General features: G+C 45.6%; 1 protein-coding gene and 6 long non-coding RNA genes across 7 annotated transcripts; 2 read left to right on the forward strand and 5 right to left on the reverse strand.

Moving 5' to 3' along the window:
• The first annotated feature begins 10,611 nt into the window (after window positions 1-10,611).
• LOC142922972 (uncharacterized) lies at window positions 10,612-21,283 on the forward strand. The gene is made up of 2 exons (XR_012940448.1): window positions 10,612-11,020; window positions 20,579-21,283. It is a non-coding gene; the product is annotated as an uncharacterized LOC142922972 (long non-coding RNA).
• Window positions 21,284-37,524: 16,241 nt separating this feature from the next.
• Window positions 37,525-43,314, reverse strand: LOC142923002 (uncharacterized). The gene is made up of 2 exons (XR_012940469.1): window positions 42,322-43,314; window positions 37,525-40,105 (listed from the first exon to the last, which is right to left on the reverse strand). It is a non-coding gene; the product is annotated as an uncharacterized LOC142923002 (long non-coding RNA).
• Window positions 43,315-53,421: 10,107 nt separating this feature from the next.
• On the reverse strand, window positions 53,422-55,251 carry LOC142922987 (uncharacterized). The gene is made up of 2 exons (XR_012940456.1): window positions 55,119-55,251; window positions 53,422-54,252 (listed from the first exon to the last, which is right to left on the reverse strand). It is a non-coding gene; the product is annotated as an uncharacterized LOC142922987 (long non-coding RNA).
• A 12,364-nt stretch (window positions 55,252-67,615) lies between these two features.
• LOC142922974 (uncharacterized) lies at window positions 67,616-73,515 on the reverse strand. Its single transcript, XM_076063908.1, has 2 exons — window positions 73,269-73,515; window positions 67,616-70,083 (listed from the first exon to the last, which is right to left on the reverse strand). The coding sequence occupies exons 1-2, from the start codon at window positions 73,450-73,452 to the stop codon at window positions 69,431-69,433; spliced, it is 837 nt and encodes a 278-aa protein (XP_075920023.1). The 5' UTR covers window positions 73,453-73,515; the 3' UTR covers window positions 67,616-69,430.
• A 21,678-nt stretch (window positions 73,516-95,193) lies between these two features.
• Window positions 95,194-106,647, forward strand: LOC142922984 (uncharacterized). The gene is made up of 2 exons (XR_012940454.1): window positions 95,194-96,452; window positions 105,942-106,647. It is a non-coding gene; the product is annotated as an uncharacterized LOC142922984 (long non-coding RNA).
• A 6,986-nt stretch (window positions 106,648-113,633) lies between these two features.
• LOC142922970 (uncharacterized) lies at window positions 113,634-119,203 on the reverse strand. Its single transcript, XR_012940446.1, has 2 exons — window positions 118,431-119,203; window positions 113,634-116,214 (listed from the first exon to the last, which is right to left on the reverse strand). It is a non-coding gene; the product is annotated as an uncharacterized LOC142922970 (long non-coding RNA).
• A 10,325-nt stretch (window positions 119,204-129,528) lies between these two features.
• Window positions 129,529-131,368, reverse strand: LOC142922991 (uncharacterized). The gene is made up of 2 exons (XR_012940457.1): window positions 131,236-131,368; window positions 129,529-130,359 (listed from the first exon to the last, which is right to left on the reverse strand). It is a non-coding gene; the product is annotated as an uncharacterized LOC142922991 (long non-coding RNA).
• Window positions 131,369-144,179: the final 12,811 nt, after the last annotated feature.

The raw sequence follows: 144,179 nt of genomic DNA on the forward strand, positions 1-144,179 counted from the left end.
AGATATTAAGTTATTATCTTTAATGCTAGCTCTCTGTCTTATTGGACCCCTCACCCTCCAAAAACTATTGACAATGGCCATCAAAATCATTTGGAACAATATGACATGGTTCAAACGAATAACTGCCCACTGGAAGCATTTCTGAAGACAACAGATGAATAATTTAGAGAATGCAGAAATCTCTTGTCAACCTTAATTCACTGTGTTCCACTAAATCTTCTCATCTCAACTAATTTTTTTCATCTGCTTCCTTTTCCCTTCCATAATTTGGCCACCATTGCATTGTTAATGTTGACCTTACATCTGATGTGCTAGATTATCACCTGCCAACTCTAGTTGGCAGGTGATTATCTAGCTAGTTTTATATATAGGATTTTTTACGGAAAAAACTTTTTTTGCCGTTGGTCAGTTCCATTCTTTGTCCAATTTTAGCTCAAAAGAGAATGCGTCCTGCCTTGAATCTCGTTGAAAATTTCACGCACAACGAGGCTGCTACAGAGAGCAATGCACATTATACAATCGGCAAGCCAATGTTTTATTCGTATATGTGACATTTAGTAAGATCAAGTGCAGATGCAAATGTAATTTCATTATTTGTGCAGTCATTGATGACCTGGCTGAGGCCATGAAATATCTGCACTAGAAAAGTCGCTCAATAACAGGAAGCTGATGAAGGATATTGGCAGTACCAGCTTCGCGCTCTGCCCTTGGAGCTGCCTGGCTACTGTTTTCATGCCTTCTTGACTGATAGCATGACTGAACTATTAATGGGGATGATATAACGCTCTAACGTTGTTCACGTCTCACAGCCGGAATACTGCCGACTGCTTCGCTCCTGACAAAGCGCTGATACACCGCTGGATCGAGTAGGATGGTCCTTGTGGCGAGGCTCTCAAAGTGGAAGATACCAAATCAGCTTCAACCCAATGGTGGTGTTTAGGAGAGCATTTATCTATGAGTATATATAGGCTGGCTGACAGATATGAAGTTATTCCTTCGGTGGTAATAAACAACAACAATAATAATAATTGTTACCCTTTGTCATACCACTTATGGGTGAAGTCTTTCCATACTGGATAAGTCGTGCAGATTGCTTGACCATACTCCATCATGCTTGTCAACGTGGGTTGATGACGAGAAGGCTCAAGGCCAGTTTGCTTGATGGTAACTATGACTGAGAATCAAACTAAAGTGGTCTGATTCATATTGCAATGGCCAACCATTGTGCCACCGTTACACTCGTATGCATAAGTTAACAGGGAAAAAAACTATACCGTTTTTGTTACTGTGAATAAAATGACAAAATAACATTGCCACTTTGGTCAACTCGTCGTCTTGAAATTACGGAATGTACAAATCTAAAGTCTTAGGTATAATGGAAAGAAGGGTTTTGCTAATTGGGCGATCTCAGAATGGGTAGCAGGTGGCAATCCTAATCAAATGCCATTTTTCATATTTCATGTGTTTAGGTCTGTTGTAGACAAAAAACGGCCTGCGATGAAACATGTCCTCTATTCCGACATGTGTAAAGAAGCTTATTCGCAGGGTGCATTTTCATGATGATTTATTTCACGATAACATATTTACAGGCGAGAGTACGACTCACACGTTTCACAAGGCTATAACTACCGCAGTCCTGGTGGTTTCTAATAGAGTAATATCGAACAGTCTTTGTTGATGGTTTCTCCCATGTAGATCTCCAACAGTCGGCCCCGATGTCGTCCACCTGCAGTTGTTCTTCAGTCCCCAAGGAATCAACCCATTCGCGGGCCTCGCTCCCCCTTATATACCCCTACGGCCACGTCCTGGTAACTTCCAGCACTTGCCCCCGGTAGATTCTATCAGCAAACTCTATCGTCATCTACTTCCCTTCTCTTCGATGGCAAAGGTTATAGTGGTGTCAGTGTTGATGGGTGGAGACAGGTACAGGGTACTTTACGGGGGAAGGTTCGTAAAAGTCGTACTCCTGCGTTGTAAATACTTTATGGTGAAATAAATCATCAAGAAATTGGAACCTGCAAAGGAACTTCTTTACACATGTGAGTGTAAGCCTGAGTACAATCTCACGTGTTGTTGCTGTAGAGTATTTTCATTTTACCAGTGGGTCAATGAGATAAGGGGATGGTGATTAAGGTAGTGAGTGATAGGATGGGTGGGTCATTCTTGAGAGCATGAAAAAGTGCGTGAGTGAGGTTGACACAGTGAATGATCAGGTGATTGTGTGAATGATCAGGTAAATATATGACTCATGAGGAGGGAGAGGGAGCATTTATGTAAGTCATAGAGTAAGGGAAGTGGGTGAGTTCATAATGGAGTGAGTGAGTACCAGTTTATTTAGTTGAACAAGGCGAGAACTAAAGCGACCAGGATGAGTCTCATTTGCAAGAGAGACCTGGATCACCCAAATGACCATAGCTAAATAAACACACAGAGTTACAGTAATGAAAGCAAATATAAATAATACAAAACAACTGATGCGTCACATGGGAAATTGACGTAATGGAGTTAAGGGATGATAGAATATTTGAGTAAGGTGCGACACGGGTGTCCTCTGGCCCTTTCACGACTTAACATTTTTTTTGACTACGTAGTTTGAGACGATTTCCATGGATGTACCAGTAGAATCTATATCTGGTATAGATATAATGGGAGGCTGATCGATGCCCCAGTCCGGTCATGGTATGGCTCTCTATTGTTAAACCATATTATGAATGCGGATGATCTGGTGATTACTTCCCACTCTAAGGAGAAGTTGGAGACACTACAGCTAAACATGGAGCATTCTCCTAAATTATGGGCCATTACCATCAGCCTCACAAAAACAAATCACCTCCATGGGTATTTTACATCATCAAAATGCTCCCCTCCCTCAATTCCCCATGTGTTTTGGGGCAGTTGTGGAGAGAGTGGAGATATTTCCGTACTTGGGCAGTGTGCTGATGACCAACTCTGTTTCAGTAGCCGAGGTCTCACTTCGAATCATTCGAGCGGCATTCTATTTTCATCAGCTGCTGAATACTGTGTGGAAGCTACCTGGCATGTCACTCCATACAAACCTTCATGTCTTCTGGACCGCAGTTATGCCCTCCCGTATGTCTCTCGAAAGGAACATCTGCACTGGGTGAAACATTTTGGTTAGCCCACGATCTATCCAGGGCTTAACGAGACTGGACTTTGTGAGGAGCTCAGATTCCTGGAATATCTGGACAAATGCCCATCTGTGGGCTCCTCCAGCAATCGAGGCTGCGTTGGTTGTGTCATGCAGTCCGGATGCACAGCCACGGCATCCCCAGGCAGCTTCAATTTGGCTGGATAGATGGTGCTAAATGGGCGTGGTACGGGCTAGAGAAGAGATGGACTGATGTGGTACAGAAGGATGTGGAGCTGATTGGACTTATTGATGACTGGTATCAGCAGTGTCACGATCGGCTTCTGTGGAGGAGGTTCATGAAAAGCGCTGCTGGGGAGGTGGAGGCAGTCGCCCTCCAGCAACAGCATAGGGCAGAGGAGCAAGGCTCAAAACAACGAGCAGAGCGCCAAACAACTGACACAAATAAAGTTGGCACAGTGGGGAGCACGGCTGTTGCATCTGCCGATCATTTTCCTCAGTCAATCCATGGCACCTGCGTCTATTTACATGACCTCCTGCCAGCCAGTCTTCGACACTTCACGTGGCCTCAAAATGCACTGAGAATGGCACAAGTGCTGTGGTGATACTCTTTGGTTATATTGGATAAAGTCACGTAGGCAAAAAATAAAATAACAAAAATCACGACGTTTCGGCCACAACACAAGCGGCCTTCATCAGGTGAAGGGACAAGACTGTCTGGAGGACAGCAAAAGCTTTAAATCTGCTGTGGTGATGTCACCGCCACTTAGGGGTGAACGACGGTTGTTCCGTTGTTGTTGTGCGTGTGTGCACGGACGTATGTACGCCTGTGAGTCTCGTGTATGGAGAGAGAAAGAGAGGCAGCCGTGCGTTGTGCTGGCCTGTGTGCCATTCTGAGCTTCATAGGCGCTGCTCACTAACAGCGCTTGCCCCAACATTCTGGTAAGGCTATACGGCGAATGATTGTCGCTGTTGTGTGTGTGTATGGACGTTCACCCCCCTCCCACCGCCCCCGTGTGTGCAGTTTTAGGGACTCATTACGCCCCCTCCCGACAAGCAGGCCAGCATCCGAACTAAAGGTAAGTGACAATAAAACAGATTTTTTTTATTCCATTTAAGTAACTTTATGTTTTGCTCACAATACAGTATTTATTACATTGTTGCATGCAAATGTACGATATTTTGTCTTACATATGACTTTGACAATGTTTCCATGTTTTGCTGAACCGTGATAACATCTTGAAAAACTTACAGTATGTGGATTTAAATACAGTACACTATTGTATTCAGACTTATGAACCGTTCGACTTACGGACAGTTCTCAGGAATGGAACCGATAAGTTGTATTATTCGCTAACAGCACCTTCCATTGGTATGGTTGACTACATACAATGCAAAGAAAGTTAAATATAGATACATATATATTGTACAGCACTTTCCCCAATAGTATGTTGATGTTCTATGGGGTATGTTTGTCTTTCTGAGTAATGTTTTAATTGGGGCGGTGTCATTTTCACAATTTCCCCAATGTTTTTACATTGGCCGACTTGCGCTTCAGCAATTTTCGCACCCAATGGATAAATCTCTTCTTCTTCTTCTTGGGCTTGGTGGTGGCAGAAGTGGTGGTGGAAGCTGTGGCAGGGGCGGTGGAAGGGGCATCGGTGGCATCATGGTACATTTGAGACACGGCGCATTTCAATTCTTTCAGCTGGCTACTGAGATGAAGGTTCTCTTCATGCAGCCTCTTTTCCCCATGCCACATGTCCTCGTGACGCACCAGCTTCCCGCGTAGCCTAAACTGTTCCTGGCCTCTCTGCGGATCCAGGAAGTTCAACTCCGTCAGGTGGGCGTGCAGCGACCTCCGGAGATCTTTGTTTTCACAGCGCAGCGACATTTGCCGCTGTGCTGCATTGCAGTCTCGGAGAAAATCCGCATGGAGAGACTTGCTCTCCCTGCAAGGCACTCTCGTGGACTCCAGCTCCAACTGGCACTCTTTAAGCTGTTGAACCAGGCTCCTGTTCTCTCTCTGGAGAGTCTCTCGGTTCTCCATCAACTCCTCCTGCTGCTGCTGTAGCTCCAGACGGAGCATCTTGTTCTTCTGACAGAGCTCCACATTCTGCAGGCTCATCCTCTCCGTAGACAACGTCGTGACCTCATGGTCAAAGTCTGAAATGGAAAGCGTAAAAAGAAGATAAATGAAGATCCCCATCCCAAGCATGGCCAAGACCAGAACGTCAACGATCAGCAGCACCATGCTCAGCTCGTGTTGACGGCACGCGGGACGGAAGGAAGTGTGAGACGCGTCACGAAGGGGCGTGTTATTTATACAAACGTCATTACCGGATGTGACGTACGCTATGACGTAAGCCATCCCTGCCCACTTATTGGCAATCATTGCCCATCACGTGACTCGACAGCCCCGCCCCTAACCGCGCAGCTCCTCCCCCATACTCTTCTTCCGCCTTTCCCACGTGACGCGAAGCGAGCCAATCACGCGAGAGGCGGCGCTCGGTAGGCCCCGCGTCCGCTTCCCGCCATTCTTTCAATGGGCGGCGGCGCGCAGGGGGGGGGGCGGTGGGGGCGGGGCCGAGTTCACTCCACGTCGCGAGTCGGGAGGAGGAGGGAGGGGCCAGGAGAGACGAGGGGGAGGGGCCAGGAGGGACGAGGGGGAGGGGCCAGGAGCGGGAGGGGGGGTGCCGTGGCGCCGCTCTTGGGCTGCGAGGCCTCCCCCTGGGCCCGCGGCGCCACGCGGAGACCGCGACAGCAGCAGCAGGAGGTGGTGGTGGTGTTTGTGGTTGTAGGCACGGGAGAGGTGGTGGTGGTGTTTGTGGTTGTAGGCACGGGAGAGGTGGTGGTGGTGTTTGTGGTTGTAGGCACGGGAGAGGTGGTGGTGGTGTTTGTGGTTGTAGGCACGGGAGAGGTGGTGGTGGTGTTTGTGGTTGTAGGCACGGGAGAGGTGGTGGTGGTGTTTGTGGTTGTAGGCACGGGAGAGGTGGTGGTGGTGTTTGTGGTTGTAGGCACGGGAGAGGTGGTGTTTGTGGTTGTAGGCACGGGAGAGGTGGTGGTGGTGTTTGTGGTTGTAGGCACGGGAGAGGTGGTGGTGGTGTTTGTGGTTGTAGGCACGGGAGAGGTGGTGGTGGTGTTTGTGGTTGTAGGCACGGGAGAGGTGGTGGTGGTGTTTGTGGTTGTAGGCACGGGAGAGGTGGTCACGGACAGGCGGTGAGTGCCGGGTGATGGAGGGGGGGGGGTGAGGGAGTGGATTGCAGGGTGAGTGAGTTAATGAGGAGAATTAATAGGTGAGGAGGGTGAGTGAGTTGAAGGGTGAGGTGAGTGAGTGGTGAGTTCACGACAGGGAGATTGGGGCTGAGTGAGTGAATGCAGCGCACGGTAAAGATCCCCTGAGAGCATTCGCAAGAGTTGGACATTGAGTGCCGCTGTCAGGGTCCACACGCAAATTACTCACTTGGCATGATATACAAATTAACCATTGTAAACGATAATTTTTAAAAAAAGTACGCTATTAGTCAGAGCTAATGCGATGTGCGTTCAGCATATTTGTAGCACGTTAACCAACGTCAACATCGTCATTTAGAGTAACCATTAGTCCATACGTGTCACTTGATAATAGTCCCCGGGTCAATCACAACTTTGCCGTGCGTGCAGGCTTTGTCTCTGGCTGCTCGCTAGGGCTGCGATGCCTTTCCATGCCACAAGATGACGTTCATTGCTCCTTCCACACCGCGACAATATTTACTGCAGTGTTCTATAACGCGGCAGTTGCGTTGCTGAATAACACCGCGTTGTGTAAACTCCCTCGTTACAATGACTAATACAGGGTAAAGCACAGTCCGTGATAACAGCGTGAGATGCGTGTGTCGGCTGAACAAAGACCGAGGCGCGTGGGGAGCATCAGGAAGCATCCAGCAGCATCCCAATGCCTCGTGTGACGCTGTGCCCAGGCAGCCGTACAACCGCACATTCCTACTCGCGCGACGTGGTTCTGTTGACTCAATCGCGTTATATCCACTTAGCATCCGTGTCATAAAACGTGTTCCCTAATACATCCATCGTGCTATATCCAAATGGCCTTATGAAAACAGCGTTGAGGCAGAACGAACTCTATAAACTTTTTATTTTACCAGGTGAGACCCCTCTGAGCTATGTGGCTGTTTTTCTGAAGCGACCTTTCCACAAATGTGTGCAGTGGTTAATTTGCTTAACAGCTTTACACCGAACTCCTTGCTTGTGGTTAAACATGTTTGCGACTTTGGTGATTGAGAACTATGCAGATTTAGATTTATAGTAACATGTACTTGGTGTGAGATGAACTTCCAAACAATTTCCTTTGCTCAACATCTTGGAATTAGTTTAACACGTAGGCTTTCGCGACCAATATTATTCATAATAAAGGTTTTTGGGTTAGATCGCGTTTATTTATAAATGTGTCGTAACCCTCCACCACCCGACACGGCCAATCAGCAAAAAAAAAAGTGTCACGTTGACAAAAGACAAATAATTCACTACTTCAGCCCACCGGTGTGTTGAAGAGTTAATCCACATTTACAGTTTGAGTACGACGTTTCGCTGGTAAATACTTCCAGCATCATCGGGCAATTCGCCAGAATGGTAAAGCCCTCGCTTGCTCCCGGTTTTATATAGAGCAGCAGGGTGACGTCATCACTTAACTCATCAGGTGCAGTGATTAGAGGCGGAGGGGGGGGGTAATGTAATTATATAATCGATTAGTAATCAGTCATTGGTTATGATTAGTAATGAGTTGTAGATTAGTAATTCTTTAAATCAAAATGTAATGTGTATTATTTAATAATACGCTTCCAGGCCGCACTAAGCCGGTAGCTGTCAGAGCGATTAAAGTTATTCTTGTTCCTCTCAATTTCAATGGATTCTCTAATTAGTCTTTGCCAGTAATAATTAGTTTTACACACCACTGCAACATTGTCAAAATCAATTGAGTGTCCTTGTTGACAAGCATGTTCTGCCACTGCCGACAGTTGTGTTTGAGATAATTTAATATTTCTCTGATGTTCTTTTAGTCTTACGCTGATGTTACGTCCCGTCTGCCCAATGTAGCAGCTGCCACATGAACAATTAATCCGATATACACCTTCTGTTGATAGTTTAGGTAATGCGTCTTTAGTGCAAGATACTAGTTTTTGAATTTTGTGTACTGTACCAAATCTTACTGTAATGTTTTGCTTTTGCAAAACGCGGGCTAATTTGTCAGTTACTCCTGAGATATATGGAATTTTTATTGTTTTAACAATCTGGTCGCTTTCAGTAGTATTGCTTTGCGATCGTGATTTGGCATTCAGTGCTCTGTTAATTTGAGCATTATTGTAGCCATTCTGTCGTAGTGCGTCTTTAACGTGTTTAATCTCTCTCACTAGACTCTCACCATCTGACACTGTTTTCGCCCGATGTACGAGCGTCTTAATAAGAGAGGATTTTTGAGCTGGATGATGATGTGATTCTGCATTCAGATAGGCATCAGTGTGCGTTTGCTTTCTGTAAACGCTGTGTGTTATTTTACCGTTTAGGCCATGTCCAAGCAAAATATCTAGGAATGGGAGTGTGTTATTCACCTCCATTTCCATGGTGAACTGGATGGCTGGGTTTTGTGCCCGGCCATCCAGTTCACCATGGAAATGGAGGTGAATAACACACTCCCATTCCTAGATATTTTGCTTGGACATGGCCTGAACGGTAAAATAACACACAGCGTTTACAGAAAGCAAACGCACACTGATGCCTATCTGAATGCAGAATCACATCATCATCCAGCTCAAAAATCCTCTCTTATCAAGACGCTCGTACATCGGGCGAAAACAGTGTCAGATGGTGAGAGTCTAGTGAGATAGATTAAACACGTTAAAGACGCACTACGACAGAATGGCTACAATAATGCACTGAATGCCAAATCACGATCGCAAAGCAATACTACTGAAAGCGACCAGATTGTTAAAACAATAAAAATTCCATATATCTCAGGAGTAACTGACAAATTAGCCCGCGTTTTGCAAAAGCAAAACATTACAGTAAGATTTGGTACAGTACACAAAATTCAAAAACTAGTATCTTGCACTAAAGACGCATTACCTAAACTATCAACAGAAGGTGTATATCGGATTAATTGTTCATGTGGCAGCTGCTACATTGGGCAGACGGGACGTAACATCAGCGTAAGACCAAAAAGAACATCAGAGAAATATTAAATTATCTCAAACACAACTGTCGGCAGTGGCAGAACATGCTTGTCAACAAGGACACTCAATTGATTTTGACAATGTTGCAGTGGTGTGTAAAACTAATTATTACTGGCAAAGACTAATTAGAGAATCCATTGAAATTGAGAGGAACAAGAATAACTTTAATCGCTCTGACAGCTACCGGCTTAGTGCGGCCTGGAAGCGTATTATTAAATAATACACATTACATTTTGATTTAAAGAATTACTAATCTACAACTCATTACTAATCATAACCAATGACTGATTACTAATCGATTATATAATTACATTACCCCCCCCTCCGCCTCTAATCACTGCACCTGATGAGTTAAGTGATGACGTCACCCTGCTGCTCTATATAAAACCGGGAGCAAGCGAGGGCTTTACCATTCTGGCGAATTGCCCGATGATGCTGGAAGTATTTACCAGCGAAACGTCGTACTCAAACTGTAAATGTGGATTAACTCTTCAACACACCGGTGGGCTGAAGTAGTGAATTATTTGTCTTTTGTCAACGTGACACTTTTTTTTTGCTGATTGGCCGTGTCGGGTGGTGGAGGGTTACGACACATTTATAAATAAACGCGATCTAACCCAAAAACCTTTATTATGAATCTTGGAATTAATGTCTTTTTAAATGGTCAGCTTAAGTGATTCCGTGATGTTTATGTAACTTGACCATTAAGATTATCTATGGAGCACAATTATTTCAGTATTATTTTTCATAAGTAAACTTTAAACTGAACCCATATGTGATATTATATTGCCTGATTATTTTAATTTTTAATGTAGTCTACATGCTCTTCTGGGGATATTACCCCACATTTACCACTCATTGATGTTCCCTTTGACATTGGTAATTGGCATTGTCACACCATAGTAATTCATGGGCAATTATGTAATTCGAGCAGGTATTTTTAGGACACTCACCCATGGGGGACCATTTTCAAATGTATTGCCTTAATTTAATAATACAAATAATTTATATATAATTTGACAGTTCTTATCATTGTATTGCAGAAACATCTGTGTGTCTCTCTGTGTCGTTCTCTCTGTGTCTATCTCTCTCTGTGTCTCTCTCTTTGGGTGTCTCTCTTTCGGTGTGTGTTTTTCTCTATATGTGTCTCTCTCTGGTGTGTGGCTCTGTGTGTGCCTCTCTCTGTGTGTGGATGTCTCTCGGTGTCTGTGTCTCTCCTTTTCTACGATCCGGTGTTGTATATATATGCAAATTCCACCTCTTGCTCCGCCCACTTACTCTTGGGTTGAGCTTATCTCAAGCCTATATGACTTCGTGTTTCAGCAGCTTACTCGCTATATTTTTTCACCTGATTATGGTTGCTTGTGTTGCGATCGAAACGTCGTGATCTATTATTTTTTCTACCTACGTGACTTTACAGAAAGAACCAAAGAGTATTGTGATTGTAATTTTTATTGTGATCGTTGTGGTGGAGGTGGTGATATTGATGGTGGTGTTAACGATAGCGGTGATTTCGGTGGTTGTAATGGTGGTATTGATGGTGGTAATGGTGGTTGACTATTACCCCTCTCGTGTCCTTACTTCCACCACCAGGTTTAAGAATCTGCTGGTGTCTGTGCTGGAGGTGGACGTCTGGATATCTGTGCGGTCTGGAGCGGTGGACAATAGACTTCTGCAGCTCAACCAGGTGGACGCACTGGGCAGGGGGCAAGATGGTGGTGGCCTTAGAGACCCACTTACTCCCACAGAGAGCCATAGACTCACTCACAGAGTACACTCACACAGAGAGCCAAAGTCTCACTGACACAGAGCCATAGGCTCACTCACATGGAGACACATAGACTCACTCACACAGAGAACCATTGATTAACTCATTGTTTTTTTCGGTAAAGTCACATATGTAGAAATACCATAAAATTATATTAAAATAAATCAATCACGACGTTTCGACCGCAACACAAGCGATCTTGTGTTGCAAGATCTTGTGTTGCAAGATCGCTTGTGTTGCGGTCGAAACGTCGTGATTGATTTATTTTAATATAATTTTATGGTATTTCTACATTAGTGACTTTACCGAAAAAAACCAAGAGTAATTTATGCAGTCACGAAAGCTATAATTCTTTATTAACACACTTCTACGGGGAAGTTACCTTTACAATTCTGTACTAAACTAATTGCGCCCCCTTACATTTTCCTGCCCCTCCCTCTTCTGCTGCTGCCGTGCCCCTTGCTTTCTTCGGCCCCTCCCCCCACCTCTACTACTTATTTTAAGCCTCTGTCTGTTCATCCCTCCGGCCCCTTTTTTCTTGCTTCTCTGTCCGTCTTTCCTCTTCTTACCTCTTGTGTCCCTGTATATTTATTTCTGCTATCTTATACCTCGTATTTGTTCACTCCGTCTATGCTGGTATGTTCAACCCAGAGGATGAACACGAAATTTAGCACTCTTCTGAAATTCGTGGTCTGCCAGGCAAGTGTCTAACTGTGTCGTTGGCCGACTGGTATTGCATCACGTAAATTTTTCTTAGGTTTGTTGAATTCTCGTCTCTCATCTTCTTGTTGTATTTACCTCCGTGCAGTTTAACGCTCTCTATGTGTTGCGTTGATGTCACCATATGTGCTATTTGTTTTTTACACCTGATGAAGATCGCTTGTGTTGCGGTCGAAACGTCGTGAATGATTTATTTTAATATAATTTTATGGTATTTATACATACGTGACTTTACCGAAAAAACCAATGAGTAATTTATGCAGTCACGAAAGCTTTAATTCTTTATTAACTATTGATTAACCCACACAGAGAACCATAGAGTCACTCGCACAGACTCGCACAGAGAGACATAGACTCACTCACGCAGAGAACCATATGCAGTATATCCACGTTTTTTATGTAATGTGTTTTGCTTAGCGCACCCCACACCCACTATAACGCGAGTAGCAGAGTAGCACATGACGGACTGCTCTCATGAGTGGTGTGGGTCTTGGCAGCATTGTTCTGTATTGCTGGGAGCTGATGCTGTACCGGTGCGCGCTGTGTTACGTGGCGTGTCATCCTCTTCCTCAGCCTTTGTTCCAGCATCTGTGTGTAGTGTCATCTCACTCACTCCCTTATAGTTTTCACTCACCATATCTCCCTTTCACGTCCTTTGTATGTATATTGATGAATGTAACGCATTTTTTTATTATTATTTGGCTGCTATAAATTTCCACGTCATAAGCCACTTCATTCAGCTATCATTTGTGGCCAGTTCGCTTCTGATAAAGAAGCTAATAGCTTAGAGGGCTTTACTAGGTAAGATAAAAAATTGTTTATTTTTTGGTCATTTGCTTACCTTTCCTATACTTTTCACTTCGATTGTGTTTTTGCATCGTTTGTTCTTGTAACTTTCTGTACCACCCCAACTGGAAATCTGTGAAAAAGGGCTTTTTAGATTCCTCCAGTATAAATAAAGATTATAATATAGATCTTCTACATATACACAACACATTTAAAATAAACATAGAAAACAGTGTACTGTACTCTCAATTAAAAATAATAATAAAAGTTTGTGCTGAAACGGAGCCTCCCCCTTTACTGTTATTCCTTGTAGAAAAGTTTTCTGCTTCACGTAAAATAGCTTTAAGCAGCAATTTTCGACAACGCAACCCCCACGTTAAGCAAGGATATGTGCACAAGCTTGTGTGCATGTGTGGGTATGCGTATCATTCGGTAATTGTATAGTGTTTCGCGTATTACGCGATGAACTTGACAACACCGGGACCGATGAACTAAACTGGTTTTGGGCTAACCCTAGGTCGACTCAGCCTCCAACGAATACCTGGTGCGGTGTGTAAACATCACTACTCGGGAGATAAAGGCGGCCAGGCATGGTGCTAGCCACCCACCTCATTGTGTACCGTGCTGGCTTTCATAGGTGCTCGCTAAAGCACTTGCCTCAAGAGTCTGTTGAGGTTATACAGACAACCTTTGTCTTTGTGTTTAATGTTTTAATTGGTGGTGGTGTAATTTTAAATGTAATTTTTTTTATGGCCGACTTGCACTACGGCCACTTCTGGACCCAACAAATAAATATGTTCCTCTTCTTGGTGGCAGTGGTGGTGTATATTTATAGAGTGCCTTCTCTCTTGACATAACAAGCACAAGGTGGTGACAGAATGGAATGATTTAGATGGCAGCGGTGTACAAAGATTGAGGAATGAGTGACAGCGATAGACGGTGAAGGGATCAGAGAAGAGTAGGGACGAGAAGGAGTGGAGGCTTAAGGGGAGAGAAGAGGTAGAGAATGGGAAATGGAGAAGAGGTGGGGCTTTATGAGAGGAATGGAAGAAGGTTAAATAGAGGGACCATAAATGAGATGTGGCACAGAGAGAAGGAGGGACAGAGAGAGACAGATAAGATTGGGAACAAAGAGGATGAGAGAGGACATGGAAGGAGATGAGAGGCAAAATTAGGTAGGGCAAGTCCATGGAGAGGTTTAAAGACCAGCGACAGGTATTTGAAAAGACAGCGGTAGTGAACGAGAAGCCATTGGAGTTGAAGGAGGAGAGGCAAAGTGTGAGAATTAAAGGGGAGATTGAAAATAACTCGTGCAGAAGAATTGTTTAATTTGTTGGGAGGGGAGTGAGGAAACCAAGAAGAAAATTACATTTGTAATTAGAGGTAGCTCTTTACATTATGAGACCTCCTTTGCCAGTAACAAGATATAGGAATAGGTTTTACCCTTTTAACTGGCACAAAAACTGACACCTTTATTCAAGGCATCTTTGCAATAACCACAACACAAGCAGTCAAAATGCAAACAGAAAAGACAACTCTGATAATAATATGCACTGTCCTTGAATTTGATTGGTCCACACCCGAGACGGCTTTCTTTAGAGCCTAGTCTCCATTGGTGTTGGACCAGAAGACGCCAAAAGGCGTACTTCCGAGACGGCTTTCTTTAGAGCCTAGTCTCCATTGGTGTTGGACCAGAAGACGCCAAAAGGCGTACAACTCAAAAACAGCGCACTATCAGAGTATTGAGGGCTCGGAGTGAGCATTTACATTATGAGACCTCCTTTGCCAGTAACAAGATATAGGAATAGGTTTTACCCTTTTAACTGGCACAAAAACTGACACCTTTATTCAAGGCATCTTTGCAATAACCACAACACAAGCAGTCAAAATGCAAACAGAAAAGACACCTCTGATAATAATATGCACTGTCCTTGAATTTGATTGGTCCACACCCGAGACGGCTTTCTTTAGAGCCTAGTCTCCATTGGTGTTGGACCAGAAGACGCCAAAAGGGTAAAACCTATTCCTATAGAGGTAGCTCTGTTAGATCCACTTCTATGGGTGACTGTCTAATACATTTGCGGTTCATAAAACAGTGCCCCAACCACTGCGCCACCATTCCCCACGTGAATTTACACACACAGATACAAAGATCCCCCGTGTAGCCCGTATAGCCATAACAGACTGTGTGACCAAGTACTGTGAGCGAGCACATACGGATTGGTGGCCAGCACCACGCCTGGCCACCTTATCTTCAGAATGGCGATGTTTACACACCGCACCAGGTACTCATTTGAGGCTGAGTCGACACACAATAACACAAAGACAAAGATCCCCCATATAGCCTAAACAGACTGTTGCGAATTGCTATTTGCAAGCACCTTTGAAGGCTGGCAAGGCACACGAGGGGGTGGATGGCCAACACCACGCTCGGCCGTGTGTGGCTGAGTCGATACACAGATGTACACACACACGCGTTTACACACAGTATCACGTGTAAATGTCACAGGGACTTTATCACCACAAATAACTCTGTCAGCGCGTGATTTTATATAACAATTTAAAGGATTTCAACTGCACGGCCGTGCATACACCTGTGGACCCCTAAGTCGTATGTGCTGTGCAACTTTAGGACTTGTAAATATTCCCATGCACAGATCTTCTCGATGCGATTATGTTTTTAATTTAAGAGGATTATCGTTAAAATTTTTCCGAAGGTGCGTGTGTATGTATAAAAAGGATTTGATCAAGACTTGTCACACTAGACTTTCGCGACTACAATGTAGAATAGCAATGCATGGTGCTGTTTTTGTTTTATTTTAATTACTTAGATTTGCTTGGGGAGGGTACATGCGGAGTGTTTTTGTATCTGAATGTGTAAACGTAGAAATAATTAACCGACTGCTTAATTAGCTGATATCTATCTGCTTCACCGTTACACTCAACGGGAAGTGAATTACTTGGTTCATTGAGAACAGGGACATACTATTTGTAAGGGTTCAACACGACACTTGTGGCAAAGCAGAGCTCTAGGGCTGAAACCAATCAAACCTCCACACCCTCACTGTCTGACAAATTCGCCTGTCGTGTTTACTGCTGTGGATTCATATTCTGTATGTAGTTTTTGGTTTACATGTACACGATTGTCAAATACCACACGCATGCATGTGAGCACACAAGCAATAAATAGAGTTATATTCTTGGTTCTTTCGGTAAAGTCACGTAGAAGGGAAACAATAAAATAATAAAAATATTATACAATACAATTCTCACGACGTTTCGACTGCAACACAAGCAATCATCATCAGATGTGAAAACCACAACAATAAAATATGGTTGTGTACACACACCCACACACATATATAAGAGAAATGTATACATCGACACGTAGAACATCTTAACAACTCTTATTAAATTTTGATTTAAAGCTTTTGTGACTGCAGGGATTCATATTCTTGGTTCTTACCAATATATACACTGCACCAACTAAGGCCGGGTCAACCTAGGGGTAGCTAAGAACCACGCATGGCCGCCTGTGTCTCCCACGTGCTGACGTTGATGCACTGCACCAGCTAAGGCCGGGTCATCCTAGGGGAGGCTCAGTACCGTTTCATATGTTCGTCACTGATGTTAGCCGTGAGTGGACATTCAACTTGGGCATCCTGGTTAGTGACAATGCGCTGACCATTCTACTACTGCTCCGCAAACAAGCAATTTATATAGAGACATTTGGTATGTCGTTTTTTAAATGCACGCTATATATACATACCCCTTTCAATTATAGGGTGCACATGTGCGTGTGGTTTGTTCACCCGTGTGTGCATGGTGCATGTGGTCCTTTACACGTGATCATCATTTTTGCAACTGAATTAAGTCTCGAGACTCCCCTTCGCACCAGTGCCGGACGATCCTAGTAGCACAAGTAGCTACAAATGATACGGGCCCCGCACTTTCAAGAACCCCGCGCGAAATGCTTTCAAGCTATCAATTCCGGTCCAGCGATTCTGCACTTGCTCTATTACTATCATACTATACTGCCTTCAACTTTTGTGAACGACTGGGTGTTTAAGTTTAGTGATTTGTCGTATTATCTTACTGTATAGCAAATGAAAAAATACAATAACTTTACTATGCAAGTTAAAAATCTGTGTTTTAATGTTTAGGTCTTTTTTTTATTTACAGCCCCTTTATAACATTTGCTACAGGCTTCGCACGAGCTTAATCCGGCACTGCTTCGCACACAAGTGCACTCGCCAGAGACACCGCAGTGCTGTGGCAACTTCACTATTCCCACATTTCGCTTGACTTCCTATGACAAACGCCAATTACAATTTAGCTAAAGCGTGATGTAAAGCCATTGTAACGCCTGCCAGGGCTTCATTGCTCACTCGATATTTTCCGCAAAGCTGATGGGCCAGCTTGGAGTAGTAGGGGTGATCGGCATAAGGTACTACCACTAGAGTACAAGATACGTCTTTTAGTAATAATCCTATGCGATTGTACTCTGTTCTTCCATCTTATAATCATATGAAGATGCTTATAAGCAAGAGGGCACAGTACTGCGACATGGATGTGGCGTGATCAAAATTATTCCTGGAACATTGTTCCGGAGTGACCCGGCTGAAATAAATCACTGAGTGTCGCCGTGAACACTAAAATATCACTGAGTTCAGCAATTTTGCCGCCTATTTTACAAAGTAGATCCGTGGTACGTGAGCACAGCAACGAAAAAAACAGACAAAACCATCAATATTGCAGATAACGAGTCCAAGGGGTATTGCACAGCTAACGAAACGAGGTATTTGATGGTCGTTAACGAGACACAGGAATATAAAAAAACGGAGAATGCGTTATTACTGAAAGATGAAACAGACGAATAACTTTGGGTAAGAGTGCGGGTGCTACTGCCCAGAAGATATAAGTAGCTTTGTCTCCGTCATATATGCGTATTTATTCATAAAAACATAATTCTTTTTACAGAACCCATTGTCCCTACGTTATTCTGAAGCGCATCTTATCAGCAGAATTGATTCAGTACAAGCAAACTCTGGACAGGTTTCGACATTCAGTATCCCATCAGCAGAGTTAGGGTGGCTTGAATCATCGCTGGGGAACTTCCAGATGGTAAAGACAAGGACCGTCCCTTGAATAATATGTATCCTAGTTCCATACAAATCTGTTTTAATACTTAAACAGAATGAGCATGAATTATATGAAGCAGACATTTCTTCGTAATTTAACTGTGTGGAGCCGGTCGCCACCTGGTGGACATACAACGATTGCATGTTGGCTGGGCGCTCATTCTCTGCTGCTGTCCTCAATATCCAGAAATCCACTTTCCGTGCCATCCGAGCTGTTTACTGCCTGTCATTTAAATGTGCAAATAACAATAGAACCCATCACAACAGAAACATCAACGCAGGCTGGATACAAATACGTTTAACAACACAAAAAGGGTGTGCATTGCTGGTGCACAAATCTATTTTCACCGAATTTTGACTTCAAACTTTCGTGACTGCAGGACTTAATATTCTTGGTTATTTCGGTAAAGTCACGTAGATATAAAATAAAAAAAATATGAAGACCGCTTGTGTTGCGATTGAAACTTCGTGGGTTTTTTGCTTTTATTATTTTCAATTTATTATTTTCAATTTATTATTTTAAATACAAATGTTCCTAAAATTTACTATTTATGTATTTATGTTCTATCTACGTGACATTACCGAAAGAACCAAGAATACTATTTTCACTGATTCTATTGTGAAATCTTTTGTTTCCAGCCTGCATAATTTATATTTGTTATGATTGGTTTTCTCATCATTTACAGATTGGGTTACTGTTGCCTTTAGCCAACCGTCAATGGGGTCACTATAGTGTAAAGGTCATCTCCATATATGGGGTTGCCAGAGGCATATAGCAAGAGAAAGTATTGATGACTGTCCTGCACTGATGAGTCCTAATTAGACGAATCCGGCCCATAGTTGCCTTTGTCTCACTGCTGCCTGTTGCTGGGACTGCCACCACGTGTCCTCAACTCTTTGAGTCTGTGGTCTAAACGACGACATGGCCACAAATTCAGTTCTTCTGAGCTGGTGGTCTAGATACGTTTGAGAGCGTGTAAACATTCATACTGCACACATCTGTATGATTCTGCATCTAAGACGACTCCCTGTACCTTCCAATGCCGTGAATCCTACACGTGGAGGGTGATGGTGGTGACGATGGTGAAAGTGGTGACGGTGGTAATGATGGTGTGGGTGGTGACGTTGGTGACTGTGGTGACGGTGGTAACGATGGTGAAAGTGGTGACGGTGGTGACGGTGGTGACGATGGTGACGGTGGTAACAGCGCTGACACTGGGACGCCTGCACGGCGCGACTGCCTCTCAAGGGCAAAGCTGGGCCACTTGGTTTGCGAGGAATGCAATCCCCTTTGCATTTCTAAAGGGCACCCCCAGTGGCAACGGTTTCTTTTTTTGCACGATAAGGCGACTCAGCATTTCACCTGCAAGTGGCTTTGCTCTGCACGTAGGGGTGCTGATTGCTCGATGTAAAATGCAATTGAGTAATGTCCGATTATCACGGTTGGCTAAGCACGGTGCGAAAGAAGTTCGACATACAAGAATCTTATTGCAGCCTCGTAATTTAATAACACACCGATCCACATTCTCGCATTTAGCCACAAACACACGCGCGCAGTAGAGCACACCCACAGTTGAGCACACCCACTGCTAGACGATAACGCGTGCTGCTCTCGAGTTATCTGCTTTCATCTGGCTCTCGTGATCGCCGGCCTTGCCTCGTCACAGCTGCTGTGGAGTCGCCTTTGTGCAGAATATAAATAACAACATAGAAACGCATACAGCCCCTGTCTACTGATCTATTTCATCATCTGTAAAACAAGTAATCCTGATTTGTTTACAGATGTTTTACTAACTAAAAGTCTATCCTTCCAAGAGCGGGTGAGTGAGCGGATGGGTGTGGGTGGGTGAGCGGGTGAATGTGTATGGATGGGTGGGTGAGCAGGTGAGTGGTGAGTGGGTGGGTGGTGAGTGGTTGGGTGGGTGTGTGAGTGAGTCGGTGAGCGAATGGGTGGTTGAGCGAGTGGCAGGTGTGTGAGTGGGTGGGTGAGTGAGCAGGTGGGTGGTTGAGCACTTGGGTTGGTAAGCGGGTATGGTTGGTGGGCGGGTGGGCAGGCGGGTGGGTGAGAGTGTGAGTGGGTGAGCGGGTGGGTAAGCAGATGGTGAGTGTGTGAGTAGGTGGGTGAGTGAGCGAGTGAGCGGGTGGGTGGGTGAGCAGGTGGGTGGATAAGCAGATGGCAGGTGTGTGAGAGGGTGGGTGAGTGAGCGGGTGAGTGAGCGAGTGAGCGGGTGAGTGAGCGGGTGGGTGGGTGAGCGGGTGGGTGGGTGAGCAGTGGGGTAGGTGAGCGGATGGGTTGGTGAGTGGGTGGTGAGTGTGTGAATGAATGAAGGAATGGGTGGATGGTGAGTGGGTGAGTGGTTGAGAGCGTGGGTGAGCGAGTGAATGGGTGGACGAGTGAGTGGTGAGCAAATCGGCGAGCGAGTTGGTGAGCCAGTGGTGAGTGGGTGAGCGGGTAGGTGGATGAGTGGTGGGTGGGTTAGGGGGTGAGCGGTTAGGTAGTGAGTGGCTGGGTGAGCGAGTGGATGAGCGGCTGGGTGAGCGAGTGGGTGAGCGGGCGGTTGAGTGGGTGGGTGGTGAAGGGGTAGGTGAATGGCTGGGTGGTGAATGGGTAACTGGCTGGTGGGTGAGTGTGAGGGTGAGTGGGTGAGCGAGTGGGCGAGTTGTGAGCGAATGGCAGCGCTGCTCGTGAAGCTGAGTCTCTGTGAGTCTCTGTGTAAGCCTCCGTGTGTCTCCGTGTCTCTGTGCGAGTCTGTGAATCATGAGGTGAGTTTCTTTGCGATTCTTTGCGTGCGTCTCTGTGCGAGTCCCCGAGTCTCCGTGTCTCTCCCAGGACCCCCTGGATGCGTTGAGGCAGCGCTGCTCACGTAGCTGTGAATCTCTCAAGGCGGAGTTCTCCATCGGAGAGTCTCGCGTCACGTCCCGGACTCGCACCCAGGAGTCCTGCGCCCAGGAGCTCCTGGATCTGCCCCACTGCCAGGACCACTGCGTGCATCTCCACGGCAACCGCCGTAGCAATCGCTGCAACCAACATCACCGCGATGGTCACCGTAGAGACCGCCATGATTATAGCAACTTCCATCGCCATAGCAGCAACCACCATCACCGCAGTAATCACCGTAGTTACCACCATCACTGTCAGCAACCACAGCGTAGCAACCACAATCAGTCTAGCAACAACCACCATTACCACAGCCACCAATATGGCAACTACAACACAGCAATCACCATCAACATAGTTGCAATGACAGCATAGAAACCACATTCACTCTAGCAGCAAACCACCATCACCACAGCAATCATCGTAGTAGCCACCGTCACCAAAGCAATCACCATAACTGGAACCCAATAGGAATGAGTCGTTATGTTGATGATGTTGACGATGATGTTTTTGTTGCTACAAGTTGCAAATCAACTTTTTTCTAAACTCAAATGAAGAAACACCATCTCTACCCCCCCCCCCTTTCCTCGCGCTCAGTTGCATAGCGACGCCGTGTGTGCTGTAAGTACCAATAATAAACACCGAGTTGTCTCCAAAGTCCGTGTCTCCGCGATCTCTCTCCCTGCTATACTAAGGTTTTTAATTTTTGCCCCCCTGATTCTGCTGAAGATTTCCTCTTCATACTTCCTCGTCTCCTTGTTCTCGAGTGCCTCCTCCTCTTCTCATTGTGTTCTGGATGTCCGTTTTAGTTTTAGTCGTAGGTTGCATAGTACCAACCACTGAGGCATGGACAGTCCTAAACATGGGATTGGAAACTGCAAAACAGGGAGTGGCTCTTCTTTTGAATAAAACAATGAATGCGGTGTGGGAAGCTGCGAATCTCAAGTAACGGTGGGCTCACCTCCCCATTATCGGGAGTCAGGTAATGGTGGCTTGGTCACAGGAAGATGCGCTTGAGAGTCTTCCACTCTGGTGGTGGGTGTCCATCTCGGACCCCATTAAAACCGACAGTGGCCTGGTTTCAGCCAGCTGATGAAAGTTGTAATAAATAATTTAATCATCACTTGCAGTTGGGGTTGGCATCGTCCCCCTCTCCTACTTATGCCCATCCATCCTGGGTTTAACCAGGCTGGATTGTGAGCTCACATCACGTGAGTTCTTCCGACGGGCAATGCTTGAGTTGACTGGGTCATCTAGCCAACATACCCAGCCACCACATGCTCAAGTAGCTTATGTTGGGGCAGATAGAGGGTTATAAACGGACATCACACAGGCTGGAAAAGAGATGGACTGATGCAGTAAAGGAGAATGTGGAGCCGAGTGTATTTGCTGAAGACGGCGCTCAGGGGAGAGCTGCATTTTGGGGACATGGGTGTTACAAGATAAGAAATAGGCTGAGCCATTGTCCCAAAGAGCACTTGACTCTAGAGCCTGTATGGGTATTAGGGGTTCTTTGTCTTAGCTTTTTGTGTGGAGGAGAGGGAAAGAGTGCTCCTAGCATAGAGAGAGAGAGAATTACAAATATAATGATAATAACAATGTTGTCCATCTATCTACGAAAACATCACCGGCATCCCAAGACTAATTTTTTAAGAAATTCCTGCCCTGGGACGGCTGACCATTTCCAAGAAACAGGTGTTTGGCTTTGTGTGGGAGGGAACCAGAGTACCGGGAGAAACTCCACGTTGCACATGAGAGGATAACACTCACAGTTCTGCAACAGATGGAATTCACAGACCCGCTTGCTGTACTGCTTGATAAAGGCCTTCCTTCATATTATCTGTAGTAATGCTTTCTTGCTATATTTCATCCTTACCCCCATTATGGGTTGGTGAAGCGAGGGGGGCAGGACCGATTCTTCTGTCACTTGACTGATTTCAGGCCATGGGTTTCTAGTGCCGGTGCTCTAAGCACTGCAGCTGCTCCACCCGATATTCCTGTGCAACGTTGCACGTAAGATATTCTATCGCTATGGATTTTCCAGATGATATATTTTCTGAAATGAAAAATGCAATGCAGGAAAAATAGAAAAACTGCCACGACACGGTGGGCAGGTGTGAGATAGAATGGATTAAAATGATCACGACTGAACACCCATGCCGAGCACACCATAGTGGTGTTCACTTCATCTGGTGGCGAGATGTTAACTAACACCTTGTGAAAGACCCAAGGCAGATCCCTGGGTTTGATCTTACAAGAAGCTCATGGTCCACCCTAAACCGCATCCACTGCACAAACCATGGCAGATGCGGATACCGGATGTACAAATGGAAAATGAAAAACTATCCAGTGTGCGACTGTGGTCATCCAGAACAGACCAATCAACATACAATGATGCAATGCCCGATTCCAAATATGAAGGAAACATGACAGGGACACACTGCTCTACTCTTGACGTGGTTATCTGGCTTGACCACCTGAATGTGAGTTTGTACTTGTTACTTTGCACCTATATCAGCCATACGAAAAGAATAAGACGAAATGATAGGGGAGGGAGAGGTAGAGAATGGGAAATGGAGAAGCGGTGAGGCTTTAAGAGAGGAACAGAATGAGGTTAAGGAGGGGGACTACTTAATGTGCTGGGGAAGATTATTCCAGTGTAGGTGTGCAGGGAGAAGGATTGGACGCAGGGAGATGGAGGAACAGAGAATATTGGGAACGGAGAGGACGAGAGGGGACATGGAAGGAGATGAGAGGCAAGAGAAGGTGGGGCAAGGCCATAGAGAGATTTGAAGATGAGCATCAGACATTTGAAAAGACAATGGTCGTGAACGGGAAGCCAGTAAAGTTGATGGAGGAGAGGCAAAGTGTGAGAATAAATGGGAGATTGAAAATAACTTGTGGGAAGTCTTTTTTATTTGTTGGAGGGGGTGAGGGCTGATGCAGGGAGACCAAGACGACGAGAATTGGTGGTCCAGACGGTTAAAAATGAGAAAATGAACTAGCAGTGGGATAATAGTGGGAGGTATTAGTGATATAGTGGACGTGGCAAGTTATTAATTTGGCGGATCTAAATGGTAGTGGGCTGGGTTAGTGGTGGAGTGGGGGCTACGACTGGAGTGGGCAGGGCTAGTGGTGAAGTGGGTTGGACTAATTGAGGAAGTGGGCGGGCCTTGTCGCGGAGTGTGCGGGTCTAGTCGGGAATGGGCATCTCTAGTGGTAGAGTGGGCGGGGCTAGTGGGGGAGTGGCTCTGTGTACGAGTCTGGACGTTTTCGTGAGTCTGTAGCTTTGAGTTGATATACGAGCCTCTTTGTGAGTGTGTTTGTCGAAGCGAGACTGTCTGTGTGCCTCTGTGCGAGTCTATGCACATGGCCTGGCACAATCGTCGTGGTGATGTCACCGCCACTTAGTGGCGAATGGCGGTTGTTATTGAGTCTATGCAACCCTGTACGTCTAGCTCAGTGCGAGTACATTTCGCTGTTTGTCTTTTTGTATCAACATGCGTCTTTATATATCAATGTGAGTCTGTGGATCTCTGTGAGTTTATGGGTCTGTCTGAAACTGAGTGTCAGTGGAAGGCATTTGACTGGTAAGCCCTGTGATATCCACTTTTGTGGGCCACTTTCTAACACAAATGCTTGCACTGCATCATGATATATCCAAACAGATTATATTATTAGTCTCGTGACACCATTAGTAGGTCGATGAAAGTATTGGGTACAATATCAAAAATATGCAATAATATTGAAACCTTTAAATGGCAACGCCGCATGAGTAACCAGGAGAGTCCTCTTGTGAGTTACACCGAGTTTGTATTCTCCAGCACGTAGTGCATGCGAGAAGTTTGAATGCTTGACAAGCAAGAGAAGGAAGTGGAGTGAGCCATATGGAAATGTACTAAACCTCCTGCACCAAAAGCTCAATGCGCTGAAACTGAGAGCGCAGGAGTGGGGGTCACTGGGAGTCTCTTCTCTGTTTCCGTGTTTCATCATCACCACCTACATCACGGCTACCCCCAGACACAAATACAACACAAATCCCCCATATACAGTACACACACACAAGGAAACCATACACAGATCCCTCATGTAGTCTACACAGGCTGTTGGGGAAAGTGCAGTTAGTGAGCACCTATTCAGGCTGACATGGCACACGAGGGTGTGGTGTGGCCAGTGCCATGCTCGGCCACCTTTGTCTCCGCACTGCTGATGTTTACACACTGCGATGGGTACTCGGTTAAGGCTGAATATACACACTAAAAGCAGAATCTGAATATTTATACTGGAGTAATCCAATGAGTGGAGTCAAGACAGGACAGGAAGTTACAACAACCAATATAAATACACGATAAGAGTGCAAACTATAGTAAAGGTGAACAAATCACTTAAAAATATGGAAACAAAATAAACTCTGTTTTATCATACCAGGTAAGGCCCAGAGCTATTATCTTCTTCTTTGGTTCTTTCGGTAAAGTCACGTAGAATGAGAATAAAATAATAAATTGATAAAATAAAATAACACAATAATATTCTCACGACGTTTCGGCCACAACACAAGCGGCCTTCATCAGGTGAAGGGAGCGAGACTGTCTGGTAGGACAGCGCTGGAGTGAGAGAGCCACGTTCAGATCACGGCTTTTTAAGCTGTGTGAGAGGAACAAAGAGCCTTGGCGAAGGAATTAGCATAAAATTTAGCATTGAAATGGCTGAATGATTAGCTTGTGACTGGTCACAGAAATAGCTATGTTAAAAGTTAAAGCATACACATCCGCAGAGGCACCCATTGTTAAAAGGAATTAGCATAGAATTTAGCATTGAAATAGCTAAATTAAGGCATACACATCCGCAGAGGCACCCCTTGATAATGGGATTAGCATAGAATTTAGCATTGAAATGGCTGAGTGATTCGCTTGTAACTGCTACAGAAATAGTTACGTTGAAGTCAGAGCATACACATTCACCGAGGCACTTAGTACAAATCAAACAGGAGAATTTAGCATTGAAATAACTAGGCGAATTTAGCATTGAAATAACTGGGTGATTTGCTAGTGACTGGTCACAGAAATGACTACACATCTGAGCTATTCACAGTACTATATAGTGAACCAATAAAAACTAAAATATAAATTACCTTCATGTTATCAATAAACTCTATATTCTCCAATCAGCTAAGCTACCAACCATAAGTCGTTATATATCACAATGCTATATGGCGAAAAAATGGGTGGATTCTTACCCTCAAATTTCCGTACCACGGATAGCTACGGGCCCCGTTCAGACGGACGAGTTCGTCCATGGTCGGAACAGAGGAGGGGGAGAGAGACAGCTGCGAAGCCCTAGTATACTCCATGTTGTAAACCATACCATTAACCGTGGTGTGAGAGGTATTAAGAGGCAATGCTGGCGAAAGAGCTGCGGTCTGAAGGTCATCGTAAAATTACAATTAATTAAGAACAGAAATGATTTAACACATCTTTCCAGTGGTTACTAAGCCTGAATCCATCTTCTCGGTTGAAATTGTCTCTGTGCTTGTATATGTGAATGGCCTCATGAACGAATCTCTCATGGTAGCCAGTTGGTTTGCAAAGAACCTCCGTCTTGGAGAAGTCAATGTCATGTGAGCCCACTGAATTGTAACAGTGATCTGCCACGGCAGAGGAGTTCGTCTTACCGTGTTTCAAGTCTGCTTTATGTTCGCGGATGCGGTCCGAGATATGTCTTTTGGTTTCTCCAATGTAGCTACTACCACAGAGGCACTTTAGTTTGTAAACGCCCGGGTACTGTATGTCTGGAAGAGCATCTTTTACAGATGGAACTAAATCACGGATTTTGTGTACTGTGTTGAATCGGACCTGGATCTTGTGTTTATTCAGGATTTTGGAGATCTTTTTAGTGACCCCTGCAATGTAGGGTAAGGTGATGGTTTTGAGTGGCTCCACAAGAGGATCCTTCTTCATGACTGGAGTGATGGCTTTGCGGATTGTGTAGTCGGAGTAGCCATTAGCCCTGAGAGCCTGGTGTACGTGCTTGAGTTCACTGGTAATGTGTTCCTGGTCGGAAATACATTGGGCTCTATGGTATAGAGTCTTGATGAGGCAGTTCTTCTGGGATGGATGGTGGTGGGAATCCGGTTTCAAGTAAGCATCTGTATGGGTAGCTTTCCTGTAGACAGAGTGGCTCATTGAACCATCATGTCTCCTTTTAATTAAGACATCCAGAAAGGGTAGTTTGCCATCTTTTTCGACCTCCATGGTAAATCTGATGGCTGGGTGTATGGAATTGATGTGGTCGCGGAATTGGTCTAGAGCAGGCTGGCCATGTGGCCAGATGACAAAGGTGTCATCAACGTACCTCTTCCATAAGGTCGGGCGTAGAGTGGCAGTCTGGATGGCGTCAGTTTCAAATTTTTCCATGAATACGTTGGCTACAACCGGAGATAGGGGGGAGCCCATTGGGGTGCCCTCAGTTTGTTTGTAGAAAGTTCCATTCCAGGTGAAGTATGTGTTGGTTAAGCAATGTCTCACCAGGGGGGGTACATCAGTATGCAGTCCTTGATGAACCAGGTCTTCAATGATAGCGATGGTGTCAGGTACCGGGACTTTGGTGAACAAGGACACCACATCAAAACTGACAAGCAGGTCGTTTGGGGACAGGGAAATGTCTTTGATTGTCGATACCAGGTGAGTAGAATTTAGTACCGCAGAGGTGGTTTTTCCAGTGAAAGGTCGCAGTATATCAGCCAGAAAACGTGCCAGTTTGTAGGTGGGGGAGCTGATAGTAGAGACGATGGGACGAAGGGGTGTATCTTCTTTGTGTATCTTTGGAAGGCCATATAATCTTGGTGGTCTGGCAGCAGAGGGTTTCAACAAGAACTGTTTGTTCTCATCAATTAATGCTGTTGAATCAGAGATAATTTTGTTCGTTTTGGTGACCAGGCTGTTGGTGGGGTCTCTTTTTATTTTTGTATAGCTGCCATCGTTGAGTAGTTCTTGAATTTTGTTGTTATATTCTGTTTTGTCCATGATGACAGTGGCATTGCCTTTGTCGGCTGAGAGAACGACAATATCATCCCTCTTTTTTAATTGAGATAATTCAAAACGTTCGTCTTTGCTGATGTTGCTAGGTGGCAACTTAGCGTTTTTGAGGGTTGCAGCGATTTCAGATCTTGCTACGTCTGCAGAGATGTGACTCAAGCCCTTGAGTGCAACGTCGACATTGGCAATGATATCATTAACCGGTAAGTGTCTCGGTGTGACAGCAAAGTTTAGACCTTTAGCTAAAACGGATTTCAGACCATCAGAAATGGAACTGTTACTGCGATTAATTACGACTTTGTTGACGTCTATCTTTTCGGTGTGTGGATCCGATTTTTTGCTGGAGAGGTGATTGAATTTGGAAATCAAATTGTCCCTACATTTGTTCGACATAGTGGCAGCCGAAGAGGTAGTCATATTGTCTACATGTTCCCAATCCGATGTAGACATTGTTGCTGTCAATTTTAAGTGTGATTTGTAGAGTGTCTTGTCTAACTGATCGAGTTCGGTGCGTGTAAGTCTGATTTTTTCCGAGATAAGAGCGAAGCTAGTTCTAGCTAGAATTCGTTTTGCATTGAGAGAAGTTGCAACAGCAGAGGTTAGTGTAAATGCGGTTGGTATTACCTTAGAGTCGCGGCATCTCTTCAGAAAGGTGAGAGACTCGATTAGTTGAGCCTTCTTATCCCGAAGTCTGTTGAATGATCTTAAGGATGTGTGGAATCCCTCCCCGTAGAGGCGGTTAAATTTCGATTTAAAGCTTTCGTGACTGCAATGATTCATCTTCTTTGGTTCTTTCGGTAAAGTCATGTAGAATGAGAATAAAATAATAAATTGATAAAATAAAATAACACAATAATATTCTCACGACGTTTCGGCCACAACACAAGCGGCCTTCATCAGGTGAAGGGAGCGAGACTGTCTGGTAGGACAGCGCTGGAGTGAGAGAGCCACGTTCAGATCACGGCTTTTTAAGCTGTGTGAGAGGAACAAAGAGCCTTGGCGAAGGAATTAGCATAAAATTTAGCATTGAAATGGCTGAATGATTAGCTTGTGACTGGTCACAGAAATAGCTATGTTAAAAGTTAAAGCATACACATCCGCAGAGGCACCCATTGTTAAAAGGAATTAGCATAGAATTTAGCATTGAAATAGCTAAATTAAGGCATACACATCCGCAGAGGCACCCCTTGATAATGGGATTAGCATAGAATTTAGCATTGAAATGGCTGAGTGATTCGCTTGTAACTGCTACAGAAATAGTTACGTTGAAGTCAGAGCATACACATTCACCGAGGCACTTAGTACAAATCAAACAGGAGAATTTAGCATTGAAATAACTAGGCGAATTTAGCATTGAAATAACTGGGTGATTTGCTAGTGACTGGTCACAGAAATGACTACACATCTGAGCTATTCACAGTACTATATAGTGAACCAATAAAAACTAAAATATAAATTACCTTCATGTTATCAATAAACTCTATATTCTCCAATCAGCTAAGCTACCAACCATAAGTCGTTATATATCACAATGCTATATGGCGAAAAAATGGGTGGATTCTTACCCTCAAATTTCCGTACCACGGATAGCTACGGGCCCCGTTCAGACGGACGAGTTCGTCCATGGTCGGAACAGAGGAGGGGGAGAGAGACAGCTGCGAAGCCCTAGTATACTCCATGTTGTAAACCATACCATTAACCGTGGTGTGAGAGGTATTAAGAGGCAATGCTGGCGAAAGAGCTGCGGTCTGAAGGTCATCGTAAAATTACAATTAATTAAGAACAGAAATGATTTAACACATCTTTCCAGTGGTTACTAAGCCTGAATCCATCTTCTCGGTTGAAATTGTCTCTGTGCTTGTATATGTGAATGGCCTCATGAACGAATCTCTCATGGTAGCCAGTTGGTTTGCAAAGAACCTCCGTCTTGGAGAAGTCAATGTCATGTGAGCCCACTGAATTGTAACAGTGATCTGCCACGGCAGAGGAGTTCGTCTTACCGTGTTTCAAGTCTGCTTTATGTTCGCGGATGCGGTCCGAGATATGTCTTTTGGTTTCTCCAATGTAGCTACTACCACAGAGGCACTTTAGTTTGTAAACGCCCGGGTACTGTATGTCTGGAAGAGCATCTTTTACAGATGGAACTAAATCACGGATTTTGTGTACTGTGTTGAATCGGACCTGGATCTTGTGTTTATTCAGGATTTTGGAGATCTTTTTAGTGACCCCTGCAATGTAGGGTAAGGTGATGGTTTTGAGTGGCTCCACAAGAGGATCCTTCTTCATGACTGGAGTGATGGCTTTGCGGATTGTGTAGTCGGAGTAGCCATTAGCCCTGAGAGCCTGGTGTACGTGCTTGAGTTCACTGGTAATGTGTTCCTGGTCGGAAATACATTGGGCTCTATGGTATAGAGTCTTGATGAGGCAGTTCTTCTGGGATGGATGGTGGTGGGAATCCGGTTTCAAGTAAGCATCTGTATGGGTAGCTTTCCTGTAGACAGAGTGGCTCATTGAACCATCATGTCTCCTTTTAATTAAGACATCCAGAAAGGGTAGTTTGCCATCTTTTTCGACCTCCATGGTAAATCTGATGGCTGGGTGTATGGAATTGATGTGGTCGCGGAATTGGTCTAGGCCGCTTGTGTTGTGGCCGAAACGTCGTGAGAATATTATTGTGTTATTTTATTTTATCAATTTATTATTTTATTCTCATTCTACGTGACTTTACCGAAAGAACCAAAGAAGATGAATCATTGCAGTCACGAAAGCTTTAAATCGAAATTTAACCGCCTCTACGGGGAGGGATTCCACACATCCTTAAGATCATTCAACAGACTTCGGGATAAGAAGGCTCAACTAATCGAGTCTCTCACCTTTCTGAAGAGATGCCGCGACTCTAAGGTAATACCAACCGCATTTACACTAACCTCTGCTGTTGCAACTTCTCTCAATGCAAAACGAATTCTAGCTAGAACTAGCTTCGCTCTTATCTCGGAAAAAATCAGACTTACACGCACCGAACTCGATCAGTTAGACAAGACACTCTACAAATCACACTTAAAATTGACAGCAACAATGTCTACATCGGATTGGGAACATGTAGACAATATGACTACCTCTTCGGCTGCCACTATGTCGAACAAATGTAGGGACAATTTGATTTCCAAATTCAATCACCTCTCCAGCAAAAAATCGGATCCACACACCGAAAAGATAGACGTCAACAAAGTCGTAATTAATCGCAGTAACAGTTCCATTTCTGATGGTCTGAAATCCGTTTTAGCTAAAGGTCTAAACTTTGCTGTCACACCGAGACACTTACCGGTTAATGATATCATTGCCAATGTCGACGTTGCACTCAAGGGCTTGAGTCACATCTCTGCAGACGTAGCAAGATCTGAAATCGCTGCAACCCTCAAAAACGCTAAGTTGCCACCTAGCAACATCAGCAAAGACGAACGTTTTGAATTATCTCAATTAAAAAAGAGGGATGATATTGTCGTTCTCTCAGCCGACAAAGGCAATGCCACTGTCATCATGGACAAAACAGAATATAACAACAAAATTCAAGAACTACTCAACGATGGCAGCTATACAAAAATAAAAAGAGACCCCACCAACAGCCTGGTCACCAAAACGAACAAAATTATCTCTGATTCAACAGCATTAATTGATGAGAACAAACAGTTCTTGTTGAAACCCTCTGCTGCCAGACCACCAAGATTATATGGCCTTCCAAAGATACACAAAGAAGATACACCCCTTCGTCCCATCGTCTCTACTATCAGCTCCCCCACCTACAAACTGGCACGTTTTCTGGCTGATATACTGCGACCTTTCACTGGAAAAACCACCTCTGCGGTACTAAATTCTACTCACCTGGTATCGACAATCAAAGACATTTCCCTGTCCCCAAACGACCTGCTTGTCAGTTTTGATGTGGTGTCCTTGTTCACCAAAGTCCCGGTACCTGACACCATCGCTATCATTGAAGACCTGGTTCATCAAGGACTGCATACTGATGTACCCCCCCTGGTGAGACATTGCTTAACCAACACATACTTCACCTGGAATGGAACTTTCTACAAACAAACTGAGGGCACCCCAATGGGCTCCCCCCTATCTCCGGTTGTAGCCAACGTATTCATGGAAAAATTTGAAACTGACGCCATCCAGACTGCCACTCTACGCCCGACCTTATGGAAGAGGTACGTTGATGACACCTTTGTCATCTGGCCACATGGCCAGCCTGCTCTAGACCAATTCCGCGACCACATCAATTCCATACACCCAGCCATCAGATTTACCATGGAGGTCGAAAAAGATGGCAAACTACCCTTTCTGGATGTCTTAATTAAAAGGAGACATGATGGTTCAATGAGCCACTCTGTCTACAGGAAAGCTACCCATACAGATGCTTACTTGAAACCGGATTCCCACCACCATCCATCCCAGAAGAACTGCCTCATCAAGACTCTATACCATAGAGCCCAATGTATTTCCGACCAGGAACACATTACCAGTGAACTCAAGCACGTACACCAGGCTCTCAGGGCTAATGGCTACTCCGACTACACAATCCGCAAAGCCATCACTCCAGTCATGAAGAAGGATCCTCTTGTGGAGCCACTCAAAACCATCACCTTACCCTACATTGCAGGGGTCACTAAAAAGATCTCCAAAATCCTGAATAAACACAAGATCCAGGTCCGATTCAACACAGTACACAAAATCCGTGATTTAGTTCCATCTGTAAAAGATGCTCTTCCAGACATACAGTACCCGGGCGTTTACAAACTAAAGTGCCTCTGTGGTAGTAGCTACATTGGAGAAACCAAAAGACATATCTCGGACCGCATCCGCGAACATAAAGCAGACTTGAAACACGGTAAGACGAACTCCTCTGCCGTGGCAGATCACTGTTACAATTCAGTGGGCTCACATGACATTGACTTCTCCAAGACGGAGGTTCTTTGCAAACCAACTGGCTACCATGAGAGATTCGTTCATGAGGCCATTCACATATACAAGCACAGAGACAATTTCAACCGAGAAGATGGATTCAGGCTTAGTAACCACTGGAAAGATGTGTTAAATCATTTCTGTTCTTAATTAATTGTAATTTTACGATGACCTTCAGACCGCAGCTCTTTCGCCAGCATTGCCTCTTAATACCTCTCACACCACGGTTAATGGTATGGTTTACAACATGGAGTATACTAGGGCTTCGCAGCTGTCTCTCTCCCCCTCCTCTGTTCCGACCATGGACGAACTCGTCCGTCTGAACGGGGCCCGTAGCTATCCGTGGTACGGAAATTTGAGGGTAAGAATCCACCCATTTTTTCGCCATATAGCATTGTGATATATAACGACTTATGGTTGGTAGCTTAGCTGATTGGAGAATATAGAGTTTATTGATAACATGAAGGTAATTTATATTTTAGTTTTTATTGGTTCACTATATAGTACTGTGAATAGCTCAGATGTGTAGTCATTTCTGTGACCAGTCACTAGCAAATCACCCAGTTATTTCAATGCTAAATTCGCCTAGTTATTTCAATGCTAAATTCTCCTGTTTGATTTGTACTAAGTGCCTCGGTGAATGTGTATGCTCTGACTTCAACGTAACTATTTCTGTAGCAGTTACAAGCGAATCACTCAGCCATTTCAATGCTAAATTCTATGCTAATCCCATTATCAAGGGGTGCCTCTGCGGATGTGTATGCCTTAATTTAGCTATTTCAATGCTAAATTCTATGCTAATTCCTTTTAACAATGGGTGCCTCTGCGGATGTGTATGCTTTAACTTTTAACATAGCTATTTCTGTGACCAGTCACAAGCTAATCATTCAGCCATTTCAATGCTAAATTTTATGCTAATTCCTTCGCCAAGGCTCTTTGTTCCTCTCACACAGCTTAAAAAGCCGTGATCTGAACGTGGCTCTCTCACTCCAGCGCTGTCCTACCAGACAGTCTCGCTCCCTTCACCTGATGAAGGCCGCTTGTGTTGTGGCCGAAACGTCGTGAGAATATTATTGTGTTATTTTATTTTATCAATTTATTATTTTATTCTCATTCTACGTGACTTTACCGAAAGAACCAAAGAAGATGAATCATTGCAGTCACGAAAGCTTTAAATCGAAATTTAAAGCTATTATCTTGTTTTTCAGAAGCGACCTGGCCACATATAATAGCTCGAGGAAGTGGATTACCACTTGAAATTTATAGTAGCAAAATAATCTAAACGGATGTTTCTAAATGTGGAGGGAAAAACTGGAGGACCCAGAGAAAATCTCCATGTGTCCACGGAGAGAACTTGAACACTCCACATGTACAGCAGGTATCAGGGTCGGACCCCCAAACTCCTGCATACCAGCCGAGGAAGATAGCATCACACCACCGTGGCGTCACTTAATAATACATAATAGCATGCAAGTCCAAATTACATCAGATCCCAAGCTTTGGAAAGGCAGTAAAACAACAGCAATACACATTTCCAGACCACACCGAGACAATGACAGTCTCCCAATAAAATTGTACATTTAAATTTAATTATTGGTACATTTTCTGGGTTCTTTCAGTAAAGTCACGTAGAATGGAAATAAAAAAATAAAGATAAAACAATAAAATAAAATTCTCCCTCAACGTTTCGGCCACAACACAAGTAGCCTTCTTCAGGTGAAGAAACAGAACTGTCGGGACAACAGCGCTTCAATGAACACTGCTAAGCTTGGCAGCGTCTTTTGGAAAACTACCCATATGGATGCTTACTTAAAACCGGATTCCCACCACCATCCATCCCAGAAGAATTCCCTCATCAAGACTCTATACCATAGAGCCCAATGCATTTCCGACCAGGAACACATTGCCAGTGAACTCGAGCACATACACCAAGCTCTCAAGGCTAATGGTTACTCCGACTACACAATCCACAAAGCCATCACTCCAACCAAGAAGAAGGATCCTCTTGAGGAGCCATTCAAAACCATCACCTTACCCTACATTGCGGGGGTCACAAAAAAGATCCTGAATAAACACAAGATCCAGGTCCGATTCAACACAGTACATAAAATCCGTGATCTGGTTCCGTCTGTAAAATATGTGGTTCCAGACATAGAGTACCCGGGCGTCTACAAACTAAGTTGCCTCTGTGGTAGCAGCTACATTGGAGAAACCAAACGACATATTTCGGACCGCATCCGTGAACATAAAGCAGACTTGAAGCACAGTAGGACGAATACCTCAGCCGTGGCAGATCACTGTTATAATTCAGTGGGCTCACATGACATTGACTTCTCCAAGACGGAGGTTCTCTGCAAGCCATCCGGCTACCATGAGAGATTCGTTCATGAGGCCATCCACATATACAAACACAGACAATTTCAACCGAGAAGATGGATTTTGGCTTTGTAACCATTGGAAAGACGTTATAAACCATTTCGGTTCTTGATTGATTGTATTTTACGGTGACTTTCAGACCGCAGTCCATTCGCTGGCACTGCCTCTTAGTACCTTTCACACGACGGTCAATGGTATGGTTTTTAGCATGTTGTATAATAATAAATAGTATAACAGTGTAATGTTTAACATAATTCATAAGGCAATATATAGTATCGTAATTGTATAGTGAATATACAGCAGTGTTGTATAGAGTAGGGTTGGTAGAATAATACATAGTGTAATATTACAAGTCTAATATTTTATAGTCTAAAGCATAGGGTAGTGTATAGTAATGCATTGTATAATTCAATGGTGGGGTTTGTCTATGGCAGTGTATATTACGGTGTATAGTCGTGTAATATATATAAAAAAAAAGTTTAATTGGAGGCATATCAATATAATGCATAATGTTAGAGCTTACATTGGGCTGTATATACGATATTATACAATGTAGTTTAGATTGGAAGGTTGTAATGTATAGTAGTCTAGTTTATAGCATAGTTGTAATGCAACACAGGATAGAGCAGCGCATCATGGCTGTTTCTCTTTCTCCCCCCTCCTCCGTTCCGAGCATAGATGGACTCGTCCGACTGAACAAAGCTTGCCGCTTTCCGTGGTGCTAACATTGAAAAGAAACCGCTACTTTTTTCGTCATAGAATTGTAATGTATAGTAACTCATTGCTAGTAGCTCAGCTGATTGGATAGTATATTGAGTTTATTGATAATGTTGATGTATACTCTTTAGTTATATTTGGTAAAGTCACGTAGGTAAAAATAAAATAACAAAAATCACGACGTTTTGGCCACAACACAAGTGGCCTTCATCAGGTGAGGGACTGGACTGTCCAGAGGACAGCGTTGGAGTGAAGACAGCCAAGCCCAGGTCGCGTCCTTTAAGCTGTGTGGGAGGAAACAAAAGACGCCTTGACAAAGGAATTAGCATAAAATGATGTACTGGACCGGCACGGTTGGGGAGGGGGGGGGGGATTTTACATAATGTTGGTGTGAAGGGAAATAACCTGCTTTTAAAGTTTGGGATACCACTACTTGAAAAAATATACTGTACCATTGAAAATTAGTATAATGTTTGGTTTGATTTAGAGCATCTTTCCAATGATTGCTTAATTTGAAACCATCCTCTCGGTTGAAATTGTGTCTGTGTTTGTAAATCTGAATTGCCTCGTGGACAAATCTCTGATTAAAACCCGTGGGTTTGCAGAGAACCTTGGTATCGGAGAAAACAATATCGTGATCACCCACAGCGTTGTAAGTGATCAGCTACGGCAGAAGAATTTGTTCTGCCGTGTTTCAAATCTGATTTGTGCTCGCGAATTCGGTCAGAGACATGTCGTTTCGTCTCCCCGATATAGCAGTCACCACAGGTGCAGCTCACAGCTTAAAGGATGCGACCTGGGCTTGGCTGTATTCACTCCAACGCTGTCCTCTGGACAGTACGGTCCCTTCACCTGATGAAAGCCACTTGTGTTGTGGCCGAAACGTCGTGATTTTTGTTATTTTATTTTTACCTACGTGACTTTACCGAATAGAACCAGAGTATGGATCCTTGCAGTCACGAAAGCTTCAAATCTAGAATATTGATGTAGTTTATATTTTAGTTTTTTATCAGTTTACTATTTGGTATTCATTATACAGTGTAGTGCATACCCAGTTACTTTACGTTAATAGCTCAACTTATTGAAGAATATATTGAGTACATGTATTATATTGATGTAGTTTATTCTTAGTTCTTTCACATCGGCTTATTGTATGACAGTTGGGTAGTTGCAGTTCTTTAGCGTCAATATACTAAATGCCTCTGTTGATATGTAAACTCTGACTTTAACATAGCTACTTCCGTGACCAGTTACATGCTAATCTCCCAGTTACATGCTAATTTCTGACTTTAACACTCTGCTAATCCAACACATTAACACAGCTAGATCAATGATAAATTCTTCTGTTGATATGTAAACTCCTTTGTCAAGGCGCTCTGCTCCTCCCACCCAGCTTAAAAGACGCCGCCAAGCTTAGCAGTGTTCATTGAAGCGCTGTCGTCCTGACAGTTATGTTTCTTCACCTGAAGTAGGCTACTTGTGTTGTGGCCGAAACGTCGTGAGAATTTTATTTTATTATGTTTTATTTTTATTATTTTTTTTCCATTCTACGTGACTTTACCAAAAGAACCAAGAAGATGAATCCCTGCAGTCACAAAAGCTTTAAATCGAAATTTATTGATACATTGTTAAGCATTCCGAGGCTGTTGAAGTGCTGTTATTCGGTATATAGATATATGTTGACATAGAAATTTGAAATATCAGGTGTATTTTTTTACCTGTTTTTTTTACCTGGATAGCCTAATTTGCAAGTGTGACCTGACACCAAAAAATAAAACTAATAAATTAGAGCAATGAAGCAAAGAGAAATCAGAGCAAAAACAACTTTAATGCAAGAAATGAACATTCCACAATCATTAAATTTCGATTTAAAGCTTTCGTGACTGCAGGGATTCGTATTCTTGGTTATTTCGGGAAAATTCTCACGACGAAATGTCGTGAGAATTTAAGTTAAATTTTTATTATTTTATTATTTCCCTTCTACGTGACTTTACCGAAAGAACCAAGAATATGAAACAATCATTAATTAAACAAAATAAATCACATTACGGTTGCAACACAAGCGCCCGTCTTCAGGTGACAATCGCGATAGCCGCGATGTCTGCTGCGAGCAGCACGATGTCTGCAGCAGACACACCAATTGAAAGTTAAAATACATACATTTTAAACAGATATAGGGTGACTATCGAAGTCATACGTAAAGTGGCTAGGATATGTGCATGTTGTGTGATACACACCTCTATGTACGCACCAGTGATGTGCGGTGAGGTCAATGGCTGGGGAGGCACTGGCTAGTGTCAGAGCCAGATTCACATAGAGGGCGTGGCCTCACGGAGGGGGGCGTGGCCTCACTGAGGGGTGCGTGTTAGACACGTCCCCCTCAGTTATAGCTGCCTCCTCTGGTGCTTTTTCATTGCAATTTCATGACGAGACCAGCGAGCCTAAATATATTTATACACATACGTGAAATAAGTTACCTCGAGTATGGAAGGCGAGGACATGAAATGAAGGGGTCTACAAACATTACACACACGAACATATGCACACACAATTTGTGAAGTAGTGAATGCGAGGTGTGCAAGTCTCACACTAGCTCTTTACATCTGTGCAGTCCAGGCTGAAGCCTCTTCATTTCCTCGGTGCCAATGCCGCAGTCAAACAGGTTGAGTGTCTCCACAGGTTCCTCTCGATGCAGCAGGATCGAGGTGATGGCAGCGCAGTCTGGCAGGGACAGCCTTGTGAATGACAGGTCTATCTCAGTCATGGACCGAGTGGCATCACTCATGGACTTGCGGTCGTGCGGCTCGTGCACACAGTGCAGGAGACTGATGAGCCTGTGTTTGTCAACCTTCTGATTTTCCATGTTGTGATTGAGCCACTCGATTATTTCCTTTTGAGAATCTGCAGATGGAGGATCCAAGATACCCTCAAAGAACATCCATGGAGTGCTTGATGCTAGTCCACAAAAAAACCTCTGAAACACATCAAACCTCCCATCTTTGCTGTCCTCAATAGCTTTGATTATGTCACTCACTGGCCGTGTTGAATGTGTCAAATGCATGGCTATTGCTGCAAAGAATTCCTGGATTGTTAAGTGTGAAAACGAATAACAACTCCCTTATTCTTAGTTCTTTCGGTAAAGTCACGTTGAAGGGAAACAACAAAATAATAAAACGTGACTTTACCGAAAGAACTAAGAATATGAATTACTGCAGTCACGAAAGCTTTAAATCAAAACAACTCCCTTGTTTAATGCCCTCACATGTGAACACTTTGTTGATGAATGTACTTCCTAGTTCAGAAGAACTAACAACACACTCTTCTAGATCTTTTTGGCTGAACACCTGGATGTTTTGCTGAACCCCTTTCAGAGCCATATTTGCAAGAGACAATAAAATTTCCTTGGCTCCGTGGCTGCCACGTCCATGGTGTTCTACGAGCCCAAACACGTATTGTGTGAAGAGGTCGGTCATTGATTTTAGGATAATCTCAGAATGATCAGACTTTTGTAAATGTTCCTTCAGTGTAATGGCTGCTATATGACAGAATGAAGGGTTCTGGGACAATGTATTCACTGTTTCATTTTCCTGCAGGAGCTTGAGTACTCTTTCTGCTAGATTCCTATCTTTGTAAAAATTGCGTAAAAATTATATTTTATCCTCATGGGAAAACCCAGCAATTTCAACAGCTCGATCAACATTCACTCCACTCAGCTGCGCCATGGCAATAGGTCTGGTCGTTATCAAGACCGAGGCCTTGGGCAAGAGGTTTCCATTCACTAGTGCAGCAATGATGCCTTCTACTGTTGCCGTCTTACGTGGATCAGTGCAAGCATTGGCATAGTGAAGGCACTTTCCAAACTCATCCAACCCATCCATAACAAAAAGGGTTCTCTCTTGGTTTGCGTAAACCTCATCCGCTTTTTTTCCCAAACATGAGTGCAGCACAGAAAACAGCTCTGCGAGTGACACCTCTCCAACATCATTTATCTCCCTGAACGTTATGAGCACGATGTGCTCAAAGCGTCGTGCAAACACTCTCTCACCTGACAGCAGGCTGTGCACAATGAATTTGCTCAACATGGTTTTACCGCTGCCTGGAGTCCCAACTACAATAACCAGTCGGGGGTGTGTTTATTTTCCAATGAGATCAAAGATATTATTGTAAGTCATCCCTTCTCTTTGTGCTCTCTTCATCAGCTCCTTGTGCTGTTTGCCTCTCGCTAGTAACTCGTGCTGCTTGGTTTCTTGATGGCGGTAGTAGGGAACCAGAATTGGCTTCACCATTCTCTCCAGCAAAAATACTGCAGGTTCTCCAGGTCGTGCGTTGTAGTCTCGTGTTAATGATGTCAGCTTCAGCAAGAATTCTCTGTAATCATCACCAGGGTTATCTAAATTAAACAAATCATTTAAAAAACAAATTAGTTTCATTTACACTAAAAAAACATTCCTATAACAGACAAATATGTTTAAAATAAACTACGTAAAAAAAGCATATTTCATCATGGAAAATGTATTGCCATCATGTACATCACAAATTATTGTGTGGACATTTTCCCGATGTGTATTCTACATATCTCAACAAAAATTTACCACCACTTGTCTTGTTTGTTTTGCATGTGAAACAAGATAGTACCACCACATTTGAAATTACGATGTACATCAGCATAATCCCAACCTAATGCTATCAATTTGTGTCTAAAATGCACTGCTGCCTTGTCCTACAATTATTATTTTTTGTTGTTTAGGATGTTGAATTTTACTTTTTATATTTCACTGGTATTGGGGTTGTGTTTCCTTTTCCATTTCAAGCTGGCCTACATCACCTAGCAAGGGGGCTACACTGTGGTTGAGTGCAGTACACCAGGCACGGTCCTAGCAGCAGAGAAGATGAAGTGCTTTCACCTCCACAACAGCCACATGCATTACAGAATTCGTAGCATCCCACGTGTTGCATCGTAGGTTCACTTAAACTTCAAATAATCTGGTTACTGCATCATCAGCAAGCACTGTGGCATCCACTACATTGGGGAGTGTCGATTTCCAATAGCAAATTTGCTCAACAACTTCCATCTGCTTTCCAAGTAAACACTGAACCCAGAGGCGCACCACTTGGGCAATGTTGACCATAAGAACCGTGATACCTCTGTATCTGATTTTATTTTAATCTCTCGGGAATCATATATTCAGAGTCATTTAATCACGTCGACTTTTTTTCTAAATGAGAGGGATACAAATTTGACGTTTAATCTGGAGTGAATTATAACCAATCCAGTTTCAGTTTAATTTATTTTGTATAGCCCTGTGAGCCATTCGGCTCTTGAATCGGGTGCAACCGCAACAAATAAAAACAGGAAAAAGAAACATCTTAAAGTGACTACGCGCAAACAGAAAAATCCAGGAAAAAACAGCAAAGTCTTCCAGAAAAAGCACTGTATATCAATGCTGTGTGCAAAAATCCCAGTGGGATGCAAGTCAAACAATAACAACCATAAGACAATTTAGAGTAAAGTTATCAGTCTAACTCTGTACTACAACAAACAAATATGGCTAAACCAAAACGTTTTCGAAATCACCAAAAGAAAGCTATAAAAGCAATGGAACAGTGATCATAAGAACTGATTGAAATTTTACAATAAACGATATAAATAACATGTACTACCAAACTTTGCAGCCATAGCTGGCTGCATGAGTCACTCCATAACAGCAGGAGTATCAGTAGGAGTGTCAACATTTTTAAAGAGTTAAGAGGATAGAGTAGGTTCCGTTTCATGAGTCAATGGCAATAAAAGGCTGGGTGTCCTTAGAAATAGCAGTGATAGCTAGTCAATATAAAAAAAATTAGGAGTAAAAAATGTCCACAAAGGAGGAGACATTGTACTGAGAAGAGCAGATAGCCAAGGACGGAGCCATGTGGAACACCATAGAATGGGGGCTTCTGAACGGAAGGCAGTCATTGCTTGGAAAAAATAGGGCTCACTTTTAGAGGGTGAAGCAGAAGCAGTGGGGAAGTGTGTGAGAGATGCCTGCGTAGCAATGCCGATTCAAGAGGATGGAGTAGAAGCAGCTTCCATAATTTAAGAGAGGTGGTCATTCACCCTGCAGTTTCAACGACATGGCCTTGGTGGAATCCAGATTGTACCAAGTCATGGAGACCATGGCAGCAGATGGGTTTGCTGCCATGGCCAAACATCTTGGGCTTGACACTTGAAAGAGCTTCATAGCTCATTACATTCTTCCAGCTGAAATAAAATGTCTGTGTCTGAAGAGGTGAGAGAAAATCACCATGTTTAAGTCTTTTGCAAGGAAAATGAGGTGTAGGATAGGACAGAAATTCAGGAATGTTGGGGTCCAGTGTGGATGTAATGTTTTGATACTGACACACATTTCCATTATCCATCCATCCTTTCCTCCAAGTTGCTGATTCCTTGTACATACCCTGCTATGGAATGGAATATTAATGTCCTCCTTCTGAGAGGAATGTTGTCATGCAAGGGTGGTGCAGTTTGTTAATATTAAATGACAATTCATATCAGTTCAAAGCAATTATTTCACTTAAATTTGGCAGAGACATGCAAATGAATATGTGAAGTTTAGCATCACTCACGAGAAGCTGCTCCAGGGATGGCTTTACCCGCAGTTCAGCTCAGATCGACACCCATCACGTTGAGCTGCTGCTCATGCTGTGATATCCACTGATCCATGAGAGGGATCTCGGATCTCAGCGGCACCAGCACGGCTTCAATGAATCTCATGCACACTTCTTCTCCCTTGCCGAGCACCAGGTCAACCAGGTGCCGTGTTCGCACAATGGGGTCATTCTCGTTTTTGAGGGACGCGTATTCGCCGTACAGGACTATCTCTGTTTGACAGGAATGGTCAAGCACTTCTGAAGACTTCGCCTGGAGGTATTCCTGCAGTTTCACTTTGTTGGTTCTAATAATCTCATATGCAGGATCATTTGATGCCATCACGACCAATGCATCGAGTCACCTGAGGAAAATGAAAACAAACCACGTGTCACCTGTAAGCATAGTCATGTAATTTTAGCCAGGTAAAAGAAATAATAATTATAAAAATAAAATGTTGCTACTAAATTCTAAGAGGTCTCGGTTAGGTACAATTGTGACTCTAGCTATTTGATCGTGAATACATTGGGTTATTTAAATTGTAATAAAAGCTTAAAATTGTTATTGGAATATATAGAAATACGTAAAATTGCATCGAAACACTTTAGGCATCTCAAAACACTCTTCAGTGCAAGCATTTGAACATTCACATGAACACAACACTACGATAAAAAAAGTAAAATGTAAACCTAATTCAAAACACCACACAGGTTTAGCAGATTAAGCAGCTGTGTGACACCACGTGCTCACTGCCTCGACCATCGTGATGCCACGCAGACGGCGAATTGCGCTGTAATGTGCAATGATGGAGATAGCGTCACCTCTAGTTGAGTGACGATTAGAGGGTGGGAGCCAGGTTTGATCTTGGGTAGTCCCTATGTAGTGGGCACTCCCATGCTCTCAATGTATGGGTAGAGGGTGCTCTGAGGTTGTCTAGAAGTGGTATGACGTCACATACCGCGTTCCCAGCAACGGCTGGCGGGGCCGTTTGTGAGGGGGCCGGGGGAGCTGACGGAGGGAGCCGACGGGGCCGGGGGGGGGGGGGGGGGCGACGGAGCCGGGGGTGGGGGGCGACGGAGCCAGGGGGCGGGGGCGACGGAGCTGGGGGGGGCAACGAAGCCGGGGGGGCGACGGAGCCAGGGGGGGGGGCGTGGGCGACGGAGCCGGGGGGGGGCAATGGAGCCAGGGGGGGGCGATGGAGCCAGGGGGGGGCGATGGAGCCAGGGGGGGTTCGACGGAGCTGGGAGGGGGGGGGCGACGGAGCCAGGGGGGGGCCGACGGAGCTAGGAGGAGGGGGCGACGGAGCCGGGGGGGTGGGGGGCCGGACGGAGCCAGGGGGGGCCGACGGAGCTGGGGGGGCGACGGAGCCGGGGGGGGGGCGACGGAGCCGAGGGGGGGGGGCGATGGAGCCGGGGGGCGGGGGGGGCGATGGCGCGAGCAGAGGGAGCCGACACTGACTTTCTCATACATTATGCACTGACTCACTCACACATCATGCACTGACTCGCTCATCATGCGCTGACTCGCTCATCAGGCGCTGACTCGCTCATCATGCGCTGACTCACTCACACATCATACACTCGCACAACCACTGACCCATTCACTCATCATACACAGGTTCACTCATCGTGTGCTGGCTCACTCGCACATCATACACTCACTCTGCCGCTGACTCACTCACACATCATACACTGACTCACTCATCATGCGCTGACTAACACGTCATACACTCACTCAACCTAATACTAACTCACTCATCATACGCTGACTCGCACATCATACACTCACTCAACCTAATACTGACTCAATCATCATATGCTGACTCGCACATCATACACTCACTCACGCTGCTGCTGACTCACTCACACATCATACACTGGGAGTGTCGTGCTGCCAGCTATGGCTGCAGGTTTTGTCGTACGTGTTATGTATATCGTTGTTAAATTTAAAATCACAGTTCTTATGATTACTGTTGTTACATTGTTTTTTTAGCTTTATTTTGGTCTGGTTGTGGTGTAATAGTTTTCTGCAATGTAGATTCATATTTTGTTTGTTGCGGTTGCACCCGACTTAAGAGCCGCATGGCTCACAGGGCTATACCTAATAAATGAAACTTGAAAACTTGAATACGCTTCACGGAAATGAGTAAACATGACCTTTTGTGGAGGTAGTGTTTGTGTGGGAAAGCCAAAACTTAAAGTACACACATGAGGCAGCGTCAATGTTACTGTAATGTTCATTATGTTAAATAAATCACTTATACAGGACAGCAGTGGTCAATGCGTCTGTGCAGCCACCTTCCTACGTCTTTGAATCTCCACCTACATTGTCTCTTAGGAATCCTTCAAAATGAGCGGCACGTTACATCATCATCAGCAGCCATTGTCTCTCTACCGCTGAATGAACGCCTCCCTATATTTGTTTAACGTGAGAAATTAATGAAAAAAAGTCTTAATTTAACATTTTTTATTAGTATCAATAATAACGAAGCATCTGGTCAGTGAGTATGCACCACGTGCATTTACAACAGCATGCAGAGCATGAGACTATAACGAGTTTTGTACATCATGTTTGTAAACCCAAGTAATCCATTCTTTAGTATGAGATATTTATACATTTAACTCTTTGTGTATTGAGCTGTGTGTATTGCATTGCTGCAAACTAAATATCTATACTGTACATATACAGGCCGGTCTGACTTAACCAGCGTTCTTTTTACAAGAATGTGCTATAACAAGCAATATTAATTTATCCCTGGGGTGTCACTATATACGTATGATTTTATGAGTAGTCAAAGAGTACGAGGAGATAATGTAATAGGGAGAAGGGGGTGAGGGCGTGGGCTTAGTCGCTTTTTCTCTCATAAAGCACACATCTCCACAGGAAATAAAAAAAATAACACCTGGCAAATGGACATACATTGATGTTTACGCCCAAGACGCAACAACTCTATTGGTTTCACTATCGTACAGCTCCACGCTACACACAGCAGACGCGTGCTCCCTACAGAGGATAAACTGTCGAGCGTCTTCTACGCCGACAGCACGAGCTTCAACACAAACATCCCCCATGTAGCTCCACAGACTGGTGGGTCAAGTGCTGTTAGTGAGCCCCTTTGAAGACCCGCACGCAAAGTGGGGTAGAAATGGCCAGCACCACACCTGGCCACGTTTGTCTCATAGGTTATACTGATTACCCATTGTACCAGGCACTCATTTAATGCAGACACAACCTAGAGGACCCAAAACCAGTGTAGATATCACGTGCTATTGATAACTGTGGCTGAGTTTGTTGTGCAGCATGGCTCGCCACAAACACACAGGCGATGTACACAAACATACAAGATACAAATGAGAAAAATCTCCCATATCGTTTTTTACATTATTGGGATTAGTTCTGCTAGCGAGCACCTAAGAAGGCCAGTACGGCACATGAAGGGGTGGGTACATAAACACAATAACAATAAAAGCCATTCGCCACTCAAAATTGGTGACGTCAACAAAGTGTTTGTGCCAGGCTAAGTGCACATTGAGGTCATGTGGACTGTCGAAGGCTCATGGGCAGGAGGTTACAGGATAGATAAAGGTGTCATGGGTTGAGTGACAGGGATGACTGGCAGATCTACCACCTGTGCTCCCTACTGTTCCACCTTGCTGCATTTTACTCATTCTGCACTCCGCTCGTTGTTGTGAGCATCACTCCTCCGCCCTCCGTTATTGCTGGAGGCGGACATCCTTCACAAAACTCCTCCAGAGACGCTGATCTTGAAACCACTGGTCGAGCTGTTGGCAAGCCCAAACAGCTCCACCATCCTTCTGTTACACAGCAGTCAAACTCTTGCCTATAGCGATAAGCCCCTTATATCTGGACAAACAGAAGCTGTTTGGGTACACAGTGACTGGGCATTTGGGCTACATGACTCAGCCAATGCTGCCTCACCTGCCTTAGTATCTCACTGATGGGCATTTGTCCAGATCATTCAAGGATCTAAGCTGCTCACATAATCTAGTTTGTTAAGTCCACGGTGGATCGTAGACAACTTGGATATGCAAAACCAGTGTGGATGTTCCTTTAAAAGGGATCCAAATTTCTCAAATGTAGAGAAGGGAGGGAATATCTGGCTGAGAAGACCCAGAGCTTTACATGGAGCGACAGGCAATGCAGCATTCACAGTGTGTTACGCAGCTGAGATAATTATGTTCAACCGATTCGGAGCATGACCTCTGCTGCCAAACTGGAGCTAGTCACATGCACCCTTTCCAGGTATGGAAAATTGTTCTGCTCTGTCAAAAACTGCCCCACTGGTCATGGGGAGTGGAGGGATGGGAGAATACGATGACACAGAATACCCAGGCAGGTGCTTTTTTTATGTGGGGATGAACGTAAACCCCATTTCTTAGTAGTACTCTCGAAGTTCAACAAAAGCTTCTCCAGCTCATACTGGATATAATTCTTATGGTGGGGATGGTTGTAATGTGGAGGTGGGCAGTGGTAATGCACACTCCTGTCTAATGAGGAACCAACAGTTTGGGACAATTTCAAGATTATGTAAACAACGCCGCCAAGACCTGCCCAACAACCTGTTGCAATATTGGAAATGAATGGATTAGTGATTAAACGTGGTGTTTAATTGAAAAAAGAACGTAAAAACTGCTACAAGGGCCTAAGAAGGCAATGCAAAACTCAGATCTGGCATGAACAGAGGGGGCCTGATGGAAAAGCTGCAGCGGTTGAATAATAACTCTCAGTCAAATAAAGGATGACTTTGCAAACTTCAGTCAGCTCAGGGGAGCCTACTTCAATATTTCCTGCGCAATTACAAATGCCAGTGGCAAGCTCCTCAGCAGTTGAAGGCAGAAACTAGCATGCTAGAAGTAATTATGCTCCCAAATGCAGAATCGCTCTTCGTCATATCCCTTTGAAGAGCTCATGCAAGCCACAGCAACCAAAGACCCTACACCTTCTGCATTGAGCCATTTGAGTATAAAGTGAGAGGTACCCTAAGAAAAATGAAAGAAATCACTAGTATCCAACACTTGCAATATCAGAACAGAAATGCTGACACCCAGAGGCTCAACTATCATCACATGGGTGAGTAAGATCTTTTAACACACGTGGAGGGCAGGCTTGAAACCAGCTTTCAATGATGCAGCCTTTTTGGTTGGACTGCAGGCAGTCTTACTCGTGCCGTGTCAGTCATAGAGGTTGTTGGACCATGCTTATATTTGCCTCAAGCAAGTCTTGACGAACAAAGTGGGGCATAATCTGCTGAATAGTGTAGTGGAGGCTGTGAAATGAGAAATAATCAATTAGAGTGCCTTTAAAAAGAGCCTCTGTCAAGGTGATGTGCACATCAGTGAGATACAATCATCATTGGGAACAAGGTGGTGTACATTCAGCCTACATTTCTAAAGAGAGAACATACAGTGATGATCACAGGAGAAATCTGTGGATGGTAAGTGACAGGCCCAAATAATTGCATCAAAAGAAAAGGGAATGAGTGACCTCCGAATGAGTAAAGGTTGATTAGAAGTTCCAACTGGAAGCCTTGGTTGCTGGGCGGAGAATGAGTGAAGGGGAGTAAAGCGAGATGGTAGGGACGATATAGGAGAACATTGGGAGGGGAATGAGATGAAGGGAGAGGCAAACAGGAGTGTGTCCATGGTGTAACTTGAAGACAGCAAAGGGGATATTGTGCTTGATGCAGAAATTAATCGGATACCAGTGGAGGGATCAAACACGATCACAGCTTTACCAATTAAAAACCAGGCAACAGAAACAAACATGAGTACAGTATTCCCAAAGACAAGACTGTCACACTATATAAAGTCCCACTCATTTCATGGATCGTTATTAAACAAAGGTGTCGCTTTAATCGACATTGTGAACTCGGGATGTTACGGGACAATGAGTCCCATAGGCAACGCCACGGGCTGAAGGGCACAGTGGGGGCTATCACTCCCTCGACTGACTGTGCGCGAGTAACAGACTTCAGCCTCTATTGACGATCTCTGTGAACAGGGAGGTGGAAGCCAATAGAGTTCATGTCAACAACAAAAACCGTGACCTTTAAAGAGACAATGCTCCTGTTAAAATACGATTGACAGTACATTACCATTTTTACATGCTTCAGAGTACTATACCGATTTTAGAAGCAGCGTTGCTTTGTAGATTGATTTTGTTACTGATGGAGATAGTAAAAAAAGCATGTGGCAAGATGAGACGTTCATTCGAATGTCCTAGCCCCTTGGCATAGCCCCTAGGCTCGAGCACAAGACACTGATACTATTTTACTCAACACCCACCTCTATAACCCACCTAATCGCTCCCCCTCAATCCCGCTATGTCCCCCTCCCCCCATAGCGATGTTATTTATCTTCCAAAAAAACTTCTTCGATAACACCGCTTTGAAATGAAATGTTTATAGTAAGAGACGATTCAGGCAATGGCCCTTTTGTCACAGCACTTCAGTCTCCTCGACTTGTGACATCGGCACCACCCATGAGGAGGCCGCATTTGTTGCACTCCAAGATGGCTTGGTGAACACCCCTCCCTGCCACTACCCCGACTTTTCCTTGCCGTTTGTCCTTGATACAGATGCTAGTAACACTGGCATTGGAGCTGTTCTATATCAAGTTGTCAATGGCGTCGAGAGTGTTATCGCATAAGGAAGCAGAGTGCTGTCTCCGGCTGAACAGCGGTACTGTGTCACACGCTGATAACTGTTAGCTATCGTGTTTTTCTTGCAACAGTATCTTCCATATTTGTATGGGAGAGACTTTGAGATGCGCTCGGACCACGCGGCGCTGCAGTACGCGCTGCAGGTTGACCAGCCATCTGGCGAACTTTCACGCTGGTTGGAGGTCCTCCAGGACTACTCTTTTCAGGTTACCTATCGCAAAGGCTCCCATCACACGAACGCGGACGCCCTGTCGCGATTACCCACGAACGAGAGTTGCGCAAGTTTTTCGGGCTCCGGTCACTGTAAGCCGCGCAACGAAAACTCGCCCCCTACCCTTACGGCATCGGCCGAGGTTGTAACATCTGAGGGGGCTGGGGATCCAGTGGCGCGTGATGCTGTCATTGGATTGGACCACGACGAATGGGGGCGCCTCCAGGTTGAGGACGCTTCCCTGCTTAAATTGCGATGCCGTGTCAAAGTGACTGATGGGGGCGAGGATCGATGGGGTGTCGCCTCTTTCATTCTCAGAGGCGGATTGCTCATGCATTGGGGCGGAGAGATGCGATGTTCCAACATTGTTGTGCCCACCGCCCTGCGGAGTAAGGTCATTTGGGTGGTGCACGAGCGTCTGTTGCACTTGGGTGTGCATAAACTAGCATTGGCCACACGTAAGTCGGATTTCTTCTGGCCTGGCATGGCTGAGGATGCTGCCAATTTGTTGAAGGGGTGTGTGCAGTGCACGCGGTAGAAGCCGCTTGTGGGACTAAATATTTTCTGGTGGGAGTCGAGTATTTCTCATGATGGCCTGTGGCCTGGCCGCTTCCCAAACAGTTGGCGGCAAAGATCACTGAGGCATTCCTCAATGGCTACGTAATTGTAGTGGCATGGTTGAACATGATCGCCACTAATCATAGCCGTCAGTACTAGCTTGTGTCAGTAGGGAGCAGAGGGGAGGCTGAACCTGCTGGATTAATGATGACGGGCCGTTGGCCAAGGCAATCCCTGGGGGAGCATCGTGGCCAACGGTCGGGACCCCAGATCCCGGGAAGGGGGCTGGGGAGATGATGTCATTCTCCAGACCCTCGGAGACGGTCCTAGAAGGAAGGCGTGGCCAGGGGCGGAGTGAGCCAGGAGCCTATATATAAGTCAGGTCCCTGAGCGGTCCCAGCAGTTGTTGTCCGGCCGAAGACTGAAGAGCATCCTGGAGCCCTGAAGAGAAGAGCCCAATGGGCAGAGCAGAACCCCTGGCTAGGGTCGGCTCGAGCTTGTACCAGTGAAAGCTCCAGCTGATAACCCGTGAAGACTCAAGGGAAGACTCAAGCCCCAGCAGTATAGATGCCGTGATAGCCAGTGAGAGGCAAGCTAGTCTGGAGGGACTACCTCCATAGAGTATCGGGTGAAAGGGGCCATTACCCCATTGTGTAATAACCTGTTAATGTTATAATAAATGTGTTGCCTCAGAGTAAGCTTCCTCCAGTTTATTACCCACTACATTATGGACAAGAGTGCTCCCGAACGTCTTCTGAACAATCAGGGCAAAACATTTTCTTCAAAATTATTGCAAGAGGTGTGCGTTAGTTGTGAACCAAGAAAGTACGCATGTCACCGCACAATCCGCAGACGGATGGTATGGTTGAGGTGGCTGCACAGGACTCTGACCTCCATGTTGAGTCATCAGGTCAGCGAGAACACGACCCCCTGATTCATGTTCAGTTACAAGCCGCACCCAACAAGGCAAAATCTTAAATCTCTGACTCCGTGTGCTGCGAAGTGCGGGAGACTTCCAGGGTAAATTCTGATTTGTGCCGATTGGCCAATGAATGGCTGAGGGGCTTCCATACTTCAGTGCAACCAAGCTCTGGGGACAGAGCTTGGTTGCACTGTCCACAGGTACCGTTGGGTACATCGCCCAATTTGCTCAAACCCTGGAGAGGGCTGGTTGATGTGATTCGGGTCATTCGACTGCAGTGTGTCCAGATCCGCTTGGGGCGGCGGAGTTGGTTTGTACACTCCTCTTGCCCTAAGCCCTTTATTGCTCCCTGTGAGTTTGTTCCATCTCCACACTGTGGGCGCCGAGGGACAGATGTGTCCGGCGAGCTGGCATGTGTGCCCGTTGAGGTTGATCCTCACCGGAGTCGTGTGCTTCCTCCCTCAGGTGCCGCGCGCCTGATTTCCCCCGAGCCGCCGCCTGCGCTGTCTTCACTTGATTCGGGAGAGGAGAACCCGTCGACCCGGCCTACTGCTCTTCGACTGGACAGTTGCATATTCCCCCTGGGACCTCCAGAGAGAGTGAGCCCACCTCCACTGGAGACCCAGCCACGAGGACTCGCTCAAAAACTCTTCGGATTTTGTGACACCCATGCACACACACTCCCACACCATCAGTTGCTTGTCACACTCAGTAGGCCATATCGGTTATTGGCTGAACCTAGCCTTTGTTGTGCTTATGGGTATTGTTACACAGTGAGGATGGGAGTTGTTGGTGATGGAGGGGATTCCGTGCATTCGCGTTTTATACTTTCTCGTGTTGTTCTGTACATTTGTAGCTAGTGTATATATTGTATAGGTGGGCTTGGGTATTTATATGCTATTTGTTATTGTTAATTATTGAGGCACACATAGCGTTTAGTCACTTTTACTCGCTTTTTATCACCTTATTCACTTAAGCAACCATTGGAAAGATGTTCTAAATCATACCAAACATTAAACTAATTTTCAATGGTATTTATCCAAATAGTGATATACCAAACTTTCATAGAAGCTTATTTCACTTCACACCTACATTTGTAAACTCCCGCCCCGTGCCGGTCCTCTACGTTCCACTTAACACCCCCTCCCCCCCCGTGCCGGTCCTCTTGTGCGTTACGGTCATTTTATGCTAATTCCTTTGTCAAAGTATTTTGTTTCCTCCCACACAGCTTAAAAGGACGCGACCTGGGCTGGACTGTCTTCACTCCAACGCTGTCCTCATGACAGTACGGTCCCCTTCACCTGATGAAGGCCACTTGTGTTGTGGCCGAAACGTCATGAATTTTGTTGTTTTATTTTTTACCTACGTGACTTTACCGAATAGAACCAAAGAGTATGGATCCTTGCAGTCACGAAAGCTTCAAATCTAGAACTTATTCACTTGGTTAGTTTTAAGGGGGAGTTGACAGCCAGGACGGCTGAATGCTACGAATGGGGGGGGGAGGGGGGTAATGTAGTGACATCGGGAATGCCACTGTGTAGTGCCGGCCTGAGAGGCACGGCGTGCGATGTAATTACATCACCGACACCCCATATATGTGGGTGTAGTACCAGCCTTAGTGGGGCTTGGTGAGCGCTGAGTCATGGCGCTGAGTGGCACCACGTGTGGCGTGCAGTGCTGTTCTCTATAGGAGGGGTGTGAAAGTGTCAGCCATGAATGAGGTTAATGTGGGCCATTGCACTTTGTTTGACCCTGGAAGGTACATGACGGGTAAATTCTACACAGGGGCCACAAGTTGGGGTTAGTGGGTAGTCACGTGTCAGGGCGAGATCTTGCAATAGGAATCGAGAAGGTAGTTGTGGCCAAGGGCGGAGCCGGCCACGACTGGTAAGCATATAAACCGGGTCCCCAGAGGGACCGGGGTTCAGCTTTGCTGTTGTCTTCTGAAAGATCTACATTCAACGTCCGTGAAGAGTCACCAACACATGGGCAGGACTCAAGCTGGAGTCCTGCTCGTTGTAGCTATCCCAGAGTGTTAGCGCAGATAGCCTGGTGGTCCACCACCATAGGTTGTTATCTGGTAAAAGGGAAGTTACCCCTTCGTGTTGGTATAAATACATTTGTTGCCTCCAAAGAGTATGTCTGCGACTCAATTGAACCGACTACACAATGGTGCAAAGGTCAGTAAAGTGACCGAGGCCACCAGGTGCTGTACCAGTATACCACATCAGATTAACAAGGGGCTCAGTGGTGGCAACAAGTTATCCCCTTCACCTGGAATGCAGGAGGTCGTGGGTTCGATTCCAACCCCAACGCCTGGATATTTGGAGTTTGCATATTCTCCCCGTGGTGGCGTGGGTTTTTCTCTGGATCCTCGAGTTTTTTTCCCTCCACATTTAGAAATATGCGTTTACAGTATTTGGCTGCTACAAATTTCCACGTGATAAGCCACTTCGTTGAGCTATGATTTGTGGCCAGGTTGCTTTTGAAAAATAGCTATATAGCTCAGTGGTCCTTACTTGGTACAATAAAATAAAAATCTGCCGATTCCTGGAGTTATACTATAGGAAGGCCTGGGTACCCAAGGGACCAGGTTACACCATTTGTCAGTTCAATGAAAAATCGACAAACAATAAATCCAACAAACACACCCAGTGCTGAAATGCACTGAAAAACAGTAAATGTACCAGAATGAAGCAGTACACATCTTGTCAAGTTGTATTTATACAACAAAGATAACTAAAGAAAAATAACCAAATCCACAATTAGATGTGGATGTGATAATAAAGTAAAGCCCTTCTGGATAATGGACACCCTATGCCCTGTCGGTCGTGTTGATTTTTTACCATATTTCACCACGCCGACTAGTGCGGGTTGGTGAAGCGAGGGGGGCAGAACTGATTCATTTGTCACTCGCCTCTGGATTTAGTCCATGGGTGTGTAGTGATGTGCGCTAAACACTGTGCAATTGGACGACCCCACATGCCCTGGGCACCCTTTCGCATGAGATATTCAAACTCAATCTATTTTGCAGGTGAAATATTTCTGAAATAAAAATGCAATGAAGGAAAACAGAGAAACTGCCATGACACGGTGCACAGGTGTGAATTAATATATTATAATAATCAGTCACACGACTGACCATACAAGGCAAGCACACCATGGTGGTGCTCGCTTCATCCACCCAGCAACACACTTCAGCGCAATTGTTTCCCAGCGCCTATCTCGTGACTCGGTATGGGAATCGCTGCGGCGGTGTCCGCTCGTGCAGCTCCATGCGACCCACAGCAGACGAGCGCTCCCTATAGAGGATCCACGGTCGCGCGTCGTCTATGCCTACAGCACGAGCTCCGACACAAACATCCCCCATGGAGCTCCACAGACTGGTGGGGCAAGTGCTGTTATTGAGCTCCTATGAATGAAGCAGTACACATCTATGAAGGCCGCTGTGAAGTGTCGAGTCGCCCCGCGTCTCTCGCCCCTGACGCGGCCCAGTTCCCCGTGTAGCCTCCTCTGCTGTGCTCTCAGCCTCTGGCCCTTACGCAGCAGAAAGGAGAGGGGTGGAGGGGTGACGGGAGGAGTGAAAGGAGCGTTGAGGGGAGGGTTGGGGGGAGGATCGGTGGGAGGGGTGGGAGGGGTGGGGTGGGGTGGGTGGGGTGGGGTGGGTGGGGTGGGGTGGGTGGGTGGGGTGGGTGGGGTGGGGTGCCCCTTGCTTTCTTCGGCCCCTCCCCCCACCTCTGCTACTTATTTTAAGCCTCTGTCTGTTCATCCATCCGGCTCCTTTTTTCTTGCTTCTCTGTCCGTCTTTCCTCTTCTTACCTCTTGTGTCCCTGTATATGTATTTCTGCTATCTTATACCTCGTATTTGTTCACTCTGTCTATGCTGGTATGTTCAACCCAGAGGATGAACACGAAATTTAGCACTCTTCTGAAATTCGTGGTCTGCCAGGCAAGTGTCTAACTGTGTCGTTGGCCGACTGGTATTGCATCACGTAAAATTTTCTTAGGTTTTTTGAATTCTCGTCTCTCATCTTCTTGTTGTATTTACCTCCGTGCAGTTTAACACTCTCTATGTGTTGCGTTGATGTCACCTTATGTGCTATTTGTTTTTACACCTGATGAAGATCGCTTGTGTTGCGGTCGAAACGTCGTGCTTGATTTATTTTAATATAATTTTATGGTATTTCTACATATGTGACTTTACCGAAAAAAACAATGAGTTAATCAATGGTTCTCTGTGTGAGTGAGTCTATGTGTCTCCATGTGAGTGAGCCTATGGCTCTGTGTCAGTGAGACTTTGGCTCTCTGTGTGAGTGCACTCTGTGAGTGAGTCTATGGCTCTCTGTGGGAGTAAGTGGGTCTCTAAGGCCACCACCATCTTGCTCCCTGCCCAGTGCGTCCACCTGGTTGAGCTGCAGAAGTCTATTGTCCACCACTCCAGACTGCACAGATATCCGACGTCCACCTCCAGCACAGACACCAGCAGATTCTTAAACCTGGTGGTGGAAGGACACGAGAGGGGTAATAGTCAACCACCATTACCACCATCAATACCACCATTACAACCACCAAAATCACCGCTATCGTTAACACCACCATCAATATCACCACCTCCACCACAACAATCACAATCAAAATTACAATCACAATACTCTTTGGTTCTTTCGGTAAAGTCACGTAGGTAGAAAAAATAATAGATCACGACGTTTCGATCGCAACACAAGCAACCATCATCAGGTGAAAAAATATAGCGAGAAAGCTGCTGAAACACGAAGTTATATTGGCTTGAGATAAGCTCAGCCCAAGAGTAAGTGGGCGGGGCTAGAGGTAGAATTTGCATGTAAATACAACACCACATCGTGGAAAAGAGACACAGACACCGAGAGACATCCACACACAGAGAGAGGCATACACAAAGAGACACACGAAAGACGCATACAAAGAAAAACACACCGGCAGAGAGAGACACCCACACAGACAGATGCAGAGAGAGATAGACAGAGCGAATTACATAATTGCCCATGAATTACTATGGTGTGACAATGCCAATTACCAATGTCAAAGGGAACATCAATGAATGGTAAATGTGGGGTAATATCCCCAGAAGAGCATGTAGACTACATTAAAAAATAAAATAATCAATCAATATAATATCACATATGGGTTCAGTTTAAAGTTTACTTATGAAAAATAATACTGAAATAATTGTGCTCCATAGGTTATTTTAATGGTAAAGTTACATAAACATCACGGAATCACTTAAGCTGACCATTTAAAAAGACATTAATTGCAAGATGTTGAGCAAAGGAAATTATTTGGAAGTTCATCTCACACCAAGTACATGTTACTATAAATCTAAATCTGCATAGTTCTCGATCAGCAAAGTCGCAAACATGTTTTACCACAAGCAAGGAGTTCGGTGTAAAGCTGTTAAGCAAATTAACCACTGCACACGGTTGTAAAGCTCTCTGCCTCAAAGACAGCACTCTACCAAGTGTCACGACGCAGCTGCACACGCCGCATGACAATAGGCGGAGTGAGTGAATCTAAGTAGACACTGACCCTGTCAAAGGGGATCCATGTCTAGAGTATTTGTGGCTGGTGCTACACATTTCTAACGTGATTAGCCATTTAGCTGATCTATCATTTGTGGACAGGTCGCTTCTGGAAAACAGCCACATAGCTCAGTGGGTCTCACCTGGTAAAATAAAAATAGTTTATAGAGTTCGTTCTGCCTCAACGCGTGTTTTCATAACGCCAATTGGATATAGCACGATGAATGTATTAGGGAACACGTTTTATGACACGGATGCTAAGTGGATATAACGCGATTGAGTCAACAGAACCACGTCGCGCGAGTAGGAATGTGCGGTTGTACGGCTGCCTGGGCACAGCGTCACACAAGGCATTGGGATGCTGCTGGATGCTTCCTGATGCTCCCCACGCGCCTCAGTCTTTGTTCAGCCGACACACGCATCTCACGCTTTTATCACGGACTGTGCTTTACCCTGTATTAGTCATTGTAACGAGGGAGTTTACACAACGCAACTACCGCGTTATAGAACACTGCAGTAAATATTGTCGCGGTGTGGAAGGAGCAATGAACGTCATCTTGTGGCATGGAAAGGCATCGCAGCCCTAGCGAGCAGCCAGAGACAAAGCCTGCACGCACGGCAAAGTTGTGATTGACCCGGGGACTATTAGCAAGTGACACGTATGGACTAATGGTTACTCTAACTGACGATGTTGACGTTGGTTATAACGTGCTACAAATATGCTGAAGGCACATCGCATTAGCTCTGACAAATAGCGGACTTTTTAAAGTTATCGTTTACAATGGTTAATTTGTATATCATGCCAAGTGAGTAATTTACGTGTGGACCCTGACAGCGGCACTCAATGTCCAACTCTTGCGAATGCTCTCAGGGGATCTTTACCGTGCGCTGCGTTCACTCACTCAGCCCCAATCTCCCTGTCGTGAACTCACCACTCACCCACTCACTCACCTCACCCTTCAACTCACTCACCCTCCTCACCTATTAATTCTCCTCATTAACTCACTCACCCTGAAATCCACTCCCTCACCCCCCCCCTCCATCACCCGGCACTCACCGCCTGTCCGTGACCACCTCTCCCGTGCCTACAACCACAAACACCACCACCACCTCTCCCGTGCCTACAACCACAAACACCACCACCACCTCTCCCGTGCCTACAACCACAAACACCACCACCACCTCTCCCGTGCCTACAACCACAAACACCACCACCACCTCTCCCGTGCCTACAACCACAAACACCACCACCACCTCTCCCGTGCCTACAACCACAAACACCACCACCACCTCTCCCGTGCCTACAACCACAAACACCACCACCACCTCTCCCGTGCCTACAACCACAAACACCACCACCACCACCTCCTGCTGCTGCTGCTGTCGCGGTCTCCGCGTGGCGCCGCGGGCCCAGGGGGAGGCCTCGCGGCCCAAGAGCGGCGCCACGGCTCCCCCCCTCCCGCTCCTGGCCCCTCCCCCTCGTCCCTCCTGGCCCCTCGTCCCTCCTGGCCCCTCGTCCCTCCTGGCCCCTTCCCCTCGTCCCTCCTGGCCCCTCCCCCTCGTTCCAACTGGCCCCTCCCCCTCGTCCCTGCTGGCCCCTCCCCCTAGTCCCTCCTCCTCCCGCTCGCGACGTGGAGTGATCTTGCCCCCCCACCGCCCATCGCGCCGCCTCTCGCGTGATTGGCTCGCTTCGCGTCACGTGGGGAAGGCGGAAGAGGAGTATGGGGGAGGAGCTGCGCTGTTAGGGGCGGGGCCGTGGAGTCACGTGGTTGGCAATGATTGACAATAAGTGGGCAGGGATGGCTGTTACGTCAACGTGTACGTCACATCCGGTAAAGAAGTTATATAAATAACGCCCCTTCGTGACGTGCCTCACACTTGCTTCTGTCCCGTGTGCCGTCAACACGAGCTGAGCATGGCGCTGCTGATCGTTGGCGTTCTGCTCTTGGCCCTGCTTGGGATGGAGATCTTCATTTATCTTCGTTGTACGCTTTCCATCTCAGACTTTCACCGCGAGACCACGACGCTGCAAACGGAGAGGATGGGCCAGCAGAATGTGGAGCTCTGTCAGGGGAACAAGACGCCCCATCTGAAGCTACAGTATCAGCAGGAGGAGTTGATGGATAACCGAGAGACTCTCCAGAGAGAGAACAGGGCCCTGGTTCAACAGCTTAAAGAGCGCCAGTTAGAGCTGGAGTCCACGAGAGTGCCTGGCTGCGAGCGTGCGTCTCTCCGTGCGGATTTTCTCCGAGACTGCAATGCAGCACAGCGGCAAATGTCGCTGCGCTGTAAAAAGGAAGGTCTCCGTAGGTCGCTGCGCATCCACCTGAGGGAGTTGAACTTCCTGAATCCACAGAGAGGGCAGGAGCAGTTTAGGCTGCGCGGGAAGCTGGCGCGTCACGAGGAAAAGTGGCACGGCGAAGTGCAGATGCGCAAAGAGTGCCGGCATCTCAATAGACAGCTGAAAGAGCTGAAATGCGCCATTTCTCAAATTTACAAAGATGCCACCACCACCAACGCCACTGCCACCGCCACTGCCACAGCTGCCACCACCGCCACCAAGCCCCAGAAATGAAGAGATGTATTAATTGGGTCCGAAAATGGCTGAAACGCAAGTCGACCATTTTAAAACATTGGGGCAATTTAGAAAATGACACCGCCCCAATTAAAACATTATTCACAAAGACAAACGTTTCCCGTATAGATTCAAGAGACTATTGGGGCAAGTGCTATTAGCAAGGAGCAGCACCTAAGAAGACCTCCACAATACAATCACAAGCACAAACACAAAGGTCCCCCATGTAGCCTCAACACTGTTGGGGAAAGTGTTGTACAATATATATTTATCTATGTTTAACTTATTTTGCATCACATGTAGTCAACCATACCAATGGGAGATGTTGTTAATGAATAGTACAACTTTTGGATTCCATTACAGAGAATCGTTAGTGAGTCGAACAGTTCATAAGTCTGAATAAAATAGTGTACTGTATTTAAATTCACATACTGGAAGTGTTGTAAAATGTATTACGGTTTAACAAAAATTTTGAAGCAATGTTAAAGTCATAACACGGAATATTATACATTTGCAAATAATACTGTAATAAATACTGTATGGTAAACAAAAAATAAAGTTACGTAAATAGGACAAAAAATATGTTTTTAATGTCACTTACCTTGAGTCTGGATGTGGGACCTTTTGTCGGGAGGGGGCATAATGAGTCCCCATAACTGCACACGGGAGGGTTGGGGGTGAACGCCCGCAAGCACACACACACACAACAGCGACAGTCATCCCCCGAATAGCCTAACCAGAATGTTGGGGCAAGTGCTGTTAGCCAGCAGCGCCTATGAAGGCTGGAATGTCGCACGAGGGGGTGCGTGGACAGCACCACGCCCGGCTGCCTTTGTCTCGCCAGTGGTGATATTTACACACCACACCAGGCACTTATTTGAGGCTGAGTCAATCGACGGAAAGCCCAGCAACCATTAATATAATCGTTAAAGGTGTTGGTCGTGAGTGGGAATCGAACTGGGATCGGTGGGATGGTAGACAGTGTTCACCATTGCACTATCTCTCCCCACACACACACTCACAGGGGTATATGCGTCCGTGCACACACGCACAACAAGAAGACAATATTCGCCGTTTGCCCCTAAGTGGCAGTGACATCACCACAGCGCTTTTGTGCGGTGCTTGGTGCATTTTGAGGTCACTTGAAGTGTCGAAGGATGGCTGGCAGGAAGTCATGAATAGACACAGGTACCATGGGTTGACTTAAGGTGATGACGGGCAGATGCAAAAGCCGTGCTCCCCACTGTGCCAAATTTCAGTGTTTCAGTCATATAGCGCTCTGCTCATTGTTATGAGTGTCGCTCCGCTGCCCTACGCTATTGCTGGAGGGCAACTGCCTCCACCTCCCCAGTAGAGTCTTTCATGAACCTCCTCCACATAGGCCTATCGCGACACTGCTGCTACCAGTCATCAGCAAGTTCAATCAGCTCCACATCCTTCTGTACCACATCAGTCCATCTCTTCTGTAGCCCATGCCGCGCCTGTTTAGCATGATCTATCCGCCCAAATTGAAGCTGCTTGGGGATGCGGTGACAGTGCATATAGACTTCATGACCCAGCCAATGGAGCCTGACTTGCCGGAAGAGCCCACTGATGAGCCTTTGTCTAGATATTTTAGGAAATTTTGGCCTCCTCACAAAGTCCAGTCTGGTTAAACCCTGGATAGATCGTAGGCAGGCTAGACCAAATGTTTCAAACCATTGCAGATAATCCTATAGAGAGAAATAAGGGAAGGCATAACTGTGGTCCAGAAGACATGAAGGTTTGTATGGAGTAACAGATCAGGTAGCTTCCATACAATGTTACGCAGCTGATGAAAATATAATGCCGCTCGAATGAATCGAAGTGAGACCTCGGCTCCCAAAACAGAGTTGGTCATGAGCACACTGCCCAAGTACGGAAATATCTCCACTCTCTCCACAACTGCCTCAAAATACATGGGGAATTGAGGGAGGGGAGCATTTTGATGATGTAAAATACCCAGGGAGGTGATTTGATTTTGTGGGGCTGATGGTAACGGCCCATATTTTAGTAGCATGTTCCGTGTTTAGATGGAGTGTCTCCAACTCCTTAGAGTGGGCAGTAATCACCAGATCATCCGCATTCATAATATGGTTTAACTATAGAGAGCCATACCATGACCGGACTCGTGCATCGATCAGCCTCCCATTATATCTATACCAGATATAAATTCTACTGGTACATCCATGGAAATCGTCTCATTACTAAGTAGTCAAAGAAAATGTTAAGTCGTGTAGGGGCCAGAGGACATCCATGTCGCACATTACTCACATATTCTATCATCCCTTAACTCCATTATATCGATTTCCCATGAGACACAGCAGTTGTTTTTCTATTGTTTATATATGCTTTTCATTACTGTAACTCTGTGTTTTTATTTAGCTTTTGTTATTTTGGTGATCCAGGTCTCTCTTGCAAATGAGAATCATCCTAGTCTCTTTAGTTCTCGCCTGTTTTAACTAAATAAATTACTACTTACTCCATTATGAACTCACCCACTTCCCTTACTTTATGACTCACATAAATACGTCCTCTCCTTCCTCATGAGTCATATATTGACCTGATAACTCAGGCAACCACCTGATAATTCACTGTGCCAACATCACTCACGCACTATTTCACAATCTCACCAATGACCTACTCATCCCATCACTCACTACCTTACTCACCATCCGCTTCCCTCATTGACCCACTGGTAAAATGGAAATACGCAGTCTAACACTCACGTGTTTAAAGAAGCTCCTTCGCAGGTTAGATTGTCTAGATGATTTATTTCACGATAACGTATTTACAACGCAAAAGTACGACTCACATGAACCTTCCCTCGTACAGTACCCTGCATCTGTTCCACCCATCAACACTGACACCACTATATCCTTTGCCATCTAAGAGAAAGGACGTAGAAGACGGTTGAGTCTGCTGGAAGAATGTACCAAGGAAACTGCTGCAAGCTGCCAGGGCGAGGCTGCGTGGGTAGAAAAGGGAGAGCGAGGCCCGCAATTGGGGCGCTAGCTCGGAGACTGAAGGACGACTGCAGGTGGATGACATCGGGGCCGACTGTTGTACATGGTGGAAACCATTAAGAAAGATTGTTCGAGATGAATGTAGTGGAAAACACTGGGGCTGCAGATAGTCATACCCTTGTGAAGCGTGTGAGTTGCACTCTCTTCTCAAAAATGGAACCTGCAAAGAAGCTTCTGGTGGCAGTGGTGGGATACAGTCTACAAGTTCAAGAAGGAAGACCCGCCGAAGAGCTCCTGCAGAGAACGAGTTATCAACCCTAAGCGCTCCAGGTTTTTCAGACTCGGCAAATGGCGGGAGTGAGAGCCGGACCCCGTTGGCAGCCAAGTTCCCGATGGAAGTGGATGCTCCGCCAAAGACCCAAGAACCAGCATCGCCGAACAAAGAAAATTGGCGGCAGCTGTTGGACAGGTTGGACCACCTTACCTCAGTGGTGGATCGACTGATAATTTCGATGATGAAGAAAAGAGAAGAGGAAGGAACAGGTAGTGCGCGGCTGAAGCCAGATCCATCTCCACCATGGACCGCAATGGCGAGGAGAAAGCGCCATAGGGCAGCAGCCATCGCTTCCCCCCGTCGAGCAGCAGGCGGGAACCAATCAAATGACTCAACCACAACTAGAAGCTGTTCAACAGACCTTGACCACCATGCATAAAAATACGGGAGGTGATTGTATTGCATTCATCAAAAGATTTGAAGCAGCTGTCAGAGTCAGCCGATTGATTGACGATGAAGTGCTACGACTGCTGCCTACGGTGTTGGATGACAGAGCACTATTGGCCTTCTTTATGATCCCGGAAAATCAACCTGCCACAACCCAACAAGGTTGTCAAGGGATGGCCGATGTTTTCTGTCCTGCGTCCAGCGCAAGGCAGCAATTTTCATCCTGGAGAAGAGGAGATAGCGAGCCACTGATGGCTTATAGAAGTACCTTGCATGCGGTTGCAGATGTGGCATTTCCAAGGATGGACATGACAACCTGAGACGTGCTAGTGGCGGAGCGGCTACAAATTCTCCTCTATCAAAGTGGCATTACATTGCCGATTTTGCCAGAGAGTGAGCAAACTTCAATGTAGTTTGCTAAATGCCTCTGGGCACACACAGATCCCAGGGCACCATGTGAAGTAGCAGCCCATGTGACAAGGGTGATGGAGAATGGAGGAGCAGGAGGACCAACGGAGCCAACAGGGACAGCAACAACAGGGACCGCCGCAATGCCCAGCATGGAGGGTGATCTGCAGGCGACCTTGGAAGAGATGGCTGTGGCCATCCAGGGGTTCAACGATTCAAGGTGTCAACTACAGCATCAGCGACCATGGCACAACCACGGAGGAATTCAGGACCATGCGGTGATGTACTGCTACCACTGCGGGAGGTCGGGCCACATCGCGAGAGGTTGCCGAGGGGAAGTCATCCCGAGACAACCAAGAAACACCCAGGCGTGTCGCCTGTACACCCAGCCAGATCACACGTGCACCTCATTTCCAAAACCCTCATCACCAACATCACTAGCACAGCACTCGATCACATCGACCTGGAGTGAAACAACAGGGAAAATTCGGCCAACATCTCGGGCTAAGTGGAAAAAGTTAGTGAGATCGGTCGTAGCAGCAGCGACAGGAGCAGCATGGTGTAAACCGACCCTCCCTGACTCGCCGAGACAGGTGATGTCAATAAACACAGCAACGATAGAAAATGATGTACCACCCACAGATCATGATCTTGGGCTGATAAGGACCGAATGAATCCGATTGCAAAAACAGGATGAAATTATACAGTCATTGGCTGCACAGGCAGCTGAATGTGCTCAAACTGGTCAAAATGGGGAGCCATTCATCCCATGGCGAGGACTCCTGATGAGGTGGGACATGAAGATGCAGCGTTGTTGCCTAGTGGTGCAAAAACCCTTGCAAAAACAGTTGCTACTAGAAGTGCACGCCAAACAACAAATGCACTTGGGCCACCGAAACACATTGCTCACACTGCAGGCTCGATATTTTTGGCCAGTTATGTCAAAAGATGTACGCGAGCGGGTAATCATTGTCAGGAGTGTGCAAAAAGGAAACCTGCTCCCCATCCTATACAGCCTCCACTGCAGTCGATCGCAGTGGTGAGGGTAAACGAACTAGTAGCGTTGGATATCCTGGGTGCATTTCCTAAAACAGCAAGGATAAAATAAATATTTGCTCGAGGGGATGGAGTATTGCACACACTGGCTCGTTGCATGGCCGATAAATGACCAAACGGCTGCAATAATAGCAGAAGCCTTTCTCCATGGCTATGTATTGGACAAGGGCCCCACTGAGAAACGTCTAGCAGGCCAGGGTCAGAATTTTTCTACTAACCTGTTGCGAGAGGTTTGTAATATCGTGGGCACTAAGAAAAATTCGAACGCCACCATACCACCTGCATTGTGATGGACAAGTAGATAGGCTTAACCGCACGCTGTCCGCAATGTTGTGCCATGTTGTAAATGGTGATCAGATGGACTGGGACTTGCACATCCCAGGGGTCCTAGGGGCATATTGTAGAGTGCCACATGCATCGGCCGGGCTCTTCCCCTTCTTTTTGATGTATGGGAGAGACCCTGAGCCACCTATTGAGGACCAACTGGTGGCTTTCCCTGCTAAAGTTGTGTCGTCACCAGCCTCCCTCAGACTGCCACTAAAAAAGCTCTGTGAAGCTCGTGAAGCCGCGATAGCAGAGTCAGGCAGATCGCAAATAGCAAACAAACGGTTGCGGAAATGAACGGAGACGCCTGTACCCTTTGAACAGGGTGATCGGGCCTGGTTACACTGTCCTGAGGTCCGGGTTAGAAAATCCGCCAAACTACACCATCCTTGGCAAAGCCCAGTGGAATTGTTAAAATCCTCTGCCCGCAAAGTGTTCGCATCCAAATGGGACGCCAGAGATGGGTGGTTAATCCGAGTCGCCCTAAACCATATAGAGAACTGACGTCACAAGGGATCGTTCAGGCTCACAAAGCCGTGTCCAGGGGCGTCGTGATGAATGCCAGGGAGGGGAGCATCCTCCTCACAGAAATACTGCCCCCGCACTCTCCTCTCAGGATCGACCGGAATGAAGATGGCCACGATGAGGGAGGCCGACGGACTAATTTAGAGAGGTGCCGAGAAGGAGTGTCACCAGGTCGAATGTGCTGCTCGACCACACCTACAGTACATATTGATGGCTTGTTGTAAATGTAGGGCTAATGATGTTGCGTATTGTTTGCCTAAGAATGTACACCTTCAATAGGGCAGCCCACGTAAGAGTTTGGTGATGATACTGAATGGTCAAGTTGGGTTGTAATGCCTTCCCCCCCTTGATTCAAGCGCCTATGTTAAGCATTAACCCAGAGGTTAAATGTTTTGTACTCCATGCCCACATCACTGAATCCCGTGTGCGATCCCATTGATTCCCACATAGAGTTCCCTATTACTGGTAGGAACGAAGTTGTAAACGGAGTGTACCAGCCTGCAATAGATGAGTGTACCAGCTTGCAATAGATTAATGCGTCCGTCCGTCCCCTTTCAATACTTTAACGAAGTGAAATCTCGTGCTATTGGGGTGTAAAAATAAAATTGCGCAAAATTCCAATGTTCCTACCAGCCCACCCTGCAGGGACCTGTTAAATTAGAGTTTTAGCCGGGACAGATATTTTTATGGGCAGAAGAGGGTGATGTAGGGTACTGTACATGGCAAAAGTTATAGTGGTGTCAGTGGAGATGGGTGAAAACAGGTGCATGGTACCGTACGAGGGAAGGTTCGAGGTAGAAGACGGTAAAGTTTGCTGGAATAATCTTAAATTAAAGCTTTCATGAATGCAGGGATTCATACTCTTTGGTGGAGACGATAGCACAGAGTGGTGTACCTTCTTTATGACTCTGATATTTCCATCCTACCTGCCTATGTCAGCTGTTATTTCCGACTCTTTGTGTCTCTCTCTATGCCTCTCTCTTAGATCTCTCATGCTCACATGTCCTTTGGATTGCACTCTCATGCCTTTGGATTCCACCACTCTTCGATATTACTTTAACATGCTAATCTCTCACATTAACATAGCCCCTTTCATGCCCTCTATGAGGAGGCCGCTCTCCGTTCTTACATTTACATGCTAATTTCTCACATTAACATCACTGGCCCCGCCCACTTATTTATGGCCCTTGGGCTACACCCATTTCAAACTCTTTTAAACATTCTGCCTCAACAGCAGATCATGCTTTGCCATCTGATGACGGACGCTTGTGTTGCACCCGAAACGTCGTGATTTATTTTATTTTATACCTACGTGACTTTACCGAAAGAACCAAAGAGTATGGAAGATACCAAGTCAGCTTCATCCCAATGGTGCTGTTTAGGCGAAAGTTTATCTATGAGTATATATAGGCTGGCTGACAGGTATGAAGTTACTCCTTTGGTGTTAATATACAACAAAAACAGTGATAAATGTATAACCATTGTCATGGGTGAAGTCTTCCCATACTGGATCAGTCATGGAGATTGTTTCACCATACGCCATCATGCTTTTCAACGTGGGTTGATAACGAAAAGGCTCATGGTCAGTTTGTTTGATGTTAACTATAACCGAGAATCAAACTCAAGTGGCCTGATTCATAGTGCAATGCACAAACCATTGTGCCACCGTTTCACTCGTATGTACAAGTTAACAGGGAAATTAAAAACTATGCCATGTTTTTTGTTTACTGTCAATAAAATGAGAAAATAACATTGCCACGTTGGTCAACCCGTCGTCTGAAAATTACGAGATGTACAAGTCAAAAGTCTTAGGTATAATGCAGACAAGGGTTTTGGTAGTTGGACGATTTCATAATGGGTTGCAGGTGACAATCCTAATCAAATGCCATTTTCAAGATCGTGTGCATAAGTCTGTTGTAGACAAAAACAACGGCCTGCTGATAAAGCATGTCCTGCATTCTTACATGTGTAAAGAAGCTCCTTCGCAGGTTTCATTTTCTAGATGATTTATTCCCGACGATAACATATTTACAAGGTGAGAGTGCAACTCACACGTTGCACAAGGCTATGACTATCTGCAGTCCCGGTGGTTTCTAATAGAGTAGATTAATCTCGAACAGTCTTTCTTGATGGTTTCCACCATGTTGATTTCCAACAGTCGGCCCCGATGTCGTCCACCTGCAGTTGTTCTTCAGTCCCCAAGGCATCAGCCCATTTGTGGGCCACACTCCCCCTTATATACCCGCACGGCCACGCCCTGGTAACTTCCAGCAGTTTTCCCCGGTAGATTATCTCAGCAGACTCTATTGTCTTCTACTTCACTTCTCTTGGATGGCAAAGTTTATAGTGGGGGCAGTGGAGATGGGTTGAAACAGGTACAGGTTACTGTACGCGGGAAGGTTCGTGTGAGTCGTATTCTTGCGTTGTAAATACGTTATCGTGAAATAAATAATCTATCAAATGGAACCTGCAAAGGAGCTTCTTTACACTGATGTGAGTGTAAGCCTGAGTACAATCTCACGTGTTGTTGCTGTCGAGTATTTTAATTTTACCAGTGGGTCAATGAGGGAAGGGGATGATGATTAATGTAGTGATAGAATGGGTGGGTCATTCTTGAGAGCATGAAAAAGTGCGTGAGGTTGACACAGTGAATGATCGGGTGATTGTGTGATCAGGTAAATATATGACTCATGAGGAGAGAGAGGGAGTATTTACGTGAGTCATAGATTTAAGGAAGTGGGTGAGTTCATAATGGAGTGAGTACCAGTTTATTGAGTTGAACAAGGCGAGAACTAAAGCGACCAGGATGAGTCTCATTTGCAAGAGAGACCTGGATCACCCAAATTACCAAAGCTAAATAAAACACAGAGTTACAGTAATTAAAGCAAACATACTATTTTCTTCTTTCGATAAAGCATATATAAACAATAGAAAGACAACTGCTGTCTCATGAAAAATCGACGTAATGGAGCTAAGGGATGATAGAATGTGTGAGTAATGTGCGACATGGATGTCCTCTGCCCCCTACACGACTGAACATTTTCTTTGACTACGTAGTTTGAGACGATTTCCATGGATGTACCAGTAGAATTTATCTGGTATATATATAATGGGAGGCTGATCGATGCCTGAGCCGGTCATGGTATGGCTCTCTATTGTTAAACCATATTATGAATGCGGATGATCTGGTGATTACTGCCCACTCTAAGGAGAAGTTGGAGACACTACAGCTAAACATGAAGCATGCTACTAAAATATGGGCCGTTACCATCAGCCCCACGAAAACAAATCACCTCCCTGGGTATTTTACATCATAAAAATGCTCCCTTCCTCAATTTCTCATGTATTTGGGGCACCTGAGGAGAGAGTGGAGTGGGCAGTGTGCTGATGATCAAGTCCGTTTTGGGAGCCGAGGTCTCATTTAAAATAATTCGAGCAGCATTATATTTTCATCAACTGCTCAACAGTGTGGAAGCTACCTGGCATGTCACTCCATAAAAATCTTCATGTCTTCTCGGCCACAGTTATACCCTTCCTTATCTCTCTCGAAAGGAACATTAAGGTTAGCTTGCCTACGATCTATTCAGGGTTTAACCAGACTGGACTTTGTAAGCTCACAGATTCCTAGAATATCTGGACAAATGCCCATCTGTGGGCTCCTCCAGCAAGCGAGGCTGCGTTGATTGTGTCATGCAGTCCGTATGCAGTCACGGCATCCCCAAGCAGCTTCAATTTGGCTGGATAGATGACTGGTATCAGCAGTGTCATGATCGGCTTCTGTGGAGGAGGTTCATGAAAGGTGCTGCTGGGGAAGTGGAGGCAGTTGCCCTCCAGCAACAGCATAGGGCAGAGGAGCGAGGCTCAAAACAACGAGCAGAGCGCCAAACAACTGACACAAATAAAGTTGGCACAGTGGGGAGCACGGCTGTTGCATCTGCCCATCATCTTCCTAAGTCAATCCATGGCACCTGCGTCTATTACATGACCTCCTGCCAGCCAGCCTTCGACACTTCACGTGGCCTCAAAATGCACCGAGCATGGCACAAGTGCTGTGGTGATGTCACCGCCACTTAGGGGTGAACGACGGTTGTCGCGTTGTTGTTGTGCGTGTGTGCACGGACGCATGCACGCCTGTGAGTCTCGTGTATGGAGAGATAAAGAGAGGCAGCCGGGCAGGGTGCTGCCCATTCACCCCGTGTGCCATTCAGAGCTTCATAGGCGCTTGCCCCAACATTCTGGTAAGGCTATACAGCGGATGATTGTCACTGTTGTGTGTGTGTATGGACGTTCACCCCCCTCCCACCGCCCCCGTGTGTGCAGGGACTCATTACGCCCCCTCCCGACAAGCAGACCGGCATCCGGACTAAAGGTAAGTGACAATAACATTTTTTTTCCATTTAAGTAACTTTATGTTTTGCTCACAATACAGTATTTATTAGAGTGTTGCATGCAAATGTACAATATTTTGTCTTATATATGACTTAGTTGATGTTCTATGGGGTATGTTTGTCTTTCTGAGTAATGTTTTAATTAGGGTGGTGTCATTTTCACAATTTCCCCAATATTTTTAAATGGCCGACTTGCGCTTCAGCAATTTTCGGAACCAATGGCTAAATCTCTTCATCTTCTTGGGCTTGGTGGTGGTGGCAGAAGTGGTGGTGGAAACGGTTGCGGTGGTGGAAGCTGTGGCAGCGGCGGTGGAAGTGGCGTCGGTGGTGGTGGCATTGTACATTTGAGACACGGTCCATATTAGCTCTTTCAGCTGGCTACGGAGATGCAGGTTCTCTTCTTGCAGCCTCTTTTCCCCATGCCACATGTCCTCGTGACGCACCAGCTTCCCGCGCAGCCTAAACTGTTCCTGCCCTCTCTGCGGATTCAGGAAGGTCAACTTCCTCAGGTGGGCGTGCAGCGACCTCCGGAGATCTTCGTTTTCACAGCGCAGCGACATTTGCCGCTGTGCTGCATTGCAGTCTCGGAGAAAATCCGCATGGAGAGACTTGCTCTCCCTGCAAGGCACTCTCGTGGGCTCCAGCTCCAACTGGCGCTCTTTAAGCTGTTGAACCAGGCTCCTGATCTCTCTCTGGAGAGTCTCTCGGTTCTCCATGAACTCCTCCAGCTGATGCTGTAGCTCCAGACGGAGCATCTTGCTCTTCTGACAGAGCTCCACATTCTGCAGGCCCATCCTCTCCGTAGACAGCGTCGTGGTCTCATGGTCAAAGTCTGAAATGGAAAGCGTAAAAAGAAGATATATGAAGATCCCCATCCCAAGCATGGCCAAGACCAGAACGCCAACGATCAGCAGCACCATGCTCAGTTCGAGTTGACGGCACGCGGGACAGAAGCAAGTGTGAGACACGTCACGAAGGGGCGTGTTATTTATCGTGACGTCATTACCGGATGTGACGTACACTATGACGTAACAGCCATCTCTGCCCACTTATTGTCAATCATTGCCCACCACGTGACTCCACGGCCCTGCCCCTAACCGTGCAGCTCCTCCCCCATACTCTTCTTCCGCCTTCCCCACGTGACGCGAAGCGAGCCAATCACGCGAGAGGCGGCGCGCGGTCGGCCCCGCGTCCGCTTCCCGCCATTCTTGCAATGGGCGGCGGGGCCGCTCAGGGTGGGGCGCGGGGCGCGGGGGCGAGTTCACTCCACGTCGCGAGTCGGGAGGAGGGACGAGGGGGAGGGGCCAGGAGGGACGAGGGGGAGGGGCCAGGAGGGACGAGGGGGAGGGGCCAGGAGCGGGAGGGGGGCGGAGCTGAGAGCTGCGAAAGTTTGGGGTACCACTACTTGAAAAATATACTGTACCACAGAAATTAGTTTATGTTTAGTTCGATTTAGAACATCTTTCCAATGGTTGCTTAATTTGAAACCAACTTCTCGGTTGAAATTGTGTCTGTGTTTGTAGATCTGAATTGCCTCGTGAACAAATCTCTGATAAAAACCCGTGGGTTTGCAAAGAACCTTGGTATCGGAGAAAATTATATCGTGATCACCCACAGCATTGTAACAGTGATCAGCAAAGAATTCGTTTTGCTGTGTTTCAAATCTGATTTGTGCTCGTGAATTCGGTCAGAGACATGTCGCTTTGTCTCCCCGATATAGCAATCACCGCAGGTACAACTCAATTTGTAAACCCCGGGGTACTGTAAGTCAGGAATGCCATCCTTCACGGATGGGATCAGATCACGAATTTTGTGTACTGTATTGAACCGGACCTGGATCTTGTGTTTGTTTAGAATTTTGGAAATCTTTTTAGTAACGCCTGCTATATTTGGTAGTGTGATGGTTTTGGCCGGAGTATCAAGTGGTTGTTTCGGTATGGAGGGAGAAACAGCTTGGCGGATGGTACGGTCAGAGTAACCATTCCTTTTGAGGGCCAGGTGTACATGTTTTAATTCACTGGTCAGGTGGTGTTGGTCCGAAATGCAATGAGCCCTATGGTATGAAGTTTTGATGAGAGAATTCTTTTGGGCTGGGTGGTGGTGGGAATCAGGTTTCAAGTAGGAATCTGTGTGGGTGGGTTTCCTGTAGACAGAATGCCCCAATGAGCCATCAGGTCTCCTCTCAAACAGAACATCTAAGAATGGTAGCTTAAATTTCGATTTAAAGTTTTCGTGACTGCAAGGATTCATCTTCTTTGGTTCTTTCGGTAAAGTCACGTAGAATGAGAATAAAATAATAAATTGATAAAATAAAATAACACAATAATATTCTCACGACGTTTCGGCCACAACACAAGCGGCCTTCATCAGGTGAAGGGGACGAGACTGTCTGGAGGACAGCGCTGGAGTGAGAAAGCCACGCTGAGATCGCGATCTTTAAGCTGTGAGAAGAAACAAAGCGCCTTGACAAAGGAATTAGCATTTAATTTAGCATTGAAATGGCTGAGTGATTAGCTTGTGACTGGTCACAGAAAAGGCTATATTAAAGTTAAAGCATACACATCCGCAAAGGCACCCCTTGACAAAGGAATTAGCATAGAATTTAGCATTGAAATAGCTAAGTTAAAGTATACACATCCGCAGAGGCACTCCTTGACAAAGGAATTAGCATAGAATTTAGCATTGAAATAGCTGAATGATTAGCTTGTAACTGGTCACAGAAATAGCTATGTTAAAGTCAGAGCATATACATTCACCGAGGCACCTAGTACAAATCAAACAGGAGAATTTAGCATTGAAATAACTAGGCGAATTTAGCATTGAAATAACTGAGTGATTAGCTTGTGACTGGTCACAGAAATGGCTGTTGAAGTTAAGGCCTACACATCTGAGCTATTCACTGTAACTGGGTATACAATACAATATATAATGAATACTATATCATGAACCAAAAAAAATACTAAAATATAAATTACCTCAATGTTATCAATAAACTCTATATTCTCCAATCAGCTAAGCTACCAACAATAAGTCGTTATATATCACAATGCTATATGGCGAAAAATGGGTGGATTCTTACCCTCAACTTTAGCAACACGGATAGCTTAACCGTGGTTAATGGTATGGTTTACAACATGGAGTATAACAGCGCCTCGCAGCTGTCTCTCTCCCCCTCCTCTGTTCCGACCATCGATGAACTCGTCCGTCTGAACGGGACCCGTAGCTATCCGTGGTGCTAAAGTTGAGGGTAAGAATCCACCCATTTTTCGCCATATAGCATTGTGATATATAACGACTTATTGTTGGTAGCTTAGCTGATTGGAGAATATAGAGTTTATTGAAAACATTGAGGTAATTTAAATTTTTGTATTTTTTATTGGTTCAGTATATAGTATTCATTATATATTGTATTGTATACCCAGTTACTGTGATTAGCTCAGATGTGTAGGCCTTAACTTCAACATAGCCATTTCTGTGACCAGTCACAAGCTAATCACTCAGTTATTTCAATGCTAAATTCGCCTAGTTATTTCAATGCTACATTCTCTTGTTTGATTTGTACTAGGTGCCTCGGTGAATGTATATGCTCTGACTTTAACATAGCTATTTCTGTGACCAGTTACAAGCTAATCACTCAGCTATTTCAATGCTAAATTCTATGCTAATTCCTTTGTCAAGGGGTGCCTTTGCGGATGTGTATGCTTTAACTGTAACATAGCCTTTTCTGTGACCAGTCACAAGCTAATCACTCAGTCATTTCAATGCTAAATTATATGTTAATTCCTTTGTCAAGGCGCTTTGTTTCTTCTCACAGCTTAAAGATCGCGATCTCAGCGTGGCTTTCTCACTCCAGCGCTGTCCTCCAGACAGTCTCGTCCCCTTCACCTGATGAAGGCCGCTTGTATTGTGGCCGAAACGTCGTGAGAATATTATTGTGTTATTTTATTTTATCAATTTATTATTTTATTCTCATTCTACGTGACTTTACCGAAAGAACCAAAGAAAATGGTAGCTTACCATCTTTCTCCACTTCCATGGTCTTGTTCTTCTGACAGAGCTCCACATTCTGCAGGCCCATCCTCTCCGTTTGCAGCGTCGTGGTCTCGCGGTAAAAGTATGAGATGGAAAGCTTAAAACGAAGATAAATGAAGATCTCCATCCCAAGCATGGCTAACAGAACGCCAACGGTCAACAGGGCCATGCTGAGCTCGTGTTGACGGCACGCGGGACGGAAGGAAGTGTGAGGCACGTCACGAAGGGGCGTGTCCTATATCACCGGATGTGACGTACGGCCATCCCTGCCCGCTTATTGGCAATCATTGCCCACCACGTGACTCCACGGCCCCGCCCCTTACCGCGCAGCTCCTCCCCCATACTCTTCTTCCGCCTTCCCCACGTGACGCGAAGCGACCGCTTCCCGCCATTCTTGCAATGGGCAGCGGGGCCGCGCAGGGGGGGGGGGCGGTGGGGGCGGGGGGGGCGGGGCTGAGTTCACTCCACGTCGCGAACGGGAGGAGGATTGACGAGGGGGAGGGGCCAGGAGGGACGAGGGGGAGGGGCCAGGAAGGACGAGGGGGAGGGGCCAGGAGGGACGAGGGGGAGGGGCCAGGAGCGGGAGGGGGGGAGCCGTGGCGCCGCTCTTGGGCCGCGAGGCCTCCCCCTGGGCCCGCGGCGCCACGCGGAGACCGCGACAGCAGCAGCAGCAGGAGGTGGTGGTGGTGTTTGTGGTTGTAGGCACGGGAGAGGTGGTGGTGGTGTTTGTGGTTGTAGGCACGGGAGAGGTGGTGGTGTTTGTGTTTGTAGGCACGGGAGAGGTGGTGGTGTTTGTGTTTGTAGGCACGGGAGAGGTGGTGGTGTTTGTGGTTGTAGGCACGGGAGAGGTGGTGGTGGTGTTTGTGGTTGTAGGCACGGGAGAGGTGGTGGTGGTGTTTGTGGTTGTAGGCACGGGAGAGGTGGTGGTGGTGTTTGTGGTTGTAGGCACGGGAGAGGTGGTGGTGGTGTTTGTGGTTGTAGGCACGGGAGAGGTGGTCACGGACAGGCGGTGAGTGCCGGGTGATGGAGGGGGGGGGGATTGCAGGGTGAGTGAGTTAATGAGGAGAATTAATAGGTGAGGAGGGTGAGTGAGTTGAAGGGTGAGGTGAGTGAGTGGGTGAGTGGTGAGTTCACGACAGGGAGATTGGGGCTGAGTGAGTGAACGCAGCGCACGGTAAAGATCCCCTGAGAGCATTCGCAAGAGTTGGACATTGAGTGCCGCTGTCAGGGTCCACACGCAAATTACTCACTTGGCATGATATACAAATTAACCATTGTAAACGATAACTTTAAAAAAGTCCGCTATTTGTCAGAGCTAATGCGATGTGCGTTTTGCATATTTGTAGCACGTTATAACCATCGTCAACATCGTCATTTAGAGTAACCATTAGTCCATACGTGTCACTTGCTAATAGTCCCCGGGTCAATCACAACTTTGCCGTGCGTGCAGGCTTTGTCTCTGGCTGCTCGCTAGGGCTGCGATGCCTTTCCATGCCACAAGATGACGTTCATTGCTCCTTCCACACCGCGACAATATTTACTGCAGTGTTCTATAACGCGGCAGTTGCGTTGCTGAATAACACCGCGTTGTGTAAACTCCCTCGTTACAATGACTAATACAGGGTAAAGCACAGTCCGTGATAACAGCGTGAGATGCGTGTGTCGGCTGAACAAAGACTGAGGCGCGTGGGGAGCATCAGGAAGCATCCAGCAGCATCCCAATGCCTCGTGTGACGCTGTGCCCAGGCAGCCGTACAACCGCACATTCCTACTCGCGCGACGTGGTTCTGTTGACTCAATCGCGTTATATCCACTTAGCATCCGTGTTATAAAACGTGTTCCCTAATACATCCATCGTGCTATATCCAAATGGCGTTATGAAAACACGCGTTGAGGCAGAACGAACTCTATAAACTATTTTTATTTTACCAGGTGAGACCCACTGAGCTATGTGGCTGTTTTCCAGAAGCGACCTGTCCTCAAATGATAGATCAGCTAAATGGCTAATCACGTTAGAAATGTGTAGCACCAGCCACAAATACTTTAGACATGGGATCCCCTTTGACAGGGTCAGTGTCTACTTAGATTCACTCACTCCGCCTATTGTCATGTGGCATGTGCAGCTGCGTCGTGACACTTGGTAGAGTGCTGTCTTTGAGGCAGATAGCTTTACAATCGCGTGCAGTGGTTAATTTGCTTAACAGCTTTACACCGAACTCCTTGCTTGTGGTAAAACATGTTTGCGACTTTGCTGATTGAGAACTATGCAGATTTAGATTTATAGTAACATGGACTTGGTGTGAGATGAACTTCCAAACAATTTCCTTTGCTCAACATCTTGGAATTAATGTCTTTTTAAATGGACAGCTTAAGTGATTCCGTGATATTCTTAGTTTTTTCAGTAAAGTCACGTTGAAAAGAAACAACAAAGTAATAAAATATATATAAAACAAAAAAATTCTCACGACGTTTCGACCATAACTCAAACGGACATCTTCAGGTGTGTTGGTTTGCATAAATTAATTTTTAAACGTCGCATTTATTTATTTATAAAAAACGTTAGCGCCACGCGCAGCGATTTGGCAGTTTACCCAGGACTAGTCCATCTATATTTTGAAAAGAGGAGGGGGGAGACGAATTTTTTTATAATGTATGCTGTCTGAAAGCCACATATACAAGCACAGAGACAATTTCAACCGAGAAGATGGATTCTATCTTAGCAATCATTGGAAAGATTTGATAAACCATTTCAGTTCTTAATTGATTGTTCACACTTACAGTGATATTATATTGCCTGATTATTTTAATTTTTAATGTAGTCTACATGCTCTTCTGGGGATATTACCCCACATTTACCATTCATTGATGTTCCCTTTGACATTGGTAATTGACATTGTCACACCATAGTAATTCATGGGCAATTATGTAATTCTCTCTGTCTCTCTCTCTCTGCATCTGTCTGTGTGGGTGTCTCTCTCTGCCGGTGTGTTTTTCTCTATATGCGTCTCTCGTGTGTCTCTTTGTGTGTGCCTCTCTCTGTGTGTGGATGTCTCTCGGTGTCTGTGTATCTCTTTCCTTTTCCACGATGTGGTGTTGTATTTACATGCAAATTCTACCTCTAGCCCCGCCCACTTACCCTTGGGCTGAGCTTATCTCAAGCCAATATAACTTCGTGTTTCAGCAGCTTTCTCGCTATATTTTTTCACCTGATGATGATTGCTTGTGTTGCGATCGAAACGTCGTGATCTATTATTTTTTCTACCTACGTGACTTTACAGAAAGAACCAAAGAGTATTGTGATTGTAATTTTGATTGTGATCGTTGTGGTGGAGGTGGTGATATTGATGGTGGTGTTAACGATAGCGGTGATTTTGGTGGTTGTAATGGTGGTATTGATGGTGGTAATGGTGGTTGACTATTACCCCTCTCGTGTCCTTCCACCACCAGGTTTAAGAATCTGCTGGTGTCTGTGCTGGAGGTGGACGTCGGATATCTGTGCGGTCTGGAGCGGTGGACAATAGGCTTCTGCAGCTCAACCAGGTGGACGCACTGGGCAGGGGGCAAGATGGTGGTGGCCTTAGAGACCCACTTACTCCCACAGAGAGCCATAGACTCACTCACAGAGTACACTCACACAGAGAGCCAAAGTCTCACTGACACAGAGCCATAGGCTCACTCACATGGAGACACATAGACTCACTCACACAGAGAACCATTGATTAACTCATTGTTTTTTTCAGTAAAGTCACTAATGTAGAAATACCATAAAATTATATTAAAATAAATCAATCACGACGTTTCGACCACAACACAAGCGATCTTGCAACACAAGATCTTGCAACACAAGATGGCTTGTGTTGCGGTCGAAACGTCGTGATTGATTTATTTTAATATCATTTTATGGTATTTCTACATACGTGACTTTACCGAAAAAAACAATGAGTAATTTATGCAGTCACGAAAGCTTTAATTCTTTATTAACACACTTCTACGGGGAAGTTACCTTTACAATTCTGTACTAAACTAATTGCGCCCCCTTACATTTTCCTGCCCCTCCCTCTTCTGCTGCTGCTGCCGTGCCCCTTGCTTTCTTCGGACCCTCCCCCCACCTCTACTACTTATTTTAAGCCTCTGTCTGTTCATCCCTCCGGCCCCATTTTTCTTGCTTCTCTGTCCGTCTTTCCTCTTCTTACCTCTTGTGTCCCTGTATATGTATTTCTGCTATCTTATACCTCGTATTTGTTCACTCTGTCTATGCTGGTATGTTCAACCCAGAGGATGAACACGAAATTTAGCACTCTTCTGAAATTCGTGGTCTGCCAGGCAAGTGTCTAACTGTGTCGTTGGCCGACTGGTATTGCATCACGTAAATTTTTCTTAGGTTTTTTGAATTCTCGTCTCTCATCTTCTTGTTGTATTTACCTCCGTGCAGTTTAACGCTCTCTATGTGTTTGCGTTGATGTCACCCTATTTGCTATTTGTTTTTACACCTGATGAAGAGCGCTTGTGTTGCGGTCGAAACGTCGTGCTTGATTTATTTTAATATAATTTTATGGTATTTCTACATACGTGACTTTACCGAAAAAACAATGAGTTAATCAATGGTTCTCTGTGTGAGTGAGTCTATGTGTCTCCATGTGAGTGAGCCTATGGCTCTGTGTCAGTGAGACTTTGGCTCTCTGTGTGAGTGTACTCTGTGAGGGAGTCTATGGCTCTCTGTGGGAGTAAGTGGGTCTCTAAGGCCACAACCATCTTGCCCCCTGCCCAGTGCGTCCACCTGATTGAGCTGCAGAAGTCTATTGTCCACCGCTCCAGACCGCACAGATATCCGACGTCCACCTCCAGCACAAACACCAGCAGATTCTTAAACCTGGTGGTGGAAGTAAGGACACGAGAGGGGTAATAGTCAACCACCATTACCACCATCAATACCACCATTACAACCACCAAAATCACCGCTATCGTTAACACCACCATCAATATCACCACCTCCACCAGAACGATCACAATCAAAATTACAATCACAATACTCTTTGGTTCTTTCGGTAAAGTCACGTAGGTAGAAAAAAAATATAGATCACGACGTTTCGATCGCAACACAAGCAACCATCATCAGGTGAAAAAATATAGCGAGAAAGCTGCTGAAACACGAAGTTATATTGGCTTGAGATAAGCTCAGCCCAAGGGTAAGTGGGCGGGGCTAGAGGTAGAATTTGCATGTAAATACGACACCACATCGTGGAAAAGGAAAGAGAGACACAGACACCGAGAGACATCCACACACAGAGAGAGGCACACACAAAGAGACACACGAGAGACACATATAGAGAAAAACACACCGGCAGAGAGAGACACCCACACAGACAGATGCAGAGAGAGATAGACACAGAGAGAATTACATAATTGCCCATGAATTACTATGGTGTGACAATGCCAATTACCAATGTCAAAGGGAACATCAATGAATGGTAAATGTGGGGTAATATCCCCAGAAGCGCATGTAGACTACATTAAAAAATAAAATAATCAGGCAATATAATATCACATATGGGTTCAGTTTAAAGTTTACTTATGACAAATAATACTGAAATAATTGTGCTCCATAGATTATCTTAATGGTCAAGTTACATAACCATCACGGAATCACTTAAGCTGACCATTTAAAAAGACATTAATTGCAAGATGTTGAGCAAAGGAAATTGTTTGGAAGTTCATCTCACACCAAGTACATGTTACTATAAATCTAAATCTGCATAGTTCTCGATCAGCAAAGTCGCAAACATGTTTTACCACAAGCAAGGAGTTCGGTGTAAAGCTGTTAAGCAAATTAATCACTGCACACGGTTGTAAAGCTCTCTGCCTCAAAGACAGCACTCTACCAAGTGTCACGACGCAGCTGCACACGCCGCATGACAATAGGCGGAATGAGTGACTATGTAGACACTGACCCTGTCAAAGGGGATCCCATGTCTAGAGTATTTGTGGCTGGTGCTACACATTTCTAACGTGATTAGCGATTTAGCTGATCTATCATTTGTGGACAGGTCACTTCTGGAAAACAGCCACATAGCTCATTGGGTCTCACCTGGCAAAATAAAATAGTTTATAGAGTTCGTTCTGCCTTAACGCGTGTTTTCATAACGCTATTTGGATATAGCACGATGGATGTATTAGGGAACACGTTTTATAACGTGGATGCTAAGTGGATATAACGCGATTGAGTCAACAGAACCACGTCGCGTGAGTAGGAATGTGCGGTTGTACGGCTGCCTGGGCACAGCGTCACACGAGGCATTGGGATGCTGCTGGATGCTTCCTGATGCTCCCCACGCGCCTCAGTCTTTGTTCAGCCGACACACGCATCTCACGCTGTTATCACGGACTGTGCTTTTGCCCTGTATTAGTCATTGTAACGAGGGAGTTTACGTAACGCGGTGTTCTTCAGCAACGCAACTACCGCGTTACAGAACACTGCAGTAAATATTGTCGCGGTGTGGAAGGAGCAATGAACGTCATCTTGTGGCATGGAAAGGCATCGCAGCCCTAGCGAGCAGCCAGAGACAAAGCCTGCACGCACGGCAAAGTTGTGATTGACCGGGGGACTATTAGCAAGTGACACGTATGGACTAATGGTTACTCTAAATGACGATGTTGACGTTGGTTATAACGTGCTACAAATATGCCAAACGCACATCGCATTAGTTCTGACAAATAGCGGACTTTTTTAAAAGTTATCGTTTACAATTGTTAATTTGTATATCATGCCAAGTGAGTAATTTGCGTGTGGACCCTGACAGCGGCACTCAATGTCCAACTCTTGCGAATGCTCTCAGGGGATCTTTACCGTGCGCTGCGTTCACTCACTCAGCCCCAATCTCCCTGTCGTGAACTCACCACTCACCCACTCACTCACCTCACCCTTCAACTCACTCACCCTCCTCACCTATTAATTCTCCTCATTAACTCACTCACCCTGCAATCCACTCCCTCACCCCCCCTCCATCACCCGGCACTCACCGCCTGTCCGTGACCACCTCTCCCGTGCCTACAACCACAAACACCACAACCACCACCTCCTGCTGCTGCTGTCGCGATTTCTCCCCATGAGCGAAGCTCCGTGGCGAAGGTGTCAGGAATTAATTCGGATTGATGGATCTGTTGGTAATTTATGCGATTAGAAGTACAATCCAAGACAAAATAGTTTAGATGGAAAAATTATTACTATACTTATAAACGACGGATGGTTATCACTCGGTCTGTCACGATACCTTCACGGCCACCGATGGTTCCCGTCTTGAGAATTAGGCCTTTGTCAATGACGCGTGTGTTTTTAGTGATATGGATGGTGTACAGTAGGCCAGTGTTTCGCCACGGAGCTTCGCTCACGGGGAGAAATCGTATTAAACCGGTTTCCTTATACAATTCCGTCCACGAATTAATTAATCTCCCGTGAGACAGCATGCACCCCACCGCACAACCTCAATCCAAGCCATTTCTGTAATCATCTGATCTTGCCGATGGATCTATTGATATATTTGTGCCTTTGGGAATAACTGTTTTGATCGCCTTTTCGTATGAATTTCGTCATGTAATCTTTAAGCACCTTCGTTAATGATCGCCGCACATACTCGCGTACTCTACAGAATACTCAACTGTTCCATGACCCAATGTGCTAACAACGTGATAAGGGTTTCTTATGATCTCTGAATGAACGCCGTACTGTGTGTGCAAATTCCAGTATAATCTTTCATAATAGAGTATCAAGGTTTGTTTTGTTTAGATGTTTAACGACTCTCTCTCTCTCACCAACTGAGCTCGCGTTATGCAGCGGAATTAACCACAGGTGCTGTTGTCAAAGTGAAACAACGCAGTCGTGATGGTTACTGTGATGATACTGTGTTGAAATTCCAAGATCGAGATTTCGCATATTATATTAGAATTAAAGTTTAGTTAGAAAATAAAATTGATTAACGCATAAGTGATTGTGTGATTCTTTCCTGAAATCTATGCATAAGAACTGGTTCTGCGTAGAGATATGAACTTGGTGACCTTACATAAACACTCTAATCCATACTCAGTAAATATTAAAGCAAGAATAATTGTATTATACTAATCGATAATACGAAGTTAAACAATGAAGCCGAGTTGACTCTGGCATACTCGCATCACACTAACATAACTGCATACGATTAATTATATTATCCCGATTGATAACCAACCCTCGTCAACGAGGCGGGGCCTGATTATCTTAAAGGCTGTCATTAACAACCACACTCACTCGCATAATTTATACGCATGATTACCCAAATTTACATAATTGCAGATAAATTATGCAAATTTAAAACTTCATTTAATATTACTATTTTCATCAAATTTTCATTACCCACATATACAACAACCTCGACATCGTCCTGCCATCCGTCGACAAAGACGACTTGTCTTCTCTCAAAGTTTCAAGATGCATCCAGGCCCACCTGCTCTTGCAACGACATAAGGGGTTGGCGGCGTATACTGTGCCTAGTGAGATGCGTGATACACCCGAAGATGTGGAGCCCATCCAAGCCTGTGCTTCAACCCAAGGCGGAGGCTGGCGGGGGGGGATGGCATGGTGTGACAGGATGAACAACTTCGATGGCAAGATACCTCTCCTCATCCTGAGAGCGGGCACCACAGTCATCCACCTGACTGTCCACCACTCCACTGCACCCGAAGGCGAGTCGCCTTCGGCCCCTGAATCCACCTCACTCATTACGTTCGGTCGGTTTTCATTCCCGTCGTGTGTCGGTGCATGAGGGTTCAGATTTTGCTCAGGCTGACTGGCTGCTCCGACCGGGTCGGTGATTGGAGTTGGTCCATAGAGCGATTGCTGTGACCGCAGGTTCATCCGCTGTTATCGGATTGATAGAGGGGGTTGAAATCAGAATGTTCGTCGATACTGGTGCATCCGCGACTATCATTTCCAAGTTGATTTTTAACATTCTGCCCCCTAAATGTCGTACCCTATGTCCCGTCAGGGTTCCGTGCTTTTATGCAAATGGATGCTCATTGGGCCTCACTGGGAAAATAAGAGCGGAGGTGTGTATTGGAGATATTAAATTGACGAGGCCAGTTCTTGTATCAACGTCCCTTGCTGTTCCTTGCTTGCTCAGGACTGACTTCTTGAGGCAGATGCCCCTGAAAATTTTGATCGATCAAGGTTCCCTTGAGTTACCATTGGGCCATCGAATGGCCTTTTGCCTTCTCCCACTCGATTGTTCTTTGCCAACGCTACTGTACAAGCGCTTGCGAGTAAGACCGTAAAGATTCCCCCCAGCATGCAAATGTTGGTTCCTTTACGATTGCGCAAGCCGCTAGACCAGGAGGCGACTGAGGGTGGAATTCTTCTAGGATCCTCAAACAAAGACATTCGTGGTTTGCCGTTGGTGGGGGCCCAAACTATCATATCCAATTGCCAGGAACCGCTCATTCAAGTCCTGAAGGCAGGGTTGGACATGTTTGTCATTCAGGAGGGCACCGTGCTAGCTCACGTGTCGTCCATCCTTCACGAGGGAAACATCATTGGCGGTGTAGGGGGTCACGTTGAATACGAAGCCGCAACAGGTTTCTGATGAAAAGTGGATGGATACGCTTTGTTCCGAAAATTCGGAATTGTTCGAGTCCCAGAGTCACCACATCGATATGGGCGACGCCGCTCCCATCCAGCAGAACCCCTACCGGCTGAGCCCTATGGAAAAAGAACACGTACAGCTGGCAGTTGATGAAACGTTGGCCGCCGATATTATCTCACCATCCACCAGCCCGTGGGGAGCCCCGATTGCTCTTGTTAAAAAGGCAGGATGGTAGTTTGCACTTCTGTGTTGACTTCTGTAAGCTTAATAAGATCTTTGTAGCTGACCCGTACCCTCTTCCTCGGATGGACGATTCCTTGGACGCTCTCGCAGGGGCATATTATTTTTCGACTCTTGACCTATCTTGATTTTCGCAGTTGCCCTTGGATGAATCCTCTAAACCGAAGACAGCTTTTCGCACATCACAAGGCTTATTTGAATTAAATCAGCTTACGATGGGTCTTCACTCCACTCGGCTACGTTCCAGCGATTGACGGAACTAGTTCTGGCAGGCCTTCAGTGGGACTCATGCCTAATATATCTGGACGATGTTATCGTTTTTAGCCGTACGTTTAAAAAACATCTGCAGAAGTGTCAACCTGCTCCAAAAATGGGTTCGGTATCTTGGCCACATAGTAAATCAGGGATAGCGATGGACCTGAACAAAACCACATGTGTCCATACTTGGCTGACCCCCACGTCGGTGGGGAAGGAGGTGTGGAGTTTCATTGGATTTGCATCCTATTACCGCCGTTTTGTCACCGGGTTTGCCACGATCGCCAAACCTCTCCACGCCCTGACGACAAAAGGTGAGAAGTTCCATTGGGGGCAGTAGGAGGAGGCCACATTTGTTGTGCTCTGGGATGGCTTGGTGAACGCCCCTCCCCTCCACTACCCCGACTTTTCCTTGCCGTTCATCCTTGATACGTATGCTAGCAACACCGGAATTGGCGCTGTTCTGTCTCAAGTCGTTATGGCATGGAAAGTGTTGTAGCATATGGCAGCAGAGTCATGTCTCCGGCGGAACTTTTGGCAACTGTTTTTTTTTGTGCAACAGTATCACGCCTATCTTTATGGCAGACGCTTTGAGATGCTCTCTGACCATGCAGCGCTACAGTACGCGCTGCATATTGAGCAACCATCTGACCAATTTTCATGTTGGTTGGAAGTCCACCAGGACTATTGCATTACTGTTTCCTTTTGTAAAGGTACCCAACACACGAACGCGGATGCCCTTTCGCGATTACCAACGAGCGACGGGTGAACGTGTTTCTCGGGCCGGGGTGCTGTAAGGCACCTGCTGAAGACTCGCCTCGTCCCCTTCTGGCATTGGCTGAGGTTGACATCTCTGAGGAAAGCCGACGGTCCTGTTGCGCATGACGCCGTTATTGGCATGAACCATGCAGACTTCGGACGCCTTCAGGTGGAAGACGCTTCCCTGTTCAAGTTACAACGCCGTGTCAAGGAGGTGGACGGGGGTGATGAATCGACGGGGTGTAGCCTCTGTCATCCTCAGAGGCAGATTGCTCATGCATTGGAATGGAGGATTGACACGTTACAACATTGTCGTGCCTACTGCCCTACGGAGTAAAGTCATCTGGGCTGTGCATGAGCGACTGTTGCACCTTGGGGTGCATAAGATGCTAGCCACACTTAAGCTCGACTTCTTCTGGCCTGGCATGGTGGAAGATGTCGCTATTGTATTCAAGGGGTGTGTGCAGTGTGCACGGCGGAAACCCCCGTCCAAACTCTGCTGTCCACCATTGCAATCCATTCAGGTTTCCCGCATAAATGAGCTGGTCGCTCTTGTTATCCTTGGTCCATTTCCTACCACCCCTCGTGACAATAAGTATTTACTGGTGGGCGTCAAATATTTTAGCCGATGGCTTGGCCGCCGCCCAACCAATCGGATTTGGCCATCACCGAGGCATTCCTTGATTGCTATGTGATGGACAAGGGGGGCCCTGAGCATCTTCTGACCGATCAGGGCAAGGAATTTTCTTCAAAATTGCTGCGGGAGGTGTACGACTTGTTGGGAACAAATAAAATACGCACGTCACCATACCACCCCCAGACGGATGGAATGGTGGAGCGGCTGCAGAGGACTCTGACCTCCATGTTGAGCCATCAGGTCAGTGAGTCCCAGCTTGACTGGGACTTGCATGTTACCGGGGTCCTAGCTGCCTATAGAATGGCCCCTCACCCATCCACCGGCTTCTCACCATTTTTTAAATGTATGGAAGAGAACACGACCCCCAGATTGATGTCCAATTATGAACCGAGCCAAACAAGGCTAAATCTAAAATTTCGGAGTCCATGCGCTTTACCCTTCAGAGGCTTTCAGAAGCACGCGAGGTTTCCAGAGAGAATTCCAATTCGTGCCAATTGTCAAATGAGCAGCTGAGGGGTCTCCATCTTTCCGGACATGAGTGGGCTTCAGGCGACAGAGCCTGGCTGCACTGTCCCCACATACTGGTGGGTACTTCACCGAAATTGTTTAAACCCTGGAGGGGGACGTTTGGCGTGATTCGGGTCGTTTGGCTTCAGTGTGAAAAAAATTTGCTTGGGTCGGCGGAGTTGGTTTGTACATCCCTCTCGCCTCAAGCCTTTCATCACGCTGCGTGAATTCATCCCATCTACACTACACAGGGGCCAAGTGTCAGATGTGTCTGGCGAGCTGAGGTGTGTACCCACTGAGGTTGGTTCTCAGGGGAGTCATGTGATCCCATCCTCAGATGCCGCACGTTTAACATCCCCCAAGCCGCCACCTGCGCCATCTTCACAATCTTGGGGAGCGGAAGGCTCGTCTGCCCGGCCGACTGCTCTTTGCTCGATGGGACATTTTGAAATTCCCCCTGGGACCCCCGAGGAGAGTACGCCCACCTCTCCTGGGAGCCTGGCCACAAGAACTCGATCAAAGACTCTTCGGTTTTTGTATATATTGTATATATTGTATAGATGGGTTGAAGTATTTATTTGTTGATGCACACTAACGGGTTGTTCGTTTTGTTCTTTTATTGAAGGGGGAGTTGACAAAGGGGCCCCAAGTGAGGGCTAGGGGGGGTCACGTGGTTGGGATCCAGATCCTGCTCTAGGATTCTGTAAGGTGTTCGTGACCAAGGGTGGAGCCAGCCATGCCGCAGAGAATATAAGCCGGGTCCCGAGAGGGACCAGGGTTGTTGTTGTTGTTGTTTTTCATCCTGGAAGAAACATTCGTCGACGGTCTACGTTCTATGATCTACGTTCTCCGTTCAACGAGTCTCCAACACGTGTACCTGGACCCGAGCTGTTGGTCCCGGTCTGTAGTAGCTAGTTACTTTGTAATTAGTGTAGTTAGCCTGGTGGTCACCACCATAGGTTGTTATTCTAAGGGGAAGTTACCCTGTGTGTTGGAGTTAAATAAATGTGTTGCCTCCAAGTCTACGTCTGCGACTCAGTTGAACTCACTACACATTTACAACTTAGAGCGTTATTACTACGGCTATCAGTCAGCCCTGATGGTTTCCACCTTATCACTCCACAATTAGTTTGTCCCAATCTCGTCCACCTTGTTCTTTGTGCATCCCCGGGCAAGTGCGGAGATCGCGGGCCTCGCTCCCCTAATATACCCCCTTGGCCCCGCCCCTATCAGACAGTGCCCCCACTCCACTGTGGCAAGTGTATTGTTTATTGGATAATTTATTATCATCAATACAGTACCTTCCGGCCACCTGTTTCTAATTATCTCAACGTGTACGCTCTAGAACTTTCTCTTTACAGTTCCCTACACAAATACAATGTCACTGCTTATAGTCAACACATCTTCTATCCTCTCACATATATTCCTTCTGCATTCTCCAATCCGTACTCACCAGCAACGTGAATTATGATGAAAAAGCAACAATCGACAACTCACTTGGCATTGAAAAACCCTCTCCCAGCCTTGTTATGATAAGTTATTTTCGTGATCCTGTTCAGGTAATGCTATGAACAATTGTATATTTCTCTGTGCACTTGCACCATCCTGGATCCATGGTACCACCGTCAAATAATCATTGCAAATTCATCACCTTAATACAGCAGTAACATTTTTCCTACGGTGTTGAAGTAGACAGTGCCTCCAACTGATGAAGCAATTAAATTCTGAGTATTCCAGATGTTGGCTCTACAGATATCCATAGATTTACAGACGTTCGGATTACGGAATTTCGCGTTCATGCAATTGACAAATTCTGGACATTTTTCTATTTACGAAATCGAATTTCCATGTTAACGAAATTTTACACGGCACACGCCATGAAAGCATCAAAGAAGAAGCACCCAGGAGGATACGTCATCCATCCGCGACACTGTCACAGTATATCCCTACAGCTCACCAGTAACGCCTCACATCGCCTTTCTAGGCATTCCAACATGCAGATCGTTTGGTGAGTTCCCTTAAAAGTATGGATCCTTGCAGTCTCGAAAGCTTGAAATCTAGAATTAATTATTCGTCTTAAATTAGTTGTTATTCAATCTTCTTAACATTTATGTACTTAAAGCTTTCGTGACTGCAGTAATTCATATTCTTAGTTTTTTCGGTAAAGTCACGTTGAAGAGAAACAACAAAATAACAAAATATATATAAAACAATAAAAAAAAATTCTCACGACGTTTCGACCATAACTCAAACGGTCATCATCAGGTGTGTCGGTTTGCATAAATTTATTTTGAAAAGGCATATTTATTTATTTATATAAAAATAACGTTTGCGTCACGCGCAACGATTGGCTGTTTGCTAGGACTAGTCCATCTATTTTTTGAAAAGAGGAGGGGGGAGACGAAATTTGTTTTTATGTATGCTGTCTGAAAGCCACTGTAAGCGTGAACAATCAATCAAGAACTGAAATGATTTATCAAATCTTTCCAATGATTGCTAAGATAGAATCCATCTTCTCGGTTGAAATTGTCTCTGTGTTTGTATATGTGGATAGCCTCATGAACGAATCTCTCATGGAAGCCAGATGGCTTACAAAGAACCTCCCCCACCTACAAACTAGCTCGTTTTTTGTCTGAAATCCTGCGTCCTTTCACTGGAAAGACCACCTCTGCGGTACAAAATTCTACTCACCTGGTATCAACAATCAAGGGTATTTCCCTGTCCCCAGACGACCTGCTTGTCAGTTTTGATGTAGTTTCCTTATTCACCAAGGTTCCTGTACCTGACACCATTGCAATCATTGAAGACTTGGTTCATCAAGGACTAAACACTGAGGTACCCCCCCTGGTGAGACACTGTTTAACCAATACATACTTCACTTGGAATGGAACTTTCTACAAACAAACTGAGGGCACCCCAATGGGCTCCCCCCTTTCTCCAGTTATAGCTAACATTTTCATGGAGAAATTTGAGACTGACGCCATCCAGACTGCCACTCTGCGCCCAACCTTATGGAAGAGGTACGTGGATGACACTTTTGTCATCTGGCCACATGGCCGGCCTGCTCTAGACCAATTCTTCGACCACATCAATTCCATACACCCAGCCATCAGATTTACCATGGAAGTCGAAATAGATGGCAAGATACCTTTTTTGGATGTCCTAATTAAAAAGAGACCTGATGGTTCAATGAGCCACTCTGTCTACAGGAAAGCTACCCATACGGATGCTTATCTGAAACCGGATTCCCACCACCATCCATCACAGAAGAATTCTCTCATCAAGACTCTGTATCATAGAGCCCAATGCATATCCGACCAGGAACACATAAGCAGTGAACTCAAGCACGTACACCAAGCTCTTAGGGCTAATGGTTACTCCGACTATACAATCCGCAAAGCTATCACTCAAACCATGAAGAAGAACCCTCTTGAGGAGCCTTTCAAAACCATCACTTTACCCTACATTGCTGGGATCACAAAAAAGATCTCCAAAATCTTGAATAAACACAAGATCCAGGTCCGTTTCAACACATTACATAAAATCCGTGATCTGGTTCCGTCTGTAAAAGATGTGATTCCGGACATACAATACCCTGGTGTCTACAAACTAAGTTGCCTCTGTGGTAGTAGTTACATTGGAGAAACCAAACGCCATATCTCGGACCGCATTCGTGAACATAAAGCAGACCTTAAACACGGTAGGACCAACACCTCGGCCGTAGCAGATCATTGTTCTAATTCAGTAGGCTCACATGCCATTGACTTTTCCAAGACGGAGGTTCTTTGTAAGCCATCTGGCTTCCATGAGAGATTCGTTCATGAGGCTATCCACATATACAAACACAGAGACAATTTCAACCGAGAAGATGGATTCTATCTTAGCAATCATTGGAAAGATTTGATAAATCATTTCAGTTCTTGATTGATTGTTCACACTTACAGTGGCTTTCAGACAGCATACATAAAAACAAATTTCGTCTCCCCCCTCCTCTTTTCAAAAAATAGATGGACTAGTCCTAGCAAACAGCCAATCGTTGCGCGTGACGCAAACGTTATTTTTATATAAATAAATAAATATGCCGTTTTCAAAGTAAATTTATGCAAACCGACACACCTGATGATGACCGTTTGAGTTATGGTCGAAACGTCGTGAGAATTTTTTTTATTGTTTTATATATATTTTGTTATTTTGTTGTTTCTCTTCAACGTGACTTTACCGAAAAAACTAAGAATATTTATGTACTTTCTTATTATTTCTGATTTGTCAATATGTGAACAATTTTTGGTTAGGAGTGGGGTGGAATGATTGTCTGAAACTCATCCCTAAGTTTTTGTGTTGAATATAATGGGAAAATATTTTCTGATCACGAAATTTTGTTTGACTCGTGTTTTTTCCAGAACTCATCCATTTATAAAGTAGAGGGAAGCCAGTACTATGCATGATGTTCTCAGGCTCATGTCTAATCTGACATTATCATGTTGGAGGACTTCTGACATCCGACTGATGACGTTCATGATGGTCATGGCCTTTCTTTTAGTGAACAGAAAAACACATTGTATCAGTTCAATACTGTAAAATACAGTAATTGAGAAAAAAAGGCAATCGGAGGGGTAACCATCTCGTAAATATTAAAAATGAAATGTTTTTGTTTAAAAGAGCCTGCGGCAGTGGCACCAGGTCAATGGCAATTATGAATGCCTATCATTGTTGGCACTTTCCAAGGAATAGCTCATGTTAATGTCCCACAAAGAGGTACTCATCAACTCCAGAGGGATGAAAGGATGATTCAGTACCTTATCGAGATATTAAGTTATTATCTTTAATGCTAGCTATCTGTCTTATTGGACCCCTCACCCTCCAAAAACTATTGACAATGGCCATCAAAATCATTTGGAACAATATGACATGGTTCAAACGAATAACTGCCCACTGGAAGCTTTTCTGAAGACAACAGATGAATAATTTAGAGAATGCAGAAATCTCTTGTCAACCTTAATTCACTGTGTTCCACTAAATCTTCTCATCTCAACTAATTTTTTTCATCTGCTTCCTTTTCCCTTCCATAATTTGGCCACCATTGCATTGTTAATGTTGACCTTACATCTGATGTGCTAGATTATCACCTGCCAACTCTAGTTGGCAGGTGATTATCTAGCTAGTTTTATATATAGGATTTTTTACGGAAAAAACTTTTTTTGCCGTTGGTCAGTTCCATTCTTTGTCCAATTTTAGCTCAAAAGAGAATGCGTCCTGCCTTGAATCTCGTTGAAAATTTCACGCACAACGAGGCTGCTACAGAGAGCAATGCACATTATACAATCGGCAAGCCAATGTTTTATTCGTATATGTGACATTTAGTAAGATCAAGTGCAGATGCAAATGTAATTTCATTATTTGTGCAGTCATTGATGACCTGGCTGAGGCCATGAAATATCTGCACTAGAAAAGTCGCTCAATAACAGGAAGCTGATGAAGGATATTGGCAGTACCAGCTTCGCGCTCTGCCCTTGGAGCTGCCTGGCTACTGTTTTCATGCCTTCTTGACTGATAGCATGACTGAACTATTAATGGGGATGATATAACGCTCTAACGTTGTTCACGTCTCACAGCCGGAATACTGCCGACTGCTTCGCTCCTGACAAAGCGCTGATACACCGCTGGATCGAGTAGGATGGTCCTTGTGGCGAGGCTCTCAAAGTGGAAGATACCAAATCAGCTTCAACCCAATGGTGGTGTTTAGGAGAGCATTTATCTATGAGTATATATAGGCTGGCTGACAGATATGAAGTTATTCCTTCGGTGGTAATAAACAACAACAATAATAATAATTGTTACCCTTTGTCATACCACTTATGGGTGAAGTCTTTCCATACTGGATAAGTCGTGCAGATTGCTTGACCATACTCCATCATGCTTGTCAACGTGGGTTGATGACGAGAAGGCTCAAGGCCAGTTTGCTTGATGGTAACTATGACTGAGAATCAAACTAAAGTGGTCTGATTCATATTGCAATGGCCAACCATTGTGCCACCGTTACACTCGTATGCATAAGTTAACAGGGAAAAAAACTATACCGTTTTTGTTACTGTGAATAAAATGACAAAATAACATTGCCACTTTGGTCAACTCGTCGTCTTGAAATTACGGAATGTACAAATCTAAAGTCTTAGGTATAATGGAAAGAAGGGTTTTGCTAATTGGGCGATCTCAGAATGGGTAGCAGGTGGCAATCCTAATCAAATGCCATTTTTCATATTTCATGTGTTTAGGTCTGTTGTAGACAAAAAACGGCCTGCGATGAAACATGTCCTCTATTCCGACATGTGTAAAGAAGCTTATTCGCAGGGTGCATTTTCATGATGATTTATTTCACGATAACATATTTACAGGCGAGAGTACGACTCACACGTTTCACAAGGCTATAACTACCGCAGTCCTGGTGGTTTCTAATAGAGTAATATCGAATAGTCTTTGTTGATGGTTTCTCCCATGTAGATCTCCAACAGTCGGCCCCGATGTCGTCCACCTGCAGTTGTTCTTCAGTCCCCAAGGAATCAACCCATTCGCGGGCCTCGCTCCCCCTTATATACCCCTACGACCACGTCCTGGTAACTTCCAGCACTTGCCCCCGGTAGATTCTATCAGCAAACTCTATCGTCATCTACTTCCCTTCTCTTCGATGGCAAAGGTTATAGTGGTGTCAGTGTTGATGGGTGGAGACAGGTACAGGGTACTTTACGGGGGAAGGTTCGTAAAAGTCGTACTCCTGCGTTGTAAATACTTTATGGTGAAATAAATCATCAAGAAATTGGAACCTGCAAAGGAACTTCTTTACACATGTGAGTGTAAGCCTGAGTACAATCTCACGTGTTGTTGCTGTAGAGTATTTTCATTTTACCAGTGGGTCAATGAGATAAGGGGATGGTGATTAAGGTAGTGAGTGATAGGATGGGTGGGTCATTCTTGAGAGCATGAAAAAGTGCGTGAGTGAGGTTGACACAGTGAATGATCAGGTGATTGTGTGAATGATCAGGTAAATATATGACTCATGAGGAGGGAGAGGGAGCATTTATGTAAGTCATAGAGTAAGGGAAGTGGGTGAGTTCATAATGGAGTGAGTGAGTACCAGTTTATTTAGTTGAACAAGGCGAGAACTAAAGCGACCAGGATGAGTCTCATTTGCAAGAGAGACCTGGATCACCCAAATGACCATAGCTAAATAAACACACAGAGTTACAGTAATGAAAGCAAATATAAATAATACAAAACAACTGATGCGTCACATGGGAAATTGACGTAATGGAGTTAAGGGATGATAGAATATTTGAGTAAGGTGCGACACGGGTGTCCTCTGGCCCTTTCACGACTTAACATTTTTTTTGACTACGTAGTTTGAGACGATTTCCATGGATGTACCAGTAGAATCTATATCTGGTATAGATATAATGGGAGGCTGATCGATGCCCCAGTCCGGTCATGGTATGGCTCTCTATTGTTAAACCATATTATGAATGCGGATGATCTGGTGATTACTTCCCACTCTAAGGAGAAGTTGGAGACACTACAGCTAAACATGGAGCATTCTCCTAAATTATGGGCCATTACCATCAGCCTCACAAAAACAAATCACCTCCATGGGTATTTTACATCATCAAAATGCTCCCCTCCCTCAATTCCCCATGTGTTTTGGGGCAGTTGTGGAGAGAGTGGAGATATTTCCGTACTTGGGCAGTGTGCTGATGACCAACTCTGTTTCAGTAGCCGAGGTCTCACTTCAAATCATTCGAGCGGCATTCTATTTTCATCAGCTGCTGAATACTGTGTGGAAGCTACCTGGCATGTCACTCCATACAAACCTTCATGTCTTCTGGACTGCAGTTATGCCCTCCCGTATCTCTCTCGAAAGGAACATCTGCACTGGGTGAAACATTTTGGTTAGCCCACGATCTATCCAGGGCTTAACGAGACTGGACTTTGTGAGGAGCTCAGATTCCTGGAATATCTGGACAAATGCCCATCTGTGGGCTCCTCCAGCAATCGAGGCTGCGTTGGTTGTGTCATGCAGTCCGGATGCACAGCCACGGCATCCCCAAGCAGCTTCAATTTGGCTGGATAGATGGTGCTAAATGGGCGTGGTACGGGCTAGAGAAGAGATGGACTGATGTGGTACAGAAGGATGTGGAGCTGATTGGACTTATTGATGACTGGTATCAGCAGTGTCACGATCGGCTTCTGTGGAGGAGGTTCATGAAAAGCGCTGCTGGGGAGGTGGAGGCAGTCGCCCTCCAGCAACAGCATAGGGCAGAGGAGCAAGGCTCAAAACAACGAGCAGAGCGCCAAACAACTGACACAAATAAAGTTGGCACAGTGGGGAGCACGGCTGTTGCATCTGCCGATCATTTTCCTCAGTCAATCCATGGCACCTGCGTCTATTTACATGACCTCCTGCCAGCCAGTCTTCGACACTTCACGTGGCCTCAAAATGCACTGAGAATGGCACAAGTGCTGTGGTGATACTCTTTGGTTATATTGGATAAAGTCACGTAGGCAAAAAATAAAATAACAAAAATCACGACGTTTCGGCCACAACACAAGCGGCCTTCATCAGGTGAAGGGACAAGACTGTCTGGAGGACAGCAAAAGCTTTAAATCTGCTGTGGTGATGTCACCGCCACTTAGGGGTGAACGACGGTTGTTCCGTTGTTGTTGTGCGTGTGTGCACGGACGTATGTACGCCTGTGAGTCTCGTGTATGGAGAGAGAAAGAGAGGCAGCCGTGCGTTGTGCTGGCCTGTGTGCCATTCTGAGCTTCATAGGCGCTGCTCACTAACAGCGCTTGCCCCAACATTCTACCGGATGGCCGGGTTTTGTGCCCGGCCATCCAGTTCACCATGGAAATGGAGGTGAATAACACACTCCCATTCCTAGATATTTTGCTTGGACATGGCCTGAACGGTAAAATAACACACAGCGTTTACAGAAAGCAAACGCACACTGATGCCTATCTGAATGCAGAATCACATCATCATCCAGCTCAAAAATCCTCTCTTATCAAGACGCTCGTACATCGGGCGAAGACAGTGTCAGATGGTGAGAGTCTAGTGAGAGAGATTAAACACGTTAAAGACGCACTACGACAGAATGGCTACAATAATGCTCAAATTAACAGAGCACTGAATGCCAAATCACGATCGCAAAGCAATACTACTGAAAGCGACCAGATTGTTAAAACAATAAAAATTCCATATATCTCAGGAGTAACTGACAAATTAGCCCGCGTTTTGCAAAAGCAAAACATTACAGTAAGATTTGGTACAGTACACAAAATTCAAAAACTAGTATCTTGCACTAAAGACGCATTACCTAAACTATCAACAGAAGGTGTATATCGGATTAATTGTTCATGTGGCAGCTGCTACATTGGGCAGACGGGACGTAACATCAGCGTAAGACCAAAAAGAACATCAGAGAAATATTAAATTATCTCAAACACAACTGTCGGCAGTGGCAGAACATGCTTGTCAACAAGGACACTCAATTGATTTTGACAATGTTGCAGTGGTGTGTAAAACTAATTATTACTGGCAAAGACTAATTAGAGAATCCATTGAAATTGAGAAGAACAAGAATAACTTTAATCGCTCTGACAGCTACCGGCTTAGTGCGGCCTGGAAGCGTATTATTAAATAATACACATTACATTTTGATTTAAAGAATTACTAATCTACAACTCATTACTAATCATAACCAATGACTGATTACTAATCGATTATATAATTACATTACCCCCCCCCCTCCGCCTCTAATCACTGCACCTGATGAGTTAAGTGATGACGTCACCCTGCTGCTCTATATAAAACCGGGAGCAAGCGAGGGCTTTACCATTCTGGCGAATTGCCCGATGATGCTGGAAGTATTTACCAGCGAAACGTCGTACTCAAACTGTAAATGTGGATTAACTCTTCAACACACCGGTGGGCTGAAGTAGTGAATTATTTGTCTTTTGTCAACGTGACACTTTTTTTTTGCTGATTGGCCGTGTCGGGTGGTGGAGGGTTACGACACATTTATAAATAAACGCGATCTAACCCAAAAACCTTTATTATGAATCTTGGAATTAATGTCTTTTTAAATGGTCAGCTTAAGTGATTCCGTGATGTTTATGTAACTTGACCATTAAGATTATCTATGGAGCACAATTATTTCAGTATTATTTTTCATAAGTAAACTTTAAACTGAACCCATATGTGATATTATATTGCCTGATTATTTTAATTTTTAATGTAGTCTACATGCTCTTCTGGGGATATTACCCCACATTTACCACTCATTGATGTTCCCTTTGACATTGGTAATTGGCATTGTCACACCATAGTAATTCATGGGCAATTATGTAATTCGAGCAGGTATTTTTAGGACACTCACCCATGGGGGACCATTTTCAAATGTATTGCCTTAATTTAATAATACAAATAATTTATATATAATTTGACAGTTCTTATCATTGTATTGCAGAAGCATCTGTGTGTCTCTCTGTGTCGTTCTCTCTGTGTCTATCTCTCTCTGTGTCTCTCTCTTTGGGTGTCTCTCTTTCGGTGTGTGTTTTTCTCTATATGTGTCTCTCTCTCTTGTGTGTGGCTCTGTGTGTGCCTCTCTCTGTGTGTGGATGTCTCTCGGTGTCTGTGTCTCTCCTTTTCTACGATCCGGTGTTGTATGTATATGCAAATTCCACCTCTTGCTCCGCCCACTTACTCTTGGGTTGAGCTTATCTCAAGCCTATATGACTTCGTGTTTCAGCAGCTTACTCGCTATATTTTTTCACCTGATTATGGTTGCTTGTGTTGCGATCGAAACGTCGTGATCTATTATTTTTTCTACCTACGTGACTTTACAGAAAGAACCAAAGAGTATTGTGATTGTAATTTTTATTGTGATCGTTGTGGTGGAGGTGGTGATATTGATGGTGGTGTTAACGATAGCGGTGATTTCGGTGGTTGTAATGGTGGTATTGATGGTGGTAATGGTGGTTGACTATTACCCCTCTCGTGTCCTTACTTCCACCACCAGGTTTAAGAATCTGCTGGTGTCTGTGCTGGAGGTGGACGTCTGGATATCTGTGCGGTCTGGAGCGGTGGACAATAGACTTCTGCAGCTCAACCAGGTGGACGCACTGGGCAGGGGGCAAGATGGTGGTGGCCTTAGAGACCCACTTACTCCCACAGAGAGCCATAGACTCACTCACAGAGTACACTCACACAGAGAGCCAAAGTCTCACTGACACAGAGCCATAGGCTCACTCACATGGAGACACATAGACTCACTCACACAGAGAACCATTGATTAACTCATTGTTTTTTTCGGTAAAGTCACGTATGTAGAAATACCATAAAATTATATTAAAATAAATCAATCACGACGTTTCGACCGCAACACAAGCGATCTTGTGTTGCAAGATCTTGTGTTGCAAGATCGCTTGTGTTGCGGTCGAAACGTCGTGATTGATTTATTTTAATATAATTTTATGGTATTTCTACATTAGTGACTTTACCGAAAAAACCAAGAGTAATTTATGCAGTCACGAAAGCTATAATTCTTTATTAACACACTTCTACGGGGAAGTTACCTTTACAATTCTGTACTAAACTAATTGCGCCCCCTTACATTTTCCTGCCCCTCCCTCTTCTGCTGCTGCCGTGCCCCTTGCTTTCTTCGGCCCCTCCCCCCACCTCTACTACTTATTTTAAGCCTCTGTCTGTTCATCCCTCCGGCCCCTTTTTTCTTGCTTCTCTGTCCGTCTTTCCTCTTCTTACCTCTTGTGTCCCTGTATATGTATTTCTGCTATCTTATACCTCGTATTTGTTCACTCCGTCTATGCTGGTATGTTCAACCCAGAGGATGAACACGAAATTTAGCACTCTTCTGAAATTCGTGGTCTGCCAGGCAAGTGTCTAACTGTGTCGTTGGCCGACTGGTATTGCATCACGTAAATTTTTCTTAGGTTTGTTGAATTCTCGTCTCTCATCTTCTTGTTGTATTTACCTCCGTGCAGTTTAACGCTCTCTATGTGTTGCGTTGATGTCACCATATGTGCTATTTGTTTTTTACACCTGATGAAGATCGCTTGTGTTGCGGTCGAAACGTCGTGATTGATTTATTTTAATATAATTTTATGTTATTTATACATACGTGACTTTACCGAAAAAACCAATGAGTAATTTATGCAGTCACGAAAGCTTTAATTCTTTATTAACTATTGATTAACCCACACAGAGAACCATAGAGTCACTCGCACAGACTCGCACAGAGAGACATAGACTCACTCACGCAGAGAACCATATGCAGTATATCCACGTTTTTTATGTAATGTGTTTTGCTTAGCGCACCCCACACCCACTATAACGCGAGTAGCAGAGTAGCACATGACGGACTGCTCTCATGAGTGGTGTGGGTCTTGGCAGCATTGTTCTGTATTGCTGGGAGCTGATGCTGTACCGGTGCGCGCTGTGTTACGTGGCGTGTCATCCTCTTCCTCAGCCTTTGTTCCAGCATCTGTGTGTAGTGTCATCTCACTCACTCCCTTATAGTTTTCACTCACCATATCTCCCTTTCACGTCCTTTGTATGTATATTGATGAATGTAACGCATTTTTTTATTATTATTTGGCTGCTATAAATTTCCACGTCATAAGCCACTTCATTCAGCTATCATTTGTGGCCAGTTCGCTTCTGATAAAGAAGCTAATAGCTTAGAGGGCTTTACTAGGTAAGATAAAAAATTGTTTATTTTTTGGTCATTTGCTTACCTTTCCTATACTTTTCACTTCGATTGTGTTTTTGCATCGTTTGTTCTTGTAACTTTCTGTACCACCCCAACTGGAAATCTGTGAAAAAGGGCTTTTTAGATTCCTCCAGTATAAATAAAAATTATAATATAGATCTTCTACATATACACAACACATTTAAAATAAACATAGAAAACAGTGTACTGTACTCTCAATTAAAAATAATAATAAAAGTTTGTGCTGAAACGGAGCCTCCCCCTTTACTGTTATTCCTTGTAGAAAAGTTTTCTGCTTCACGTAAAATAGCTTTAAGCAGCAATTTTCGACAACGCAACCCCCACGTTAAGCAAGGATATGTGCACAAGCTTGTGTGCATGTGTGGGTATGCGTATCATTCGGTAATTGTATAGTGTTTCGCGTATTACGCGATGAACTTGACAACACCGGGACCGATGAACTAAACTGGTTTTGGGCTAACCCTAGGTCGACTCAGCCTCCAACGAATACCTGGTGCGGTGTGTAAACATCACTACTCGGGAGATAAAGGCGGCCAGGCATGGTGCTAGCCACCCACCTCATTGTGTACCGTGCTGGCTTTCATAGGTGCTCGCTAAAGCACTTGCCTCAAGAGTCTGTTGAGGTTATACAGACAACCTTTGTCTTTGTGTTTAATGTTTTAATTGGTGGTGGTGTAATTTTAAATGTAATTTTTTTTATGGCCGACTTGCACTACGGCCACTTCTGGACCCAACAAATAAATATGTTCCTCTTCTTGGTGGCAGTGGTGGTGTATATTTATAGAGTGCCTTCTCTCTTGACATAACAAGCACAAGGTGGTGACAGAATGGAATGATTTAGATGGCAGCGGTGTACAAAGATTGAGGAATGAGTGACAGCGATAGACGGTGAAGGGATCAGAGAAGAGTAGGGACGAGAAGGAGTGGAGGCTTAAGGGGAGAGAAGAGGTAGAGAATGGGAAATGGAGAAGAGGTGGGGCTTTATGAGAGGAATGGAAGAAGGTTAAATAGAGGGACCATAAATGAGATGTGGCACAGAGAGAAGGAGGGACAGAGAGAGACAGAGAAGATTGGGAACAAAGAGGATGAGAGAGGACATGGAAGGAGATGAGAGGCAAAATTAGGTAGGGCAAGTCCATGGAGAGGTTTAAAGACCAGCGACAGGTATTTGAAAAGACAGCGGTAGTGAACGAGAAGCCATTGGAGTTGAAGGAGGAGAGGCAAAGTGTGAGAATTAAAGGGGAGATTGAAAATAACTCGTGCAGAAGAATTGTTTAATTTGTTGGGAGGGGAGTGAGGAAACCAAGAAGAAAATTACATTTGTAATTAGAGGTAGCTCTTTACATTATGAGACCTCCTTTGCCAGTAACAAGATATAGGAATAGGTTTTACCCTTTTAACTGGCACAAAAACTGACACCTTTATTCAAGGCATCTTTGCAATAACCACAACACAAGCAGTCAAAATGCAAACAGAAAAGACAACTCTGATAATAATATGCACTGTCCTTGAATTTGATTGGTCCACACCCGAGACGGCTTTCTTTAGAGCCTAGTCTCCATTGGTGTTGGACCAGAAGACGCCAAAAGCCGTACAACTCAAAAACAGCGCACTATCAGAGTATTGAGGGCTCGGAGTGAGCATTTACATTATGAGACCTCCTTTGCCAGTAACAAGCTATAGGAATAGGTTTTACCCTTTTAACTGGCACAAAAACTGACACCTTTATTCAAGGCATCTTTGCAATAACCACAACACAAGCAGTCAAAATGCAAACAGAAAAGACACCTCTGATAATAATATGCACTGTCCTTGAATTTGATTGGTCCACACCCGAGACGGCTTTCTTTAGAGCCTAGTCTCCATTGGTGTTGGACCAGAAGACGCCAAAAGGGTAAAACCTATTCCTATAGAGGTAGGTCTGTTAGATCCACTTCTATGGGTGACTGTCTAATACATTTGCGGTTCATAAAACAGTGCCCCAACCACTGCGCCACCATTCCCCACGTGAATTTACACACACAGATACAAAGATCCCCCGTGTAGCCCGTATAGCCATAACAGACTGTGTGACCAAGTACTGTGAGCGAGCACATACGGATTGGTGGCCAGCACCACGCCTGGCCACCTTATCTTCAGAATGGCGATGTTTACACACCGCACCAGGTACTCATTTGAGGCTGAGTCGACACACAATAACACAAAGACAAAGATCCCCCATATAGCCTAAACAGACTGTTGCGAATTGCTATTTGCAAGCACCTTTGAAGGCTGGCAAGGCACACGAGGGGGTGGATGGCCAACACCACGCTCGGCCGTGTGTGGCTGAGTCGATACACAGATGTACACACACACGCGTTTACACACAGTATCACGTGTAAATGTCACAGGGACTTTATCACCACAAATAACTCTGTCAGCGCGTGATTTTATATAACAATTTAAAGGATTTCAACTGCACGGCCGTGCATACACCTGTGGACCCCTAAGTCGTATGTGCTGTGCAACTTTAGGACTTGTAAATATTCCCATGCACAGATCTTCTCGATGCGATTATGTTTTTAATTTAAGAGGATTATCGTTAAAAATTTTCCGAAGGTGCGTGTGTATGTATAAAAAGGATTTGATCAAGACTTGTCACACTAGACTTTCGCGACTACAATGTAGAATAGCAATGCATGGTGCTGTTTTTGTTTTATTTTAATTACTTAGATTTGCTTGGGGAGGGTACATGCGGAGTGTTTTTGTATCTGAATGTGTAAACGTAGAAATAATTAACCGACTGCTTAATTAGCTGATATCTATCTGCTTCACCGTTACACTCAACGGGAAGTGAATTACTTGGTTCATTGAGAACAGGGACATACTATTTGTAAGGGTTCAACACGACACTTGTGGCAAAGCAGAGCTCTAGGGCTGAAACCAATCAAACCTCCACACCCTCACTGTCTGACAAATTCGCCTGTCGTGTTTACTGCTGTGGATTCATATTCTGTATGTAGTTTTTGGTTTACATGTACACGATTGTCAAATACCACACGCATGCATGTGAGCACACAAGCAATAAATAGAGTTATATTCTTGGTTCTTTCGGTAAAGTCACGTAGAAGGGAAACAATAAAATAATAAAAATATTATACAATACAATTCTCACGACGTTTCGACTGCAACACAAGCAATCATCATCAGATGTGAAAACCACAACAATAAAATATGGTTGTGTACACACACCCACACACATATATAAGAGAAATGTATACATCGACACGTAGAACATCTTAACAACTCTTATTAAATTTTGATTTAAAGCTTTTGTGACTGCAGGGATTCATATTCTTGGTTCTTACCAATATATACACTGCACCAACTAAGGCCGGGTCAACCTAGGGGTAGCTAAGAACCACGCATGGCCGCCTGTGTCTCCCACGTGCTGACGTTGATGCACTGCACCAGCTAAGGCCGGGTCATCCTAGGGGAGGCTCAGTACCGTTTCATATGTTCGTCACTGATGTTAGCCGTGAGTGGACATTCAACTTGGGCATCCTGGTTAGTGACAATGCGCTGACCATTCTACTACTGCTCCGCAAACAAGCAATTTATATAGAGACATTTGGTATGTCGTTTTTTTAATGCACGCTATATATACATACCCCTTTCAATTATAGGGTGCACATGTGCGTGTGGTTTGTTCACCCGTGTGTGCATGGTGCATGTGGTCCTTTACACGTGATCATCATTTTTGCAACTGAATTAAGTCTCGAGACTCCCCTTCGCACCAGTGCCGGACGATCCTAGTAGCACAAGTAGCTACAAATGATACGGGCCCCGCACTTTCAAGAACCCCGCGCGAAATGCTTTCAAGCTATCAATTCCGGTCCAGCGATTCTGCACTTGCTCTATTACTATCATACTATACTGCCTTCAACTTTTGTGAACGACTGGGTGTTTAAGTTTAGTGATTTGTCGTATTATCTTACTGTATAGCAAATGAAAAAATACAATAACTTTACTATGCAAGTTAAAAATCTGTGTTTTAATGTTTAGGTCTTTTTTTTATTTACGGCCCCTTTATAACATTTGCTACAGGCTTCGCACGAGCTTAATCCGGCACTGCTTCGCACACAAGTGCACTCGCCAGAGACACCGCAGTGCTGTGGCAACTTCACTATTCCCACATTTCGCTTGACTTCCTATGACAAACGCCAATTACAATTTAGCTAAAGCGTGATGTAAAGCCATTGTAACGCCTGCCAGGGCTTCATTGCTCACTCGATATTTTCCGCAAAGCTGATGGGCCAGCTTGGAGTAGTAGGGGTGATCGGCATAAGGTACTACCACTAGAGTACAAGATACGTCTTTTAGTAATAATCCTATGCGATTGTACTCTGTTCTTCCATCTTATAATCATATGAAGATGCTTATAAGCAAGAGGGCACAGTACTGCGACATGGATGTGGCGTGATCAAAATTATTCCTGGAACATTGTTCCGGAGTGACCCGGCTGAAATAAATCACTGAGTGTCGCCGTGAACACTAAAATATCACTGAGTTCAGCAATTTTGCCGCCTATTTTACAAAGTAGATCCGTGGTACGTGAGCACAGCAACGAAAAAAACAGACAAAACCATCAAGATTGCAGATAACGAGTCCAAGGGGTATTGCACAGCTAACGAAACGAGGTATTTGATGGTCGTTAACGAGACACAGGAATATAAAAAAACGGAGAATGCGTTATTACTGAAAGATGAAACAGACGAATAACTTTGGGTAAGAGTGCGGGTGCTACTGCCCAGAAGATATAAGTAGCTTTGTCTCCGTCATATATGCGTATTTATTCATAAAAACATAATTCTTTTTACAGAACCCATTGTCCCCACGTTATTCTGAAGCGCATCTTATCAGCAGAATTGATTCAGTACAAGCAAACTCTGGACAGGTTTCGACATTCAGTATCCCATCAGCAGAGTTAGGGTGGCTTGAATCATCGCTGGGGAACTTCCAGATGGTAAAGACAAGGACCGTCCCTTGAATAATATGTATCCTAGTTCCATACAAATCTGTTTTAATACTTAAACAGAATGAGCATGAATTATATGAAGCAGACATTTCTTCGTAATTTAACTGTGTGGAGCCGGTCGCCACCTGGTGGACATACAACGATTGCATGTTGGCTGGGCGCTCATTCTCTGCTGCTGTCCTCAATATCCAGAAATCCACTTTCCGTGCCATCCGAGCTGTTTACTGCCTGTCATTTAAATGTGCAAATAACAATAGAACCCATCACAACAGAAACATCAACGCAGGCTGGATACAAATACGTTTAACAACACAAAAAGGGTGTGCATTGCTGGTGCACAAATCTATTTTCACCGAATTTTGACTTCAAACTTTCGTGACTGCAGGACTTAATATTCTTGGTTATTTCGGTAAAGTCACGTAGATATAAAATAAAAAAAATATGAAGACCGCTTGTGTTGCGATTGAAACTTCGTGGGTTTTTTGCTTTTATTATTTTCAATTTATTATTTTCAATTTATTATTTTAAATACAAATGTTCCTAAAATTTACTATTTATGTATTTATGTTCTATCTACGTGACATTACCGAAAGAACCAAGAATACTATTTTCACTGATTCTATTGTGAAATCTTTTGTTTCCAGCCTGCATAATTTATATTTGTTATGATTGGTTTTCTCATCATTTACAGATTGGGTTACTGTTGCCTTTAGCCAACCGTCAATGGGGTCACTATAGTGTAAAGGTCATCTCCATATATGGGGTTGCCAGAGGCATATAGCAAGAGAAAGTATTGATGACTGTCCTGCACTGATGAGTCCTAATTAGACGAATCCGGCCCATAGTTGCCTTTGTCTCACTGCTGCCTGTTGCTGGGACTGCCACCACGTGTCCTCAACTCTTTGAGTCTGTGGTCTAAACGACGACATGGCCACAAATTCAGTTCTTCTGAGCTGGTGGTCTAGATACGTTTGAGAGCGTGTAAACATTCATACTGCACACATCTGTATGATTCTGCATCTAAGACGACTCCCTGTACCTTCCAATGCCGTGAATCCTACACGTGGAGGGTGATGGTGGTGACGATGGTGAAAGTGGTGACGGTGGTAATGATGGTGTGGGTGGTGACGTTGGTGACTGTGGTGACGGTGGTAACGATGGTGAAAGTGGTGACGGTGGTGACGGTGGTGACGATGGTGACGGTGGTAACAGCGCTGACACTGGGACGCCTGCACGGCGCGACTGCCTCTCAAGGGCAAAGCTGGGCCACTTGGTTTGCGAGGAATGCAATCCCCTTTGCATTTCTAAAGGGCACCCCCAGTGGCAACGGTTTCTTTTTTTGCACGATAAGGCGACTCAGCATTTCACCTGCAAGTGGCTTTGCTCTGCACGTAGGGGTGCTGATTGCTCGATGTAAAATGCAATTGAGTAATGTCCGATTATCACGGTTGGCTAAGCACGGTGCGAAAGAAGTTCGACATACAAGAATCTTATTGCAGCCTCGTAATTTAATAACACACCGATCCACATTCTCGCATTTAGCCACAAACACACGCGCGCAGTAGAGCACACCCACAGTTGAGCACACCCACAGCTAGACGATAACGCGTGCTGCTCTCGAGTTATCTGCTTTCATCTGGCTCTCGTGATCGCCGGCCTTGCCTCGTCACAGCTGCTGTGGAGTCGCCTTTGTGCAGAATATAAATAACAACATAGAAACGCATACAGCCCCTGTCTACTGATCTATTTCATCATCTGTAAAACAAGTAATCCTGATTTGTTTACAGATGTTTTACTAACTAAAAGTCTATCCTTCCAAGAGCGGGTGAGTGAGCGGATGGGTGTGGGTGGGTGAGCGGGTGAATGTGTATGGATGGGTGGGTGAGCAGGTGAGTGGTGAGTGGGTGGGTGGTGAGTGGTTGGGTGGGTGTGTGAGTGAGTCGGTGAGCGAATGGGTGGTTGAGCAAGTGGCAGGTGTGTGAGTGGGTGGGTGAGTGAGCAGGTGGGTGGTTGAGCACTTGGGTTGGTAAGCGGGTATGGTTGGTGGGCGGGTGGGCAGGCGGGTGGGTGAGAGTGTGAGTGGGTGAGCGGGTGGGTAAGCAGATGGTGAGTGTGTGAGTAGGTGGGTGAGTGAGCGAGTGAGCGGGTGGGTGGGTGAGCAGGTGGGTGGATAAGCAGATGGCAGGTGTGTGAGAGGGTGGGTGAGTGAGCGGGTGAGTGAGCGAGTGAGCGGGTGAGTGAGCGGGTGGGTGGGTGAGCGGGTGGGTGGGTGAGCAGTGGGGTAGGTGAGCGGATGGGTTGGTGAGTGGGTGGTGAGTGTGTGAATGAATGAAGGAATGGGTGGATGGTGAGTGGGTGAGTGGTTGAGAGAGTGGGTGAGCGAGTGAATGGGTGGACGAGTGAGTGGTGAGCAAATCGGCGAGCGAGTTGGTGAGCCAGTGGTGAGTGGGTGAGCGGGTAGGTGGATGAGTGGTGGGTGGGTTAGGGGGTGAGCGGTTAGGTAGTGAGTGGCTGGGTGAGCGAGTGGATGAGCGGCTGGGTGAGCGAGTGGGTGAGCGGGCGGTTGAGTGGGTGGGTGGTGAAGGGGTAGGTGAATGGCTGGGTGGTGAATGGGTAACTGGCTGGTGGGTGAGTGTGAGGGTGAGTGGGTGAGCGAGTGGGCGAGTTGTGAGCGAATGGCAGCGCTGCTCGTGAAGCTGAGTCTCTGTGAGTCTCTGTGTAAGCCTCCGTGTGTCTCCGTGTCTCTGTGCGAGTCTGTGAATCATGAGGTGAGTTTCTTTGCGATTCTTTGCGTGCGTCTCTGTGCGAGTCCCCGAGTCTCCGTGTCTCTCCCAGGACCCCCTGGATGCGTTGAGGCAGCGCTGCTCACGTAGCTGTGAATCTCTCAAGGCGGAGTTCTCCATCGGAGAGTCTCGCGTCACGTCCCGGACTCGCACCCAGGAGTCCTGCGCCCAGGAGCTCCTGGATCTGCCCCACTGCCAGGACCACTGCGTGCATCTCCACGGCAACCGCCGTAGCAATCGCTGCAACCAACATCACCGCGATGGTCACCGTAGAGACCGCCATGATTATAGCAACTTCCATCGCCATAGCAGCAACCACCATCACCGCAGTAATCACCGTAGTTACCACCATCACTGTCAGCAACCACAGCGTAGCAACCACAATCAGTCTAGCAACAACCACCATCACCACAGCCACCAATATGGCAACTACAACACAGCAATCACCATCAACATAGTTGCAATGACAGCATAGAAACCACATTCACTCTAGCAGCAAACCACCATCACCACAGCAATCATCGTAGTAGCCACCGTCACCAAAGCAATCACCATAACTGGAACCCAATAGGAATGAGTCGTTATGTTGATGATGTTGACGATGATGTTTTTGTTGCTACAAGTTGCAAATCAACTTTTTTCTAAACTCAAATGAAGAAACACCATCTCTACCCCCCCCCCCCTTTCCTCGCGCTCAGTTGCATAGCGACGCCGTGTGTGCTGTAAGTACCAATAATAAACACCGAGTTGTCTCCAAAGTCCGTGTCTCCGCGATCTCTCTCCCTGCTATACTAAGGTTTTTAATTTTTGCCCCCCTGATTCTGCTGAAGATTTCCTCTTCATACTTCCTCGTCTCCTTGTTCTCGAGTGCCTCCTCCTCTTCTCATTGCGTTCTGGATGTCCGTTTTAGTTTTAGTCGTAGGTTGCATAGTACCAACCACTGAGGCATGGACAGTCCTAAACATGGGATTGGAAACTGCAAAACAGGGAGTGGCTCTTCTTTTGAATAAAACAATGAATGCGGTGTGGGAAGCTGCGAATCTCAAGTAACGGTGGGCTCACCTCCCCATTATCGGGAGTCAGGTAATGGTGGCTTGGTCACAGGAAGATGCGCTTGAGAGTCTTCCACTCTGGTGGTGGGTGTCCATCTCGGACCCCATTAAAACCGACAGTGGCCTGGTTTCAGCCAGCTGATGAAAGTTGTAATAAATAATTTAATCATCACTTGCATTTGGGGTTGGCATCGTCCCCCTCTCCTACTTATGCCCATCCATCCTGGGTTTAACCAGGCTGGATTGTGGGCGGAACCAGAGTACCGGGAGAAACTCCACGTTGCACATGAGAGGATAACACTCACAGTTCTGCAACAGATGGAATTCACAGACCCGCTTGCTGTACTGCTTGATAAAGGCCTTCCTACATATTATCTGTAGTAATGCTTTCTTGCTATATTTCATCCTTACCCCCATTATGGGTTGGTGAAGCGAGGGGGGCAGGACCGATTCTTCTGTCACTCGACTGATTTCAGGCCATGGGTTTCTAGTGCCGGTGCTCTAAGCACTGCAGCTGCTCCACCCGATATTCCTGTGCAACGTTGCACGTAAGATATTCTATCGCTATGGATTTTCCAGATGAAATATTTTCTGAAATGAAAAATGCAATGCAGGAAAAATAGAAAAACTGCCACGACACGGTGGGCAGGTGTGAGATAGAATGGATTAAAATGATCACGACTGAACACCCATGCCGAGCACACCATAGTGGTGTTCACTTCATCTGGTGGCGAGATGTTAACTAACACCTTGTGAAAGACCCAAGGCAGATCCCTGGGTTTGATCTTACAAGAAGCTCATGGTCCACCCTAAACCGCATCCACTGCACAAACCATGGCAGATGCGGATACCGGATGTACAAATGGAAAATGAAAAACTATCCAGTGTGCGACTGTGGTCATCCAGAACAGACCAATCAACATACAATGATGCAATGCCCGATTCCAAATATGAAGGAAACATGACAGGGACACACTGCTCTACTCTTGACGTGGTTATCTGGCTTGACCACCTGAATGTGAGTTTGTACTTGTTACTCTGCACCTATATCAGCCATACGAAAAGAATAAGACGAAATGATAGGGGAGGGAGAGGTAGAGAATGGGAAATGGAGAAGCGGTGAGGCTTTAAGAGAGGAACAGAATGAGGTTAAGGAGGGGGACTACTTAATGTGCTGGGGAAGATTATTCCAGTGTAGGTGTGCAGGGAGAAGGATTGGACGCAGGGAGATGGAGGAACAGAGAATATTGGGAACGGAGAGGACGAGAGGGGACATGGAAGGAGATGAGAGGCAAGAGAAGGTGGGGCAAGGCCATAGAGAGATTTGAAGATGAGCATCAGACATTTGAAAAGACAATGGTCGTGAACGGGAAGCCAGTAAAGTTGATGGAGGAGAGGCAAAGTGTGAGAATAAATGGGAGATTGAAAATAACTTGTGGGAAGTCTTTTTTATTTGTTGGAGGGGAGTGAGGGCTGATGCAGGGAGACCAAGACGACGAGAATTGGTGGTCCAGACGGTTAAAAATGAGAAAATGAACTAGCAGTGGGATAATAGTGGGAGGTATTAGTGATATAGTGGACGTGGCAAGTTATTAATTTGGCGGATCTAAATGGTAGTGGGCTGGGTTAGTGGTGGAGTGGGGGCTACGACTGGAGTGGGCAGGGCTAGTGGTGAAGTGGGTTGGACTAATTGAGGAAGTGGGCGGGCCTTGTCGCGGAGTGTGCGGGTCTAGTCGGGAATGGGCATCTCTAGTGGTAGAGTGGGCGGGGCTAGTGGGGGAGTGGCTCTGTGTACGAGTCTGGACGTTTTCGTGAGTCTGTAGCTTTGAGTTGATATACGAGCCTCTTTGTGAGTGTGTTTGTCGAAGCGAGACTGTCTGTGTGCCTCTGTGCGAGTCTATGCACATGGCCTGGCACAAGCGTCGTGGTGATGTCACCGCCACTTAGTGGCGAATGGCGGTTGTTATTGAGTCTATGCAACCCTGTACGTCTAGCTCAGTGCGAGTACATTTCGCTGTTTGTCTTTTTGTATCAACATGCGTCTTTATATATCAATGTGAGTCTGTGGATCTCTGTGAGTTTATGGGTCTGTCTGAAACTGAGTGTCAGTGGAAGGCATTTGACTGGTAAGCCCTGTGATATCCACTTTTGTGGGCCACTTTCTAACACAAATGCTTGCACTGCATCATGATATATCCAAACAGATTATATTATTAGTCTCGTGACACCATTAGTAGGTCGATGAAAGTATTGGGTACAATATCAAAAATATGCAATAATATTGAAACCTTTAAATGGCAACGCCGCATGAGTAACCAGGAGAGTCCTCTTGTGAGTTACACCGAGTTTGTATTCTCCAGCACGTAGTGCATGCGAGAAGTTTGAATGCTTGACAAGCAAGAGAAGGAAGTGGAGTGAGCCATATGGAAATTTACTAAACCTCCTGCACCAAAAGCTCAATGCGCTGAAACTGAGAGCGCAGGAGTGGGGGTCACTGGGAGTCTCTTCTCTGTTTCCGTGTTTCATCATCACCACCTACATCACGGCTACCCCCAGACACAAATACAACACAAATCCCCCATATACAGTACACACACACAAGGAAACCATACACAGATCCCTCATGTAGTCTACACAGGCTGTTGGGGAAAGTGCAGTTAGTGAGCACCTATTCAGGCTGACATGGCACACGAGGGTGTGGTGTGGCCAGTGCCATGCTCGGCCACCTTTGTCTCCGCACTGCTGATGTTTACACACTGCGATGGGTACTCGGTTAAGGCTGAATATACACACTAAAAGCAGAATCTGAATATTTATACTGGAGTAATCCAATGAGTGGAGTCAAGACAGGACAGGAAGTTACAACAACCAATATAAATACACGATAAGAGTGCAAACTATAGTAAAGGTGAACAAATCACTTAAAAATATGGAAACAAAATAAACTCTGTTTTATCATACCAGGTAAGGCCCAGAGCTATTATCTTGTTTTTCAGAAGCGACCTGGCCACATATAATAGCTCGAGGAAGTGGATTACCACTTGAAATTTATAGTAGCAAAATAATCTAAACGGATGTTTCTAAATGTGGAGGGAAAAACTGGAGGACCCAGAGAAAATCTCCATGTGTCCACGGAGAGAACTTGAACACTCCACATGTACAGCAGGTATCAGGGTCGGACCCCCAAACTCCTGCATACCAGCCGAGGAAGATAGCATCACACCACCGTGGCGTCACTTAATAATACATAATAGCATGCAAGTCCAAATTACATCAGATCCCAAGCTTTGGAAAGGCAGTAAAACAACAGCAATACACATTTCCAGACCACACCGAGACAATGACAGTCTCCCAATAAAATTGTACATTTAAATTTAATTATTGGTACATTTTCTGGGTTCTTTCGGTAAAGTCACGTAGAATGGAAATAAAAAAATAAAGATAAAACAATAAAATAAAATTCTCCCTCAACGTTTCGGCCACAACACAAGTAGCCTTCTTCAGGTGAAGAAACAGAACTGTCGGGACAACAGCGCTTCAATGAACACTGCTAAGCTTGGCAGCGTCTTTAGGAAAACTACCCATATGGATGCTTACTTAAAACCGGATTCCCACCACCATCCATCCCAGAAGAATTCCCTCATCAAGACTCTATACCATAGAGCCCAATGCATTTCCGACCAGGAACACATTGCCAGTGAACTCGAGCACGTACACCAAGCTCTCAAGGCTAATGGTTACTCCGACTACACAATCCACAAAGCCATCACTCCAACCAAGAAGAAGGATCCTCTTGAGGAGCCATTCAAAACCATCACCTTACCCTACATTGCGGGGGTCACAAAAAAGATCCTGAATAAACACAAGATCCAGGTCCGATTCAACACAGTACATAAAATCCGTGATCTGGTTCCGTCTGTAAAATATGTGGTTCCAGACATAGAGTACCCGGGCGTCTACAAACTAAGTTGCCTCTGTGGTAGCAGCTACATTGGAGAAACCAAACGACATATTTCGGACCGCATCCGTGAACATAAAGCAGACTTGAAGCACAGTAGGACGAATACCTCAGCCGCAGCAGATCACTGTTATAATTCAGTGGGCTCACATGACATTGACTTCTCCAAGACGGAGGTTCTCTGCAAGCCATCCGGCTACCATGAGAGATTCGTTCATGAGGCCATCCACATATACAAACACAGACAATTTCAACCGAGAAGATGGATTTTGGCTTTGTAACCATTGGAAAGACGTTATAAACCATTTCGGTTCTTGATTGATTGTATTTTACGGTGACTTTCAGACCGCAGTCCATTCGCTGGCACTGCCTCTTAGTACCTTTCACACGACGGTCAATGGTATGGTTTTTAGCATGTTGTATAATAATAAATAGTATAACAGTGTAATGTTTAACATAATTCATAAGGCAATATATAGTATCGTAATTGTATAGTGAATATACAGCAGTGTTGTATAGAGTAGGGTTGGTAGAATAATACATAGTGTAATATTACAACTCTAATATTTTATAGTCTAAAGTATAGGGTAGTGTATAGTAATGCATTGTATAATTCAATGGTGGGGTTTGTCTATGGCAGTGTATATTACGGTGTATAGTCGTGTAATATATATAAAAAAAAAAGTTTAATTGGAGGCATATCAATATAATGCATAATGTTAGAGCTTACATTGGGCTGTATATACGATATTATACAATGTAGTTTAGATTGGAAGGTTGTAATGTATAGTAGTCTAGTTTATAGCATAGTTGTAATGCAACACAGGATAGAGCAGCGCATCATGGCTGTTTCTCTTTCTCCCCCCTCCTCCGTTCCGAGCATAGATGGACTCGTCCGACTGAACAAAGCTTGCCGCTTTCCGTGGTGCTAACATTGAAAAGAAACCGCTACTTTTTTCGTCATAGAATTGTAATGTATAGTAACTCATTGCTAGTAGCTCAGCTGATTGGATAGTATATTGAGTTTATTGATAATGTTGATGTATACTCTTTAGTTATATTTGGTAAAGTCACGTAGGTAAAAATAAAATAACAAAAATCACGACGTTTTGGCCACAACACAAGTGGCCTTCATCAGGTGAGGGACTGGACTGTCCAGAGGACAGCGTTGGAGTGAAGACAGCCAAGCCCAGGTCGCGTCCTTTAAGCTGTGTGGGAGGAAACAAAAGACGCCTTGACAAAGGAATTAGCATAAAATGATGTACTGGACCGGCACGGTTGGGGAGGGGGGGGGGGGGATTTTACATAATGTTGGTGTGAAGGGAAATAACCTGCTTTTAAAGTTTGGGATACCACTACTTGAAAAAATATACTGTACCATTGAAAATTAGTATAATGTTTGGTTTGATTTAGAGCATCTTTCCAATGATTGCTTAATTTGAAACCATCCTCTCGGTTGAAATTGTGTCTGTGTTTGTAAATCTGAATTGCCTCGTGGACAAATCTCTGATTAAAACCCGTGGGTTTGCAGAGAACCTTGGTATCGGAGAAAACAATATCGTGATCACCCACAGCGTTGTAAGTGATCAGCTACGGCAGAAGAATTTGTTCTGCCGTGTTTCAAATCTGATTTGTGCTCGCGAATTCGGTCAGAGACATGTCGTTTCGTCTCCCCGATATAGCAGTCACCACAGGTGCAGCTCACAGCTTAAAGGATGCGACCTGGGCTTGGCTGTATTCACTCCAATGCTGTCCTCTGGACAGTACGGTCCCTTCACCTGATGAAAGCCACTTGTGTTGTGGCCGAAACGTCGTGATTTTTGTTATTTTATTTTTACCTACGTGACTTTACCGAATAGAACCAGAGTATGGATCCTTGCAGTCACGAAAGCTTCAAATCTAGAATATTGATGTAGTTTATATTTTAGTTTTTTATCAGTTTACTATTTGGTATTCATTATACAGTGTAGTGCATACCCAGTTACTTTACGTTAATAGCTCAACTTATTGAAGAATGTATTGAGTACATGTATTATATTGATGTAGTTTATTCTTAGTTCTTTCACATCGGCTTATTGTATGACAGTTGGGTAGTTGCAGTTCTTTAGCGTCAATATACTAAATGCCTCTGTTGATATGTAAACTCTGACTTTAACATAGCTACTTCCGTGACCAGTTACATGCTAATCTCCCAGTTACATGCTAATTTCTGACTTTAACACTCTGCTAATCCAACACATTAACACAGCTAGATCAATGATAAATTCTTCTGTTGATATGTAAACTCCTTTGTCAAGGCGCTCTGCTCCTCCCACCCAGCTTAAAAGACGCCGCCAAGCTTAGCAGTGTTCATTGAAGCGCTGTCGTCCTGACAGTTATGTTTCTTCACCTGAAGTAGGCTACTTGTGTTGTGGCCGAAACGTCGTGAGAATTTTATTTTATTATGTTTTATTTTTATTATTTTTTTTCATTCTACGTGACTTTACCAAAAGAACCAAGAAGATGAATCCCTGCAGTCACAAAAGCTTTAAATCGAAATTTATTGATACATTGTTAAGCATTCCGAGGCTGTTGAAGTGCTGTTATTCGGTATATAGATATATGTTGACATAGAAATTTGAAATATCAGGTGTATTTTTTAACCTGTTTTTTTTACCTGGATAGCCTAATTTGCAAGTGTGACCTGACACCAAAAAATAAAACTAATAAATTAGAGCAATGAAGCAAAGAGAAATCAGAGCAAAAACAACTTTAATGCAAGAAATGAACATTCCACAATCATTAAATTTCGATTTAAAGCTTTCGTGACTGCAGGGATTCGTATTCTTGGTTATTTCGGGAAAATTCTCACGACGAAATGTCGTGAGAATTTAAGTTAAATTTTTATTATTTTATTATTTCCCTTCTACGTGAATTTACCGAAAGAACCAAGAATATGAAACAATCATTAATTAAACAAAATAAATCACGTTACAGTTGCAACACAAGCGCCCGTCTTCAGGTGACAATCGCGATAGCCGCGATGTCTGCTGCGAGCAGCACGATGTCTGCAGCAGACACACCAATTGAAAGTTAAAATACATACATTTTAAACAGACATAGGGTGACTATCGAAGTCATACGTAAAGTGGCTAGGATATGTGCATGTTGTGTGATACACACCTCTATGTACGCACCAGTGATGTGCGGTGAGGTCAATGGCTGGGGAGGCACTGGCTAGTGTCAGAGCCAGATTCACATAGAGGGCGTGGCCTCACGGAGGGGGGCGTGGCCTCACTGAGGGGTGCGTGTTAGACACGTCCCCCTCAGTTATAGCTGCCTCCTCTGGTGCTTTTTCATTGCAATTTCATGACGAGACCAGCGAGCCTAAATATATTTATACACATACGTGAAATAAGTTACCTCGAGTATGGAAGGCGAGGACATGAAATGAAGGGGTCTACAAACATTACACACACGAACATATGCACACACAATTTGTGAAGTAGTGAATGCGAGGTGTGCAAGTCTCACACTAGCTCTTTACATCTGTGCAGTCCAGGCTGAAGCCTCTTCATTTCCTCGGTGCCAATGCCGCAGTCAAACAGGTTGAGTGTCTCCACAGGTTCCTCTCGATGCAGCAGGATCGAGGTGATGGCAGCGCAGTCTGGCAGGGACAGCCTTGTGAATGACAGGTCTATCTCAGTCATGGACCGAGTGGCATCACTCATGGACTTGCGGTCGTGCAGCTCGTGCACACAGTGCAGGAGACTGATGAGCCTGTGTTTGTCAACCTTCTGATTTTCCATGTTGTGATTGAGCCACTCGATTATTTCCTTTTGAGAATCTGCAGATGGAGGATCCAAGATACCCTCAAAGAACATCCATGGAGTGCTTGATGCTAGTCCACAAAAAAACCTCTGAAACACATCAAACCTCCCATCTTTGCTGTCCTCAATAGCTTTGATTATGTCACTCACTGGCCGTGTTGAATGTGTCAAATGCATGGCTATTGCTGCAAATAATTCCTGGATTGTTAAGTGTGAAAACGAATAACAACTCCCTTATTCTTAGTTCTTTCGGTAAAGTCACGTTGAAGGGAAACAACAAAATAATAAAACGTGACTTTACCGAAAGAACTAAGAATATGAATTACTGCAGTCACGAAAGCTTTAAATCAAAACAACTCCCTTGTTTAATGCCCTCACATGTGAACACTTTGTTGATGAATGTACTTCCTAGTTCAGAAGAACTAACAACACACTCTTCTAGATCTTTTTGGCTGAACACCTGGATGTTTTGCTGAACCCCTTTCAGAGCCATATTTGCAAGAGACAATAAAATTTCCTTGGCTCCGTGGCTGCCACGTCCATGGTGTTCTACGAGCCCAAACACGTATTGTGTGAAGAGGTCGGTCATTGATTTTAGGATAATCTCAGAATGATCAGACTTTTGTAAATGTTCCTTCAGTGTAATGGCTGCTATATGACAGAATGAAGGGTTCTGGGACAATGTATTCACTGTTTCATTTTCCTGCAGGAGCTTGAGTACTTTTTCTGCTAGATTCCTATCTTTGTAAAAATTGCGTAAAAATTATATTTTATCCTCATGGGAAAACCCAGCAATTTCAACAGCTCGATCAACATTCACTCCACTCAGCTGCGCCATGGCAATAGGTCTGGTCGTTATCAAGACCGAGGCCTTGGGCAAGAGGTTTCCATTCACTAGTGCAGCAATGATGCCTTCTACTGTTGCCGTCTTACGTGGATCAGTGCAAGCATTGGCATAGTGAAGGCACTTTCCAAACTCATCCAACCCATCCATAACAAAAAGGGTTCTCTCTTGGTTTGCGTAAACCTCATCCGCTTTTTTTCCCAAACATGAGTGCAGCACAGAAAACAGCTCTGCGAGTGACACCTCTCCAACATCATTTATCTCCCTGAACGTTATGAGCACGATGTGCTCAAAGCGTCGTGCAAACACTCTCTCACCTGACAGCAGGCTGTGCACAATGAATTTGCTCAACATGGTTTTACCGCTGCCTGGAGTTCCAACTACAATAACCAGTCGGGGGTGTGTTTCTTTTCCAATGAGATCAAAGATATTATTGTAAGTCATCCCTTCTCTCTGTGCTCTCTTCATCAGCTCCTTGTGCTGTTTGCCTCTCGCTAGTAACTCGTGCTGCTTGGTTTCTTGATGGCGGTAGTAGGGAACCAGAATTGGCTTCACCATTCTCTCCAGCAAAAATACTGCAGGTTCTCCAGGTCGTGCGTTGTAGTCTCGTGTTAATGATGTCAGCTTCAGCAAGAATTCTCTGTAATCATCACCAGGGTTATCTAAATTAAACAAATCATTTAAAAAACAAATTAGTTTCATTTACACTAAAAAAACATTCCTATAACAGACAAATATGTTTAAAATAAACTACGTAAAAAAAAGCATATTTCATCATGGAAAATGTATTGCCATCATGTACATCACAAATTATTGTGTGGACATTTTCCCGATGTGTATTCTACATATCTCAACAAAAATTTACCACCACTTGTCTTGTTTGTTTTGCATGTGAAACAAGATAGTACCACCACATTTGAAATTACGATGTACATCAGCATAATCCCAACCTAATGCTATCAATTTGTGTCTAAAATGCACTGCTGCCTTGTCCTACAATTATTATTTTTTGTTGTTTAGGATGTTGAATTTTTCTTTTTATATTTCACTGGTATTGGGGTTGTGTTTCCTTTTCCATTTCAAGCTGGCCTACATCACCTAGCAAGGGGGCTACACTGTGGTTGAGTGCAGTACACCAGGCACGGTCCTAGCAGCAGAGAAGATGAAGTGCTTTCACCTCCACAACAGCCACATGAATTACAGAATTCGTAGCATCCCACGTGTTGCATCGTAGGTTCACTTAAACTTCAAATAATCTGGTTACTGCATCATCAGCAAGCACTGTGGCATCCACTACATTGGGGAGTGTCGATTTCCAATAGCAAATTTGCTCAACAACTTCCATCTGCTTTCCAAGTAAACACTGAACCCAGAGGCGCACCACTTGGGCAATGTTGACCATAAGAACCGTGATACCTCTGTATCTGATGTTATTTTTATCTCTCGGGAATCATATATTCAGAGTCATTTAATCACGTCGACTTTTTTTCTAAATGAGAGGGATACAAATTTGACGTTTAATCTGGAGTGAATTATAACCAATCCAGTTTCAGTTTCATTTATTTTGTATAGCCCTGTGAGCCATTCGGCTCTTGAATCGGGTGCAACCGCAACAAATAAAAACAGGAAAAAGAAACATCTTAAAGTGACTACGCGCAAACAGAAAAATCCAGGAAAAAACAGCAAAGTCTTCCAGAAAAAGCACTGTATATCAATGCTGTGTGCAAAAATCCCAGTGGGATGCAAGTCAAACAATAACAACCATAAGACAATTTAGAGTAAAGTTATCAGTCTAACTCTGTACTACAACAAACAAATATGGCTAAACCAAAACGTTTTCGAAATCACCAAAAGAAAGCTATAAAAGCAATGGAACAGTGATCATAAGAACTGATTGAAATTTTACAATAAACGATATAAATAGCATGTACTACCAAACTTTGCAGCCATAGCTGGCTGCATGAGTCACTCCATAACAGCAGGAGTATCAGTAGGAGTGTCAACATTTTTAAAAAGTTAAGAGGATAGAGTAGGTTCCGTTTCATGAGTCAATGGCAATAAAAGGCTGGGTGTCCTTAGAAATAGCAGTGATAGCTAGTCAATATAAAAAAATTAGGAGTAAAAAATGTCCACAAAGGAGGAGACATTGTACTGAGAAGATCAGATAGCCAAGGACGGAGCCATGTGGAACACCATAGAATGGGGGCTTCTGAACGGAAGGCAGTCATTGCTTGGAAAAAATAGGGCTCACTTTTAGAGGGTGAAGCAGAAGCAGTGGGGAAGTGTGTGAGAGATGCCTGCGTAGCAATGCCGATTCAAGAGGATGGAGTAGAAGCAGCTTCCATAATTTAAGAGAGGTGGTCATTCACCCTGCAGTTTCAACGACATGGCCTTGGTGGAATCCAGATTGTACCAAGTCATGGAGACCATGGCAGCAGATGGGTTTGCTGCCATGGCCAAACATTTTGGGCTTGACACTTGAAAGAGCTTCATAGCTCATTACATTTTTCCAGCTGAAATAAAATGTCTGTGTCTGAAGAGGTGAGAGAAAATCACCATGTTTAAGTCTTTTGCAAGGAAAATGAGGTGTAGGATAGGACAGAAATTCAGGAATGTTGGGGTCCAGTGTGGATGTAATGTTTTGATACTGACACACATTTCCATTATCCATCCATCCTTTCCTCCAAGTTGCTGATTCCTTGTACATACCCTGCTATGGAATGGAATATTAATGTCCTCCTTCTGAGAGGAATGTTGCCATGCAAGGGTGGTGCAGTTTGCTAATATTAAATGACAATTCATATCAGTTCAAAGCAATTATTTCACTTAAATTTGCCAGAGACATGCAAATGAATATGTGAAGTTTAGCATCACTCACGAGAAGCTGCTCCAGGGATGGCTTTACCCGCAGTTCAGCTCAGATCGACACCCATCACGTTGAGCTGCTGCTCATGCTGTGATATCCACTGATCCATGAGAGGGATCTCGGATCTCAGCGGCACCAGCACGGCTTCAATGAATCTCATGCACACTTCTTCTCCCTTGCCGAGCACCAGGTCAACCAGGTGCCGTGTTCGCACAATGGGGTCATTCTCGTTTTTGAGGGACGCGTATTCGCCGTACAGGACTATCTCTGTTTGACAGGAATGGTCAAGCACTTCTGAAGACTTCGCCTGGAGGTATTCCTGCAGTTTCACTTTGTTGGTTCTAATAATCTCATATGCAGGATCATTTGATGCCATCACGACCAATGCATCGAGTCACCTGAGGAAAATGAAAACAAACCACGTGTCACCTGTAAGCATAGTCATGTAATTTTAGCCAGGTAAAAGAAATAATAATTATAAAAATAAAATGTTGCTACTAAATTCTAAGAGGTCTCGGTTAGGTACAATTGTGACTCTAGCTATTTGATCGTGAATACATTGGGTTATTTAAATTGTAATAAAAGCTTAAAATTGTTATTGGAATATATAGAAATACGTAAAATTGCATCGAAACACTTTAGGCATCTCAAAACACTCTTCAGTACAAGCATTTGAACATTCACATGAACACAACACTACGATAAAAAAAGTAAAATGTAAACCTAATTCAAAACACCACACAGGTTTAGCAGATTAAGCAGCTGTGTGACACCACGTGCTCACTGCCTCGACCATCGTGATGCCACGCAGACGGCGAATTGCGCTGTAATGTGCAATGATCGGGATAGCGTCACCTCTAGTTGAGTGACGATTAGAGGGTGGGAGCCAGGTTTGATCTTGGGTAGTCCCTATGTAGTGGGCACTCCCATGCTCTCAATGTATGGGTAGAGGGTGCTCTGAGGTTGTCTAGAAGTGGTATGACGTCACATACCGCGTTCCCAGCAACGGCTGGCGGGGCCGTTTGTGAGGGGGCCGGGGGAGCTGACGGAGGGAGCCGACGGGGCCGGGGGGGGGGGGGGGCGACGGAGCCGGGGGCGGGGGGCGACGGAGCCGGGGGGGGGGCGACAGAGCTGGGGGGGCAACGAAGCCGGAGGGGGCGACGGAGCCAGGGGGGGGGGGCGTGAGCGACGGAGCCGGGGGGGGGCAATGGAGCCAGGGGGGGGCGATGGAGCCAGGGGGGGGCGATGGAGCCAGGGGGGGTTCGACGGAGCTGGGAGGGGGGGGACGACGGAGCCAGGGGGGGGCCGACGGAGCAAGGAGGAGGGGGCGACGGAGCCGGGGGGGCGGGGGGCCGGACGGAGCCAGGGGGGGCCGACGGAGCTGGGGGGGCGACGGAGCCGGGGGGGGGGGCGACGGAGCCGAGGGGGGGGGCGATGGAGCCGGGGGGCGGGGGGGGGCGATGGCGCGAGCAGAGGGAGCCGACACTGACTTTCTCATACATTATGCACTGACTCACTCACACATCATGCACTGACTCGCTCATCATGCGCTGACTCGCTCATCAGGCGCTGACTCGCTCATCATGCGCTGACTTACTCACACATCATACACTCGCACAACCACTGACCCATTCACTCATCATACACAGGTTCACTCATCGTGTGCTGGCTCACTCGCACATCATACACTCACTCTGCCGCTGACTCACTCACACATCATACACTGACTCACTCATCATGCGCTGACTAACACGTCATACACTCACTCAACCTAATACTAACTCACTCATCATACGCTGACTCGCACATCATACACTCACTCAACCTAATACTGACTCAATCATCATATGCTGACTCGCACATCATACACTCACTCACGCTGCTGCTGACTCACTCACACATCATACACTGGGAGTGTCGTGCTGCCAGCTATGGCTGCAGGTTTTGTCGTACGTGTTATGTATATCGTTGTTAAATTTAAAATCACAGTTCTTATGATTACTGTTGTTACATTGTTTTTTTAGCTTTATTTTGGTCTGGTTGTGGTGTAATAGTTTTCTGCAATGTAGATTCATATTTTGTTTGTTGCGGTTGCACCCGACTTAAGAGCCGCATGGCTCACAGGGCTATACCTAATAAATGAAACTTGAAAACTTGAATATGCTTCACGGAAATGAGTAAACATGACCTTTTGTGGAGGTAGTGTTTGTGTGGGAAAGCCAAAACTTAAAGTACACACATGAGGCAGCGTCAATGTTACTGTAATGTTCATTATGTTAAATAAATCACTTATACAGGACAGCAGTGGTCCATGCGTCTGTGCAGCCACCTTCCTACGTCTTTGAATCTCCACCTACATTGTCTCTTAGGAATCCTTCAAAATGAGCGGCACGTTACATCATCATCAGCAGCCATTGTCTCTCTACCGCTGAATGAACGCCTCCCTATATTTGTTTAACGTGAGAAATTAATGAAAAAAAGTCTTAATTTAACATTTTTTATTAGTATCAATAATAACGAAGCATCTGGTCAGTGAGTATGCACCACGTGCATTTACAACAGCATGCAGAGCATGAGACTATAACGAGTTTTGTACATCATGTTTGTAAACCCAAGTAACCCATTCTTTAGTATGAGATATTTATACATTTAACTCTTTGTGTATTGAGCTGTGTGTATTGCATTGCTGCAAACTAAATATCTATACTGTACATATACAGGCCGGTCTGACTTAACCAGCGTTCTTTTTACAAGAATGTGCTATAACAAGCAATATTAATTTATCCCTGGGGTGTCACTATATACGTATGATTTTATGAGTAGTCAAAGAGTACGAGGAGATAATGTAATAGGGAGAAGGGGGTGAGGGCGTGGGCTTAGTCGCTTTTTCTCTCATAAAGCACACATCTCCACAGGAAATGAAAAAAATAACACCTGGCAAATGGACATACATTGATGTTTACGCCCAAGGCGCAACAACTCTATTGGTTTCACTATCGTACAGCTCCACGCTACACACAGCAGACGCGTGCTCCCTACAGAGGATAAACTGTCGAGCGTCTTCTACGCCGACAGCACGAGCTTCAACACAAACATCCCCCATGTAGCTCCACAGACTGGTGGGTCAAGTGCTGTTAGTGAGCCCCTTTGAAGACCCGCACGCAAAGTGGGGTAGAAATGGCCAGCACCACACCTGGCCACGTTTGTCTCATAGGTTATACTGATTACCCATTGTACCAGGCACTCATTTAATGCAGACACAACCTAGAGGACCCAAAACCAGTGTAGATATCACGTGCTATTGATAACTGTGGCTGAGTTTGTTGTGCAGCATGGCTCGCCACAAACACACATAGGCGATGTACACAAACATACAAGATACAAATGGGAAAAATCTCCCATATCGTTTTTTACATTATTGGGATTAGTTCTGCTAGCGAGCACCTAAGAAGGCCAGTACGGCACATGAAGGGGTGGGTACATAAACACAATAACAATAAAAGCCATTCGCCACTCAAAATTGGTGACGTCAACAAAGTGTTTGTGCCAGGCTAAGTGCACATTGAGGTCATGTGGACTGTCGAAGGCTCATGGGCAGGAGGTTACAGGATAGATAAAGGTGTCATGGGTTGAGTGACAGGGATGACTGGCAGATCTACCACCTGTGCTCCCTACTGTTCCACCTTGCTGCATTTTACTCATTCTGCACTCCGCTCGTTGTTGTGAGCATCACTCCTCCGCCCTCCGTTATTGCTGGAGGCGAACATCCTTCACAAAACTCCTCCAGAGACGCTGATCTTGAAACCACTGGTCGAGCTGTTGGCAAGCCCAAACAGCTCCACCATCCTTCTGTTACACAGCAGTCAAACTCTTGCCTATAGCGATAAGCCCCTTATATCTGGACAAACAGAAGCTGTTTGGGTACACAGTGACTGGGCATTTGGGCTACATGACTCAGCCAATGCTGCCTCACCTGCCTTAGTATCTCACTGATGGGCATTTGTCCAGATCATTCAAGGATCTAAGCTGCTCACATAATCTAGTTTGTTAAGCCCACGGTGGATCGTAGACAACTTGGATATGCAAAACCAGTGTGGATGTTCCTTTAAAAGGGATCCAAATTTCTCAAATGTAGAGAAGGGAGGGAATATCTGGCTGAGAAGACCCAGAGCTTTACATGGAGCGACAGGCAATGCAGCATTCACAGTGTGTTACGCAGCTGAGATAATTATGTTCAACCGATTCGGAGCATGACCTCTGCTGCCAAACTGGAGCTAGTCACATGCACCCTTTCCAGGTATGGAAAATTGTTCTGCTCTGTCAAAAACTGCCCCACTGGTCATGGGGAGTGGAGGGATGGGAGAATACGATGACACAGAATACCCAGGCAGGTGCTTTGTTTTATGTGGGGATGAACGTAAACCCCATTTCTTAGTAGTACTCTCGAAGTTCAACAAAAGTTTCTCCAGCTCATACTGGATATAATTCTTATGGTGGGGATGGTTGTAATGTGGAGGTGGGCAGTGGTAATGCACACTCCTGTCTAATGAGGAACCAACAGTTTGGGACAATTTCAAGATTATGTAAACAACGCCGCCAAGACCTGCCCAACAACCTGTTGCAATATTAGAAATGAATGGATTAGTGATTAAACGTGGTGTTTAATTGACAAAAAAAACGTAAAAACTGCTACAAGGGCCTAAGAAGGCAATGCAAAACTCAGATCTGGCATGAACAGAGGGGGCCTGATGGAAAAGCTGCAGCAGTTGAATAATAACTCTCAGTCAAATAAAGGATGACTTTGCAAACTTCAGTCAGCTCAGGGGAGCCTACTTGAATATTTCCTGCGCAATTGCAAATGCCAGTGGCAAGCTCCTCAGCAGTTGAAGGCAGAAACTAGCATGCTAGAAGTAATTATGCTCCCAAATGCAGAATCGCTCTTCGTCATATCCCTTTGAAGAGCTCATGCAAGCCACAGCAACCAAAGACCCTACACCTTCTGCATTGAGCCATTTGAGTATAAAGTGAGAGGTACCCTAAGAAAAATGAAAGAAATCACTAGTATCCAACACTTGCAATATCAGAGCAGAAATGCTGACACCCAGAGGCTCAACTATCATCACATGGGTGAGTAAGATCTTTTAACACACGTGGAGGGCAGGCTTGAAACCAGCTTTCAATGATGCAGCCTTTTTGGTTGGACTGCAGGCAGTCTTACTCGTGCCGTGTCAGTCATAGAGGTTGTTGGACCATGCTTATATTTGCCTCAAGCAAGTCTTGACGAACAAAGTGGGGCATAATCTGCTGAGTAGTGTAGTGGAGGCTGTGAAATGAGAAATAATCAATTAGAGTGCCTTTAAAAAGAGCCTCTGTCAAGGTGATGTGCACATCAGTGAGATACAATCATCATTGGGAACAAGGTGGTGTACATTCAGCCTACATTTCTAAAGAGAGAACATACAGTGATGATCACAGGAGAAATCTGTGGATGGTAAGTGACAGGCCCAAATAATTGCATCAAAAGAAAAGGGAATGAGTGACCTCCGAATGAGTAAAGGTTGATTAGAAGTTCCAACTGGAAGCCTTGGTTGCTGGGCGGAGAATGAGTGAAGGGGAGTAAAGCGAGATGGTAGGGACGATATAGGAGAACATTGGGAGGGGAATGAGATGATGGGAGAGGCAAACAGGAGCGTGTCCATGGTGGAACTTGAAGACAGCAAAGGGGATATTGTGCTTGATGCAGAAATTAATCGGATACCAGTGGAGGGATCAAACACGATCACAGCTTTACCAATTAAAAACCAGGCAACAGAAACAAACATGAGTACAGTATTCCCAAAGACAAGACTGTCACACTATATAAAGTCCCACTCATTTCATGGATCGTTATTAAACAAAGGTGTCGCTTTAATCGACATTGTGAACTCGGGATGTTACGGGACAATGAGTCCCATAGGCAATGCCACGGGCTGAAGGGCACAGTGGGGGCTATCACTCCCTCGACTGACTGTGCGCGAGTAACAGACTTCAGCCTCTATTGACGATCTCTGTGAACAGGGAGGTGGAAGCCAATAGAGTTCATGTCAACAACAAAAACCGTGACCTTTAAAGAGACAATGCTCCTGTTAAAATACTATTGACAGTACATTACCATTTTTACATGCTTCAGAGTACTATACCGATTTTAGAAGCAGCGTTGCTTTGTAGATTGATTTTGTTACTGATGGAGATAGTAAAAAAAGCATGTGGCAAGATGAGACGTTCATTCGAATGTCCTAGCCCCTTGGCATAGCCCCTAGGCTCGAGCACAAGACACTGATACTATTTTACTCAACACCCACCTCTATAACCCCCCTAATCGCTCCCCCTCAATCCCGCTATGTCCCCCTCCCCCCATAGCGATGTTATTTATCTTCCAAAAAAACTTCTTCGATAACACCGCTTTGAAATGAAATGTTTATAGTAAGAGACGATTCAGGCAATGGCCCTTTTGTCACAGCACTTCAGTCTCCTCGACTTGTGACATCGGCACCACCCATGAGGAGGCCGCATTTGTTGCACTCCAAGATGGCTTGGTGAACGCCCCTCCCTGCCACTACCCCGACTTTTCCTTGCCGTTTGTCCTTGATACAGATGCTAGTAACACTGGCATTGGAGCTGTTCTGTTTCAAGTTGTCAATGGCGTCGAGAGTGTTATCGCATAAGGAAGCAGAGTGCTGTCTCCGGCTGAACAGCGGTACTGTGTCACACGCTGATAACTGTTAGCTATCGTGTTTTTCTTGCAACAGTATCTTCCATATTTGTATGGGAGAGACTTTGAGATGCGCTCGGACCACGCGGCGCTGCAGTACGCGCTGCAGGTTGACCAGCCATCTGGCGAACTTTCATGCTGGTTGGAGGTCCTCCAGGACTACTCTTTTCAGGTTACCTATCGCAAAGGCTCCCATCACACGAACGCGGACGCCCTGTCGCGATTACCCACGAACGAGAGTTGCGCAAGTTTTTCGGGCTCCGGTCGCTGTAAGCCGCGCAACGAAAACTCGCCCCCTACCCTTACGGCATCGGCCGAGGTTGTAACATCTGAGGGGGCTGGGGATCCAGTGGCGCGTGATGCTGTCATTGGATTGGACCACAACGAATGGGGGTGCCTCCAGGTTGAGGACGCTTCCCTGCTTAAATTGCGATGCCGTGTCAAAGAGACTGATGGGGGCGAGGATCGATGGGGTGTCGCCTCTTTCATTCTCAGAGGCGGATTGCTCATGCATTGGGGCGGAGAGATGCGATGTTCCAACATTATTGTGCCCACCGCCCTGCGGAGTAAGGTCATTTGGGTGGTGCACGAGCGTCTGTTGCACTTGGGTGTGCATAAACTAGCATTGGCCACACGTAAGTCGGATTTCTTCTGGCCTGGCATGGCTGAGGATGCTGCCAATTTGTTGAAGGGGTGTGTGCAGTGCACGCGGTAGAAGCCGCTTGTGGGAATAAATATTTTCTGGTGGGAGTCGAGTATTTCTCATGATGGCCTGTGGCCTGGCCGCTTCCCAAACAGTTGGCGGCAAAGATCACTGAGGCATTCCTCAATGGCTACGTAATTGTAGTGGCATGGTTGAACATGATCGCCACTAATCATAGCCGTCAGTACTAGCTTGTGTCAGTAGGGAGCAGAGGGGAGGCTGAACCCGCTGGATTAATGATGACGGGCCGTTGGCCAAGGCAATCCCTGGGGGAGCATCGTGACCAACGGTCGGGACCCCAGATCCCGGGAAGGGGGCTGGGGAGATGATGTCATTCTCCAGACCCTCGGAGACGGTCCTAGAAGGAAGGCGTGGCCAGGGGCGGAGTGAGCCAGGAGCCTATATATGTCAGGTCCCTGAGCGGTCCCAGCAGTTGTTGTCCGGCCGAAGACTGAAGAGCATCCTGGAGCCCTGAAGAGAAGAGCCCAATGGGCAGAGCAGAACCCCTGGCTAGGGTCGGCTCGAGCTTATACCAGTGAAAGCTCCAGCTGATAACCCGTGAAGACTCAAGGGAAGACTCAAGCCCCAGCAGTATAGATGCCGTGATAGCCAGTGAGAGGCAAGCTAGTCTGGAGGGACTACCTCCATAGAGTATCGGGTGAAAGGGGCCATTACCCCATTGTGTAATAACCTGTTAATGTTATAATAAATGTGTTGCCTCAGAGTAAGCTTCCTCCAGTTTATTACCCACTACATTATGGACAAGAGTGCTCCCGAACGTCTTCTGAACAATCAGGGCAAAACATTTTCTTCAAAATTATTGCAAGAGGTGTGCGTTAGTTGTGAACCAAGAAAGTACGCATGTCACCGCACAATCCGCAGACGGATGGTATGGTTGAGGTGGCTGCACAGGACTCTGACCTCCATGTTGAGTCATCAGGTCAGCGAGAACACGACCCCCTGATTCATGTTCAGTTACAAGCCGCACCCAACAAGGCAAAATCTTAAATCTCTGACTCCGTGTGCTGCGAAGTGCGGGAGACTTCCAGGGTAAATTCTGATTTGTGCCGATTGGCCAATGAATGGCTGAGGGGCTTCCGTACTTCAGTGCAACCAAGCTCTGGGGACAGAGCTTGGTTGCACTGTCCACAGGTACCGTTGGGTACATCGCCCAATTTGCTCAAACCCTGGAGAGGGCTGGTTGATGTGATTCGGGTCATTCGACTGCAGTGTGTCCAGATCCGCTTGGGGCGGCGGAGTTGGTTTGTACACTCCTCTTGCCCTAAGCCCTTTATTGCTCCCTGTGAGTTTGTTCCATCTCCACACTGTGGGCGCCGAGGGACAGATGTGTCCGGCGAGCTGGCATGTGTGCACGTTGAGGTTGGTCCTCAGCGGAGTCGTGTGCTTCCTCCCTCAGGTGCCGCGCGCCTGATGTCCCCCAAGCCGCCGCCTGCGCTGTCTTCACTTGATTCGGGAGAGGAAAACCCGTCGACCCGGCCTACTGCTCTTCGACTGGACAGTTGCATATTCCCCCTGGGACCTCCAGAGAGAGTGAGCCCACCTCCACTGGAGACCCAGCCACGAGGACTCGCTCAAAAACTCTTCGGATTTTGTGACACCCATGCACACACACTCCCACACCATCAGTTGCTTGTCACACTCAGTAGGCCATATCGGTTATTGGCTGAACCTAGCCTTTGTTGTGCTTATGGGTATTGTTACACAGTGAGGATGGGAGTTGTTGGTGATGGAGGGGATTCCGTGCATTCGCGTTTTATACTTTCTCGTGTTGTTCTGTACATTTGTAGCTAGTGTATATATTGTATAGGTGGGCTTGGGTATTTATATGCTATTTGTTATTGTTAATTATTGAGGCACACATAGCGTTTAGTCACTTTTACTCGCTTTTTATCACCTTATTCACTTAAGCAACCATTGGAAAGATGTTCTAAATCATACCAAACATTAAACTAATTTTCAATGGTATTTATCCAAATAGTGATATACCAAACTTTCATAGAAGCTTATTTCACTTCACACCTACATTTGTAAACTCCCGCCCCGTGCCGGTCCTCTACGTTCCACTTAACACCCCCTCCCCCCCCGTGCCGGTCCTCTTGTGCGTTACGGTCATTTTATGCTAATTCCTTTGTCAAAGTATTTTGTTTCCTCCCACACAGCTTAAAAGGACGCGACCTGGGCTGGACTGTCTTCACTCCAACGCTGTCCTCATGACAGTACGGTCCCCTTCACCTGATGAAGGCCACTTGTGTTGTGGCCGAAACGTCATGAATTTTGTTTTTATTTTTTACCTACGTGACTTTACCGAATAGAACCAAAGAGTATGGATCCTTGCAGTCACGAAAGCTTCAAATCTAGAACTTATTCACTTGGTTAGTTTTAAGGGGGAGTTGACAGCCAGGACGGCTGAATGCTACGAATGGGGGGGGGAGGGGGGTAATGTAGTGACATCGGGAATGCCACTGTGTAGTGCCGGCCTGAGAGGCACGGCGTGCGATGTAATTACATCACCGACACCCCATATATGTGGGTGTAGTACCAGCCTTAGTGGGGCTTGATGAGCGCTGAGTCATGGCGCTGAGTGGCACCACGTGTGGCGTGCAGTGCTGTTCTCTATAGGAGGGGTGTGAAAGTGTCAGCCATGAATGAGGTTAATGTGGGCCATTGCACTTTGTTTGACCCTGGAAGGTACATGACGGGTAAATTCTACACAGGGGCCACAAGTTGGGGTTAGTGGGTAGTCACGTGTCAGGGCGAGATCTTGCAATAGGAATCGAGAAGGTAGTTGTGGCCAAGGGCGGAGCCGGCCACGACTGGTAAGCATATAAACCGGGTCCCCAGAGGGACCGGGGTTCAGCTTTGCTGTTGTCTTCTGAAAGATCTACATTCAACGTCCGTGAAGAGTCACCAACACATGGGCAGGACTCAAGCTGGAGTCCTGCTCGTTGTAGCTATCCCAGAGTGTTAGTGCAGATAGCCTGGTGGTTCACCACCATAGGTTGTTATCTGGTAAAAGGGAAGTTACCCCTTCGTGTTGGTATAAATAAATTTGTTGCCTCCAAAGAGAATGTCTGCGACTCAATTGAACCGACTACACAATGGTGCAAAGGTCAGTAAAGTGACCGAGGCCACCAGGTGCTGTACCAGTATACCACATCAGATTAACAAGGGGCTCAGTGGTGGCAACAAGTTATCCCCTTCACCTGGAATGCAGGAGGTCGTGGGTTCGATTCCAACCCCAACGCCTGGATATTTGGAGTTTGCATATTCTCCCCGTGGTGGCGTGGGTTTTTCTCTGGATCCTCGAGTTTTTTTCCCTCCACATTTAGAAATATGCGTTTACAGTATTTGGCTGCTACAAATTTCCACGTGATAAGCCACTTCGTTGAGCTATGATTTGTGGCCAGGTTGCTTTTGAAAAATAGCTATATAGCTCAGTGGTCCTTACTTGGTACAATAAAATAAAAATCTGCCGATTCCTGGAGTTATACTATAGGAAGGCCTGGGTACCCAAGGGACCAGGTTACACCATTTGTCAGTTCAATGAAAAATCGACAAACAATAAATCCAACAAACACACCCAGTGCTGAAATGCACTGAAAAACAGTAAATGTACCAGAATGAAGCAGTACACATCTTGTCAAGTTGTATTTATACAACAAAGATAACTAAAGAAAAATAACCAAATCCACAATTAGATGTGGATGTGATAATAAAGTAAAGCCCTTCTGGATAATGGACACCCTATGCCCTGTCGGTCGTGTTGATTTTTTACCATATTTCACCACGCCGACTAGTGCGGGTTGGTGAAGCGAGGGGGGCAGAACTGATTCATTTGTCACTCGCCTCTGGATTTAGTCCATGGGTGTGTAGTGATGTGCGCTAAACACTGTGCAATTGGACGACCCCACATGCCCTGGGCACCCTTTCGCATGAGATATTCAAACTCAATCTATTTTGCAGGTGAAATATTTCTGAAATAAAAATGCAATGAAGGAAAACAGAGAAACTGCCATGACACGGTGCACAGGTGTGAATTAATATATTATAATAATCAGTCACACGACTGACCATACAAGGCAAGCACACCATGGTGGTGCTCGCTTCATCCACCCAGCAACACACTTCAGCGCAATTGTTTCCCAGCGCCTATCTCGTGACTCGGTATGGGAATCGCTGCGGCGGTGTCCGCTCGTGCAGCTCCATGCGACCCACAGCAGACGAGCGCTCCCTATAGAGGATCCACGGTCGCGCGTCGTCTATGCCTACAGCACGAGCTCCGACACAAACATCCCCCATGGAGCTCCACAGACTGGTGGGGCAAGTGCTGTTATTGAGCTCCTATGAATGAAGCAGTACACATCTATGAAGGCCGCTGTGAAGTGTCGAGTCGCCCCGCGTCTCTCGCCCCTGACGCGGCCCAGTTCCCCGTGTAGCCTCCTCTGCTGTGCTCTCAGCCTCTGGCCCTTACGCAGCAGAAAGGAGAGGGGTGGAGGGGTGACGGGAGGAGTGAAAGGAGCGTTGAGGGGAGGGTTGGGGGGAGGATCGGTGGGAGGGGTGGGAGGGGTGGGGTGGGGTGGGTGGGGTGGGGTGGGTGGGGTGGGGTGGGTGGGGTGGGTGGGGTGGGGTGGGTGGGGTGGGGTGCCCCTTGCTTTCTTCGGCCCCTCCCCCCACCTCTGCTACTTATTTTAAGCCTCTGTCTGTTCATCCATCCGGCCCCTTTTTTCTTGCTTCTCTGTCCATCTTTCCTCTTCTTACCTCTTGTGTCCCTGTATATGTATTTCTGCTATCTTATACCTCGTATTTGTTCACTCTGTCTATGCTGGTATGTTCAACCCAGAGGATGAACACGAAATTTAACACTCTTCTGAAATTCGTGGTCTGCCAGGCAAGTGTCTAACTGTGTCGTTGGCCGACTGGTATTGCATCACGTAAAATTTTCTTAGGTTTTTTGAATTCTCGTCTCTCATCTTCTTGTTGTATTTACCTCCGTGCAGTTTAACACTCTCTATGTGTTGCGTTGATGTCACCTTATGTGCTATTTGTTTTTACACCTGATGAAGATCGCTTGTGTTGCGGTCGAAACGTCGTGCTTGATTTATTTTAATATAATTTTATGGTATTTCTACATATGTGACTTTACCGAAAAAAACAATGAGTTAATCAATGGTTCTCTGTGTGAGTGAGTCTATGTGTCTCCATGTGAGTGAGCCTATGGCTCTGTGTCAGTGAGACTTTGGCTCTCTGTGTGAGTGCACTCTGTGAGTGAGTCTATGGCTCTCTGTGGGAGTAAGTGGGTCTCTAAGGCCACCACCATCTTGCTCCCTGCCCAGTGCGTCCACCTGGTTGAGCTGCAGAAGTCTATTGTCCACCACTCCAGACTGCACAGATATCCGACGTCCACCTCCAGCACAGACACCAGCAGATTCTTAAACCTGGTGGTGGAAGGACACGAGAGGGGTAATAGTCAACCACCATTACCACCATCAATACCACCATTACAACCACCAAAATCACCGCTATCGTTAACACCACCATCAATATCACCACCTCCACCACAACAATCACAATCAAAATTACAATCACAATACTCTTTGGTTCTTTCGGTAAAGTCACGTAGGTAGAAAAAATAATAGATCACGACGTTTCGATCGCAACACAAGCAACCATCATCAGGTAAAAAAATATAGCGAGAAAGCTGCTGAAACACGAAGTTATATTGGCTTGAGATAAGCTCAGCCCAAGAGTAAGTGGGCGGGGCTAGAGGTAGAATTTGCATGTAAATACAACACCACATCGTGGAAAAGGAAAGAGAGACACAGACACCGAGAGACATCCACACACAGAGAGAGGCATACACAAAGAGACACACGAAAGACGCATACAAAGAAAAACACACCGGCAGAGAGAGACACCCACACAGACAGATGCAGAGAGAGATAGACAGAGCGAATTACATAATTGCCCATGAATTACTATGGTGTGACAATGCCAATTACCAATGTCAAAGGGAACATCAATGAATGGTAAATGTGGGGTAATATCCCCAGAAGAGCATGTAGACTACATTAAAAAATAAAATAATCAATCAATATAATATCACATATGGGTTCAGTTTAAAGTTTACTTATGAAAAATAATACTGAAATAATTGTGCTCCATAGGTTATCTTAATGGTAAAGTTACATAAACATCACGGAATCACTTAAGCTGACCATTTAAAAAGACATTAATTGCAAGATGTTGAGCAAAGGAAATTATTTGGAAGTTCATCTCACACCAAGTACATGTTACTATAAATCTAAATCTGCATAGTTCTCGATCAGCAAAGTCGCAAACATGTTTTACCACAAGCAAGGAGTTCGGTGTAAAGCTGTTAAGCAAATTAACCACTGCACACGGTTGTAAAGCTCTCTGCCTCAAAGGCAGCACTCTACCAAGTGTCACGACGCAGCTGCACACGCCGCATGACAATAGGCGGAGTGAGTGAATCTAAGTAGACACTGACCCTGTCAAAGGGGATCCATGTCTAGAGTATTTGTGGCTGGTGCTACACATTTCTAACGTGATTAGCCATTTAGCTGATCTATCATTTGTGGACAGGTCGCTTCTGGAAAACAGCCACATAGCTCAGTGGGTCTCACCTGGTAAAATAAAAATAGTTTATAGAGTTCGTTCTGCCTCAACGCGTGTTTTCATAACGCCAATTGGATATAGCACGATGAATGTATTAGGGAACACGTTTTATGACACGGATGCTAAGTGGATATAACGCGATTGAGTCAACAGAACCACGTCGCGCGAGTAGGAATGTGCGGTTGTACGGCTGCCTGGGCACAGCGTCACACAAGGCATTGGGATGCTGCTGGATGCTTCCTGATGCTCCCCACGCGCCTCAGTCTTTGTTCAGCCGACACACGCATCTCACACTGCTATCACGGACTGTGCTTTACCCTGTATTAGTCATTGTAACGAGGGAGTTTACACAACGCGGTGTTATTCAGCAACGCAACTACCGCGTTATAGAACACTGCAGTAAATATTGTCGCGGTGTGGAAGGAGCAATGAACGTCATCTTGTGGCATGGAAAGGCATCGCAGCCCTAGCGAGCAGCCAGAGACAAAGCCTGCACGCACGGCAAAGTTGTGATTGACCCGGGGACTATTAGCAAGTGACACGTATGGACTAATGGTTACTCTAAATTACGATGTTGACGTTGGTTATAACGTGCTACAAATATGGTAAACGCACATCGCATTAGTTCTGACAAATAGCGGACTTTTTTTAAAGTTATCGTTTACAATGGTTAATTTGTATATCATGCCAAGTGAGTAATTTGCGTGTGGACCCTGACAGCGGCACTCAATGTCCAACTCTTGCGAATGCTCTCAGGGGATCTTTACCGTGCGCTGCGTTCACTCACTCAGCCCCAATCTCCCTGTCGTGAACTCACCACTCACCCACTCACCTCACCCTTCAACTCACTCACCCTCCTCACCTATTAATTCTCCTCATTAACTCACTCACCCTGCAATCCACTCCCTCACCCCCCCTCCATCACCCGGCACTCACCGCCTGTCCGTGACCACCTCTCCCGTGCCTACAACCACAAACACCACCACCACCTCTCCCGTGCCTACAACCACAAACACCACCACCACCTCTCCCGTGCCTACAACCACAAACACCACCACCACCTCTCCCGTGCCTACAAACACAAACACCACCACCACCTCTCCCGTGCCTACAACCACAAACACCACCACCACCTCTCCCGTGCCTACAACCACAAACACCACCACCACCACCACCTCCTGCTGCTGTCGCGGTCTCCGCGTGGCGCCGCGGGGCCAGGGGGAGGCCTCGCGGCCCAAGAGCGGCGCCACGGCTCCCCCACTCCCGCTCCTGGCCCCTCCCCCTCGTCCCTCCTGGCCCCTCCCCCTCGTCCCTCCTCCTCCTCCCGCTCGCGACGTGGAGTGAACTCAGCCCCGCCCCCACCGCCCCCCCCCCCCCTGCGCGGCCCCGCCGCCCATTGCAAGAATGGCGGGAAGCGGTCGCGGGGCCTACCGCGCGCCGCCTCTCGCGTGATTGGCTCGATTCGCGTCACGTGGGGAAGGCGGAAGAAGAGTATGGGGGAGGAGCTGCGCGGTTAGGGGCGGGGCCGTAGAGTCACGTGGTGGGCAATGATTGCCAATAAGTGGGCAGGGATGGCTGTTACGTCATAGCGTACGTCACATCCGGATAATGACGTTTGTATAAATAACACGCTCCTTCGTGACGCGTCTCACACTTCCTTCCGTCCCGCGTGCCGTCAACACGAGCTGAGCATGGTGCTGCTGATCGTTGACGTTCTGGTCTTGGCCATGCTTGGGATGGGGATCTTCATTTATCTTCTTTTTACGCTATCCATTTCAGACTTTGACCATGAGGTCACGACGCTGTCTACGGAGAGGATGAGCCTGCAGAATGTGGAGCTCTGTCAGAAGAACAAGATGCTCCGTCTGGAGCTACAGCAGCAGCAGGAGGAGTTGATGGAGAACCGAGAGACTCTCCAGAGAGAGAACAGGAGCCTGGTTCAACAGCTTAAAGAGTGCCAGTTGGAGCTGGAGTCCACGAGAGTGCCTTGCAGGGAGAGCAAGTCTCTCCATGCGGATTTTCTCCGAGACTGCAATGCAGCACAGCGGCAAATGTCGCTGCGCTGTGAAAACAAAGATCTCCGGAGGTCGCTGCATGCCCACCTGACGGAGTTGAACTTCCTGGATCCGCAGAGAGGCCAGGAACAGTTTAGGCTACGCGGGAAGCTGGTGCGTCACGAGGACATGTGGCATGGGGAAGAGAGGCTGCATGAAGAGAACCTTCATCTCAGTAGCCAGCTGAAAGAATTGAAATGCGCCGTGTCTCAAATGTACCATGATGCCACCGATGCCCCTTCCACCACCGCTGCCACAGCTTCCACCACCACTTCTGCCACCACCAAACCCAAGAAGAAGAAGAAGAGATTTATCCATTGGGTGCGAAAATTGCTGACGCGCAAGTCGGCCAATGTAAAAACATTGGGGAAATTGTGAAAATGACACCGCCCCAATTAAAACATTACTCAGAAAGACAAACATACCCCATAGAACATCAACATACTATTGGGGAAAGTGCTGTACAATATATATGTATCTATATTTAACTTTCTTTGCATCGTATGTAGTCAACCATACCAATGGAAGGTGCTGTTAGCGAATAATACAACTTATCGGTTCCATTCCTGAGAACTGTCCGTAAGTCGAACGGTTCATAAGTCTGAATACAATAGTGTACTGTATTTAAATCCACATTCTGTAAGTTTTTTAAGATGTTATCACGGTTCAGCAAAACATGGAAACATTGTCAAAGTCATATGTAAGACAAAATATCGTACATTTGCATGCAACAATGTAATAAATACTGTATTGTGAGCAAAACATAAAGTTACTTAAATGGAAAAAAAATCTGTTTTTATTGTCACTTACCTTTAGTTCGGATGCTGGTCTGCTTGTCGGGAGGGGGCGTAATGAGTCCCTAAAACTGCACACACGGGGGCGGTGGGAGGGGGGTGAACGTCCATACACACAACAGCGACAATCATTCGCCGTATAGCCTTACCAGAATGTTGGGGCAAGCGCTGTTAGTGAGCAGCGCCTATGAAGCTCAGAATGGCACACGGGCCAGCACAACGCACGGCTGCCTCTCTTTATCTCTCCATACACGAGACTCACAGGCGTACATACGTCCGTGCACACACGCACAACAACGGAACAACCGTCGTTCACCCCTAAGTGGCGGTGACATCACCACAGCAGATTTAAAGCTTTCGCTGTCCTCCAGACAGTCTCGTCCCTTCACCTGATGAAGGCCGCTTGTGTTGTGGCCGAAACGTCGTGATTTTTTGTTATTTTATTTTTTACCTACGTGACTTTATCCAATAGAACCAAAGAGTGTCACCACAGCACTTGTGCCATGCTCGGTGCATTTTGAGGCCACGTGAAGTGTCGAAGGCTGGCTGGCAGGAGGTCATGTAAATAGACGCAGGTGCCATGGATTGACTAAGGAAAATGATCGGCAGATGCAACAGCCGTGCTCCCCACTGTGCCAACTTTATTTGTGTCAGTTGTTTGGCGCTCTGCTCGTTGTTTTGAGCCTTGCTACTCTGCCCTATGCTGTTGCTGGAGGGCGACTGCCTCCACCTCCCCAGCAGCGCTTTTCATGAACCTCCTCCACAGAAGCCGATCGTGACACTGCTGATACCAGTCATCAATAAGTCCAATCAGCTCCACATCCTTCTGTACCACATTCAGTCCATCTCTTCTCTAGCCCGTACCACGCCCATTTAGCACCATCTATCCAGCCAAATTGAAGCTGCTTGGGGATGCCGTGACTGTGCATACGGACTGCATGACACAACCAACGCAGCCTCGCTTTCTGGAGGAGCCCACAGATGGGCATTTGTCCAGATATTCCAGGAATCTGAGCTCCTCACAAAGTCCAGTCTGGTTAAACCCTGGATAGATCGTGGGCTAACCAAAATGTTTCACACCAGTGCAGATGTTCCTTTCGAGAGAGATACGGGAGGGCATAACTGCGGTCCAGAAGACATGAAGGTTTGTATGGAGTGACATGCCAGGTAGCTTCCACACAGTATTCAGCAGCTGATGAAAATCGAATGCCGCTCGAATGATTCGAAGTGAGACCTCGGCTACTGAAACAGAGTTGGTCATCAGCACACTGACCAAGTACGGAAATATCTCCACTCTCTCCACAACTGCCCCAAAATACATGGGGAATTGAGGGAGGGGAGCATTTTGATGATGTAAAATACCCAGGGAGGTGATTTGTTTTTGTGAGGCTGATGGTAACAGCCCATAATTTAGGATAATGCTCCATGTTTAGCTGTAGTGTCTCCAACTTCTCCTTAGAGTGGGAAGTAATCACCAGATCATCCGCATTCATAATATGGTTTAACAATAGAGAGCCATACCATGACCGGACTGGGGCATCGATCAGCCTCCCATTATATCTATACGAGATATAGATTCTACTGGTACATCCATGGAAATCGTCTCAAACTACGTAGTCAAAAAAAATGTTAAGTCGTGAAAGGGCCAGAGGACACCCGTGTCGCACCTTACTCACATATTCTATCATCCCTTAACTCCATTACGTCGATTTCCCATGTGACGCATCAGTTGTTTTGTATTATTTATATTTGCTTTCATTACTGTAACTCTGTGTGTTTATTTAGCTTTGGTCATTTGGGTGATCCAGGTCTCTCTTGCAAATGAGACTCATCCTGGTCGCTTTAGTTCTCGCCTTGTTCAACTAAATTAACTGGTACTCACTCACTCCATTATGAACTCACCCACTTCCCTTACTCTATGACTTACATAAATGCTCCCTCTCCCTCCTCATGAGTCATATATTTACCTGATCATTCACACAATCACCTGATCATTCACTGTGTCAACCTCACTCACGCACTTTTTCATGCTCTCAAGAATGACCCACCCATCCTATCACTCACTACCTTAATCACCATCCCCTTATCTCATTGACCCACTGGTAAAATGAAAATACTCTACAGCAACAACACGTGAGATTGTACTCAGGCTTACACTCACATGTGTAAAGAAGCTCCTTTGCAGGTTCCAATTTCTTGATGATTTATTTCACGATAAAGTATTTACAACGCAGGAGTACGACTTTTACGAACCTTCCCCCGTAAAGTACCCTGTACCTGTCTCCACCCATCAACACTGACACCACTATAACCTTTGCCATCGAAGAGAAGGGAAGTAGATGACGATAGAGTTTGCTGATAGAATCTACCGGGGGCAAGTGCTGGAAGTTACCAGGGCGTGGCCGTAGGGGTATATAAGGGGGAGCGAGGCCCGCGAATGGGTTGATTCCTTGGGGACTGAAGAACAACTGCAGGTGGACGACATCGGGGCCGACTGTTGGAGATCTACATGGGAGAAACCATCAACAAAGACTGTTCGATATTACTCTATTAGAAACCACCAGGACTGCGGTAGTTATAGCCTTGTGAAACGTGTGAGTCGTACTCTCGCCTGTAAATATGTTATCGCGAAATAAATCCACATGAAAATGTACCCTGCGAATGAGCTTCTTTACACATGTCGGAATAGAGGACATATTTCATCGCAGGCCGTTTTTTGTCTACAACAGACCTAAACACACGAAATATGAAAAATGGCATTTGATTAGGATTGCCACCTGCTACCCATTCTGAGATCGCCCAATTAGCAAAACCCTTCTTTCCATTATACCTAAGACTTTAGATTTGTACATTCCGTAATTTCAAGATGACGAGTTGACCAAAGTGGCAATGTTATTTTGTCATTTTATTCACAGTAACAAAAAATGGTATAGTTTTTTTTCCCTGTTAACTTATGCATACGAGTGTAACGGTGGCACAATGGTTGGCCATTGCAATATGAATCAGACCACTTTAGTTTGATTCTCAGTCATAGTTACCATCAAGCAAACTGGCCTTGAGCCTTCTCGTCATCAACCCACGTTGACAAGCATGATGGAGTATGGTCAAGCAATCTCCACGACTTATCCAGTATGGAAAGACTTCACCCATAAGTGGTATGACAAAGGGTAACAATTATTATTATTGTTGTTGTTTATTACCACCGAAGGAATAACTTCATATCTGTCAGCCAGCCTATATATACTCATAGATAAATGCTCTCCTAAACACCACCATTGGGTTGAAGCTGATTTGGTATCTTCCACTTTGAGAGCCTCGCCACAAGGACCATCCTACTCGATCCAGCGGTGTATCAGCGCTTTGTCAGGAGCGAAGCAGTCGGCAGTATTCCGGCTGTGAGACGTGAACAACGTTAGAGCGTTATATCATCCCCATTAATAGTTCAGTCATGCTATCAGTCAAGAAGGCATGAAAACAGTAGCCAGGCAGCTCCAAGGGCAGAGCGCGAAGCTGGTACTGCCAATGTCCTTCATCAGCTTCCTGTTATTGAGCGACTTTTCTAGTGCAGATATTTCATGGCCTCAGCCAGGTCATCAATGACTGCACAAATAATGAAATTACATTTGCATCTGCACTTGATCTTACTAAATGTCACATATACGAATAAAACATTGGCTTGCCGATGGTATAATGTGCATTGCTCTCTGTAGCAGCCTCGTTGAGCGTGAAATTTTCAACGAGATTCAAGGCAGGACGCATTCTCTTTTGAGCTAAAATTGGACAAAGCATGGAACTGACCAATGGCAAAAAAAAAAATTCCGTAAAAAATCCTATATATAAAACTAGCTAGATAATCACCTGCCAACTAGAGTTGGCAGGTGATTATCTAGCACATCAGATGTAAGGTCAACATTAACAATGCAATGGTGGCCAAATTATGGAAGGGAAAAAGGAAGCAGATGAAAAAAATTAGTTGAGATGAGAAGATTTAGTGGAACACAGTGAATTTAGGTTGACAAGAGATTTCTGCATTCTCTAAATTATTCATCTGTTGTCTTCAGAAATGCTTCCAGTGGGCAGTTATTCGTTTGAACCATGTCATATTGTTCCAAATGATTTTGATGGCCATTGTCAATAGTTTTTGGAGGGTGAGGGGTCCAATAAGACAGAGAGCTAGCATTAAAGATAATAACTTAATATCTCGATAAGGTACTGAATCATCCTTTCATCCCTCTGGAGTTGATGAGTACCTCTTTGTGGGACATTAACATGAGCTATTCCTTGGAAAGTGCCAACAATGATAGGCATTCATAATTGCCATTGACCTGGTGCCACTGCCGCAGGCTCTTTTAAACAAAGACATTTCATTTTTAATATTTACGAGATGGTTACCCCTCCGATTGCCTTTTTTTCTCAATTACTGTATTTTACAGTATTGAACTGATACAATGTGTTTTTCTGTTCACTAAAAGAAAGGCCATGATCATCATGAACGTCGTCAGTCGGATGTCACAAGTCCTCCAACATGATAATGTCAGATTAGACATGAGCCTGATAACATCATGCATAGTACTGGCTTCCCTCTACTTTAGAAATGGATGAGTTCTGGAAAAAACACGAGTCAAACAAAATTTCGTGATCAGAAAATATTTTCCCATTATATTCAACACAAAAAATTAGGGATGAGTTTCAGACAATCATTCCACCCCACTCCTAACCAAAAATTGTTCACACATTGACAAATCAGAAATAATAAGAAAGTACATAAATGTTAAGAAGATTGAATAACAACTAATTTAAGACAAATAATTAATTCTAGATTTCAAGCTTTCGCGACTGCAAGGATCCATACTTTTAAGGGAACTCACCAAACGATCTGCATGTTGGAATGCCTAGAAAGGCGATGTGAGGCGTTACTGGTGAGCTGTAGGGATATACTGTGACAGTGTCGCGGATGGATGACGCATCCTCCTGGGTGCTTCTTCTTTGATGCTTTCATGGCGTGTGCCGTGTAAAATTTCGTTAACATGGAAATTCGATTTCGTAAATAGAAAAATGTCCATCATTTGTCAATTGCATGAACGCGAAATTCCGTAATCCGAACGTCTGTAAATCTATGGATATCTGTAGAGCCAACATCTGGAATACTCAGAATTTAATTGTTTCATCAGTTGGAGGCACTATCTACTTCAACACCGTAGGAAAAATGTCACTGCTGTATTAAGGTGATGAATTTGCAATGATTATTTGACGGTGGTACCATGGATCCAGGTTGATGCAAGTGCACAGAGAAATATACAATTGTTAATGGCATTACCTGAACAGGATCAGGAAAATAATTTATCACAACAAGGCTGGGAGAGGGTTTTTCAATGCCAAGTGAGTGGTCGAATGTTGCTTTTTCATCATAATTCACGTTGCTGGTGAGTATGGATTGGAGAATGCAGAAGGAATATATGTGAGAGGATAGAAGATGTGTTGACTATAAGCAGTGACATTGTATTTGTGTAGGGGACTGTAAAGAGAAAGTGCTAGAGCGTACACGTTGAGATAATTAGAAACAGGTGGCCGGAAGGTACTGTATTGATGATAATAAATTATCCAATAAACAATACACTTGCCACAGTGGAGTGGGGGCACTGTCTCATAGGGGCGGGGCCAAGGGGGTATATTAGGGGAGCGAGGCCCCCGATCTCCGCACTTGCCCGGGGATGCACAAAGAACAAGGTGGACGAGATTGGGACAGACTAATTGTGGAGCGATAAGGGGGAAACCATCAGGGCTGACTGATAGCCGTAGTAATAACGCTCTAAGTTATAAATGTGTAGTGAGTTCAACTGAGTCGCAGACGTAGACTTGGAGGCAACACATTTATTTAACTCCAACACACAGGGTAACTTCCCCTTAGAATAACAACCTATGGTGGTGACCACCAGGCTAACTACACTAATTACAACGTAACTAGCTACTGCAGACCGAGACCAACAGCTCGGGTCCAGGTACACGTGTTGGAGACTCGTTGAACGGAGAACGTAGATCATAGAACGTAGACCGTCGACGAATGTTTCTTCCAGGATGAAAAACAACAACAACAACCCTGGTCCCTCTCGGGACCCGGCTTATATTCTCTGCGGCATGGCTGGCTCCACCCTTGGTCACGACCACCTTACAGAATCCTAGAGCAGGATCAGGATCCCAACCACGTGACCCCCCCTAGCCCTCACTTAGGGCCCCTTTGTCAACTCCCCCTTCAATAAAAGAACAAAACGAACAACCCGTTAGTGTGCATCAACAAATAAATACTTCAACCCATCTATACAATATATACAATATATACAAAAACCGAAGAGTCTTTGATCGAGTCCTTGTGGCCAGGCTCCCAGGAGAGGTGGGCGTACTCTCCTCGGGGGTCCCAGGGGGAATTTCAAAATGTCCCATCGAGCAAAGAGCAGTCGGCCGGGCAGACGAGCCTTCCGCTCCCGAAGCTTGTGAAGACGGCGCAGGTGGCGGCTTGGGGGATGTTAAAACGTGCGGCATCTGAGGATGGGATCACATGACTCCCCTGAGAACCAACCTCAGTGGGTACACACCTCAGCTCGCCAGACACATCTGACACTTGGCCCCTGTGTAGTGTAGATGGGATGAATTCACGCAGCGTGATGAAAGGCTTGAGGCGAGAGGGATGTACAAACCAACTCCGCCGACCCAAGCAAATTTTTTTCACACTGGAGCCAAACGACCCAAATCACGCCAAACGGCCCCCTCCAGGGTTTAAACAATTTCAGTGAAGTACCCACCAGTATGTGGGGACAGTGCAGCCAAGCTCTGTCGCCTGAAGGCCACTCATGTCTGGAAAGATGGAGACCCCTCATTTGACAATTGGCACGAATTGGAATTCTCTCTGGAAGCCTCGCGTGCTTCTGAAAGCCTCTGATGGGTAAAGCGCATGGACTCCGAAATTTTAGATTTAGCCTTGTTTGGCTCGGCTCATAATTGGACATCAATCTTGGGGTCGTGTTCTCTTCCATACATTTAAAAAATGGTGAGAAGCCGGTGGATGGGTGAGGGGCCATTCTATAGGCAGCCAGGACCCCGGTAACATACAAGTCCCAGTCAAGCTGGGACTCACTGACCTGATGGCTCAACATGGAGGTCAGAGTCCTCTGCAGCCGCTCCACCATTCCATCCGTCTGGGGGTGGTATGGTGACGTGCGTATTTTCTTTGTTCCCAACAAGTCGTACACCTCCCGCAGCAATTTTGAAGAAAATTCCTTGCCCTGATCGGTCAGAAGATGCTCAGGGCCCCCCTTGTCCATCACATAGCAATCAAGGAATGCCTCGGTGATGGCCAAATCCGATTGGTTGGGCGGCGGCCAAGCCATCGGCTAAAATATTCGACGCCCACCAGTAAATACTTATTGCCACGAGGGGTGGTAGGAAATGGACCAAGGATAACAAGAGCGACCAGCTCATTTATGCGGGAAACCTGAATGGATTGCAATGGTGGACAGCAGAGTTTGGACGGGGGTTTCCGCCGTGCACACTGCACACACCCCTTGAATACAATAGCGACATCTTCCACCATGCCAGGCCAGAAGAAGTCGAGCTTAAGTGTGGCTAGCATCTTATGCACCCCAAGGTGCAACAGTCGCTCATGCACAGCCCAGATGACTTTACTCCGTAGGGCAGTAGGCACGACAATGTTGTAATGTGTCAATCCTCCATTCCAATGCATGAGCAATCTGCCTCTGAGGATGACAGAGGCTACACCCCGTCGATTCCCACCCCCGTCCACCTCCTTGACAAGGCGTTGTAACTTGAACAGGGAAGCGTCTTCCACCTGAAGGCGTCCGAAGTCTGCATGGTTCATGCCAATAACGGCGTCATGCGCCACAGGACCGTCGGCTTTCCTCAGAGATGTCAACCTCAGCCAATGCCGGAAGGGGACGAGGCGAGTCTTCAGCAGGTGCCTTACAGCGCCCCGGCCCGAGAAACACGTTCACCCGTCGCTCGTTGGTAATCGCGAAAGGGCATCCGCGTTCGTGTGTTGGGTACCTTTACAAAAGGAAACAGTAATGGAATAGTCCTGGTGGACTTCCAACCAACATGAAAATTGGTCAGATGGTTGCTCAATATGCAGCGCGTACTGTAGCGCTGCATGGTCAGAGAGCATCTCAAAGCGTCTGCCATAAAGATAGGCGCGATACTGTTGCACAAAAAAAACAGTTGCCAAAAGTTCCGCCGGAGACATGACTCTGCTGCCATATGCTACAACACTTTCCATGCCATAACGACTTGAGACAGAACAGCGCCAATTCCGGTGTTGCTAGCATACGTATCAAAGATGAACGGCAAGGAAAAGTCGGGGTAGTGGAGGGGAGGGGCGTTCACCAAGCCATCCCAGAGCACAACAAATGTGGCCTCCTCCTACTGCCCCCAATGGAACTTCTGACCTTTTGCCGTCAGGGTGTGGAGAGGTTTGGCGATCGTGGCAAACCCGGTGACAAAACGGTGGTAATAGGATGCAAATCCAATGAAACTCCGCATCTCCTTCCCCACCGACGTGGGGGTCAGCCAAGTATGGACACATGTGGTTTTGTTCAGGTCCATCGCTATCCCTGATTTACTGACTATGTGGCCAAGATACCGAACCCATTTTTAGAGCAGGTTGACACTTCTGCAGTTTAAAGTTGAGATTCGCCGCAGGCATGTTAAGAAAGACAGCACGTAACCATTCCAGATGTTTTTTAAACGTACGGCTAAAAACGATAACATCGTCCAGATATATTAGGCATGAGTCCC

Source organism: Petromyzon marinus, unplaced genomic scaffold, assembly GCF_048934315.1.
Source record: "Petromyzon marinus isolate PM22_M1 ecotype Great Lakes invasive population unplaced genomic scaffold, UKy_Petmar_22M1.pri1.0 PM_Scaffold_24, whole genome shotgun sequence".
In the NCBI taxonomy this organism is placed as follows: Eukaryota; Metazoa; Chordata; class Hyperoartia; order Petromyzontiformes; family Petromyzontidae; genus Petromyzon; species Petromyzon marinus.

Excerpts from the sequence above, each read along its gene's own strand:
- LOC142922974 (XM_076063908.1), bottom strand. The coding sequence starts at position 73,452 with ATGGCCCTGTTGACCGTTGGCGTTCTGTTAGCCATGCTTGGGATGGAG. Across the intron at positions 70,084-73,268 it reads CATGGAAGTGGAGAAAGATG|ACTTTGACCATGAGACCACG; the intron begins GTAAGCTACCAT and ends TTTCCATTTCAG.